This window comes from Rhinoderma darwinii (genome assembly GCF_050947455.1).
Source record: "Rhinoderma darwinii isolate aRhiDar2 chromosome 2 unlocalized genomic scaffold, aRhiDar2.hap1 SUPER_2_unloc_31, whole genome shotgun sequence".
Lineage (NCBI taxonomy): Eukaryota > Metazoa > Chordata > Amphibia > Anura > Rhinodermatidae > Rhinoderma > Rhinoderma darwinii.
The window spans coordinates 708,203-845,525 of NW_027461698.1; the positions used below are offsets into that span (position 1 = coordinate 708,203).

The following is a 137,323-nucleotide window of genomic DNA, read 5'->3' on the forward strand; positions in this document are numbered from 1 at the left end:
CTCTCCCGGTGTTCTATTCACTGACATGCTTTCAATAGCTGATTTAACCTCTTCCTCCCCAACTCCTCTCATCAGCCTATCACACTCCATTCTCTCCACCTGCTTCTCAATCACAGCCACCACCTCAGACTCCAAATCTCTATCACACTCCTTTACTGCATACAATTCTCTGTAAAACTCTTCAACCACTCCTAACACCACTTTCCCTTTTACCAGATTCCCATCCTTATCATACACACATACCAAATCCTCTTTCTTCCCAATCACTTTTTTAAAAAAATATCTCGAACATTTCTCATTCTTTTCTAACTTATCCAATCTTGCTTGATACATAATTTCCTTACCCTTTTTCACCATCCATTCTTTCATATTCTTCTTAACTTCCTCAATCTTCTCATCCACCTCCCAACCATTCTTCTTCAAACTTCTCAAAAACCCCAATCTTTTATACAAGCACTCATACTTTCTCCTTCTACCAGCCGCTCTTCTATAACCAGCTTTCTTAAAATATACTTTTGTCTTTTCCTTCACCCAATCCCACCACTCTAACACATCTACAAACTCATTCTTCCTTCTACACCAACTCCCATACAAATTAACATATTTCCCATACACCTCCTCATCTTCTAACAAATTAACATTTAATTTCCATAAACCCCTCCCACTTATACATTCCACATCCAAAACCAGTTCACACATCACACACTCATGATCTGAATATATTACCCTCATTTGCATATAGTTTTTACCCATCACACCTTTCGACACAAAACACATATCTAGTCTTGAACTATAAATACCCCTGTCTGAAAAATATGTATCTTGGGGGTCTACCCCACATAATTTTATCACATCCTTCAACTGAAAATCAAACAATATATTTTTAACCACATTACCAGACACATCCACATTTTTTCCATCAATCTCACAATTAAAGTCCCCTATCCACACAACCGGATCCTTCCCAGGCAAAAACATTTTCACTTTTTCAAACAGTTCCACTCTTTCATTCTTATTAACTGGAGCATATATATTAATTATACGAACATTCACTCTATTAAATCTCACCACCACCATCACACACCTTCCCTCCTCAATAACAGTATGACTACAAATTTCTATTTTTTTGTTTTTGAATAGAATCCCCACACCATCATTTCTATTTTTGTTTGACACTGACCATATTGCAGGCCCGTGCACCCACTCCTCCTGCCCCACCACAAAATCCAATCCACACTCTTGAACACAAATGACATCAACATTTTGATTTGCTAATATGTCTAGTATAAGAGCTCTTCTGGCTCTACTCCTAAACATACGCACATTGGATGACAAAAACTTCAAAGACATAATCTAAAACAACCCAAAGGAAGAAAATTTAGCAACGCCATTATTTTAAGATTTTCCTCTGGAGTACTTTGGAAGAACTTTCTCCGCCAGAGCCTGTATCCATATGGGCCTCAAATAAAGATTCGAATGGGTTCTCCAACGAAATCGCCTCTTCTTCCACCTTCTCAAAACGTGGCTTTTTTGCCGTTTTCCTGGGGGGACGAAAACATTCTGCACCTGTGACAGTCACTTCCCCCCCAGGAGGTTCATCTTCCTCAGAGAGAGACCAGTCTATTCTTGCTGACTCATCCATCAAAAGGCTCATGGGAGATTCCACAGCTGGGCTAATCAACCCCTCCCCCATCTCCACCTGCTGCTGGTCTTGCACAGCTTCATTTTGTCTTTTTTCAGCCTCCTCAGACATCCTCAAGATTCTTGCTCCTTCCTCCCTCTTCCTATCAAGATCCATTTGATTCCTTTGCTTCCTAGCCTCCTCCTGCTTCTTCCTTTCTTCCCTCCTCTTTACCACTTCAGGACAGTCTCTGTACATATGTCCAGTCAATCCACATAAATCACAGGCTCTAGGCTGTGGACACGCCCCAGCCTCATGTCCAGGATTTTTACAGTTCCTGCACAGTTTAACCCCTGGGCAATCCTCCTTTAAATGGCCAAATTTAAAACAGTTCCTGCAAAAGGATGGCTGTCCTTGGTAATACAGGTAGCCTCTGTTTCCAGCCACAGAAAAATTGGCAGGTGGGTGTCTCACTCCCCCAATACAGCTTTCATCAGGTCTTAATTTCACCCAGAATTTATATGTTCCATTAAAGATGTTAAGGATACTTTTCTGCCTTACCCCTCCTTTCACACTTAAACAGTACTGTCCAAGAAAGTTCTTTAGGATATTAACATCCGTGAAAGGGTTAAATACATGGATAAAGACAGTTTTTTCCTCTAGTTCAAACAGTGGAACAAATGTGACATTCCTCAGTACCTGGTTAGATGCATTAGTCTTCAGGCATTCATAAAAGAGCAGGCAGGTCCCATCCACATAAAAGGAAATGTCATAGATACCTTGTTTTTTTGATTCTTGAATACAAAATACATCATTTTCCAGGGAAATACCCGCCATCTTCTCCACAATTTCGTGTCCAACATATGAGATGCTGTTCTTCACGCTGTCAGAGATCTCCACCTTCAGCCGGACTGTCTTCTGGATACCTGAGGAAAATTCCATACCTGCCATCTTTTCAGCCTATCGGTCCAGGACCATAGGAGGATCGCCACTCAAAAGGTCTCCTGCTACCACAGGAACACTCGCACCCCCGACCCAGACCAGAGCAATAAACTCTGATCTGAGCCAAAAGGCCGAGAAGCGATAACCCGAACGGGCCACGCGTTGACCGAGCCTGCCCAATACTGCTGTTCACCCCTTGCAGCGATTCAGCCTACTCCTAGGCAATTCCATGGGGCCCTGCAGGCTCACACTCACTCACAGCTACTAAGCGGGAGGTGAATAAAGGCCGGAGAGGAAGCAAGACAGGATTTGCTTCTTTTGCTTGCACCACAATGCAGTGCTGAAAGAGGAGGAATCGACATAAAAACGCCTTCCTGGCAACGCCCAAATGCCCTCCTGCCGTGCAAACACTGGCAGCAGCAGCAGCAGCAGCAGCAGTAAGTGCATGCCCACTGCCACCCCTTCTCCTTTCACACCTTGTATCAGCTTTAATCCAGTCCAGTGCTGCCTGCTGAGCAGCACTGACCAACACTGCCTGGGCCCAGGCTTTTATCTCTGAGGCCCCATTATGATGTCAGAAAGCTGGCTCTGGCTCCTGAGGTCTCCACTATGACACGTGCAAAGTTCCGTCTGAACTTTATATAAGACGGTGCGGCTCAGTCAGTCACTCAGTGTTGCCTGAGAGGGCAACACTGCAACAGCCGGCCCCCAGGCTGTCTTTTTTTTGCACAGCTAGTTGCCTCCAGGAGGCCACAAGAGGGAGACAAGGGACTGCAAAATGGAAAATAGGCATCCACCAACTTTACAGACAACTTGTTCTCCTTGCTCCTACAACCTCCATCCTTGCACAGTTTGTTATTCTTCCAGGTAACATAGTAACAAATCCAAATTGCTGCTCTCTTTGTAGGCAAGCAAGGGTTTGTTGCAACTGCAATTCTTACTTCTTCTTGAAATGTAGGGACCACAGTACATTCCATCACATCCATCTAGTGTACACAGGTAGGTCCATTGTGACGGGCGGGCGGGCGGGCTGGCTGCTTTAATGGCTGTTTGCTGTTCCCCTACTCCACTCCACTATTTGACCATGGTGCTGCATCAATCAGTGGCTGGCTCAGGTGCAGCTCTTTAACCTACCTAGGAGGGAGGGCGGAGAGAAGTCAAGGAAGGTGAATGAGCTGTTCCAATGTGAAATGCCGGAAACACAGAAACACAGACGACACAAAACAAGAGGTGGCAATGTATTAATTAATTGCATTTAATAAATTAGCTCATTATCACACATGACTGTACAAATGCATTGTCCAACAGGTGTTGAAATAATGGGATTAAAAGGGGAGATCCCATCCGAAAGACAAAAACAATGGCAAACACAAAAAGCACTTTTGGAATCTGATTTTAGTAAACACATAAGGAAAGGGTGCACCGGTCCTGGAAATACTGCAATACCAGGTCAATGCGTGGAGTGGACAGAGCAAGCTCTATTTCCATCTCCCTGTTCTAAAAATCCATTTAATATATGGTCCCCAGATAGGGGACGTATCAGATATTAAACTGATAAGAACAGATAAGGTTTCAACAAAGTTTTTTATTGGCAAAAATAATATATTTTACAGACTTTTTTTTAAAATTGAAACCACAAGATAAAATCAACAGCATAATACATGAATATTCATACATTTAAATGAATACAAAAGTAATAATAATAAGACCATTAATACAGATGTTATAATAAAAGTACAGAACAATAGCAGGATAAAATTTATACAGGGCATAAAAGACATAAAAGAATAAAACCATTTTTATTTACAATGTTATGGTATTCCACATTTGCAAACACCACATGGATGTTGCTTCTTTTACCCCTAGCTGCTTTTTGTCCCTAAGATAATAAATGTACATTTCACTTAGGGCATATTTCACACAATTTTTAACGTCAATAAAATCATGTTTAAAAAGCAGAATGTTCCTAACCTTCCAAATGGCATTCTTAAAACAGTTTAAAATGATCCAACAGACCATTTGCTGTTTAAAACTTGGGCAGTTAAAAAGACCATAAAACACGTATTCAAATTTAAGATCTTTAAGACCGCAGGCCCATTTCAGCAATGGGCCTACCTTCCTCCAAACCTCCTGTGCATATGGGCAGTTCCAAAACAGGTGCATTATCGTCTCGTCGTCACCACACCTGTCTCTCGGGCACTTGGCTCTCGCCACCAGTCCTCGCCTATGCTGGAATTCACGAGTAGGGAGGCACTGGTGAACGATTGCCCAGGCAAGGTCCTTGTGCACATTTGCCATAAATTTCCCGAAAACGTTCCGCCACACCACCTTGGACCTTGCCTGTGAGAAATTTGAAACTGCCAGTGTATCCTCCTGCCGCCTACAGGAGAGTGACACTTTTTTCTGGTCCCCCAATATGTCAGGCTCCAATTCTTGGAGACCTAGGAGCCTGACAGTTTTTTCGAGCACCGCATATTGTTTTGGGGGACACAGAAGCACAGGAGAATTCAAAGGGACACGAAACCATCGTTTAAAAATCATGCCCGTAGCGTACTTTAAAAAGTAGCTAAAAATACCATCAGAATTATACATTTTAAAACAGAAGCAAAAGTATTTAATGTAAAAGAAGTTAAAAAGGTTAGGAACATCTCTCCCGCCATTGTCCTTACATCTGTACATAAAATCACGTTTTAGTTTTTCCATTTTGGAACCCCATAAAAACATAAAACAGATCCTGGTCACTTTTTTAATATATAAAATTGTTGGAGGGAAAACCATAGCTACATAAAGCATTATGGGTAATAAAACAGATTTAATTATTAAAACTTTTCCCTCCATGGTGAGATTTCTCAAATTCCACATTAAAACCTTTTTTTCCATTTTGGCAATTACTGAATCCCAATTGGGTCTCCCATCGTTTTCTTGATTAAAAACAATTCCTAAAATTTTTATCTGATCCTGCTGCATGTTAACTCCTGGTGTCACAGAGGAATCCCATACACCAGTATAAAAACAGTCACACTTATCAACGTTTAATTTAAAACCAGAGGCTTCACAAAAAAAGCCGGTGTTCCTCAATGCCCGTCTCATAGAAGCGGCGTCTGGGCATAGGACGGTGGCGTCATCCATATAGCCTAGGATTTTTACCTGGTTCCCCCTTCCTCCAGGTATGGGCACGCCTCTGATGACTTTATCATCTCTTATTAGGGTGAACAGAGGTTCTATGGCACAAATAAAAAGGAGCGGAGACAACGGGCACCCCTGTTTCACCCCTGATAAAAGAGGAACACCTTTAGTTAAAAATCCGTTGATAGAAATTTGGCTAAAACAGGATCGATATAAAAGCTTAATACGTGTTAAAATAATTTCAGGAACAGCCATCTTTTTAAGAACCATAAAAAGATATTCATGGGAGACCCGGTCAAAAGCCTTCTCGAAATCTAAGGATAAAATAGCAAGGCTTTGACCCCTTTCTTTAAAATACCAAATGATGTCACGTAAAATATTCAGGGACTCAGTAATTGACCTCCCAGGTACCCCACATACCTGGTTTGGATGGATTAATTTATGAATAAAAGGTTTAAAACGGATTGTTATTAGTTTAGCTAAAATTTTACAATCAACGTTTAAAAGAGTAATAGGGCGCCAGTTTTTTAACTGGTCCCTCTCACCTTTTTTAAAAATTAAGGACACAATCCCCCTCCTCCAGGAAGGGGGCAGCTCTTCAGTAATAAAAACTTCCTTATACAATAAAAACATGTCATTCTTTAAAATTTCCCAAAAAGCATGATAAAATTCGATGGGCAGACCATCTTCCCCAGGAGCTTTCCCATTAGAAAAACTTTTAAAAGCAAATAAAAGTTCCTCCAAGGTAATATTACGGGATAAAACTTCCTGGTCTAAAATATCTAGCTTGGCATCAAGGGAATTAAGAACATGTTCTAAAAAGGAAGGATCAATATTTTTCTTGTTAAAAAGAGATTGGTAGAAATTAAAAGCAGAATTTAAAATGCCGACCATAGTGGTTTCTCCTTCAAGGTTTAAAATGACATCTCGTTTATCCATTACCTTTTTGAAGAAGAACCGGGAACACTTCTCGCCATCCTCGAGGTGCTTTACATGTGAATTAAAAATTATTTGTTTCCCTTTCTCTTCTATGGCATATTTTATTTCAGCTTTAAGATTTAAGATATCATCATCAACATCCATACCAATCTCCTTCAATTTAAAAAGTACATGTAAACGTTTATTAAGAACATAAAACCATTGTTTTTTCTCTTTTGCTTTCTTCTTACCTGCTCGAATAAAAAAAGCTCTGATTTTGGGTTTAATGCCCTCCCACCAGTGTAGCATAGGCTGACTGGGCGCTCTATGGGACTGCCAACACTGGTAGGTCCGCACAAACTCCTCTTTAATGATGGGGTCCTCCAGGAGTGTGGTGTTTAGTCTCCAGGGACCCCTACAAGCTTTTTGCTCTCCCTCTAGCTCCAGGTGCACTGAAAGGAGCTTGTGATCAGATAAAATATTTGTTAAAAGCAAACATTTTTTGGGAATAAAACTATTAGAAGTGAAAATAAAATCAATTCTGGAGCTCACTCTTCCATTGGACCAGGTGGGGCCTGGGTCCGCAGGCAAGAGTTCCCTCCAGCAATCTTTCAATTTAAAATCACCAATAAAATTCTTGAGCAGGTAAGAAGTACGGTCAATTTTTCGATTAAAATCCCCACCCTGCCGGTGTTCTCCATCTCGCACACAGTTAAAATCACCACCCACCAGCAGGGGGGTAGACCCAACACAAAACAATGGTAAAATCTCTAATAGTTCTGCCCTCTCCTGTTTGGTAGGAGGGGCATAAACGTTTAAAACACGAATTAAAATTCCATTAAAAAGCAAATGTATTAAAATAGCTCTGCCGGGCATGATTTCAGTCACTGTTTGGATGGAGATAAAACGACCTCGGCAGAGCAATCCAACCCCCGCAGAGCGACAGTCATTTCCACCAGACCAGACTGAGGGGCCTAGTTTCCAGTCCATCTTTAAATCTTGATATTCCAAGTCATTAGGGATTCCACATTCTTGAAGCAGGCAAAGGTCAAAGTCCACAGTCTCTAAAAATGAAAATAAAGCAGTCCTGCGGACAGGGCTCTTTAGGGACCTCACATTTAGTGAGGCGACTTTGATAGGAACCAACATAGTCTTAGTTGAGGTCAGGGTCCGAACCAGAAGAGTCGTACTCGGAGATCAGCTGCGAGTCTGGACCCCCTTTTTGAGGGGTCAATAAATCTTGGATGTTGGTAGGGTCAGAGCCAGATACGTGGGCGGCTCCAACCCCCACACTGCTCTCATCCGAACTCCGATAGGCAGCTTTCCTCCGAACTCCGGACTCCTCTTCCTCTCGCTGTCTCTTTGCAGAATGGCTCCTATCCATCTCCTCGAAGTCGCTCTCACCCATCTCTGGCCCCTGGCTGAAGATATCGCTGATGTCCTTCCTGGGCAGCTGCACAGGGGCCTGTGAGGTCCCATCACTCTTGGCAACCTTTGCCTGCTTACGGGGAGCCTTCATCGCAAGCCCCTCCACAACCGCAGTGGAGGAACTTTGCTCCGACCCCCCCGTTGACCGGAAATGGTCAAAACGAGGCTCCAATCCAGCATATTTTAGGGTTTTCTTAATGGAGCCCTCGTCTGACACAGAGTGTCTCCGCTCCATGCCCACACTCTTGGGACAGGCGTCAGGTCCTACTGCAGAACCTACGGAGCCACGACGCCTGTCGCTAACCACTGCCTCAACAGGGTCCACTGCAGGCGGAGCAGAGGACCTGTTTGCAGAGGTGCCGGTCAACTTATGTCCAGCAGAGTCAGAATTCCTCCTGCTCTGCCTGGACCCGGTGGAATCCCTATGGCCGTCCCTCGAGGCTGACATCGGTGGGCCCCCCGATGGAGCTGTGAAGGACTTTGGCCTGGACCCCTCAGTCGTCAATGCTCGTTTTGGGGCATTACCAGCGGCGTCTGCACATGTTGCAAACTGCCGCTCTGGCCCTGGTCTGGGTGGCCCAGATTTCGCTCTGCGGGGGCAATCTTTAAAAGCATGCCCAGTCATGCCGCACAGATTGCACAACACCTCGGAACTGCATTTTGCCGCTACGTGTCCAACCTGGCCACACCTGTTACACTGCACCACATGGGGCCGGTCACAATGTTCTCTGGTGTGGCCATATCTCAAGCAGTTCCGGCAGGCTATTGGCATCTGGGGGTAAAATAGGAATCCTCGATTCTTCCCAATGGCAAAGTTCTGGGGTGGGTGATGTAAGCCTCCAATGCCATTGGGATCCTGGCGGAACTTCACCCAATATTTTCTTTTGCCATTCCAGAAGCTCTGGGTGTTCAAGATTTTATGTGAGAAGCGGACCTCCCTGCAGTAACGACTGAGGAAGGTTTCAATGTCACACTCTGAGACAAATGGACTGAACATGCACATCACGAGCGGGACTTCTTCCTCCCCGTAGAGGAATAAAAAGTTCAGTCCATTTAGCCGCTCCTCACTCTGGTCCGCATCAGACAATCTTTTGTGCATGTTGTCGCAACATGCCGCGGCCGTAAAGGATACGGTGTACCGACCGCGGCTTTCCTGGTCGTTGAGACACAGGATGTCCGCCCGCTTGAGCCCCAGGAAGTCCAGCAGAATCACCTCCACAATGAAGCGAAGGTTCTTCCGCTGGCGATGGCCTTCTTCCACCTCGATGCGGACGGACTGGCGCAACCGGGTGTCCCCGGATGCAAATCCAAATGTATATGGCATTTTCAGTGCCTGGGGGCTAAGCCTGTCCCTTATAGCAGCAAGGGCTCAGATTCCACAATTAAGTGGAACCCTCCCCCAAGGCCAAGGATTAGGGTACCCCAGACACCTACGAAGCCCGATAAACGCCCTCGGAACGCTCTTAGAAAAACGCCTCAAGGCCGGTTGACCTCTTGGGTAAGGCGCGATCGCAACTCGTTGTCCGGGGGCTAAGCCCACTCCCCAAATAGCAGCAAGGGGGTGAAGTCTCTCTGTGAAAAGAGACGATCCCCCAAGGCCAAGGAGCAGGGTACCCCGGACACCTCCCAACAAAACCAGATGCAGAAATACTACACCTGATCTTGCCAAAAGGCCGAGAAGCGATAACCCGAACGGGCCGCGCGTTGACCGAGCCTGCCCAATACTGCTGTTCACCCCTTGCAGCGATTCAGCCTACTCCTAGGCAATTCCATGGGGCCCTGCAGGCTCACACACACTCACAGCTACTAAGCGGGAGGTGAATAAAGGCCGGAGAGGAAGCAAGACAGGATTTGCTTCTTTTGCTTGCACCACAATGCAGTGCTGAAAGAGGAGGAATCGACATAAAAACGCCTTCCTGGCAACGCCCAAATGCCCTCCTGCCGTGCAAACACTGGCAGCAGCAGCAGCAGCACCAGCAGCAGTAAGTGCATGCCCACTGCCACCCCTTCTCCTTTCACACCTTGTATCAGCTTTAATCCAGTCCAGTGCTGCCTGCTGAGCAGCACTGACCAACACTGCCTGGGCCCAGGCTTTTATCTCTGAGGCCCCATTATGATGTCAGAAAGCTGGCTCTGGCTCCTGAGGTCTCCACTATGACACGTGCAAAGTTCCGTCTGAACTTTATATAAGACGGTGCGGCTCAGTCAGTCACTCAGTGTTGCCTGAGAGGGCAACACTGCAACAGCCGGCCCCCAGGCTGTCTTTTTTTTGCACAGCTAGTTGCCTCCAGGAGGCCACAAGAGGGAGACAAGGGACTGCAAAATGGAAAATAGGCATCCACCAACTTTACAGACAACTTGTTCTCCTTGCTCCTACAACCTCCATCCTTGCACAGTTTGTTATTCTTCCAGGTAACATAGTAACAAATCCAAATTGCTGCTCTCTTTGTAGGCAAGCAAGGGTTTGTTGCAACTGCAATTCTTACTTCTTCTTGAAATGTAGGGACCACAGTACATTCCATCACATCCATCTAGTGTACACAGGTAGGTCCATTGTGACGGGCGGGCGGGCGGGCTGGCTGCTTTAATGGCTGTTTGCTGTTCCCCTACTCCACTCCACTATTTGACTATGGTGCTGCATCAATCAGTGGCTGGCTCAGGTGCAGCTCTTTAACCTACCTAGGAGGGAGGGCGGAGAGAAGACAAGGAAGGTGAATGAGCTGTTCCAATGTGAAATGCCGGAAACACAGAAACACAGACGACACAAAACAAAAGGTGGCAATGTATTAATTAATTGCATTTAATAAATTAGCTCATTATCACACATGACTGTACAAATGCATTGTCCAACAGGTGTTGAAATAATGGGATTAAAAGGGGAGATCCCATCCGAAAGACAAAAACAATGGCAAACACAAAAAGCACTTTTGGAATCTGATTTTAGTAAACACATAAGGAAAGGGTGCACCGGTCCTGGAAATACTGCAATACCAGGTCAATGTGTGGAGTGGACAGAGCAAGCTCTATTTCCATCTCCCTGTTCTAAAAATCCATTTAATATATGGTCCCCAGATAGGGGACGTATCAGATATTAAACTGATAAGAACAGATACTACACTTGATCTTAGCCAAAAGGCCGAGAAGCGATAACCCGAACGGGCCGCGCGTTGACCGAGGCTGCCCAATACTGCTGTTCACCCCTTGCAGCGATTCAGCCTACTCCTAGGCAATTCCATGGGGCCCTGCAGGCTCACACACACTCACAGCTACTAAGCGGGAGGTGAATAAAGGCCGGAGAGGAAGCAAGACAGGATTTGCTTCTTTTGCTTGCACCACAATGCAGTGCTGAAAGAGGAGGAATCGACATAAAAACGCCTTCCTGGCAACGCCCAAATGCCCTCCTGCCGTGCAAACACTGGCAGCAGCAGCAGCAGCAGCAGTAAGTGCATGCCCACTGCCACCCCTTCTCCTTTCACACCTTGTATCAGCTTTAATCCAGTCCAGTGCTGCCTGCTGAGCAGCACTGACCAACACTGCCTGGGCCCAGGCTTTTATCTCTGAGGCCCCATTATGATGTCAGAAAGCTGGCTCTGGCTCCTGAGGTCTCCACTATGACACGTGCAAAGTTCCGTCTGAACTTTATATAAGACGGTGCGGCTCAGTCAGTCACTCAGTGTTGCCTGAGAGGGCAACACTGCAACAGCCGGCCCCCAGGCTGTCTTTTTTTTGCACAGCTAGTTGCCTCCAGGAGGCCACAAGAGGGAGACAAGGGACTGCAAAATGGAAAATAGGCATCCACCAACTTTACAGACAACTTGTTCTCCTTGCTCCTACAACCTCCATCCTTGCACAGTTTGTTATTCTTCCAGGTAACATAGTAACAAATCCAAATTGCTGCTCTCTTTGTAGGCAAGCAAGGGTTTGTTGCAACTGCAATTCTTACTTCTTCTTGAAATGTAGGGACCACAGTACATTCCATCACATCCATCTAGTGTACACAGGTAGGTCCATTGTGACGGGCGGGCGGGCGGGCTGGCTGCTTTAATGGCTGTTTGCTGTTCCCCTACTCCACTCCACTATTTGACTATGGTGCTGCATCAATCAGTGGCTGGCTCAGGTGCAGCTCTTTAACCTACCTAGGAGGGAGGGCGGAGAGAAGACAAGGAAGGTGAATGAGCTGTTCCAATGTGAAATGCCGGAAACACAGAAACACAGACGACACAAAACAAGAGGTGGCAATGTATTAATTAATTGCATTTAATAAATTAGCTCATTATCACACATGACTGTACAAATGCATTGTCCAACAGGTGTTGAAATAATGGGATTAAAAGGGGAGATCCCATCCGAAAGACAAAAACAATGGCAAACACAAAAAGCACTTTTGGAATCTGATTTTAGTAAACACATAAGGAAAGGGTGCACCGGTCCTGGAAATACTGCAATACCAGGTCAATGCGTGGAGTGGACAGAGCAAGCTCTATTTCCATCTCCCTGTTCTAAAAATCCATTTAATATATGGTCCCCAGATAGGGGACGTATCAGATATTAAACTGATAAGAACAGATACTACACTTGATCTTAGCCAAAAGGCCGAGAAGCGATAACCCGAACGGGCCGCGCGTTGACCGAGCCTGCCCAATACTGCTGTTCACCCCTTGCAGCGATTCAGCCTACTCCTAGGCAATTCCATGGGGCCCTGCAGGCTCACACACACTCACAGCTACTAAGCGGGAGGTGAATAAAGGCCGGAGAGGAAGCAAGACAGGATTTGCTTCTTTTGCTTGCACCACAATGCAGTGCTGAAAGAGGAGGAATCGACATAAAAACGCCTTCCTGGCAACGCCCAAATGCCCTCCTGCCGTGCAAACACTGGCAGCAGCAGCAGCAGCAGCAGCAGCAGTAAGTGCATGCCCACTGCCACCCCTTCTCCTTTCACACCTTGTATCAGCTTTAATCCAGTCCAGTGCTGCCTGCTGAGCAGCACTGACCAACACTGCCTGGGCCCAGGCTTTTATCTCTGAGGCCCCATTATGATGTCAGAAAGCTGGCTCTGGCTCCTGAGGTCTCCACTATGACACGTGCAAAGTTCCGTCTGAACTTTATATAAGACGGTGCGGCTCAGTCAGTCACTCAGTGTTGCCTGAGAGGGCAACACTGCAACAGCCGACCCCCAGGCTGTCTTTTTTTTGCACAGCTAGTTGCCTCCAGGAGGCCACAAGAGGGAGACAAGGGACTGCAAAATGGAAAATAGGCATCCACCAACTTTACAGACAACTTGTTCTCCTTGCTCCTACAACCTCCATCCTTGCACAGTTTGTTATTCTTCCAGGTAACATAGTAACAAATCCAAATTGCTGCTCTCTTTGTAGGCAAGCAAGGGTTTGTTGCAACTGCAATTCTTACTTCTTCTTGAAATGTAGGGACCACAGTACATTCCATCACATCCATCTAGTGTACACAGGTAGGTCCATTGTGACGGGCGGGCGGGCGGGCTGGCTGCTTTAATGGCTGTTTGCTGTTCCCCTACTCCACTCCACTATTTGACTATGGTGCTGCATCAATCAGTGGCTGGCTCAGGTGCAGCTCTTTAACCTACCTAGGAGGGAGGGCGGAGAGAAGACAAGGAAGGTGAATGAGCTGTTCCAATGTGAAATGCCGGAAACACAGAAACACAGACGACACAAAACAAGAGGTGGCAATGTATTAATTAATTGCATTTAATAAATTAGCTCATTATCACACATGACTGTACAAATGCATTGTCCAACAGGTGTTGAAATAATGGGATTAAAAGGGGAGATCCCATCCGAAAGACAAAAACAATGGCAAACACAAAAAGCACTTTTGGAATCTGATTTTAGTAAACACATAAGGAAAGGGTGCACCGGTCCTGGAAATACTGCAATACCAGGTCAATGCGTGGAGTGGACAGAGCAAGCTCTATTTCCATCTCCCTGTTCTAAAAATCCATTTAATATATGGTTCCCAGATAGGGGACGTATCAGATATTAAACTGATAAGAACAGATACTACACTTGATCTTAGCCAAAAGGCCGAGAAGCGATAACCCGAACGGGCCGCGCGTTGACCGAGCCTGCCCAATACTGCTGTTCACCCCTTGCAGCGATTCAGCCTACTCCTAGGCAATTCCATGGGGCCCTGCAGGCTCACACACACTCACAGCTACTAAGCGGGAGGTGAATAAAGGCCGGAGAGGAAGCAAGACAGGATTTGCTTCTTTTGCTTGCACCACAATGCAGTGCTGAAAGAGGAGGAATCGACATAAAAACGCCTTCCTGGCAACGCCCAAATGCCCTCCTGCCGTGCAAACACTGGCAGCAGCAGCAGCAGCAGCAGCAGCAGCAGCAGTAAGTGCATGCCCACTGCCACCCCTTCTCCTTTCACACCTTGTATCAGCTTTAATCCAGTCCAGTGCTGCCTGCTGAGCAGCACTGACCAACACTGCCTGGGCCCAGGCTTTTATCTCTGAGGCCCCATTATGATGTCAGAAAGCTGGCTCTGGCTCCTGAGGTCTCCACTATGACACGTGCAAAGTTCCGTCTGAACTTTATATAAGACGGTGCGGCTCAGTCAGTCACTCAGTGTTGCCTGAGAGGGCAACACTGCAACAGCCGGCCCCCAGGCTGTCTTTTTTTTTGCACAGCTAGTTGCCTCCAGGAGGCCACAAGAGGGAGACAAGGGACTGCAAAATGGAAAATAGGCATCCACCAACTTTACAGACAACTTGTTCTCCTTGCTCCTACAACCTCCATCCTTGCACAGTTTGTTATTCTTCCAGGTAACATAGGAACAAATCCAAATTGCTGCTCTCTTTGTAGGCAAGCAAGGGTTTGTTGCAACTGCAATTCTTACTTCTTCTTGAAATGTAGGGACCACAGTACATTCCATCACATCCATCTAGTGTACACAGGTAGGTCCATTGTGACGGGCGGGCGGGCGGGCTGGCTGCTTTAATGGCTGTTTGCTGTTCCCCTACTCCACTCCACTATTTGACTATGGTGCTGCATCAATCAGTGGCTGGCTCAGGTGCAGCTCTTTAACCTACCTAGGAGGGAGGGCGGAGAGAAGACAAGGAAGGTGAATGAGCTGTTCCAATGTGAAATGCCGGAAACACAGAAACACAGACGACACAAAACAAGAGGTGGCAATGTATTAATTAATTGCATTTAATAAATTAGCTCATTATCACACATGACTGTACAAATGCATTGTCCAACAGGTGTTGAAATAATGGGATTAAAAGGGGAGATCCCATCCGAAAGACAAAAACAATGGCAAACACAAAAAGCACTTTTGGAATCTGATTTTAGTAAACACATAAGGAAAGGGTGCACCGGTCCTGGAAATACTGCAATACCAGGTCAATGCGTGGAGTGGACAGAGCAAGCTCTATTTCCATCTCCCTGTTCTAAAAATCCATTTAATATATGGTCCCCAGATAGGGGACGTATCAGATATTAAACTGATAAGAACAGATACTACACTTGATCTTAGCCAAAAGGCCGAGAAGCGATAACCCGAACGGGCCGCGCGTTGACCGAGCCTGCCCAATACTGCTGTTCACCCCTTGCAGCGATTCAGCCTACTCCTAGGCAATTCCATGGGGCCCTGCAGGCTCACACACACTCACAGCTACTAAGCGGGAGGTGAATAAAGGCCGGAGAGGAAGCAAGACAGGATTTGCTTCTTTTGCTTGCACCACAATGCAGTGCTGAAAGAGGAGGAATCGACATAAAAACGCCTTCCTGGCAACGCCCAAATGCCCTCCTGCCGTGCAAACACTGGCAGCAGCAGCAGCAGCAGCAGCAGCAGCAGTAAGTGCATGCCCACTGCCACCCCTTCTCCTTTCACACCTTGTATCAGCTTTAATCCAGTCCAGTGCTGCCTGCTGAGCAGCACTGACCAACACTGCCTGGGCCCAGGCTTTTATCTCTGAGGCCCCATTATGATGTCAGAAAGCTGGCTCTGGCTCCTGAGGTCTCCACTATGACACGTGCAAAGTTCCGTCTGAACTTTATATAAGACGGTGCGGCTCAGTCAGTCACTCAGTGTTGCCTGAGAGGGCAACACTGCAACAGCCGGCCCCCAGGCTGTCTTTTTTTTGCACAGCTAGTTGCCTCCAGGAGGCCACAAGAGGGAGACAAGGGACTGCAAAATGGAAAATAGGCATCCACCAACTTTACAGACAACTTGTTCTCCTTGCTCCTACAACCTCCATCCTTGCACAGTTTGTTATTCTTCCAGGTAACATAGGAACAAATCCAAATTGCTGCTCTCTTTGTAGGCAAGCAAGGGTTTGTTGCAACTGCAATTCTTACTTCTTCTTGAAATGTAGGGACCACAGTACATTCCATCACATCCATCTAGTGTACACAGGTAGGTCCATTGTGACGGGCGGGCGGGCGGGCTGGCTGCTTTAATGGCTGTTTGCTGTTCCCCTACTCCACTCCACTATTTGACTATGGTGCTGCATCAATCAGTGGCTGGCTCAGGTGCAGCTCTTTAACCTACCTAGGAGGGAGGGCGGAGAGAAGACAAGGAAGGTGAATGAGCTGTTCCAATGTGAAATGCCGGAAACACAGAAACACAGACGACACAAAACAAGAGGTGGCAATGTATTAATTAATTGCATTTAATAAATTAGCTCATTATCACACATGACTGTACAAATGCATTGTCCAACAGGTGTTGAAATAATGGGATTAAAAGGGGAGATCCCATCCGAAAGACAAAAACAATGGCAAACACAAAAAGCACTTTTGGAATCTGATTTTAGTAAACACATAAGGAAAGGGTGCACCGATCCTGGAAATACTGCAATACCAGGTCAATGCGTGGAGTGGACAGAGCAAGCTCTATTTCCATCTCCCTGTTCTAAAAATCCATTTAATATATGGTCCCCAGATAGGGGACGTATCAGATATTAAACTGATAAGAACAGATACTACACTTGATCTTAGCCAAAAGGCCGAGAAGCGATAACCCGAACGGGCCGCGCGTTGACCGAGCCTGCCCAATACTGCTGTTCACCCCTTGCAGCGATTCAGCCTACTCCTAGGCAATTCCATGGGGCCCTGCAGGCTCACACACACTCACAGCTACTAAGCGGGAGGTGAATAAAGGCCGGAGAGGAAGCAAGACAGGATTTGCTTCTTTTGCTTGCACCACAATGCAGTGCTGAAAGAGGAGGAATCGACATAAAAACGCCTTCCTGGCAACGCCCAAATGCCCTCCTGCCGTGCAAACACTGGCAGCAGCAGCAGCAGCAGCAGCAGCAGCAGCAGTAAGTGCATGCCCACTGCCACCCCTTCTCCTTTCACACCTTGTATCAGCTTTAATCCAGTCCAGTGCTGCCTGCTGAGCAGCACTGAACAACACTGCCTGGGCCCAGGCTTTTATCTCTGAGGCCCCATTATGATGTCAGAAAGCTGGCTCTGGCTCCTGAGGTCTCCACTATGACACGTGCAAAGTTCCGTCTGAACTTTATATACGACGGTGCGGCTCAGTCAGTCACTCAGTGTTGCCTGAGAGGGCAACACTGCAACAGCCGGCCCCCAGGCTGTCTTTTTTTTGCACAGCTAGTTGCCTCCAGGAGGCCACAAGAGGGAGACAAGGGACTGCAAAATGGAAAATAGGCATTCACCAACTTTACAGACAACTTGTTCTCCTTGCTCCTACAACCTCCATCCTTGCACAGTTTGTTATTCTCCCAGGTAACATAGTAACAAATCCAAATTGCTGCTCTCTTTGTAGGCAAGCAAGGGTTTGTTGCAACTGCAATTCTTACTTCTTCTTGAAATGTAGGGACCACAGTACATTCCATCACATCCATCTAGTGTACACAGGTAGGTCCATTGTGACGGGCGGGCCGGCGGGCTGGCTGCTTTAATGGCTGTTTGCTGTTCCCCTACTCCACTCCACTATTTGACTATGGTGCTGCATCAATCAGTGGCTGGCTCAGGTGCAGCTCTTTAACCTACCTAGGAGGGAGGGCGGAGAGAAGACAAGGAAGGTGAATGAGCTGTTCCAATGTGAAATGCCGGAAACACAGAAACACAGACGACACAAAACAAGAGGTGGCAATGTATTAATTAATTGCATTTAATAAATTAGCTCATTATCACACATGACTGTACAAATGCATTGTCCAACAGGTGTTGAAATAATGGGATTAAAAGGGGAGATCCCATCCGAAAGACAAAAACAATGGCAAACACAAAAAGCACTTTTGGAATCAGATTTTAGTAAACACATAAGGAAAGGGTGCACCGGTCCTGGAAATACTGCAATACCAGGTCAATGCGTGGAGTGGACAGAGCAAGCTCTATTTCCATCTCCCTGTTCTAAAAATCCATTTAATATATGGTCCCCAGATAGGGGACGTATCAGATATTAAACTGATAAGAACAGATACTACACTTGATCTTAGCCAAAAGGCCGAGAAGCGATAACCCGAACGGGCCGCGCGTTGACCGAGCCTGCCCAATACTGCTGTTCACCCCTTGCAGCGATTCAGCCTACTCCTAGGCAATTCCATGGGGCCCTGCAGGCTCACACACACTCACAGCTACTAAGCGGGAGGTGAATAAAGGCCGGAGAGGAAGCAAGACAGGATTTGCTTCTTTTGCTTGCACCACAATGCAGTGCTGAAAGAGGAGGAATCGACATAAAAACGCCTTCCTGGCAACGCCCAAATGCCCTCCTGCCGTGCAAACACTGGCAGCAGCAGCAGCAGCAGCAGTAAGTGCATGCCCACTGCCACCCCTTCTCCTTTCACACCTTGTATCAGCTTTAATCCAGTCCAGTGCTGCCTGCTGAGCAGCACTGAACAACACTGCCTGGGCCCAGGCTTTTATCTCTGAGGCCCCATTATGATGTCAGAAAGCTGGCTCTGGCTCCTGAGGTCTCCACTATGACACGTGCAAAGTTCCGTCTGAACTTTATATAAGACGGTGCGGCTCAGTCAGTCACTCAGTGTTGCCTGAGAGGGCAACACTGCAACAGCCGGCCCCCAGGCTGTCTTTTTTTTGCACAGCTAGTTGCCTCCAGGAGGCCACAAGAGGGAGACAAGGGACTGCAAAATGGAAAATAGGCATTCACCAACTTTACAGACAACTTGTTCTCCTTGCTCCTACAACCTCCATCCTTGCACAGTTTGTTATTCTTCCAGGTAACATAGTAACAAATCCAAATTGCTGCTCTCTTTGTAGGCAAGCAAGGGTTTGTTGCAACTGCAATTCTTACTTCTTCTTGAAATGTAGGGACCACAGTACATTCCATCACATCCATCTAGTGTACACAGGTAGGTCCATTGTGACGGGCGGGCCGGCGGGCTGGCTGCTTTAATGGCTGTTTGCTGTTCCCCTACTCCACTCCACTATTTGACTATGGTGCTGCATCAATCAGTGGCTGGCTCAGGTGCAGCTCTTTAACCTACCTAGGAGGGAGGGCGGAGAGAAGACAAGGAAGGTGAATGAGCTGTTCCAATGTGAAATGCCGGAAACACAGAAACACAGACGACACAAAACAAGAGGTGGCAATGTATTAATTAATTGCATTTAATAAATTAGCTCATTATCACACATGACTGTACAAATGCATTGTCCAACAGGTGTTGAAATAATGGGATTAAAAGGGGAGATCCCATCCGAAAGACAAAAACAATGGCAAACACAAAAAGCACTTTTGGAATCTGATTTTAGTAAACACATAAGGAAAGGGTGCACCGGTCCTGGAAATACTGCAATACCAGGTCAATGCGTGGAGTGGACAGAGCAAGCTCTATTTCCATCTCCCTGTTCTAAAAATCCATTTAATATATGGTCCCCAGATAGGGGACGTATCAGATATTAAACTGATAAGAACAGATACTACACTTGATCTTAGCCAAAAGGCCGAGAAGCGATAACCCGAACGGGCCGCGCGTTGACCGAGCCTGCCCAATACTGCTGTTCACCCCTTGCAGCGATTCAGCCTACTCCTAGGCAATTCCATGGGGCCCTGCAGGCTCACACACACTCACAGCTACTAAGCGGGAGGTGAATAAAGGCCGGAGAGGAAGCAAGACAGGATTTGCTTCTTTTGCTTGCACCACAATGCAGTGCTGAAAGAGGAGGAATCGACATAAAAACGCCTTCCTGGCAACGCCCAAATGCCCTCCTGCCGTGCAAACACTGGCAGCAGCAGCAGCAGCAGCAGTAAGTGCATGCCCACTGCCACCCCTTCTCCTTTCACACCTTGTATCAGCTTTAATCCAGTCCAGTGCTGCCTGCTGAGCAGCACTGAACAACACTGCCTGGGCCCAGGCTTTTATCTCTGAGGCCCCATTATGATGTCAGAAAGCTGGCTCTGGCTCCTGAGGTCTCCACTATGACACGTGCAAAGTTCCGTCTGAACTTTATATAAGACGGTGCGGCTCAGTCAGTCACTCAGTGTTGCCTGAGAGGGCAACACTGCAACAGCCGGCCCCCAGGCTGTCTTTTTTTTGCACAGCTAGTTGCCTCCAGGAGGCCACAAGAGGGAGACAAGGGACTGCAAAATGGAAAATAGGCATTCACCAACTTTACAGACAACTTGTTCTCCTTGCTCCTACAACCTCCATCCTTGCACAGTTTGTTATTCTTCCAGGTAACATAGTAACAAATCCAAATTGCTGCTCTCTTTGTAGGCAAGCAAGGGTTTGTTGCAACTGCAATTCTTACTTCTTCTTGAAATGTAGGGACCACAGTACATTCCATCACATCCATCTAGTGTACACAGGTAGGTCCATTGTGACGGGCGGGCGGGCTGGCTGCTTTAATGGCTGTTTGCTGTTCCCCTACTCCACTCCACTATTTGACTATGGTGCTGCATCAATCAGTGGCTGGCTCAGGTGCAGCTCTTTAACCTACCTAGGAGGGAGGGCGGAGAGAAGACAAGGAAGGTGAATGAGCTGTTCCAATGTGAAATGCCGGAAACACAGAAACACAGACGACACAAAACAAGAGGTGGCAATGTATTAATTAATTGCATTTAATAAATTAGCTCATTATCACACATGACTGTACAAATGCATTGTCCAACAGGTGTTGAAATAATGGGATTAAAAGGGGAGATCCCATCCGAAAGACAAAAACAATGGCAAACACAAAAAGCACTTTTGGAATCTGATTTTAGTAAACACATAAGGAAAGGGTGCACCGGTCCTGGAAATACTGCAATACCAGGTCAATGCGTGGAGTGGACAGAGCAAGCTCTATTTCCATCTCCCTGTTCTAAAAATCCATTTAATATATGGTCCCCAGATAGGGGACGTATCAGATTTTAAACTGATAAGAACATATACTACACTTGATCTTTGCCAAAAGGCCGAGAAGCGATAACCCGAACGGGCCGCGCGTTGACCGAGCCTGCCCAATACTGCTGTTCACCCCTTGCAGCGATTCAGCCTACTCCTAGGCAATTCCATGGGGCCCTGCAGGCTCACACACACTCACAGCTACTAAGCGGGAGGTGAATAAAGGCCGGAGAGGAAGCAAGACAGGATTTGCTTCTTTTGCTTGCACCACAATGCAGTGCTGAAAGAGGAGGAATCGACATAAAAACGCCTTCCTGGCAACGCCCAAATGCCCTCCTGCCGTGCAAACACTGGCAGCAGCAGCAGCAGCAGCAGTAAGTGCATGCCCACTGCCACCCCTTCTCCTTTCACACCTTGTATCAGCTTTAATCCAGTCCAGTGCTGCCTGCTGAGCAGCACTGACCAACACTGCCTGGGCCCAGGCTTTTATCTCAGAGGCCCCATTATGATGTCAGAAAGCTGGCTCTGGCTCCTGAGGTCTCCACTATGACACGTGCAAAGTTCCGTCTGAACTTTATATAAGACGGTGCGGCTCAGTCAGTCACTCCGTGTTGCCTGAGAGGGCAACACTGCAACAGCCGGCCCCCAGGCTGTCTTTTTTTTGCACAGCTAGTTGCCTCCAGGAGGCCACAAGAGGGAGACAAGGGACTGCAAAATGGAAAATAGGCATCCACCAACTTTACAGACAACTTGTTCTCCTTGCTCCTACAACCTCCATCCTTGCACAGTTTGTTATTCTTCCAGGTAACATAGTAACAAATCCAAATTGCTGCTCTCTTTGTAGGCAAGCAAGGGTTTGTTGCAACTGCAATTCTTACTTCTTCTTGAAATGTAGGGACCACAGTACATTCCATCACATCCATCTAGTGTACACAGGTAGGTCCATTGTGACGGGCGGGCGGGCGGGCTGGCTGCTTTAATGGCTGTTTGCTGTTCCCCTACTCCACTCCACTATTTGACTATGGTGCTGCATCAATCAGTGGCTGGCTCAGGTGCAGCTCTTTAACCTACCTAGGAGGGAGGGCGGAGAGAAGACAAGGAAGGTGAATGAGCTGTTCCAATGTGAAATGCCGGAAACACAGAAACACAGACGACACAAAACAAGAGGTGGCAATGTATTAATTAATTGCATTTAATAAATTAGCTCATTATCACACATGACTGTACAAATGCATTGTCCAACAGGTGTTGAAATAATGGGATTAAAAGGGGAGATCCCATCCGAAAGACAAAAACAATGGCAAACACATAAAGCACTTTTGGAATCTGATTTTAGTAAACACATCAGGAAAGGGTGCACCGGTCCTGGAAATACTGCAATACCAGGTCAATGCGTGGAGTGGACAGAGCAAGCTCTATTTCCATCTCCCTGTTCTAAAAATCCATTTAATATATGGTCCCCAGATAGGGGACGTATCAGATTTTAAACTGATAAGAACAGATACTACACTTGATCTTAGCCAAAAGGCCGAGAAGCGATAACCCGAACGGGCCGCGCGTTGACCGAGCCTGCCCAATACTGCTGTTCACCCCTTGCAGCGATTCAGCCTACTCCTAGGCAATTCCATGGGGCCCTGCAGGCTCACACACACTCACAGCTACTAAGCGGGAGGTGAATAAAGGCCGGAGAGGAAGCAAGACAGGATTTGCTTCTTTTGCTTGCACCACAATGCAGTGCTGAAAGAGGAGGAATCGACATAAAAACGCCTTCCTGGCAACGCCCAAATGCCCTCCTGCCGTGCAAACACTGGCAGCAGCAGCAGCAGCAGCAGTAAGTGCATGCCCACTGCCACCCCTTCTCCTTTCACACCTTGTATCAGCTTTAATCCAGTCCAGTGCTGCCTGCTGAGCAGCACTGACCAACACTGCCTGGGCCCAGGCTTTTATCTCTGAGGCCCCATTATGATGTCAGAAAGCTGGCTCTGGCTCCTGAGGTCTCCACTATGACACGTGCAAAGTTCCGTCTGAACTTTATATAAGACGGTGCGGCTCAGTCAGTCACTCAGTGTTGCCTGAGAGGGCAACACTGCAACAGCCGGCCCCCAGGCTGTCTTTTTTTTGCACAGCTAGTTGCCTCCAGGAGGCCACAAGAGGGAGACAAGGGACTGCAAAATGGAAAATAGGCATCCACCAACTTTACAGACAACTTGTTCTCCTTGCTCCTACAACCTCCATCCTTGCACAGTTTGTTATTCTTCCAGGTAACATAGTAACAAATCCAAATTGCTGCTCTCTTTGTAGGCAAGCAAGGGTTTGTTGCAACTGCAATTCTTACTTCTTCTTGAAATGTAGGGACCACAGTACATTCCATCACATCCATCTAGTGTACACAGGTAGGTCCATTGGGTAGGGCCAGGTTAATGGCTGTTTGCTGTTCCCCTACTCCACTCCACTATTTGACTATGGTGCTGCATCAATCAGTGGCTGGCTCAGGTGCAGCTCTTTAACCTACCTAGGAGGGAGGGCGGAGAGAAGACAAGGAAGGTGAATGAGCTGTTCCAATGTGAAATGCCGGAAACACAGAAACACAGACGACACAAAACAAGAGGTGGCAATGGATTAATTAATTGCATTTAATAAATTAGCTCATTATCACACATGACTGTACAAATGCATTGTCCAACAGGTGTTGAAATAATGGGATTAAAAGGGGAGATCCCATCCGAAAGACAAAAACAATGGCAAACACAAAAAGCACTTTTGGAATCTGATTTTAGTAAACACATAAGGAAAGGGTGCACCGGTCCTGGAAATACTGCAATACCAGGTCAATGCGTGGAGTGGACAGAGCAAGCTCTATTTCCATCTCCCTGTTCTAAAAATCCATTTAATATATGGTCCCCAGATAGGGGACGTATCAGATATTAAACTGATAAGAACAGATACTACACTTGATCTTAGCCAAAAGGCCGAGAAGCGATAACCCGAACGGGCCGCGCGTTGACCGAGCCTGCCCAATACTGCTGTTCACCCCTTGCAGCGATTCAGCCTACTCCTAGGCAATTCCATGGGGCCCTGCAGGCTCACACACACTCACAGCTACTAAGCGGGAGGTGAATAAAGGCCGGAGAGGAAGCAAGACAGGATTTGCTTCTTTTGCTTGCACCACATTGCAGTGCTGAAAGAGGAGGAATCGACATAAAAACGCCTTCCTGGCAACGCCCAAATGCCCTCCTGCCGTGCAAACACTGGCAGCAGCAGCAGCAGTAAGTGCATGCCCACTGCCACCCCTTCTCCTTTCACACCTTGTATCAGCTTTAATCCAGTCCAGTGCTGCCTGCTGAGCAGCACTGACCAACACTGCCTGGGCCCAGGCTTTTATCTCTGAGGCCCCATTATGATGTCAGAAAGCTGGCTCTGGCTCCTGAGGTCTCCACTATGACACGTGCAAAGTTCCGTCTGAACTTTATATAAGACGGTGCGGCTCAGTCAGTCACTCAGTGTTGCCTGAGAGGGCAACACTGCAACAGCCGGCCCCCAGGCTGTCTTTTTTTTGCACAGCTAGTTGCCTCCAGGAGGCCACAAGAGGGAGACAAGGGATTGCAAAATGGAAAATAGGCATCCACCAACTTTACAGACAACTTGTTCTCCTTGCTCCTACAACCTCCATCCTTGCACAGTTTGTTATTCTTCCAGGTAACATAGTAACAAATCCAAATTGCTGCTCTCTTTGTAGGCAAGCAAGGGTTTGTTGCAACTGCAATTCTTACTTCTTCTTGAAATGTAGGGACCACAGTACATTCCATCACATCCATCTAGTGTACACAGGTAGGTCCATTGTGACGGGCGGGCGGGCGGGCGGGCGAGCTGGCTGCTTTAATGGCTGTTTGCTGTTCCCCTACTCCACTCCACTATTTGACTATGGTGCTGCATCAATCAGTGGCTGGCTCAGGTGCAGCTCTTTAACCTACCTAGGAGGGAGGGCGGAGAGAAGACAAGGAAGGTGAATGAGCTGTTCCAATGTGAAATGCCGGAAACACAGAAACACAGACGACACAAAACAAGAGGTGGCAATGTATTAATTAATTGCATTTAATAAATTAGCTCATTATCACACATGACTGTACAAATGCATTGTCCAACAGGTGTTGAAATAATGGGATTAAAAGGGGAGATCCCATCCGAAAGACAAAAACAATGGCAAATACAAAAAGCACTTTTGGAATCTGATTTTAGTAAACACATAAGGAAAGGGTGCACCGGTCCTGGAAATACTGCAATACCAGGTCAAGGCGTGGAGTGGACAGAGCAAGCTCTATTTCAATCTCCCTGTTCTAAAAATCCATTTAATATATGGTCCCCAGATAGGGGACGTATCAGATATTAAACTGATAAGAACAGATACTACACTTGATCTTAGCCAAAAGGCCGAGAAGCGATAACCCGAACGTGCCGCGCGTTTTGCTTCTTTTGCTTGCACCACAATGCAGTGCTGAAAGAGGAGGAATCGACATAAAAACGCCTTCCTGGCAACGCCCAAATGCCCTCCTGCCGTGCAAACACTGGCAGCAGCAGCAGCAGTAAGTGCATGCCCACTGCCACCCCTTCTCCTTTCACACCTTGTATCAGCTTTAATCCAGTCCAGTGCTGCCTGCTGAGCAGCACTGACCAACACTGCCTGGGCCCAGGCTTTTATCTCTGAGGCCCCATTATGATGTCAGAAAGCTGGCTCTGGCTCCTGAGGTCTCCACTATGACACGTGCAAAGTTCCGTCTGAACTTTATATAAGACGGTGCGGCTCAGTCAGTCACTCAGTGTTGCCTGAGAGGGCAACACTGCAACAGCCGGCCCCCAGGCTGTCTTTTTTTTGCACAGCTAGTTGCCTCCAGGAGGCCACAAGAGGGAGGCAAGGGACTGCAAAATGGAAAATAGGCATCCACCAACTTTACAGACAACTTGTTCTCCTTGCTCCTACAACCTCCATCCTTGCACAGTTTGTTATTCTTCCAGGTAACATAGTAACAAATCCAAATTGCTGCTCTCTTTGTAGGCAAGCAAGGGTTTGTTGCAACTGCAATTCTTACTTCTTGAAATGTAGGGACCACAGTACATTCCATCACATCCATCTAGTGTACACAGGTAGGTCCATTGTGACGGGCGGGCGGGCGGGCTGGCTGCTTTAATGGCTGTTTGCTGTTCCCCTACTCCACTCCACTATTTGACTATGGTGCTGCATCAATCAGTGGCTGGCTCAGGTGCAGCTCTTTAACCTACCTAGGAGGGAGGGCGGAGAGAAGACAAGGAAGGTGAATGAGCTGTTCCAATGTGAAATGCCGGAAACACAGAAACACAGACGACACAAAACAAGAGGTGGCAATGTATTAATTAATTGCATTTAATAAATTAGCTCATTATCACACATGACTGTACAAATGCATTGTCCAACAGGTGTTGAAATAATGGGATTAAAAGGGGAGATCCCATCCGAAAGACAAAAACAATGGCAAACACAAAAAGCACTTTTGGAATCTGATTTTAGTAAACACATAAGGAAAGGGTGCACCGGTCCTGGAAATACTGCAATACCAGGTCAATGCGTGGAGTGGACAGAGCAAGCTCTATTTCCATCTCCCTGTTCTAAAAATCCATTTAATATATGGTCCCCAGATAGGGGACGTATCAGATATTAAACTGATAAGAACAGATACTACACTTGATCTTAGCCAAAAGGCCGAGAAGCGATAACCCGAACGTGCCGCGCGTTTTGCTTCTTTTGCTTGCACCACAATGCAGTGCTGAAAGAGGAGGAATCGACATAAAAACGCCTTCCTGGCAACGCTTAAATGCCCTCCTGCCGTGCAAACACTGGCAGCAGCAGCAGCAGCAGCAGTAAGTGCATGCCCACTGCCACCCCTTCTCCTTTCACACCTTGTATCAGCTTTAATCCAGTCCAGTGCTGCCTGCTGAGCAGCACTGACCAACACTGCCTGGGCCCAGGCTTTTTTCTCTGAGGCCCCATTATGATGTCAGAAAGCTGGCTCTGGCTCCTGAGGTCTCCACTATGACACGTGCAAAGTTCCGTCTGAACTTTATATAAGACGGTGCGGCTCAGTCAGTCACTCAGTGTTGCCTGAGAGGGCAACACTGCAACAGCCGGCCCCCAGGCTGTCTTTTTTTTGCACAGCTAGTTGCCTCCAGGAGGCCACAAGAGGGAGACAAGGGACTGCAAAATGGAAAATAGGCATCCACCAACTTTACAGACAACTTGTTCTCCTTGCTCCTACAACCTCCATCCTTGCACAGTTTGTTATTCTTCCAGGTAACATAGTAACAAATCCAAATTGCTGCTCTCTTTGTAGGCAAGCAAGGGTTTGTTGCAACTGCAATTCTTACTTCTTCTTGAAATGTAGGGACCACAGTACATTCCATCACATCCATCTAGTGTACACAGGTAGGTCCATTGTGACGGGCGGGCGGGCGGGCGGGCGGGCTGGCTGCTTTAATGGCTGTTTGCTGTTCCCCTACTCCACTCCACTATTTGACTATGGTGCTGCATCAATCAGTGGCTGGCTCAGGTGCAGCTCTTTAACCTACCTAGGAGGGAGGGCGGAGAGAAGACAAGGAAGGTGAATGAGCTGTTCCAATGTGAAATGCCGGAAACACAGAAACACAGACGACACAAAACAAGAGGTGGCAATGTATTAATTAATTGCATTTAATAAATTAGCTCATTATCACACATGACTGTACAAATGCATTGTCCAACAGGTGTTGAAATAATGGGATTAAAAGGGGAGATCCCATCCGAAAGACAAAAACAATGGCAAACACAAAAAGCACTTTTGGAATCTGATTTTAGTAAACACATAAGGAAAGGGTGCACCGGTCCTGGAAATACTGCAATACCAGGTCAATGCGTGGAGTGGACAGAGCAAGCTCTATTTCCATCTCCCTGTTCTAAAAATCCATTTAATATATGGTCCCCAGATAGGGGACGTATCAGATATTAAACTGATAAGAACAGATTTTTTTTTTTTTTTTTTTTTTTTTTTTTTTTTTTTATTAAACCATTCAGGTTTTTTTGAATAAAACCGAGAACTGTAGTTGTTCAAACCACCTCTCTATTTTTCAAAAAATCTCATCACTCTGGTTCATTATTTTATTTTCCATCAAATACAAGATAAATCAAACAAAATTCCTCAAACTAAATACCTCCATTTTAACATTCGCCATATCCCTTCCGCATCCATACCTCTTTCTAGATCCCATTTATAATAAAAATACAATTTAGCCAATACCATACTAACCACATCCTCCATCTCAAATACTTCTCTTTTATACACATTCAAATTCCTCGTATTCCACAATACTTCTTTCACACAAGTCAGAAAAATCCACAACACTCTATCCTTTTCACTACCCAAACTACACAAACCAAACAAGACAATTTCATACGTCAAAACCTTCAAACCAGTCAATTCTTCACACAACCCACTCAACTTTTTCCAAACATCCTTTGCATGCTTACACGACCAAAACACATGACTCACATCCTCATCATCCCCACAACCTTCTCTCGGACACCTTTCAGACGCAACCAAACCTCTTCTTTTCTGAACACTCCTTACAGGCAACACTCCATGTACCGACATCCATAACAAATCTTTCTGCTTATTTGACACATCATACGTAACAATCTTCTTCCACACAGACTTAGACTCCATCGAATTCAAACCATTTACAGAACACATCACATTATTCATACACATACTTCTCACAACATTCTTTTCGCTCAAAAATCTCTCCATTCTTACATCCTCTAGCTGGAACTTTTTAATAAATTTTTCAACATACAAATACCACCCTGTGCACTGAAAAGCAATTGGTTTACATAAATTACGTTTTTCCCACCTTAGACGCTGAATCACCGTTCCAGCTAGATACTTCGACATTCTGGAAGCCTTGGATTCTTTAAATAAAAGCTCTACAAAAAACCGTACACAATTAATTCCAATGAAGATCTCCAAATTTGGGAAATCAAGGCCTCCATTTCGTCTGCTTTTCATTAGAATTTCTCTCTTTGCCTTCTCAATCCCGCTCCCCCATAAAAAAAGGAACAAAACTCTATTCACTTTTTTTAACATATCAACAGCAGGAGGAAAAACCAGAGCAACATATAAAATCATAGGTAGAATAATACTTTTGACAATTAAAACCTTCCCCGAAAAAGAAAGATCCCTCATTCTCCACATTTCCAACTTTCTCACAATCCTACCACCTAACTCATCCCAACTTTCTCTCCCTTTCAACTCATCATCAAACACAATACCCAAAATTTTCACACCATCCACCTGTTCCATATCAGAATCACTCACTCGCTCATTACTGAAAAAAAATTTAAATTTGCTCTTACCCCAATTTATTTTAAAAGCAGACGCAATACAAAACATGTTTACAATCAACTTCACTCTGGACATATCATACACTGAATCACACAATACACAAATATCATCCATATATCCCAAAGCTTTCACACGTTTTCCATCACACCCGGGCACCACCAAACCTTTCACAACCTTATCATTTCTAATCATTTGCAACAATGGTTCAATCGCACAAATAAATAGGATGGGAGACAACGGACAACCCTGTCGCACACCAGACATAATACTAAATGATTCTGAAAAAAACCCATTCACCTGCACACAACTCTTTGCATTCGCGTATAAATTCTTCAACAAACTCACAAACTGAACCGGAAAACCCATTCTCTCTAACACTTTAAACAAAAACACATGCGCCACACGATCAAACGCTTTCTCAAAATCTAACGCACACACAATCACCTTCTTATTCCGACCCTTACAATCCTCAAGCATGTCCCGCACCAACGCCACGTTCTCATGCAATTTCCTTTTTGGTACCGCACATACCTGATCCTCATCAATCACACACCCAATCACATCTCTCATACGATTCGCAATCAGCTTGGCAAAAATTTTATAATCCGTATTCAGCAAAGTAATCGGTCGCCAGTTTTCTAACCGCCTCTTATCTCCTTTTTTATGCAACAGAACTACCATACCCTTCTTCATCACATCACACATATTCGTCCCAGAAAACAACACTCTCATAACTTCTATAACATCCTTCCCAATTATGTCCCAATATTTCCCATAGAAATCAGCTGGTATCCCATCGATCCCTGGAGACTTATTTTTAGCCATACTTCCCACCACATCCTTTACTTCACCATCCATAATCTCACCAAGCAAAACCTCACATTCACTTTCAGGAACAAAATTACACACAATATCCAAAAACTCCTCATCATCACCCAAATCACATTTCTTCACATCATACAGTTGTTTATAAAAATCAGACACCGCATCAATCACATCCTTACCAAACACCTCTTTATCATCCTTATCCAATAACACATTCATTCCACTTTTTCCACCACACATTTTTTTAAAGAAAAATCTAGTGCATTTCTCGTGATTATCTCTAACCTCCACCTTAGACCTAAATATTATTTCTTTCCCTTTTTCTCGGAACCACTCCTTAATATCTTTTTTTGTTTTTTCCAAATCGTGTCTTACATCCATACCCAAATTTTTACATTGTTGAAGGAACGTCATCCGCATGTTAAAGCGTGAATATTGCAATCTTTTCCTTCTCGCTCTTCTATATCCTATTTGTCTAAAAAACCCACCAATCTTTTTTTTCACCCATACCCACCATTCACACACATTAGAGAAAGAACTTTTCTTCCTAACCCAAAACCCATATTTTTTCCCAAACCTAGTTTTCACCCTTTCATCACTCAGAAAACTAACATTCATCTTCCATACCCCTCTACCATAAAAGAAATTATTTATGACAAAAACCCCCAACAAACACTCGTGATCTGAAAACCACACTCTCTCCTGCGAATAATCTACACATTTCATTGCTGAAGTAGAAAAAAAGAAAAAGTCCAGACGAGAATCCGTTCTTCCGTCATCGGCATGGTAAGTAAATGGACCTGGTTTCCTGGTGACAGCGTCCTGCAAAGCAAAGTCCTGCAAAATTTTATTCCACAAAACTCCAGTGACATCCACATTAGACTCTGTGGACCCAGCTCGGGCCTGCTTCTCCAGGATACAGTTAATGTCACCAACAATAATTACAGGAACTTTACCATGAAGAAAAAATTTTAAAGAATCAAAAAGTGCCAACCTATCAGTTTTCACAGCATGGCCATAGATATTAATTAGCCTAAACTGCCATCCCTTATAGGATAGTAACACACAGACACATCTTCCTTCTTGTATAATTTGAGTCTGTTTGATGACAAACTCATTATTTTTAAAAAGAATACCAATTCCATCATTCCTATTTGTGGAAGAAAAAGACCAAATTGCTTCCCCAAACTTCCATTCTTCTTTCCTAGGCATTTTTGACAAACCACATTCTTGTACGCAAACAATGTCACTGCCCTTAGAGGCCAAAAAGTCCAGGACTGCAGCACGCTTGTGAGCAGAGGAGAACACCCGTACATTTTGTGAGACAATTTTTAATCTCAAAGACATGCGGGCATAGTATGGTTAGTGCAATGGAAAGCCATGGAAAAACCAGAACATATCACGTCCCAGGGAAATACATCGCTCTTTCCAAATTTGCCACATTGACTTCACTGAGGAAACCTTCCCCAGGAGAGCTGGGTACTTCTGAGGCCACCTCAGATGACTTAGGGCTAGAACTGGAGTCACTATCCAGCAAAGAAAAGGGATTTGCATGAGCAGAATCTTCCAATAAGCCTATCTTAAGTCTCTTCACCGCCTTTCCAGACTTCCCCCTTTTTGAGACAACTTTATGGAAGATTTCCGCACTAGTGGCACTAGGCATCCTGGCCTCCTTCTCGTCCTCCTCCGATATTGACCACTCCACTTTTGCTGAATCGTCCATTTTTGACTCTGGGCTAGAAAAGGACAAAATTTGCATACTTGCACCATTATCAGGGTATGCACACCCACTAGGTGGCGCTGTGTCTTTACCTTCCATAGGTATAACCCCAGGTGTCTCATCAACAGTTGGCTCTGCAGGAGGGACCACACCCAACTCCATGCTGTCAGTATGTGAGGTTAGAACCTCTCCTAATCCAGCTTTCCCAGGGTCCTGAGAAGCAGCCACAGAAACACTGCCAGCTGGCTCTGAAATTACCTCAGAAGAGGCAGCAAGGGAACTTGTTGTTCTCACCTGTCTGCCCCATGTTCTTCTCTCTTGTCCTAAGAAAGGAAACACCTTTGGACATTTCCTACAAGTATGACCCGGCAAACCACAAATGTCACACCTGGATGGGGAAATGCATGCACTAGCCTCATGTCCTGTTTCCTTGCAATTTCTGCAAACTTTGCCTTTGCATGCATCTTTGGTATGCCCGTAGGAAAAACATGATCTACAAAAGCATGGCATATCTTGGTAGTACAGATATCCCTTATTCCCACCAATGGAAAAATTAGCAGGAGGATTCATCACTCCTCCAATACAGCTGGAGTCAGGTTTCAGCCTGACCCAGTACTTGATATCACCATTAAAGACTCCCCATAGATTCTTCTGCTCCACACCTCCTCTAACATGGGTACAGTAATGAGCTAAAAAAGCCCTGACCAGCCTTCTATCCAGAAATGGGTTATACATATGAATTGTTATACATTTCTCCACTGTAGAAAAAAGAGGTTGCACTTCAATGGATGTTAAAGCCTCATGCATGTGTTTTTCCTTTAGCAACTGAAAAACGTTTAAACAGTAGGCGGCCTCAAAAAAGGATACATCGTATGTAGCAATATTGCTGAAAGCTTGGATACAGAATACCTCTACCAACTTAACTCCAGCCAGGTCCAGAAGGATGTTCTCAATGATATGTCCAGTATCAACTTCGTCTCTCCTCTGCTCATTCACCACGAAACGGATAGTGTTACGCACAGCTGCCCTCTTGAAATGGAATGCCCAACGGCACGATGATCGCTCCCAAAAACGTCGGAAAGGACTCCACGAAAGGCCGAACCCCCCGGCCCAGACCAGGCAATGAACCTGATCTGAGCCAAAAGGCCGAGAAGCGATAACCCGAACGGGCCGCGCGTTGACCGAGCCTGCCCAATACTGCTGTTCACCCCTTGCAGCGATTCAGCCTACTCCTAGGCAATTCCATGGGGCCCTGCAGGCTCACACACACTCACAGCTACTAAGCGGGAGGTGAATAAAGGCCGGGGAGGAAGCAAGACAGGATTTGCTTCTTTTGCTTGCACCACAATGCAGTGCTGAAAGAGGAGGAATCGACGTAAAAACGCATTCCTGGCAACGCCCAAATGTCCTCCTGCCGTGCAAACACTGGCAGCAGCAGCAGCAGCAGCAGCCGTAAATGCATGCCCACTGCCACCCCTTCTCCTTTCACACCTTGTATCAGCTTTAATCCAGTCCAGTGCTGCCTGCTGAGCAGCACTGACCAACACTGCCTGGGCCCAGGCTTTTATCTCTGAGGCCCCATTATGATGTCAGAAAGCTGGCTCTGGCTCCTGAGGTCTCCACTATGACACGTGCAAAGTTCCGTCTGAACTTTATATAAGACGGTGCGGCTCAGTCAGTCACTCAGTGTTGCCTGAGAGGGCAACACTGCAACAGCCGGCCCCCAGGCTGTCTTTTTTTTGCACAGCTAGTTGCCTCCAGGAGGCCACAAGAGGGAGACAAGGGACTGCAAAATGGAAAATAGGCATCCACCAACTTTACAGACAACTTGTTCTCCTTGCTCCTACAACCTCCATCCTTGCACAGTTTGTTATTCTTCCAGGTAACATAGTAACAAATCCAAATTGCTGCTCTCTTTGTAGGCAAGCAAGGGTTTGTTGCAACTGCAATTCTTACTTCTTCTTGAAATGTAGGGACCACAGTACATTCCATCACATCCATCTAGTGTACACAGGTAGGTCCATTGTGACGGGCGGGCGGGCGGGCTGGCTGCTTTAATGGCTGTTTGCTGTTCCCCTACTCCACTCCACTATTTGACTATGGTGCTGCATCAATCAGTGGCTGGCTCAGGTGCAGCTCTTTAACCTACCTAGGAGGGAGGGCGGAGAGAAGACAAGGAAGGTGAATGAGCTGTTCCAATGTGAAATGCCGGAAACACAGAAACACAGACGACACAAAACAAGAGGTGGCAATGTATTAATTAATTGCATTTAATAAATTAGCTCATTATCACACATGACTGTACAAATGCATTGTCCAACAGGTGTTGAAATAATGGGATTAAAAGGGAAGATCCCATCCGAAAGACAAAAACAATGGCAAACACAAAAAGCACTTTTGGAATCTGATTTTAGTAAACACATAAGGAAAGGGTGCACCGGTCCTGGAAATACTGCAATACCAGGTCAATGCGTGGAGTGGACAGAGCAAGCTCTATTTCCATCTCCCTGTTCTAAAAATCCATTTAATATATGGTCCCCAGATAGGGGACGTATCAAATATTAAACTGATAGAACAGATACTACACTTGATCTTAGCCAAAAGGCCGAGAAGCGATAACCCGAACGGGCCGCGCGTTGACCGAGCCTGCCCAATACTGCTGTTCACCCCTTGCAGCGATTCAGCCTACTCCTAGGCAATTCCATGGGGCCCTGCAGGCTCACACACACTCACAGCTACTAAGCGGGAGGTGAATAAAGGCCGGAGAGGAAGCAAGACAGGATTTGCTTCTTTTGCTTGCACCACAATGCAGTGCTGAAAGAGGAGGAATCGACATAAAAACGCCTTCCTGGCAACGCCCAAATGCCCTCCTGCCGTGCAAACACTGGCAGCAGCAGCAGTAAGTGCATGCCCACTGCCACCCCTTCTCCTTTCACACCTTGTATCAGCTTTAATCCAGTCCAGTGCTGCCTGCTGAGCAGCACTGACCAACACTGCCTGGGCCCAGGCTTTTATCTCTGAGGCCCCATTATGATGTCAGAAAGCTGGCTCTGGCTCCTGAGGTCTCCACTATGACACGTGCAAAGTTCCGTCTGAACTTTATATAAGACGGTGCGGCTCAGTCAGTCACTCAGTGTTGCCTGAGAGGGCAACACTGCAACAGCCGGCCCCCAGGCTGTCTTTTTTTTGCACAGCTAGTTGCCTCCAGGAGGCCACAAGAGGGAGACAAGGGACTGCAAAATGGAAAATAGGCATCCACCAACTTTACAGACAACTTGTTCTCCTTGCTCCTACAACCTCCATCCTTGCACAGTTTGTTATTCTTCCAGGTAACATAGTAACAAATCCAAATTGCTGCTCTCTTTGTAGGCAAGCAAGGGTTTGTTGCAACTGCAATTCTTACTTCTTCTTGAAATGTAGGGACCACAGTACATTCCATCACATCCAACTAGTGTACACAGGTAGGTCCATTGTGACGGGCGGGCGGGCGGGCTGGCTGCTTTAATGGCTGTTTGCTGTTCCCCTACTCCACTCCACTATTTGACTATGGTGCTGCATCAATCAGTGGCTGGCTCAGGTGCAGCTCTTTAACCTACCTAGGAGGGAGGGCGGAGAGAAGACAAGGAAGGTGAATGAGCTGTTCCAATGTGAAATGCCGGAAACACAGAAACACAGACGACACAAAACAAGAGGTGGCAATGTATTAATTAATTGCATTTAATAAATTAGCTCATTATCACACATGACTGTACAAATGCATTGTCCAACAGGTGTTGAAATAATGGGATTAAAAGGGGAGATCCCATCCGAAAGACAAAAACAATGGCAAACACAAAAAGCACTTTTGGAATCTGATTTTAGTAAACACATAAGGAAAGGGTGCACCGGTCCTGGAAATACTGCAATACCAGGTCAATGCGTGGAGTGGACAGAGCAAGCTCTATTTCCATCTCCCTGTTTTAAAAATCCATTTAATATATGGTCCCCAGATAGGGGACGTATCAGATATTAAACTGATAAGAACAGATACTACACTTGATCTTAGCCAAAAGGCCGAGAAGCGATAACCCGAACGGGCCACGCGTTGACCGAGCCTGCCCAATACTGCTGTTCACCCCTTGCAGCGATTCAGCCTACTCCTAGGCAATTCCATGGGGCCCTGCAGGCTCACACACACTCACAGCTACTAAGCGGGAGGTGAATAAAGGCCGGAGAGGAAGCAAGACAGGATTTGCTTCTTTTGCTTGCACCACAATGCAGTGCTGAAAGAGGAGGAATCGACATAAAAACGCCTTCCTGGCAACGCCCAAATGCCCTCCTGCCGTGCAAACACTGGCAGCAGCAGCAGCAGCAGCAGCAGTAAGTGCATGCCCACTGCCACCCCTTCTCCTTTCACACCTTGTATCAGCTTTAATCCAGTCCAGTGCTGCCTGCTGAGCAGCACTGACCAACACTGCCTGGGCCCAGGCTTTTATCTCTGAGGCCCCATTATGATGTCAGAAAGCTGGCTCTGGCTCCTGAGGTCTCCACTATGACACGTGCAAAGTTCCGTCTGAACTTTATATAAGACGGTGCGGCTCAGTCAGTCACTCAGTGTTGCCTGAGAGGGCAACACTGCAACAGCCGGCCCCCAGGCTGTCTTTTTTTTGCACAGCTAGTTGCCTCCAGGAGGCCACAAGAGGGAGACAAGGGACTGCAAAATGGAAAATAGGCATCCACCAACTTTACAGACAACTTGTTCTCCTTGCTCCTACAACCTCCATCCTTGCACAGTTTGTTATTCTTCCAGGTAACATAGTAACAAATCCAAATTGCTGCTCTCTTTGTAGGCAAGCAAGGGTTTGTTGCAACTGCAATTCTTACTTCTTCTTGAAATGTAGGGACCACAGTACATTCCATCACATCCATCTAGTGTACACAGGTAGGTCCATTGTGACGGGCGGGCGGGCGGGCTGGCTGCTTTAATGGCTGTTTGCTGTTCCCCTACTCCACTCCACTATTTGACTATGGTGCTGCATCAATCAGTGGCTGGCTCAGGTGCAGCTCTTTAACCTACCTAGGAGGGAGGGCGGAGAGAAGACAAGGAAGGTGAATGAGCTGTTCCAATGTGAAATGCCGGAAACACAGAAACACAGACGACACAAAACAAGAGGTGGCAATGTATTAATTAATTGCATTTAATTAATTAGCTCATTATCACACATGACTGTACAAATGCATTGTCCAACAGGTGTTGAAATAATGGGATTAAAAGGGGAGATCCCATCCGAAAGACAAAAACAATGGCAAACACAAAAAGCACTTTTGGAATCTGATTTTAGTAAACACATAAGGAAAGGGTGCACCGGTCCTGGAAATACTGCAATACCAGGTCAATGCGTGGAGTGGACAGAGCAAGCTCTATTTCCATCTCCCTGTTCTAAAAATCCATTTAATATATGGTCTCCAGATAGGGGACATATCAGATATTAAACTGATAAGAACAGATACTACACTTGATCTTAGCCAAAAGGCCGAGAAGCGATAACCCGAACGGGCCGCGCGTTGACCGAGCCTCCCCAATACTGCTGTTCACCCCTTGCAGCGATTCAGCCTACTCCTAGGCAATTCCATGGGGCCCTGCAGGCTCACACACACTCACAGCTACTAAGCGGGAGGTGAATAAAGGCCGGAGAGGAAGCAAGACAGGATTTGCTTCTTTTGCTTGCACCACAATGCAGTGCTGAAAGAGGAGGAATCGACATAAAAACGCCTTCCTGGCAACGCCCAAATGCCCTCCTGCCGTGCAAACACTGGCAGCAGCAGCAGCAGCAGCAGCAGTAAGTGCATGCCCACTGCCACCCCTTCTCCTTTCACACCTTGTATCAGCTTTAATCCAGTCCAGTGCTGCCTGCTGAGCAGCACTGACCAACACTGCCTGGGCCCAGGCTTTTATCTCTGAGGCCCCATTATGATGTCAGAAAGCTGGCTCTGGCTCCTGAGGTCTCCACTATGACACGTGCAAAGTTCCGTCTGAACTTTATATAAGACGGTGCGGCTCAGTTAGTCACTCAGTGTTGCCTGAGAGGGCAACACTGCAACAGCCGGCCCCCAGGCTGTCTTTTTTTTGCACAGCTAGTTGCCTCCAGGAGGCCACAAGAGGGAGACAAGGGACTGCAAAATGGAAAATAGGCATCCACCAACTTTACAGACAACTTGTTCTCCTTGCTCCTACAACCTCCATCCTTGCACAGTTTGCTATTCTTCCAGGTAACATAGTAACAAATCCAAATTGCTGCTCTCTTTGTAGGCAAGCAAGGGTTTGTTGCAACTGCAATTCTTACTTCTTCTTGAAATGTAGGGACCACAGTACATTCCATCACATCCATCTAGTGTACACAGGTAGGTCCATTGTGACGGGCGGGCGGGCGGGCTGGCTGCTTTAATGGCTGTTTGCTGTTCCCCTACTCCACTCCACTATTTGACTATGGTGCTGCATCAATCAGTGGCTGGCTCAGGTGCAGCTCTTTAACCTACCTAGGAGGGAGGGCGGAGAGAAGACAAGGAAGGTGAATGAGCTGTTCCAATGTGAAATGCCGGAAACACAGAAACACAGACGACACAAAACAAGAGGTGGCAATGTATTAATTAATTGCATTTAATAAATTAGCTCATTATCACACATGACTGTACAAATGCATTGTCCAACAGGTGTTGAAATAATGGGATTAAAAGGGGAGATCCCATCCGAAAGACAAAAACAATGGCAAACACAAAAAGCACTTTTGGAATCTGATTTTAGTAAACACATAAGGAAAGGGTGCACCGGTCCTGGAAATACTGCAATACCAGGTCAATGCGTGGAGTGGACAGAGCAAGCTCTATTTCCATCTCCCTGTTCTAAAAATCCATTTAATATATGGTCCCCAGATAGGGGACGTATCAGATATTAAACTGATAAGAACAGATACTACACTTGATCTTAGCCAAAAGGCCGAGAAGCGATAACCCGAACGTGCCGCGCGTTTTGCTTCTTTTGCTTGCACCACAATGCAGTGCTGAAAGAGGAGGAATCGACATAAAAACGCCTTCCTGGCAACGCCCAAATGCCCTCCTGCCGTGCAAACACTGGCAGCAGCAGCAGCAGCAGCAGTAAGTGCATGCCCACTGCCACCCCTTCTCCTTTCACACCTTGTATCAGTTTTAATCCAGTCCAGTGCTGCCTGCTGAGCAGCACTGACCAACACTGCCTGGGCCCAGGCTTTTATCTCTGAGGCCCCATTATGATGTCAGAAAGCTGGCTCTGGCTCCTGAGGTCTCCACTATGACACGTGCAAAGTTCCGTCTGAACTTTATATAAGACGGTGCGGCTCAGTCAGTCACTCAGTGTTGCCTGAGAGGGCAACACTGCAACAGCCGGCCCCCAGGCTGTCTTTTTTTTGCACAGCTAGTTGCCTCCAGGAGGCCACAAGAGGGAGACAAGGGACTGCAAAATGGAAAATAGGCATCCACCAACTTTACAGACAACTTGTTCTCCTTGCTCCTACAACCTCCATCCTTGCACAGTTTGTTATTCTTCCAGGTAACATAGTAACAAATCCAAATTGCTGCTCTCTTTGTAGGCAAGCAAGGGTTTGTTGCAACTGCAATTCTTACTTCTTCTTGAAATGTAGGGACCACAGTACATTCCATCACATCCATCTAGTGTACACAGGTAGGTCCATTGTGACGGGCGGGCGGGCGGGCTGGCTGCTTTAATGGCTGTTTGCTGTTCCCCTACTCCACTCCACTATTTGACTATGGTGCTGCATCAATCAGTGGCTGGCTCAGGTGCAGCTCTTTAACCTACCTAGGAGGGAGGGCGGAGAGAAGACAAGGAAGGTGAATGAGCTGTTCCAATGTGAAATGCCGGAAACACAGAAACACAGACGACACAAAACAAGAGGTGGCAATGTATTAATTAATTGCATTTAATAAATTAGCTCATTATCACACATGACTGTACAAATGCATTGTCCAACAGGTGTTGAAATAATGGGATTAAAAGGGGAGATCCCATCCGAAAGACAAAAACAATGGCAAACACAAAAAGCACTTTTGGAATCTGATTTTAGTAAACACATAAGGAAAGGGTGCACCGGTCCTGGAAATACTGCAATACCAGGTCAATGCGTGGAGTGGATAGAGCAAGCTCTATTTCCATCTCCCTGTTCTAAAAATCCATTTAATATATGGTCCCCAGATAGGGGACGTATCAGATATTAAACTGATAAGAACAGATACTACACTTGATCTTAGCCAAAAGGCCGAGAAGCGATAACCCGAACGTGCCACGCGTTTTGCTTCTTTTGCTTGCACCACAATGCAGTGCTGAAAGAGGAGGAATCGACATAAAAACGCCTTCCTGGCAACGCCCAAATGCCCTCCTGCCGTGCAAACACTGGCAGCAGCAGCAGCAGCAACAGCAGCAGCAGTAAGTGCATGCCCACTGCCACCCCTTCTCCTTTCACACCTTGTATCAGCTTTAATCCAGTCCAGTGCTGCCTGCTGAGCAGCACTGACCAACACTGCCTGGGCCCAGGCTTTTATCTCTGAGGCCCCATTATGATGTCAGAAAGCTGGCTCTGGCTCCTGAGGTCTCCACTATGACACGTGCAAAGTTCCGTCTGAACTTTATATAAGACGGTGCGGCTCAGTCAGTCGCTCAGTATTGCCTGAGAGGGCAACACTGCAACAGCCGGCCCCCAGGCTGTCTTTTTTTTGCACAGCTAGTTGCCTCCAGGAGGCCACAAGAGGGAGACAAGGGACTGCAAAATGGAAAATAGGCATCCACCAACTTTACAGACAACTTGTTCTCCTTGCTCCTACAACCTCCATCCTTGCACAGTTTGTTATTCTTCCAGGTAACATAGTAACAAATCCAAATTGCTGCTCTCTTTGTAGGCAAGCAAGGGTTTGTTGCAACTGCAATTCTTACTTCTTCTTGAAATGTAGGGACCACAGTACATTCCATCACATCCATCTAGTGTACACAGGTAGGTCCATTGTGACGGGCGGGCGGGCGGGCTGGCTGCTTTAATGGCTGTTTGCTGTTCCCCTACTCCACTCCACTATTTGACTATGGTGCTGCATCAATCAGTGGCTGGCTCAGGTGCAGCTCTTTAACCTACCTAGGAGGGAGGGCGGAGAGAAGACAAGGAAGGTGAATGAGCTGTTCCAATGTGAAATGCCGGAAACACAGAAACACAGACGACACAAAACAAGAGGTGGCAATGTATTAATTAATTGCATTTAATAAATTAGCTCATTATCACACATGACTGTACAAATGCATTGTCCAACAGGTGTTGAAATAATGGGATTAAAAGGGGAGATCCCATCCGAAAGACAAAAACAATGGCAAACACAAAAAGCACTTTTGGAATCTGATTTTAGTAAACACATAAGGAAAGGGTGCACCGGTCCTGGAAATACTGCAATACCAGGTCAATGCGTGGAGTGGACAGAGCAAGCTCTATTTCCATCTCCCTGTTCTAAAAATCCATTTAATATATGGTCCCCAGATAGGGGACGTATCAGATATTAAACTGATAAGAACAGATACTACACTTGATCTTAGCCAAAAGGCCGAGAAGCGATAACCCGAACGTGCCGCGCGTTTTGCTTCTTTTGCTTGCACCACAATGCAGTGCTGAAAGAGGAGGAATCGACATAAAAACGCCTGCCTTGCAACGCCCAAATGCCCTCCTGCCGTGCAAACACTGGCAGCAGCAGCAGCAGCAGCAGTAAGTGCATGCCCACTGCCACCCCTTCTCCTTTCACACCTTGTATCAGCTTTAATCCAGTCCAGTGCTGCCTGCTGAGCAGCACTGACCAACACTGCCTGGGCCCAGGCTTTTATCTCTGAGGCCCCATTATGATGTCAGAAAGCTGGCTCTGGCTCCTGAGGTCTCCACTATGACACATGCAAAGTTCCGTCTGAACTTTATATAAGACGGTGCGGCTCAGTCAGTCACTCAGTGTTGCCTGAGAGGGCAACACTGCAACAGCCGGCCCCCAGGCTGTCTTTTTTTTGCACAGCTAGTTGCCTCCAGGAGGCCACAAGAGGGAGACAAGGGACTGCAAAATGGAAAATAGGCATCCACCAACTTTACAGACAACTTGTTCTCCTTGCTCCTACAACCTCCATCCTTGCACAGTTTGCTATTCTTCCAGGGAACATAGTAACAAATCCAAATTGCTGCTCTCTTTGTAGGCAAGCAAGGGTTTGTTGCAACTGCAATTCTTACTTCTTCTTGAAATGTAGGGACCACAGTACATTCCATCACATCCATCTAGTGTACACAGGTAGGTCCATTGTGACGGGCGGGCGGGCGGGCGGGCTGGCTGCTTTAATGGCTGTTTGCTGTTCCCCTACTCCACTCCACTATTTGACTATGGTGCTGCATCAATCAGTGGCTGGCTCAGGTGCAGCTCTTTAACCTACCTAGGAGGGAGGGCGGAGAGAAGACAAGGAAGGTGAATGAGCTGTTCCAATGTGAAATGCCGGAAACACAGAAACACAGACGACACAAAACAAGAGGTGGCAATGTATTAATTAATTGCATTTAATAAATTAGCTCATTATCACACATGACTGTACAAATGCATTGTCCAACAGGTGTTGAAATAATGGGATTAAAAGGGGAGATCCCATCCGAAAGACAAAAACAATGGCAAACACAAAAAGCACTTTTGGAATCTGATTTTAGTAAACACATAAGGAAAGGGTGCATCGGTCCTGGAAATACTGCAATACCAGGTCAATGCGTGGAGTGGACAGAGCAAGCTCTATTTCCATCTCCCTGTTCTAAAAATCCATTTAATATATGGTCCCCAGATAGGGGACGTATCAGATATTAAACTGATAAGAACAGATACTACACTTGATCTTAGCCAAAAGGCCGAGAAGCGATAACCCGAACGTGCCGCGCGTTTTGCTTCTTTTGCTTGCACCACAATGCAGTGCTGAAAGAGGAGGAATCGACATAAAAACGCCTTCCTGGCAACGCCCAAATGCCCTCCTGCCGTGCAAACACTGGCAGCAGCAGCAGCAGTAAGTGCATGCCCACTGCCACCCCTTCTCCTTTCACACCTTGTATCAGCTTTAATCCAGTCCAGTGCTGCCTGCTGAGCAGCACTGACCAACACTGCCTGGGCCCAGGCTTTTATCTCTGAGGCCCCATTATGATGTCAGAAAGCTGGCTCTGGCTCCTGAGGTCTCCACTATGACACGTGCAAAGTTCCGTCTGAACTTTATATAAGACGGTGCGGCTCAGTCAGTCACTCAGTGTTGCCTGAGAGGGCAACACTGCAACAGCCGGCCCCCAGGCTGTCTTTTTTTTGCACAGCTAGTTGCCTCCAGGAGGCCACAAGAGGGAGACAAGGGACTGCAAAATGGAAAATAGGCATCCACCAACTTTACAGACAACTTGTTCTCCTTGCTCCTACAACCTCCATCCTTGCACAGTTTGTTATTCTTCCAGGTAACATAGTAACAAATCCAAATTGCTGCTCTCTTTGTAGGCAAGCAAGGGTTTGTTGCAACTGCAATTCTTACTTCTTCTTGAAATGTAGGGACCACAGTACATTCCATCACATCCATCTAGTGTACACAGGTAGGTCCATTGTGACGGGCGGGCGGGCGGGCGGGCTGGCTGCTTTAATGGCTGTTTGCTGTTCCCCTACTCCACTCCACTATTTGACTATGGTGCTGCATCAATCAGTGGCTGGCTCAGGTGCAGCTCTTTAACCTACCTAGGAGGGAGGGCGGAGAGAAGACAAGGAAGGTGAATGAGCTGTTCCAATGTGAAATGCCGGAAACACAGAAACACAGACGACACAAAACAAGAGGTGGCAATGTATTAATTAATTGCATTTAATAAATTAGCTCATTATCACACATGACTGTACAAATGCATTGTCCAACAGGTGTTGAAATAATGGGATTAAAAGGGGAGATCCCATCCGAAAGACAAAAACAATGGCAAACACAAAAAGCACTTTTGGAATCTGATTTTAGTAAACACATAAGGAAAGGGTGCACCGGTCCTGGAAATACTGCAATACCAGGTCAATGCGTGGAGTGGACAGAGCAAGCTCTATTTCCATCTCCCTGTTCTAAAAATCCATTTAATATATGGTCCCCAGATAGGGGACGTATCAGATATTAAACTGATAAGAACAGATACTACACTTGATCTTAGCCAAAAGGCCGAGAAGCGATAACCCGAACGTGCCGCGCGTTTTGCTTCTTTTGCTTGCACCACAATGCAGTGCTGAAAGAGGAGGAATCGACAGAAAAACGCCTTCCTGGCAACGCCCAAATGCCCTCCTGCCGTGCAAACACTGGCAGCAGCAGCAGCAGCAGTAAGTGCATGCCCACTGCCACCCCTTCTCCTTTCACACCTTGTATCAGCTTTAATCCAGTCCAGTGCTGCCTGCTGAGCAGCACTGACCAACACTGCCTGGGCCCAGGCTTTTATCTCTGAGGCCCCATTATGATGTCAGAAAGCTGGCTCTGGCTCCTGAGGTCTCCACTATGACACGTGCAAAGTTCCGTCTGAACTTTATATAAGACGGTGCGGCTCAGTCAGTCACTCAGTGTTGCCTGAGAGGGCAACACTGCAACAGCCGGCCCCCAGGCTGTCTTTTTTTTGCACAGCTAGTTGCCTCCAGGAGGCCACAAGAGGGAGACAAGGGACTGCAAAATGGAAAATAGGCATCCACCAACTTTACAGACAACTTGTTCTCCTTGCTCCTACAACCTCCATCCTTGCACAGTTTGCTATTCTTCCAGGTAACATAGTAACAAATCCAAATTGCTGCTCTCTTTGTAGGCAAGCAAGGGTTTGTTGCAACTGCAATTCTTACTTCTTCTTGAAATGTAGGGACCACAGTACATTCCATCACATCCATCTAGTGTACACAGGTAGGTCCATTGTGACGGGCGGGCGGGCGGGCTGGCTGCTTTAATGGCTGTTTGCTGTTCCCCTACTCCACTCCACTATTTGACTATGGTGCTGCATCAATCAGTGGCTGGCTCAGGTGCAGCTCTTTAACCTACCTAGGAGGGAGGGCGGAGAGAAGACAAGGAAGGTGAATGAGCTGTTCCAATGTGAAATGCCGGAAACACAGAAACACAGACGACACAAAACAAGAGGTGGCAATGTATTAATTAATTGCATTTAATAAATTAGCTCATTATCACACATGACTGTACAAATGCATTGTCCAACAGGTGTTGAAATAATGGGATTAAAAGGGGAGATCCCATCCGAAAGACAAAAACAATGGCAAACACAAAAAGCACTTTTGGAATCTGATTTTAGTAAACACATAAGGAAAGGGTGCACCGGTCCTGGAAATACTGCAATACCAGGTCAATGCGTGGAGTGGACAGAGCAAGCTCTATTTCCATCTCCCTGTTCTAAAAATCCATTTAATATATGGTCCCCAGATAGGGGACGTATCAGATATTAAACTGATAAGAACAGATACTACACTTGATCTTAGCCAAAAGGCCGAGAAGCGATAACCCGAACGTGCCGCGCGTTTTGCTTCTTTTGCTTGCACCACAATGCAGTGCTGAAAGAGGAGGAATCGACATAAAAACGCCTTCCTGGCAACGCCCAAATGCCCTCCTGCCGTGCAAACACTGGCAGCAGCAGCAGCAGCAGTAAGTGCATGCCCACTGCCACCCCTTCTCCTTTCACACCTTGTATCAGCTTTAATCCAGTCCAGTGCTGCCTGCTGAGCAGCACTGACCAACACTGCCTGGGCCCAGGCTTTTATCTCTGAGGCCCCATTATGATGTCAGAAAGCTGGCTCTGGCTCCTGAGGTCTCCACTATGACACGTGCAAAGTTCCGTCTGAACTTTATATAAGACGGTGCGGCTCAGTCAGTCACTCAGTGTTGCCTGAGAGGGCAACACTGCAACAGCCGGCCCCCAGGCTGTCTTTTTTTTGCACAGCTAGTTGCCTCCAGGAGGCCACAAGAGGGAGACAAGGGACAGCAAAATGGAAAATAGGCATCCACCAACTTTACAGACAACTTGTTCTCCTTGCTCCTACAACCTCCATCCTTGCACAGTTTGTTATTCTTCCAGGTAACATAGTAACAAATCCAAATTGCTGCTCTCTTTGTAGGCAAGCAAGGGTTTGTTGCAACTGCAATTCTTACTTCTTCTTGAAATGTAGGGACCACAGTACATTCCATCACATCCATCTAGTGTACACAGGTAGGTCCATTGTGACGGGCGGGCGGGCGGGCTGGCTGCTTTAATGGCTGTTTGCTGTTCCCCTACTCCACTCCACTATTTGACTATGGTGCTGCATCAATCAGTGGCTGGCTCAGGTGCAGCTCTTTAACCTACCTAGGAGGGAGGGCGGAGAGAAGACAAGGAAGGTGAATGAGCTGTTCCAATGTGAAATGCCGGAAACACAGAAACACAGACGACACAAAACAAGAGGTGGCAATGTATTAATTAATTAATTGCATTTAATAAATTAGCTCATTATCACACATGACTGTACAAATGCATTGTCCAACAGGTGTTGAAATAATCGGATTAAAAGGGGAGATCCCATCCGAAAGACAAAAACAATGGCAAACACAAAAAGCACTTTTGGAATCTGATTTTAGTAAACACATAAGGAAAGGGTGCACCGGTCCTGGAAATACTGCAATACCAGGTCAATGCGTGGAGTGGACAGAGCAAGCTCTATTTCCATCTCCCTGTTCTAAAAATCCATTTAATATATGGTCCCCAGATAGGGGACGTATCAGATATTAAACTGATAAGAACAGATACTACACTTGATCTTAGCCAAAAGGCCGAGAAGCGATAACCCGAACGTGCCGCGCGTTTTGCTTCTTTTGCTTGCACCACAATGCAGTGCTGAAAGAGGAGGAATCGACATAAAAACGCCTTCCTGGCAACGCCCAAATGCCCTCCTGCCGTGCAAACACTGGCAGCAGCAGCAGCAGTAGTGCATGCCCACTGCCACCCCTTCTCCTTTCACACCTTGTATCAGCTTTAATCCAGTCCAGTGCTGCCTGCTGAGCAGCACTGACCAACACTGCCTGGGCCCAGGCTTTTATCTCTGAGGCCCCATTATGATGTCAGAAAGCTGGCTCTGGCTCCTGAGGTCTCCACTATGACACGTGCAAAGTTCCGTCTGAACTTTATATAAGACGGTGCGGCTCAGTCAGTCACTCAGTGTTGCCTGAGAGGGCAACACTGCAACAGCCGGCCCCCAGGCTGTCTTTTTTTTGCACAGCTAGTTGCCTCCAGGAGGCCACAAGAGGGAGACAAGGGACTGCAAAATGGAAAATAGGCATCCACCAACTTTACAGACAACTTGTTCTCCTTGCTCCTACAACCTCCATCCTTGCACAGTTTGTTATTCTTCCAGGTAACATAGTAACAAATCCAAATTGCTGCTCTCTTTGTAGGCAAGCAAGGGTTTGTTGCAACTGCAATTCTTACTTCTTCTTGAAATGTAGGGACCACAGTACATTCCATCACATCCATCTAGTGTACACAGGTAGGTCCATTGTGACGGGCGGGCGGGCGGGCGGGCGGGCTGGCTGCTTTAATGGCTGTTTGCTGTTCCCCTACTCCACTCCACTATTTGACTATGGTGCTGCATCAATCAGTGGCTGGCTCAGGTGCAGCTCTTTAACCTACCTAGGAGGGAGGGCGGAGAGAAGACAAGGAAGGTGAATGAGCTGTTCCAATGTGAAATGCCGGAAACACAGAAACACAGATGACACAAAACAAGAGGTGGCAATGTATTAATTAATTGCATTTAATAAATTAGCTCATTATCACACATGACTGTACAAATGCATTGTCCAACAGGTGTTGAAATAATGGGATTAAAAGGGGAGATCCCATCCGAAAGACAAAAACAATGGCAAACACAAAAAGCACTTTTGGAATCTGATTTTAGTAAACACATAAGGAAAGGGTGCACCGGTCCTGGAAATACTGCAATACCAGGTCAATGCGTGGGGTGGACAGAGCAAGCTCTATTTCCATCTCCCTGTTCTAAAAATCCATTTAATATATGGTCCCCAGATAGGGGACGTATCAGATATTAAACTGATAAGAACAGATACTACACTTGATCTTAGCCAAAAGGCCGAGAAGCGATAACCCGAACGTGCCGCGCGTTTTGCTTCTTTTGCTTGCACCACAATGCAGTGCTGAAAGAGGAGGAATCGACATAAAAACGCCTTCCTGGCAACGCCCAAATGCCCTCCTGCCGTGCAAACACTGGCAGCAGCAGCAGCAGCAGCAGCAGTAAGTGCATGCCCACTGCCACCCCTTCTCCTTTCACACCTTGTATCAGCTTTAATCCAGTCCAGTGCTGCCTGCTGAGCAGCACTGACCAACACTGCCTGGGCCCAGGCTTTTATCTCTGAGGCCCCATTATGATGTCAGAAAGCTGGCTCTGGCTCCTGAGGTCTCCACTATGACACGTGCAAAGTTCAGTCTGAACTTTATATAAGACGGTGCGGCTCAGTCAGTCACTCAGTGTTGCCTGAGAGGGCAACACTGCAACAGCCGGCCCCCAGGCTGTCTTTTTTTTGCACAGCTAGTTGCCTCCAGGAGGCCACAAGAGGGAGACAAGGGACTGCAAAATGGAAAATAGGCATCCACCAACTTTACAGACAACTTGTTCTCCTTGCTCCTACAACCTCCATCCTTGCACAGTTTGTTATTCTTCCAGGTAACATAGTAACAAATCCAAATTGCTGCTCTCTTTGTAGGCAAGCAAGGGTTTGTTGCAACTGCAATTCTTACTTCTTCTTGAAATGTAGGGACCACAGTACATTCCATCACATCCATCTAGTGTACACAGGTAGGTCCATTGTGACGGGCGGGCGGGCGGGATGGCTGCTTTAATGGCTGTTTGCTGTTCCCCTACTCCACTCCACTATTTGACTATGGTGCTGCATCAATCAGTGGCTGGCTCAGGTGCAGCTCTTTAACCTACCTAGGAGGGAGGGCGGAGAGAAGACAAGGAAGGTGAATGAGCTGTTCCAATGTGAAATGCCGGAAACACAGAAACACAGACGACACAAAACAAGAGGTGGCAATGTATTAATTAATTGCATTTAATAAATTAGCTCATTATCACACATGACTGTACAAATGCATTGTCCAACAGGTGTTGAAATAATGGGATTAAAAGGGGAGATCCCATCCGAAAGACAAAAACAATGGCAAACACAAAAAGCACTTTTGGAATCTGATTTTAGTAAACACATAAGGAAAGGGTGCACCGGTCCTGGAAATACTGCAATACCAGGTCAATGCGTGGAGTGGACAGAGCAAGCTCTATTTCCATCTCCCTGTTCTAAAAATCCATTTAATATATGGTCCCCAGATAGGGGACGTATCAGATATTAAACTGATAAGAACAGATACTACACTTGATCTTAGCCAAAAGGCCGAGAAGCGATAACCCGAACGGGCCGCGCGTTGACCGAGCCTGCCCAATACTGCTGTTCACCCCTTGCAGCGATTCAGCCTACTCCTAGGCAATTCCATGGGGCCCTGCAGGCTCACACACACTCACAGCTACTAAGCGGGAGGTGAATAAAGGCCGGAGAGGAAGCAAGACAGGATTTGCTTCTTTTGCTTGCACCACATTGCAGTGCTGAAAGAGGAGGAATCGACATAAAAACGCCTTCCTGGCAACGCCCAAATGCCCTCCTGCCGTGCAAACACTGGCAGCAGCAGCAGCAGTAAGTGCATGCCCACTGCCACCCCTTCTCCTTTCACACCTTGTATCAGCTTTAATCCAGTCCAGTGCTGCCTGCTGAGCAGCACTGACCAACACTGCCTGGGCCCAGGCTTTTATCTCTGAGGCCCCATTATGATGTCAGAAAGCTGGCTCTGGCTCCTGAGGTCTCCACTATGACACGTGCAAAGTTCCGTCTGAACTTTATATAAGACGGTGCGGCTCAGTCAGTCACTCAGTGTTGCCTGAGAGGGCAACACTGCAACAGCCGGCCCCCAGGCTGTCTTTTTTTTGCACAGCTAGTTGCCTCCAGGAGGCCACAAGAGGGAGACAAGGGATTGCAAAATGGAAAATAGGCATCCACCAACTTTACAGACAACTTGTTCTCCTTGCTCCTACAACCTCCATCCTTGCACAGTTTGTTATTCTTCCAGGTAACATAGTAACAAATCCAAATTGCTGCTCTCTTTGTAGGCAAGCAAGGGTTTGTTGCAACTGCAATTCTTACTTCTTCTTGAAATGTAGGGACCACAGTACATTCCATCACATCCATCTAGTGTACACAGGTAGGTCCATTGTGACGGGCGGGCGGGCGGGCTGGCTGCTTTAATGGCTGTTTGCTGTTCCCCTACTCCACTCCACTATTTGACTATGGTGCTGCATCAATCAGTGGCTGGCTCAGGTGCAGCTCTTTAACCTACCTAGGAGGGAGGGCGGAGAGAAGACAAGGAAGGTGAATGAGCTGTTCCAATGTGAAATGCCGGAAACACAGAAACACAGACGACACAAAACAAGAGGTGGCAATGTATTAATTAATTGCATTTAATAAATTAGCTCATTATCACACATGACTGTACAAATGCATTGTCCAACAGGTGTTGAAATAATGGGATTAAAAGGGGAGATCCCATCCGAAAGACAAAAACAATGGCAAATACAAAAAGCACTTTTGGAATCTGATTTTAGTAAACACATAAGGAAAGGGTGCACCGGTCCTGGAAATACTGCAATACCAGGTCAAGGCGTGGAGTGGACAGAGCAAGCTCTATTTCAATCTCCCTGTTCTAAAAATCCATTTAATATATGGTCCCCAGATAGGGGACGTATCAGATATTAAACTGATAAGAACAGATACTACACTTGATCTTAGCCAAAAGGCCGAGAAGCGATAACCCGAACGTGCCGCGCGTTTTGCTTCTTTTGCTTGCACCACAATGCAGTGCTGAAAGAGGAGGAATCGACATAAAAACGCCTTCCTGGCAACGCCCAAATGCCCTCCTGCCGTGCAAACACTGGCAGCAGCAGCAGCAGTAAGTGCATGCCCACTGCCACCCCTTCTCCTTTCACACCTTGTATCAGCTTTAATCCAGTCCAGTGCTGCCTGCTGAGCAGCACTGACCAACACTGCCTGGGCCCAGGCTTTTATCTCTGAGGCCCCATTATGATGTCAGAAAGCTGGCTCTGGCTCCTGAGGTCTCCACTATGACACGTGCAAAGTTCCGTCTGAACTTTATATAAGACGGTGCGGCTCAGTCAGTCACTCAGTGTTGCCTGAGAGGGCAACACTGCAACAGCCGGCCCCCAGGCTGTCTTTTTTTTGCACAGCTAGTTGCCTCCAGGAGGCCACAAGAGGGAGGCAAGGGACTGCAAAATGGAAAATAGGCATCCACCAACTTTACAGACAACTTGTTCTCCTTGCTCCTACAACCTCCATCCTTGCACAGTTTGTTATTCTTCCAGGTAACATAGTAACAAATCCAAATTGCTGCTCTCTTTGTAGGCAAGCAAGGGTTTGTTGCAACTGCAATTCTTACTTCTTGAAATGTAGGGACCACAGTACATTCCATCACATCCATCTAGTGTACACAGGTAGGTCCATTGTGACGGGCGGGCGGGCGGGCTGGCTGCTTTAATGGCTGTTTGCTGTTCCCCTACTCCACTCCACTATTTGACTATGGTGCTGCATCAATCAGTGGCTGGCTCAGGTGCAGCTCTTTAACCTACCTAGGAGGGAGGGCGCAGAGAAGACAAGGAAGGTGAATGAGCTGTTCCAATGTGAAATGCCGGAAACACAGAAACACAGACGACACAAAACAAGAGGTGGCAATGTATTAATTAATTGCATTTAATAAATTAGCTCATTATCACACATGACTGTACAAATGCATTGTCCAACAGGTGTTGAAATAATGGGATTAAAAGGGGAGATCCCATCCGAAAGACAAAAACAATGGCAAACACAAAAAGCACTTTTGGAATCTGATTTTAGTAAACACATAAGGAAAGGGTGCACCGGTCCTGGAAATACTGCAATACCAGGTCAATGCGTGGAGTGGACAGAGCAAGCTCTATTTCCATCTCCCTGTTCTAAAAATCCATTTAATATATGGTCCCCAGATAGGGGACGTATCAGATATTAAACTGATAAGAACAGATACTACACTTGATCTTAGCCAAAAGGCCGAGAAGCGATAACCCGAACGTGCCGCGCGTTTTGCTTCTTTTGCTTGCACCACAATGCAGTGCTGAAAGAGGAGGAATCGACATAAAAACGCCTTCCTGGCAACGCTTAAATGCCCTCCTGCCGTGCAAACACTGGCAGCAGCAGCAGCAGCAGCAGTAAGTGCATGCCCACTGCCACCCCTTCTCCTTTCACACCTTGTATCAGCTTTAATCCAGTCCAGTGCTGCCTGCTGAGCAGCACTGACCAACACTGCCTGGGCCCAGGCTTTTTTCTCTGAGGCCCCATTATGATGTCAGAAAGCTGGCTCTGGCTCCTGAGGTCTCCACTATGACACGTGCAAAGTTCCGTCTGAACTTTATATAAGACGGTGCGGCTCAGTCAGTCACTCAGTGTTGCCTGAGAGGGCAACACTGCAACAGCCGGCCCCCAGGCTGTCTTTTTTTTGCACAGCTAGTTGCCTCCAGGAGGCCACAAGAGGGAGACAAGGGACTGCAAAATGGAAAATAGGCATCCACCAACTTTACAGACAACTTGTTCTCCTTGCTCCTACAACCTCCATCCTTGCACAGTTTGTTATTCTTCCAGGTAACATAGTAACAAATCCAAATTGCTGCTCTCTTTGTAGGCAAGCAAGGGTTTGTTGCAACTGCAATTCTTACTTCTTCTTGAAATGTAGGGACCACAGTACATTCCATCACATCCATCTAGTGTACACAGGTAGGTCCATTGTGACGGGCGGGCGGGCGGGCGGGCGGGCTGGCTGCTTTAATGGCTGTTTGCTGTTCCCCTACTCCACTCCACTATTTGACTATGGTGCTGCATCAATCAGTGGCTGGCTCAGGTGCAGCTCTTTAACCTACCTAGGAGGGAGGGCGGAGAGAAGACAAGGAAGGTGAATGAGCTGTTCCAATGTGAAATGCCGGAAACACAGAAACACAGACGACACAAAACAAGAGGTGGCAATGTATTAATTAATTGCATTTAATAAATTAGCTCATTATCACACATGACTGTACAAATGCATTGTCCAACAGGTGTTGAAATAATGGGATTAAAAGGGGAGATCCAATCCGAAAGACAAAAACAATGGCAAACACAAAAAGCACTTTTGGAATCTGATTTTAGTAAACACATAAGGAAAGGGTGCACCGGTCCTGGAAATACTGCAATACCAGGTCAATGCGTGGAGTGGACAGAGCAAGCTCTATTTCCATCTCCCTGTTCTAAAAATCCATTTAATATATGGTCCCCAGATAGGGGACGTATCAGATATTAAACTGATAAGAACAGATACTACACTTGATCTTAGCCAAAAGGCCGAGAAGCGATAACCCGAACGGGCCGCGCGTTGACCGAGCCTGCCCAATACTGCTGTTCACCCCTTGCAGCGATTCAGCCTACTCCTAGGCAATTCCATGGGGCCCTGCAGGCTCACACACACTCACAGCTACTAAGCGGGAGGTGAATAAAGGCCGGGGAGGAAGCAAGACAGGATTTGCTTCTTTTGCTTGCACCACAATGCAGTGCTGAAAGAGGAGGAATCGACGTAAAAACGCATTCCTGGCAACGCCCAAATGTCCTCCTGCCGTGCAAACACTGGCAGCAGCAGCAGCAGCAGCAGCCGTAAATGCATGCCCACTGCCACCCCTTCTCCTTTCACACCTTGTATCAGCTTTAATCCAGTCCAGTGCTGCCTGCTGAGCAGCACTGACCAACACTGCCTGGGCCCAGGCTTTTATCTCTGAGGCCCCATTATGATGTCAGAAAGCTGGCTCTGGCTCCTGAGGTCTCCACTATGACACGTGCAAAGTTCCGTCTGAACTTTATATAAGACGGTGCGGCTCAGTCAGTCACTCAGTGTTGCCTGAGAGGGCAACACTGCAACAGCCGGCCCCCAGGCTGTCTTTTTTTTGCACAGCTAGTTGCCTCCAGGAGGCCACAAGAGGGAGACAAGGGACTGCAAAATGGAAAATAGGCATCCACCAACTTTACAGACAACTTGTTCTCCTTGCTCCTACAACCTCCATCCTTGCACAGTTTGTTATTCTTCCAGGTAACATAGTAACAAATCCAAATTGCTGCTCTCTTTGTAGGCAAGCAAGGGTTTGTTGCAACTGCAATTCTTACTTCTTCTTGAAATGTAGGGACCACAGTACATTCCATCACATCCATCTAGTGTACACAGGTAGGTCCATTGTGACGGGCGGGCGGGCGGGCTGGCTGCTTTAATGGCTGTTTGCTGTTCCCCTACTCCACTCCACTATTTGACTATGGTGCTGCATCAATCAGTGGCTGGCTCAGGTGCAGCTCTTTAACCTACCTAGGAGGGAGGGCGGAGAGAAGACAAGGAAGGTGAATGAGCTGTTCCAATGTGAAATGCCGGAAACACAGAAACACAGACGACACAAAACAAGAGGTGGCAATGTATTAATTAATTGCATTTAATAAATTAGCTCATTATCACACATGACTGTACAAATGCATTGTCCAACAGGTGTTGAAATAATGGGATTAAAAGGGGAGATCCCATCCGAAAGACAAAAACAATGGCAAACACAAAAAGCACTTTTGGAATCTGATTTTAGTAAACACATAAGGAAAGGGTGCACCGGTCCTGGAAATACTGCAATACCAGGTCAATGCGTGGAGTGGACAGAGCAAGCTCTATTTCCATCTCCCTGTTCTAAAAATCCATTTAATATATGGTCCCCAGATAGGGGACGTATCAAATATTAAACTGATAGAACAGATACTACACTTGATCTTAGCCAAAAGGCCGAGAAGCGATAACCCGAACGGGCCGCGCGTTGACCGAGCCTGCCCAATACAATCACTAGCATATACCATATATTAGGGTTCTCCTTCCTTTTTCCCTTCCTTTCACTATTTTCATGTTTCACCTTAGCCCCTGAATTTCTGTCATGTTTATACATACATGATATTCATCTCTCACTTACACCTGTAACGTTTTTTAATACTTTTGTAGCGTTTACAGTTCCAATACTTTAATCTTCCACATTTCCACCTTTAACTATTCTCACCTTTTATATGGTCCCTCTTATATATCCCCTAGACGCATAGGGAATGTACCCTCTCGTTTACCTGTTGTTAAATGTTCCGCTGGGAATCAGTGTTTACCTCTCTAATTTCTAAGTGTGGTGACATGCGCACTCGCGTTTCCCCACACTTAGTCTAATTTCTCTTTCATCGCACCTTAACATAAACCACGCAGGCGCGCCAGCCGCTGTGTGATTGGTGCATTCTTTTCTAACCTCTGTATGGCTGACTTGGTTGTCAGTCATACATATTACGGCCAGACTGTGTTGACCTCTCTAATTGGCCCTTTATTGGCCACGCCCACTGTCATGGCGGCCCGAGGGCTTAAGAGGGACGGACCTGTCACGCGCCGTTAGATGCCCCATTTGAACCCCTGAAGACGCTGAGTATGCAGCGAAACATGTCGGGGGGGCCTCCACAATATTTTTAACTTCAGAGTCTCCACTGACTAAGATACATACGCCACTCAACTGTGTCACCCGGTGTTCTGCAGACGCCGTAGGAGACACAAAGGCAAACAGTCTATATTACACACTGTCTGTATCTGATCGATACAAATCCATTTGTCAGTGAACTCTGGCTAAATTTTAGATTTTGATTCTTGTCTCTGTTCTATTTAATCCTAACCATTAAAAGTTATATTTTATTTACATATACATTACATATTCTTATAGCTTGACTGGAAATAAAGGCACTCTTTTTGCTTCATTGCAAATCTGTATATATATTTTTTGTGACAATTTAATGCCTGCCAGCCTGCTGGGTCTCCTTTCATTCATACCTGCCAGATCATTTTGGGTTAATCACCCTGTTCTGACCCACTCCTCATTGAGGATTTAGTCACATTCTGTGCAAAAAATCCCCAATTTAATTAATTGAACTGGGGATGGCGAGTTTTCTATCTCAAAAATTACACTCTGGTGATTTTTCTGCCGAAGTGGCCAGTGTTTTTTCCATTGACAACTTACCTTTCCATCACCTTGATGTAAATACTGCTTTCAAGGACCTTCAGAAAACATATAAACAATATGTAAGATCATATTGGGAGATTGCTAGCCTAGATACATATGTTCAACAAAAAATTGTTTACAGGGGGCTACGCATCAATATTATACCTAATGCACTTCGCAATGACAGTATTTTTCTCAAGGGCTGGGAAGACTTATTGACGGATAATTCCTTGCGTATGTTACAATACCTTCTTGACTTTGAAAAACGAGCTTTTGAAACTATTAAGCTGCAGCTCTCTAAAGAGATTGAGGATATAAAAATTTTCGGTTCAACACCTGAGTTTAATGATTGTGAAATTAAGTTACAGAGGAATATTGAAAATTTGCAAAGGGATATAAAAGAGCGTAAACATCGCAAATATATACGTGATCGCAAAGATTTTGAAACAGGACAAGCATATACGTTTCGCAGACATATCCCTACTGGCACTTATAGAGAGGCTAGATCTACAGACTATTCTGAGTCTGACGTCTCCGGTACTGACGACTCTAGATCCTCTTTTGATGATAAAAGATTAGGGACCAAGCGTAAAACCAATAATAAGAGATTTAATCCCCCTAAAAGGACTTTTTTGCCATCAAAGGGAAATAGACAAACATGTCCTGGTCCAATAGGACAAGAGAATATATTAAGAGCACCTGCCCTAGCGCCCTCCTCTACTTCCTCCTTTGCTTTACCTACCATGTTCACTACCAGTGCTCTTGCTGCACCCCTGACAGCGGGAAAAAACATGGGTACATTGGGGACAAATATATCCACATCAAGCGGGATGGGGAGGACAACAGCTGCCTTACATACCCCTTCTCCTTTTTTAGGACCACCCAACATGAACTGGAGCCAGACAAACTAAATTACCATGACTCCATTATTCAAACTACATGTGAAGGTGGTATGCAAATCTATAATCTTTCATCTTGTAGACTAAATCCTCACCAAATGACACTTTTACAGAAGGGCCTTTCGTATACCCCTACTCCTGGATTTAACGAATTTAATTGGACTAAAGATGTGAATCTATTTGCGCGAAAACTGGCCTTGCATAAACTATTTGGGACTAACCCCTTTTCTATCTCGTCATCTACCTATAATGAGCTGAGAACTTTGACTGATCTAGAGGCACTCCTTGATGAGAATGAATTCGGAGCCATTGCAGCCACTGGCCCCTTCTCATCCCTGCGACCGAAGTCACGCATGACACCACCCTTTTCTCAGTATGGTCATATAGACATTTTTGTCAAAATGGTTAGTGCTGACTTACAGAAATTAAAATCTAATAAATCTAAAGTTCTAGGTAACCTTAGCAAGATGGAGCAGGCTGCTTTGGCTCAACTCAACAAGAATGAGTCCATTGTCATAAAGCCATCGGACAAAGGGGGCAATATTGTCATCTTGGACAGGGCGGACTATATCAACATGGTCCATAGACTCTTGGACGATGGATCCACCTATACCATCCTCAAAAAGAATCCTACTGAAGTTTTTCTTAGAGAGTTACATTCCCTCTTGACTCAAGCGAAGTCCCAGGATTTAATCTCCACGGACGAATTTAAGAGGATGTATGATGCCAATCCCACTTTGTCCACTTTTTATGCCCTACCCAAGGTCCACAAAATGACTCGTCCGATACCAGGTAGGCCTATCGTCTCAGGTAACGATAATCTTACACAGGGCATCAGCTCATATGTTGATGAGATGCTTGCACCTTTTGTCTCTACCTTACCTTCATATCTTAGAGACACTAAGGACGTTGTCACGAGGATCCAGGGAATTTCAGTAACACCTTCCACCTTAATTGCCAGCATTGACGTTGAGTCTCTATATACAAACATTAGACATGATTTGGGTTTAATTGCGGTCCAACATTTTTTGAGCACTAAGGGTATTCAGTTTAAAGCACATAATGCACTTATTATTTCTTTACTCCAATTTCTCTTATCTCACAATTATTTTATTTTTGATGGTAAATTTTATCAGCAAATTAAAGGTACGGCTATGGGCACAGTATGTGCACCCACATATGCCAACCTTTTTCTAGGTTGGTGGGAAGATACTTGTGTCTTCAGTGACAATTTGTCTCATTTTACCTGCCACATCACATTCTGGGGCAGGTACATTGATGACATTCTCATAATTTGGGATGGGGACAAAGCACTTTTTCGTGAATTCATGGAGATTCTCAACGTCAATGACATAGGCATGAAATTTACATCTGAAATACATGAACAAGAAATTAATTTTCTTGACCTTAGGATTTCCCTGGATCCTGGTGGCAGTGTCCTTACCGACATCTATCGTAAGACCACCGCCACAAATAACTTCCTACATTGGGAAAGTTACCATCCTCCTGCTCTAAAAAGGGGAATACCGATAGGACAATACCTCAGAGCTAAGCGCAATTGCTCTGAAGAGGTGTCGTTTCAACTAGAATGTGATAAACTATATCACAAATTTCGCGCAAGGGGCTATCCCAAGAAATTCTTACATAGGGCTTATGCGAGGGCTCGAGCGACCACTAGAGAGGAGCTACTTCATGGAAGGAAGAAAGCTAAAGAAATTTCCACCATCAGATGTATAGGGAACTTTGACGTGTGCTCCCCACAGATCTACAAGATACTCCAAAGGCACTGGCCTATCCTTCAGGCTGATCCTGATCTTGCCAAGGTTATTTCGAATACACCTAATATAACCTATCGCAGGGGTAAAAATCTAAGAGAATACCTTGTGCACAGTCATTTTTCCAAACCATCCTTTGCAAAAAGCACTTGGCTGCCTCCTCCCATTAAAGGCTCTCACCCATGTGGCAGATGCTCGTTTTGCCCTCTGATGCCAACCACCAAGTCCTTCATCAACCCCGTTGATGGTAAATCTTATACCATCAGACAATTTATCAACTGCCAAAGCAGTGGAGTTGTTTATGCCATACAATGCCCCTGTCCGAAATTATATGTAGGTAAAACCATACAGCAACTACGAAGACGTATTTCAAAACATTTGAGTACAGTTGTTAATGATGAGGACACTCCACTCGCCAGACACATCAGATCCATACATGATGGAAATACCAAGAATCTCCAAATTTGGGGTATTACCCAATTACAATTGGGACCCAGAGCTGGTAATCTTGATAGGAAATTACTTCAAGAAGAGGCCCGTTGGATCCATAGGTTGAGCTCACTGAGTCCCCTTGGTCTTAATGAAGGCTTCACTTACACAGCTTTTCTATAATAGGTACTATACTTTTTATTTAATATTGACTTCAGTCTTGGATAATTTTCTTTAGATCGCCACTTTACACATCTCTATTTATATGTGTGACTCTATAGTTCTTAAAAAATACTGATACTTATGAATTAATATTCTGACAACTTGGACATTTTTCTTTAATACATTTATTTACTTATTCATACGGCGCATTTCATATGCTACTAAGCTTTATGTATTATTCACAATGTTTCGTCTCTCAACCCTAGTTATTCTTATTATTTTTTCTTTAATCTTATTTTTATTATCATCTGATTTTAATTTTAGCACCATTACCATTCAAAAATTTACTATACATCAAAATTATTTTTCGTTTATGCCAGCAATAAATCTCTTGTATTTCTTCTAGGACCGTATATTTACAATACACGATACTTTATTCCATTCTTCCCCCTCCCCCTCCCTTCCCCTTCCCCTTATTTTCACACATTGACTTCATGTCCTCACTCCAGTCATCACATCCCTTTTCCCCAGCACTACACATCATCATTATTTCACTAGCATATACCATATATTAGGGTTCTCCTTCCTTTTTCCCTTCCTTTCACTATTTTCATGTTTCACCTTAGCCCCTGAATTTCTGTCATGTTTATACATACATGATATTCATCTCTCACTTACACCTGTAACGTTTTTTAATACTTTTGTAGCGTTTACAGTTCCAATACTTTAATCTTCCACATTTCCACCTTTAACTATTCTCACCTTTTATATGGTCCCTCTTATATATCCCCTAGACGCATAGGGAATGTACCCTCTCGTTTACCTGTTGTTAAATGTTCCGCTGGGAATCAGTGTTTACCTCTCTAATTTCTAAGTGTGGTGACATGCGCACTCGCGTTTCCCCACACTTAGTCTAATTTCTCTTTCATCGCACCTTAACATAAACCACGCAGGCGCGCCAGCCGCTGTGTGATTGGTGCATTCTTTTCTAACCTCTGTATGGCTGACTTGGTTGTCAGTCATACATATTACGGCCAGACTGTGTTGACCTCTCTAATTGGCCCTTTATTGGCCACGCCCACTGTCATGGCGGCCCGAGGGCTTAAGAGGGACGGACCTGTCACGCGCCGTTAGATGCCCCATTTGAACCCCTGAAGACGCTGAGTATGCAGCGAAACATGTCGGGGGGGCCTCCACAATATTTTTAACTTCAGAGTCTCCACTGACTAAGATACATACGCCACTCAACTGTGTCACCCGGTGTTCTGCAGACGCCGTAGGAGACACAAAGGCAAACAGTCTATATTACACACTGTCTGTATCTGATCGATACAAATCCATTTGTCAGTGAACTCTGGCTAAATTTTAGATTTTGATTCTTGTCTCTGTTCTATTTAATCCTAACCATTAAAAGTTATATTTTATTTACATATACATTACATATTCTTATAGCTTGACTGGAAATAAAGGCACTCTTTTTGCTTCATTGCAAATCTGTATATATATTTTTTGTGACAATACTGCTGTTCACCCCTTGCAGCGATTCAGCCTACTCCTAGGCAATTCCATGGGGCCCTGCAGGCTCACACACACTCACAGCTACTAAGCGGGAGGTGAATAAAGGCCGGAGAGGAAGCAAGACAGGATTTGCTTCTTTTGCTTGCACCACAATGCAGTGCTGAAAGAGGAGGAATCGACATAAAAACGCCTTCCTGGCAACGCCCAAAAGCCCTCCTGCCGTGCAAACACTGGCAGCAGCAGCAGTAAGTGCATGCCCACTGCCACCCCTTCTCCTTTCACACCTTGTATCAGCTTTAATCCAGTCCAGTGCTGCCTGCTGAGCAGCACTGACCAACACTGCCTGGGCCCAGGCTTTTATCTCTGAGGCCCCATTATGATGTCAGAAAGCTGGCTCTGGCTCCTGAGGTCTCCACTATGACACGTGCAAAGTTCCGTCTGAACTTTATATAAGACGGTGCGGCTCAGTCAGTCACTCAGTGTTGCCTGAGAGGGCAACACTGCAACAGCCGGCCCCCAGGCTGTCTTTTTTTTGCACAGCTAGTTGCCTCCAGGAGGCCACAAGAGGGAGACAAGGGACTGCAAAATGGAAAATAGGCATCCACCAACTTTACAGACAACTTGTTCTCCTTGCTCCTACAACCTCCATCCTTGCACAGTTTGTTATTCTTCCAGGTAACATAGTAACAAATCCAAATTGCTGCTCTCTTTGTAGGCAAGCAAGGGTTTGTTGCAACTGCAATTCTTACTTCTTCTTGAAATGTAGGGACCACAGTACATTCCATCACATCCAACTAGTGTACACAGGTAGGTCCATTGTGACGGGCGGGCGGGCGGGCTGGCTGCTTTAATGGCTGTTTGCTGTTCCCCTACTCCACTCCACTATTTGACTATGGTGCTGCATCAATCAGTGGCTGGCTCAGGTGCAGCTCTTTAACCTACCTAGGAGGGAGGGCGGAGAGAAGACAAGGAAGGTGAATGAGCTGTTCCAATGTGAAATGCCGGAAACACAGAAACACAGACGACACAAAACAAGAGGTGGCAATGTATTAATTAATTGCATTTAATAAATTAGCTCATTATCACACATGACTGTACAAATGCATTGTCCAACAGGTGTTGAAATAATGGGATTAAAAGGGGAGATCCCATCCGAAAGACAAAAACAATGGCAAACACAAAAAGCACTTTTGGAATCTGATTTTAGTAAACACATAAGGAAAGGGTGCACCGGTCCTGGAAATACTGCAATACCAGGTCAATGCGTGGAGTGGACAGAGCAAGCTCTATTTCCATCTCCCTGTTTTAAAAATCCATTTAATATATGGTCCCCAGATAGGGGACGTATCAGATATTAAACTGATAAGAACAGATACTACACTTGATCTTAGCCAAAAGGCCGAGAAGCGATAACCCGAACGGGCCACGCGTTGACCGAGCCTGCCCAATACTGCTGTTCACCCCTTGCAGCGATTCAGCCTACTCCTAGGCAATTCCATGGGGCCCTGCAGGCTCACACACACTCACAGCTACTAAGCGGGAGGTGAATAAAGGCCGGAGAGGAAGCAAGACAGGATTTGCTTCTTTTGCTTGCACCACAATGCAGTGCTGAAAGAGGAGGAATCGACATAAAAACGCCTTCCTGGCAACGCCCAAATGCCCTCCTGCCGTGCAAACACTGGCAGCAGCAGCAGCAGCAGCAGCAGTAAGTGCATGCCCACTGCCACCCCTTCTCCTTTCACACCTTGTATCAGCTTTAATCCAGTCCAGTGCTGCCTGCTGAGCAGCACTGACCAACACTGCCTGGGCCCAGGCTTTTATCTCTGAGGCCCCATTATGATGTCAGAAAGCTGGCTCTGGCTCCTGAGGTCTCCACTATGACACGTGCAAAGTTCCGTCTGAACTTTATATAAGACGGTGCGGCTCAGTCAGTCACTCAGTGTTGCCTGAGAGGGCAACACTGCAACAGCCGGCCCCCAGGCTGTCTTTTTTTTGCACAGCTAGTTGCCTCCAGGAGGCCACAAGAGGGAGACAAGGGACTGCAAAATGGAAAATAGGCATCCACCAACTTTACAGACAACTTGTTCTCCTTGCTCCTACAACCTCCATCCTTGCACAGTTTGTTATTCTTCCAGGTAACATAGTAACAAATCCAAATTGCTGCTCTCTTTGTAGGCAAGCAAGGGTTTGTTGCAACTGCAATTCTTACTTCTTCTTGAAATGTAGGGACCACAGTACATTCCATCACATCCATCTAGTGTACACAGGTAGGTCCATTGTGACGGGCGGGCGGGCGGGCTGGCTGCTTTAATGGCTGTTTGCTGTTCCCCTACTCCACTCCACTATTTGACTATGGTGCTGCATCAATCAGTGGCTGGCTCAGGTGCAGCTCTTTAACCTACCTAGGAGGGAGGGCGGAGAGAAGACAAGGAAGGTGAATGAGCTGTTCCAATGTGAAATGCCGGAAACACAGAAACACAGACGACACAAAACAAGAGGTGGCAATGTATTAATTAATTGCATTTAATTAATTAGCTCATTATCACACATGACTGTACAAATGCATTGTCCAACAGGTGTTGAAATAATGGGATTAAAAGGGGAGATCCCATCCGAAAGACAAAAACAATGGCAAACACAAAAAGCACTTTTGGAATCTGATTTTAGTAAACACATAAGGAAAGGGTGCACCGGTCCTGGAAATACTGCAATACCAGGTCAATGCGTGGAGTGGACAGAGCAAGCTCTATTTCCATCTCCCTGTTCTAAAAATCCATTTAATATATGGTCTCCAGATAGGGGACATATCAGATATTAAACTGATAAGAACAGATACTACACTTGATCTTAGCCAAAAGGCCGAGAAGCGATAACCCGAACGGGCCGCGCGTTGACCGAGCCTCCCCAATACTGCTGTTCACCCCTTGCAGCGATTCAGCCTACTCCTAGGCAATTCCATGGGGCCCTGCAGGCTCACACACACTCACAGCTACTAAGCGGGAGGTGAATAAAGGCCGAAGAGGAAGCAAGACAGGATTTGCTTCTTTTGCTTGCACCACAATGCAGTGCTGAAAGAGGAGGAATCGACATAAAAACGCCTTCCTGGCAACGCCCAAATGCCCTCCTGCCGTGCAAACACTGGCAGCAGCAGCAGCAGCAGCAGCAGTAAGTGCATGCCCACTGCCACCCCTTCTCCTTTCACACCTTGTATCAGCTTTAATCCAGTCCAGTGCTGCCTGCTGAGCAGCACTGACCAACACTGCCTGGGCCCAGGCTTTTATCTCTGAGGCCCCATTATGATGTCAGAAAGCTGGCTCTGGCTCCTGAGGTCTCCACTATGACACGTGCAAAGTTCCGTCTGAACTTTATATAAGACGGTGCGGCTCAGTCAGTCACTCAGTGTTGCCTGAGAGGGCAACACTGCAACAGCCGGCCCCCAGGCTGTCTTTTTTTTGCACAGCTAGTTGCCTCCAGGAGGCCACAAGAGGGAGACAAGGGACTGCAAAATGGAAAATAGGCATCCACCAACTTTACAGACAACTTGTTCTCCTTGCTCCTACAACCTCCATCCTTGCACAGTTTGCTATTCTTCCAGGTAACATAGTAACAAATCCAAATTGCTGCTCTCTTTGTAGGCAAGCAAGGGTTTGTTGCAACTGCAATTCTTACTTCTTCTTGAAATGTAGGGACCACAGTACATTCCATCACATCCATCTAGTGTACACAGGTAGGTCCATTGTGACGGGCGGGCGGGCGGGCTGGCTGCTTTAATGGCTGTTTGCTGTTCCCCTACTCCACTCCACTATTTGACTATGGTGCTGCATCAATCAGTGGCTGGCTCAGGTGCAGCTCTTTAACCTACCTAGGAGGGAGGGCGGAGAGAAGACAAGGAAGGTGAATGAGCTGTTCCAATGTGAAATGCCGGAAACACAGAAACACAGACGACACAAAACAAGAGGTGGCAATGTATTAATTAATTGCATTTAATAAATTAGCTCATTATCACACATGACTGTACAAATGCATTGTCCAACAGGTGTTGAAATAATGGGATTAAAAGGGGAGATCCCATCCGAAAGACAAAAACAATGGCAAACACAAAAAGCACTTTTGGAATCTGATTTTAGTAAACACATAAGGAAAGGGTGCACCGGTCCTGGAAATACTGCAATACCAGGTCAATGCGTGGAGTGGACAGAGCAAGCTCTATTTCCATCTCCCTGTTCTAAAAATCCATTTAATATATGGTCCCCAGATAGGGGACGTATCAGATATTAAACTGATAAGAACAGATACTACACTTGATCTTAGCCAAAAGGCCGAGAAGCGATAACCCGAACGTGCCGCGCGTTTTGCTTCTTTTGCTTGCACCACAATGCAGTGCTGAAAGAGGAGGAATCGACATAAAAACGCCTTCCTGGCAACGCCCAAATGCCCTCCTGCCGTGCAAACACTGGCAGCAGCAGCAGCAGCAGTAAGTGCATGCCCACTGCCACCCCTTCTCCTTTCACACCTTGTATCAGCTTTAATCCAGTCCAGTGCTGCCTGCTGAGCAGCACTGACCAACACTGCCTGGGCCCAGGCTTTTATCTCTGAGGCCCCATTATGATGTCAGAAAGCTGGCTCTGGCTCCTGAGGTCTCCACTATGACACGTGCAAAGTTCCGTCTGAACTTTATATAAGACGGTGCGGCTCAGTCAGTCACTCAGTGTTGCCTGAGAGGGCAACACTGCAACAGCCGGCCCCCAGGCTGTCTTTTTTTTGCACAGCTAGTTGCCTCCAGGAGGCCACAAGAGGGAGACAAGGGACAGCAAAATGGAAAATAGGCATCCACCAACTTTACAGACAACTTGTTCTCCTTGCTCCTACAACCTCCATCCTTGCACAGTTTGTTATTCTTCCAGGTAACATAGTAACAAATCCAAATTGCTGCTCTCTTTGTAGGCAAGCAAGGGTTTGTTGCAACTGCAATTCTTACTTCTTCTTGAAATGTAGGGACCACAGTACATTCCATCACATCCATCTAGTGTACACAGGTAGGTCCATTGTGACGGGCGGGCGGGCGGGCGGGCGGGCTTGCTGCTTTAATGGCTGTTTGCTGTTCCCCTACTCCACTCCACTATTTGACTATGGTGCTGCATCAATCAGTGGCTGGCTCAGGTGCAGCTCTTTAACCTACCTAGGAGGGAGGGCGGAGAGAAGACAAGGAAGGTGAATGAGCTGTTCCAATGTGAAATGCCGGAAACACAGAAACACAGACGACACAAAACAAGAGGTGGCAATGTATTAATTAATTGCATTTAATAAATTAGCTCATTATCACACATGACTGTACAAATGCATTGTCCAACAGGTGTTGAAATAATGGGATTAAAAGGGGAGATCCCATCCGAAAGACAAAAACAATGGCAAACACAAAAAGCACTTTTGGAATCTGATTTTAGTAAACACATAAGGAAAGGGTGCACCGGTCCTGGAAATACTGCAATACCAGGTCAATGCGTGGAGTGGACAGAGCAAGCTCTATTTCCATCTCCCTGTTCTAAAAATCCATTTAATATATGGTCCCCAGATAGGGGACGTATCAGATATTAAACTGATAAGAACAGATACTACACTTGATCTTAGCCAAAAGGCCGAGAAGCGATAACCCGAACGTGCCGCGCGTTTTGCTTCTTTTGCTTGCACCACAATGCAGTGCTGAAAGAGGAGGAATCGACATAAAAACGCCTTCCTGGCAACGCCCAAATGCCCTCCTGCCGTGCAAACACTGGCAGCAGCAGCAGCAGCAGCAGTAAGTGCATGCCCACTGCCACCCCTTCTCCTTTCACACCTTGTATCAGCTTTAATCCAGTCCAGTGCTGCCTGCTGAGCAGCACTGACCAACACTGCCTGGGCCCAGGCTTTTATCTCTGAGGCCCCATTATGATGTCAGAAAGCTGGCTCTGGCTCCTGAGGTCTCCACTATGACACGTGCAAAGTTCCGTCTGAACTTTATATAAGACGGTGCGGCTCAGTCAGTCACTCAGTGTTGCCTGAGAGGGCAACACTGCAACAGCCGGCCCCCAGGCTGTCTTTTTTTTGCACAGCTAGTTGCCTCCAGGAGGCCACAAGAGGGAGACAAGGGACTGCAAAATGGAAAATAGGCATCCACCAACTTTACAGACAACTTGTTCTCCTTGCTCCTACAACCTCCATCCTTGCACAGTTTGTTATTCTTCCAGGTAACATAGTAACAAATCCAAATTGCTGCTCTCTTTGTAGGCAAGCAAGGGTTTGTTGCAACTGCAATTCTTACTTCTTCTTGAAATGTAGGGACCACAGTACATTCCATCACATCCATCTAGTGTACACAGGTAGGTCCATTGTGACGGGCGGGCGGGCGGGCTGGCTGCTTTAATGGCTGTTTGCTGTTCCCCTACTCCACTCCACTATTTGACTATGGTGCTGCATCAATCAGTGGCTGGCTCAGGTGCAGCTCTTTAACCTACCTAGGAGGGAGGGCGGAGAGAAGACAAGGAAGGTGAATGAGCTGTTCCAATGTGAAATGCCGGAAACACAGAAACACAGACGACACAAAACAAGAGGTGGCAATGTATTAATTAATTAATTGCATTTAATAAATTAGCTCATTATCACACATGACTGTACAAATGCATTGTCCAACAGGTGTTGAAATAATCGGATTAAAAGGGGAGATCCCATCCGAAAGACAAAAACAATGGCAAACACAAAAAGCACTTTTGGAATCTGATTTTAGTAAACACATAAGGAAACGGTGCACCGGTCCTGGAAATACTGCAATACCAGGTCAATGCGTGGAGTGGACAGAGCAAGCTCTATTTCCATCTCCCTGTTCTAAAAATCCATTTAATATATGGTCCCCAGATAGGGGACGTATCAGATATTAAACTGATAAGAACAGATACTACACTTGATCTTAGCCAAAAGGCCGAGAAGCGATAACCCGAACGTGCCGCGCGTTTTGCTTCTTTTGCTTGCACCACAATGCAGTGCTGAAAGAGGAGGAATCGACATAAAAACGCCTTCCTGGCAACGCCCAAATGCCCTCCTGCCGTGCAAACACTGGCAGCAGCAGCAGCAGTAGTGCATGCCCACTGCCACCCCTTCTCCTTTCACACCTTGTATCAGCTTTAATCCAGTCCAGTGCTGCCTGCTGAGCAGCACTGACCAACACTGCCTAGGCCCAGGCTTTTATCTCTGAGGCCCCATTATGATGTCAGAAAGCTGGCTCTGGCTCCTGAGGTCTCCACTATGACACGTGCAAAGTTCCGTCTGAACTTTATATAAGACGGTGCGGCTCAGTCAGTCACTCAGTGTTGCCTGAGAGGGCAACACTGCAACAGCCGGCCCCCAGGCTGTCTTTTTTTTGCACAGCTAGTTGCCTCCAGGAGGCCACAAGAGGGAGACAAGGGACTGCAAAATGGAAAATAGGCATCCACCAACTTTACAGACAACTTGTTCTCCTTGCTCCTACAACCTCCATCCTTGCACAGTTTGTTATTCTTCCAGGTAACATAGTAACAAATCCAAATTGCTGCTCTCTTTGTAGGCAAGCAAGGGTTTGTTGCAACTGCAATTCTTACTTCTTCTTGAAATGTAGGGACCACAGTACATTCCATCACATCCATCTAGTGTACACAGGTAGGTCCATTGTGACGGGCGGGCGGGCGGGCGGGCGGGCTGGCTGCTTTAATGGCTGTTTGCTGTTCCCCTACTCCACTCCACTATTTGACTATGGTGCTGCATCAATCAGTGGCTGGCTCAGGTGCAGCTCTTTAACCTACCTAGGAGGGAGGGCGGAGAGAAGACAAGGAAGGTGAATGAGCTGTTCCAATGTGAAATGCCGGAAACACAGAAACACAGATGACACAAAACAAGAGGTGGCAATGTATTAATTAATTGCATTTAATAAATTAGCTCATTATCACACATGACTGTACAAATGCATTGTCCAACAGGTGTTGAAATAATGGGATTAAAAGGGGAGATCCCATCCGAAAGACAAAAACAATGGCAAACACAAAAAGCACTTTTGGAATCTGATTTTAGTAAACACATAAGGAAAGGGTGCACCGGTCCTGGAAATACTGCAATACCAGGTCAATGCGTGGGGTGGACAGAGCAAGCTCTATTTCCATCTCCCTGTTCTAAAAATCCATTTAATATATGGTCCCCAGATAGGGGACGTATCAGATATTAAACTGATAAGAACAGATACTACACTTGATCTTAGCCAAAAGGCCGAGAAGCGATAACCCGAACGTGCCGCGCGTTTTGCTTCTTTTGCTTGCACCACAATGCAGTGCTGAAAGAGGAGGAATCGACATAAAAACGCCTTCCTGGCAACGCCCAAATGCCCTCCTGCCGTGCAAACACTGGCAGCAGCAGCAGCAGCAGCAGCAGTAAGTGCATGCCCACTGCCACCCCTTCTCCTTTCACACCTTGTATCAGCTTTAATCCAGTCCAGTGCTGCCTGCTGAGCAGCACTGACCAACACTGCCTGGGCCCAGGCTTTTATCTCTGAGGCCCCATTATGATGTCAGAAAGCTGGCTCTGGCTCCTGAGGTCTCCACTATGACACGTGCAAAGTTCCGTCTGAACTTTATATAAGACGGTGCGGCTCAGTCAGTCACTCAGTGTTGCCTGAGAGGGCAACACTGCAACAGCCGGCCCCCAGGCTGTCTTTTTTTTTGCACAGCTAGTTGCCTCCAGGAGGCCACAAGAGGGAGACAAGGGACAGCAAAATGGAAAATAGGCATCCACCAACTTTACAGACAACTTGTTCTCCTTGCTCCTACAACCTCCATCCTTGCACAGTTTGTTATTCTTCCAGGTAACATAGTAACAAATCCAAATTGCTGCTCTCTTTGTAGGCAAGCAAGGGTTTGTTGCAACTGCAATTCTTACTTCTTCTTGAAATGTAGGGACCACAGTACATTCCATCACATCCATCTAGTGTACACAGGTAGGTCCATTGTGACGGGCGGCGGGCGGGCGGGCGGGCTGGCTGCTTTAATGGCTGTTTGCTGTTCCCCTACTCCACTCCACTATTTGACTATGGTGCTGCATCAATCAGTGGCTGGCTCAGGTGCAGCTCTTTAACCTACCTAGGAGGGAGGGCGGAGAGAAGACAAGGAAGGTGAATGAGCTGTTCCAATGTGAAATGCCGGAAACACAGAAACACAGACGACACAAAACAAGAGGTGGCAATGTATTAATTAATTGCATTTAATAAATTAGCTCATTATCACACATGACTGTACAAATGCATTGTCCAACAGGTGTTGAAATAATGGGATTAAAAGGGGAGATCCCATCCGAAAGACAAAAACAATGGCAAACACAAAAAGCACTTTTGGAATCTGATTTTAGTAAACACATAAGGAAAGGGTGCACCGGTCCTGGAAATACTGCAATACCAGGTCAATGCGTGGAGTGGACAGAGCAAGCTCTATTTCCATCTCCCTGTTCTAAAAATCCATTTAATATATGGTCCCCAGATAGGGGACGTATCAGATATTAAACTGATAAGAACAGATACTACACTTGATCTTAGCCAAAAGGCCGAGAAGCGATAACCCGAACGTGCCGCGCGTTTTGCTTCTTTTGCTTGCACCACAATGCAGTGCTGAAAGAGGAGGAATCGACATAAAAACGCCTTCCTGGCAACGCCCAAATGCCCTCCTGCCGTGCAAACACTGGCAGCAGCAGCAGCAGCAGCAGCAGCAGCAGTAAGTGCATGCCCACTGCCACCCCTTCTCCTTTCACACCTTGTATCAGCTTTAATCCAGTCCAGTGCTGCCTGCTGAGCAGCACTGACCAACACTGCCTGGGCCCAGGCTTTTATCTCTGAGGCCCCATTATGATGTCAGAAAGCTGGCTCTGGCTCCTGAGGTCTCCACTATGACACGTGCAAAGTTCCGTCTGAACTTTATATAAGACGGTGCGGCTCAGTCAGTCACTCAGTGTTGCCTGAGAGGGCAACACTGCAACAGCCGGCCCCCAGGCTGTCTTTTTTTTGCACAGCTAGTTGCCTCCAGGAGGCCACAAGAGGGAGACAAGGGACTGCAAAATGGAAAATAGGCATCCACCAACTTTACAGACAACTTGTTCTCCTTGCTCCTACAACCTCCATCCTTGCACAGTTTGTTATTCTTCCAGGTAACATAGTAACAAATCCAAATTGCTGCTCTCTTTGTAGGCAAGCAAGGGTTTGTTGCAACTGCAATTCTTACTTCTTCTTGAAATGTAGGGACCACAGTACATTCCATCACATCCATCTAGTGTACACAGGTAGGTCCATTGTGACAGGCGGGCGGGCGGGCTGGCTGCTTTAATGGCTGTTTGCTGTTCCCCTACTCCACTCCACTATTTGACTATGGTGCTGCATCAATCAGTGGCTGGCTCAGGTGCAGCTCTTTAACCTACCTAGGAGGGAGGGCGGAGAGAAGACAAGGAAGGTGAATGAGCTGTTCCAATGTGAAATGCCGGAAACACAGAAACACAGACGACACAAAACAAGAGGTGGCAATGTATTAATTAATTGCATTTAATAAATTAGCTCATTATCACACATGACTGTACAAATGCATTGTCCAACAGGTGTTGAAATAATGGGATTAAAAGGGGAGATCCCATCCGAAAGACAAAAACAATGGCAAACACAAAAAGCACTTTTGGAATCTGATTTTAGTAAACACATAAGGAAAGGGTGCACCGGTCCTGGAAATACTGCAATACCAGGTCAATGCGTGGAGTGGACAGAGCAAGCTCTATTTCCATCTCCCTGTTCTAAAAATCCATTTAATATATGGTCCCCAGTTAGGGGACGTATCAGATATTAAACTGATAAGAACAGATACTACACTTGATCTTAGCCAAAAGGCCGAGAAGCGATAACCCGAACGTGCCACGCGTTTTGCTTCTTTTGCTTGCACCACAATGCAGTGCTGAAAGAGGAGGAATCGACATAAAAACGCCTTCCTGGCAACGCCCAAATGCCCTCCTGCCGTGCAAACACTGGCAGCAGCAGCAGCAGCAGTAAGTGCATGCCCACTGCCACCCCTTCTCCTTTCACACCTTGTATCAGCTTTAATCCAGTCCAGTGCTGCCTGCTGAGCAGCACTGACCAACACTGCCTGGGCCCAGGCTTTTATCTCTGAGGCCCCATTATGATGTCAGAAAGCTGGCTCTGGCTCCTGAGGTCTCCACTATGACACGTGCAAAGTTCAGTCTGAACTTTATATAAGACGGTGCGGCTCAGTCAGTCACTCAGTGTTGCCTGAGAGGGCAACACTGCAACAGCCGGCCCCCAGGCTGTCTTTTTTTTGCACAGCTAGTTGCCTCCAGGAGGCCACAAGAGGGAGACAAGGGACTGCAAAATGGAAAATAGGCATCCACCAACTTTACAGACAACTTGTTCTCCTTGCTCCTACAACCTCCATCCTTGCACAGTTTGTTATTCTTCCAGGTAACATAGTAACAAATCCAAATTGCTGCTCTCTTTGTAGGCAAGCAAGGGTTTGTTGCAACTGCAATTCTTACTTCTTCTTGAAATGTAGGGACCACAGTACATTCCATCACATCCATCTAGTGTACACAGGTAGGTCCATTGTGACGGGCGGGCGGGCGGGCGGGCTGGCTGCTTTAATGGCTGTTTGCTGTTCCCCTACTCCACTCCACTATTTGACTATGGTGCTGCATCAATCAGTGGCTGGCTCAGGTGCAGCTCTTTAACCTACCTAGGAGGGAGGGCGGAGAGAAGACAAGGAAGGTGAATGAGCTGTTCCAATGTGAAATGCCGGAAACACAGAAACAAAGACGACACAAAACAAGAGGTGGCAATGTATTAATTAATTGCATTTAATAAATTAGCTCATTATCACACATGACTGTACAAATGCATTGTCCAACAGGTGTTGAAATAATGGGATTAAAAGGGGAGATCCCATCCGAAAGACAAAAACAATGGCAAACACAAAAAGCACTTTTGGAATCTGATTTTAGTAAACACATAAGGAAAGGGTGCACCGGTCCTGGAAATACTGCAATACCAGGTCAATGCGTGGAGTGGACAGAGCAAGCTCTATTTCCATCTCCCTGTTCTAAAAATCCATTTAATATATGGTCCCCAGATAGGGGACGTATCAGATATTAAACTGATAAGAACAGATACTACACTTGATCTTAGCCAAAAGGCCGAGAAGCGATAACCCGAACGTGCCGCGCGTTTTGCTTCTTTTGCTTGCACCACAATGCAGTGCTGAAAGAGGAGGAATCGACATAAAAACGCCTTCCTGGCAACGCCCAAATGCCCTCCTGCCGTGCAAACACTGGCAGCAGCAGCAGCAGCAGCAGCAGTAAGTGCATGCCCACTGCCACCCCTTCTCCTTTCACACCTTGTATCAGCTTTAATCCAGTCCAGTGCTGCCTGCTGAGCAGCACTGACCAACACTGCCTGGACCCAGGCTTTTATCTCTGAGGCCCCATTATGATGTCAGAAAGCTGGCTCTGGCTCCTGAGGTCTCCACTATGACACGTGCAAAGTTCCGTCTGAACTTTATATACGACGGTGCGGCTCAGTCAGTCACTCAGTGTTGCCTGAGAGGGCAACACTGCAACAGCCGGCCCCCAGGCTGTCTTTTTTTTGCACAGCTAGTTGCCTCCAGGAGGCCACAAGAGGGAGACAAGGGACTGCAAAATGGAAAATAGGCATCCACCAACTTTACAGACAACTTGTTCTCCTTGCTCCTACAACCTCCATCCTTGCACAGTTTGTTATTCTTCCAGGTAACATAGTAACAAATCCAAATTGCTGCTCTCTTTGTAGGCAAGCAAGGGTTTGTTGCAACTGCAATTCTTACTTCTTCTTGAAATGTAGGGACCACAGTACATTCCATCACATCCATCTAGTGTACACAGGTAGGTCCATTGTGACGGGCGGGCGGGCGGGCTGGCTGCTTTAATGTCTGTTTGCTGTTCCCCTACTCCACTCCACTATTTGACTATGGTGCTGCATCAATCAGTGGCTGGCTCAGGTGCAGCTCTTTAACCTACCTAGGAGGGAGGGCGGAGAGAAGACAAGGAAGGTGAATGAGCTGTTCCAATGTGAAATGCCGGAAACACAGAAACACAGACGACACAAAACAAGAGGTGGCAATGTATTAATTAATTGCATTTAATAAATTAGCTCATTATCACACATGACTGTACAAATGCATTGTCCAACAGGTGTTGAAATAATGGGATTAAAAGGGGAGATCCCATCCGAAAGACAAAAACAATGGCAAACACAAAAAGCACTTTTGGAATCTGATTTTAGTAAACACATAAGGAAAGGGTGCACCGGTCCTGGAAATACTGCAATACCAGGTCAATGCGTGGAGTGGACAGAGCAAGCTCTATTTCCATCTCCCTGTTCTAAAAATCCATTTAATATATGGTCCCCAGATAGGGGACGTATCAGATATTAAACTGATAAGAACAGATACTACACTTGATCTTAGCCAAAAGGCCGAGAAGCGATAACCCGAACGTGCCGCGCGTTTTGCTTCTTTTGCTTGCACCACAATGCAGTGCTGAAAGAGGAGGAATCGACATAAAAACGCGTTCCTGGCAACGCCCAAATGCCCTCCTGCCGTGCAAACACTGGCAGCAGCAGCAGCAGTAAGTGCATGCCCACTGCCACCCCTTCTCCTTTCACACCTTGTATCAGCTTTAATCCAGTCCAGTGCTGCCTGCTGAGCAGCACTGACCAACACTGCCTGGGCCCAGGCTTTTATCTCTGAGGCCCCATTATGATGTCAGAAAGCTGGCTCTGGCTCCTGAGGTCTCCACTATGACACGTGCAAAGTTCCGTCTGAACTTTATATAAGACGGTGCGGCTCAGTCAGTCACTCAGTGTTGCCTGAGAGGGCAACACTGCAACAGCCGGCCCCCAGGCTGTCTTTTTTTTGCACAGCTAGTTGCCTCCAGGAGGCCACAAGTGGGAGACAAGGGACTGCAAAATGGAAAATAGGCATCCACCAACTTTACAGACAACTTGTTCTCCTTGCTCCTACAACCTCCATCCTTGCACAGTTTGTTATTCTTCCAGGTAACATAGTAACAAATCCAAATTGCTGCTCTCTTTGTAGGCAAGCAAGGGTTTGTTGCAACTGCAATTCTTACTTCTTCTTGAAATGTAGGGACCACAGTACATTCCATCACATCCATCTAGTGTACACAGGTAGGTCCATTGTGACGGGCGGGCGGGCGGGCTGGCTGCTTTAATGGCTGTTTGCTGTTCCCCTACTCCACTCCACTATTTGACTATGGTGCTGCATCAATCAGTGGCTGGCTCAGGTGCAGCTCTTTAACCTACCTAGGAGGGAGGGCGGAGAGAAGACAAGGAAGGTGAATGAGCTGTTCCAATGTGAAATGCCGGAAACACAGAAACACAGACGACACAAAACAAGAGGTGGCAATGTATTAATTAATTGCATTTAATAAATTAGCTCATTATCACACATGACTGTACAAATGCATTGTCCAACAGGTGTTGAAATAATGGGATTAAAAGGGGAGATCCCATCCGAAAGACAAAAACAATGGCAAACACAAAAAGCACTTTTGGAATCTGATTTTAGTAAACACATAAGGAAAGGGTGCACCGGTCCTGGAAATACTGCAATACCAGGTCAATGCGTGGAGTGGACAGAGCAAGCTCTATTTCCATCTCCCTGTTCTAAAAATCCATTTAATATATGGTCCCCAGATAGGGGACGTATCAGATATTAAACTGATAAGAACAGATACTACACTTGATCTTAGCCAAAAGGCCGAGAAGCGATAACCCGAACGTGCCGCGCGTTTTGCTTCTTTTGCTTGCACCACAATGCAGTGCTGAAAGAGGAGGAATCGACATAAAAACGTGTTCCTGGCAACGCCCAAATGCCCTCCTGCCGTGCAAACACTGGCAGCAGCAGCAGTAAGTGCATGCCCACTGCCACCCCTTCTCCTTTCACACCTTGTATCAGCTTTAATCCAGTCCAGTGCTGCCTGCTGAGCAGCACTGACCAACACTGCCTGGGCCCAGGCTTTTATCTCTGAGGCCCCATTATGATGTCAGAAAGCTGGCTCTGGCTCCTGAGGTCTCCACTATGACACGTGCAAAGTTCCGTCTGAACTTTATATAAGACGGTGCGGCTCAGTCAGTCACTCAGTGTTGCCTGAGAGGGCAACACTGCAACAGCCGGCCCCCAGGCTGTCTTTTTTTTGCACAGCTAGTTGCCTCCAGGAGGCCACAAGAGGGAGACAAGGGACTGCAAAATGGAAAATAGGCATCCACCAACTTTACAGACAACTTGTTCTCCTTGCTCCTACAACCTCCATCCTTGCACAGTTTGTTATTCTTCCAGGTAACATAGTAACAAATCCAAATTGCTGCTCTCTTTGTAGGCAAGCAAGGGTTTGTTGCAACTGCAATTCTTACTTCTTCTTGAAATGTAGGGACCACAGTACATTCCATCACATCCATCTAGTGTACACAGGTAGGTCCATTGTGACGGGCGGGCGGGCGGGCTGGCTGCTTTAATGGCTGTTTGCTGTTCCCCTACTCCACTCCACTATTTGACTATGGTGCTGCATCAATCAGTGGCTGGCTCAGGTGCAGCTCTTTAACCTACCTAGGAGGGAGGGCGGAGAGAAGACAAGGAAGGTGAATGAGCTGTTCCAATGTGAAATGCCGGAAACACAGAAACACAGACGACACAAAACAAGAGGTGGCAATGTATTAATTAATTGCATTTAATAAATTAGCTCATTATCACACATGACTGTACAAATGCATTGTCCAACAGGTGTTGAAATAATGGGATTAAACGGGGAGATCCCATCCGAAAGACAAAAACAATGGCAAACACAAAAAGCACTTTTGGAATCTGATTTTAGTAAACACATAAGGAAAGGGTGCACCGGTCCTGGAAATACTGCAATACCAGGTCAATGCGTGGAGTGGACAGAGCAAGCTCTATTTCCATCTCCCTGTTTTAAAAATCCATTTAATATATGGTCCCCAGATAGGGGACGTATCAGATATTAAACTGATAAGAACAGATACTACACTTGATCTTAGCCAAAAGGCCGAGAAGCGATAACCCGAACGTGCCGCGCGTTTTGCTTCTTTTGCTTGCACCACAATGCAGTGCTGAAAGAGGAGGAATCGACATAAAAACGCCTTCCTGGCAACGCCCAAATGCCCTCCTGCCGTGCAAACACTGGCAGCAGCAACAGCAGCAGCAGCAGTAAGTGCATGCCCACTGCCACCCCTTCTCCTTTCACACCTTGTATCAGCTTTAATCCAGTCCAGTGCTGCCTGCTGAGCAGCACTGACCAACACTGCCTGGACCCAGGCTTTTATCTCTGAGGCCCCATTATGATGTCAGAAAGCTGGCTCTTGCTCCTGAGGTCTCCACTATGACACGTGCAAAGTTCCGTCTGAACTTTATATAAGACGGTGCGGCTCAGTCAGTCACTCAGTGTTGCCTGAGAGGGCAACACTGCAACAGCCGGCCCCCAGGCTGTCTTTTTTTTGCACAGCTAGTTGCCTCCAGGAGGCCACAAGAGGGAGACAAGGGACTGCAAAATGGAAAATAGGCATCCACCAACTTTACAGACAACTTGTTCTCCTTGCTCCTACAACCTCCATCCTTGCACAGTTTGTTATTCTTCCAGGTAACATAGTAACAAATCCAAATTGCTGCTCTCTTTGTAGGCAAGCAAGGGTTTGTTGCAACTGCAATTCTTACTTCTTCTTGAAATGTAGGGACCACAGTACATTCCATCACATCCATCTAGTGTACACAGGTAGGTCCATTGTGACGGGCGGGCGGGCGGGCTGGCTGCTTTAATGTCTGTTTGCTGTTCCCCTACTCCACTCCACTATTTGACTATGGTGCTGCATCAATCAGTGGCTGGCTCAGGTGCAGCTCTTTAACCTACCTAGGAGGGAGGGCGGAGAGAAGACAAGGAAGGTGAATGAGCTGTTCCAATGTGAAATGCCGGAAACACAGAAACACAGACGACACAAAACAAGAGGTGGCAATGTATTAATTAATTGCATTTAATAAATTAGCTCATTATCACACATGACTGTACAAATGCATTGTCCAACAGGTGTTGAAATAATGGGATTAAAAGGGGAGATCCCATCCGAAAGACAAAAACAATGGCAAACACAAAAAGCACTTTTGGAATCTGATTTTAGTAAACACATAAGGAAAGGGTGCACCGGTCCTGGAAATACTGCAATACCAGGTCAATGCGTGGAGTGGACAGAGCAAGCTCTATTTCCATCTCCCTGTTCTAAAAATCCATTTAATATATGGTCCCCAGATAGGGGACGTATCAGATATTAAACTGATAAGAACAGATACTACACTTGATCTTAGCCAAAAGGCCGAGAAGCGATAACCCGAACGTGCCGCGCGTTTTGCTTCTTTTGCTTGCACCACAATGCAGTGCTGAAAGAGGAGGAATCGACATAAAAACGTGTTCCTGGCAACGCCCAAATGCCCTCCTGCCGTGCAAACACTGGCAGCAGCAGCAGCAGCAGCAGCAGCAGTAAGTGCATGCCCACTGCCACCCCTTCTCCTTTCACACCTTGTATCAGCTTTAATCCAGTCCAGTGCTGCCTGCTGAGCAGCACTGACCAACACTGCCTGGGCCCAGGCTTTTATCTCTGAGGCCCCATTATGATGTCAGAAAGCTGGCTCTGGCTCCTGAGGTCTCCACTATGACACGTGCAAAGTTCCGTCTGAACTTTATATAAGACGGTGCGGCTCAGTCAGTCACTCAGTGTTGCCTGAGAGGGCAACACTGCAACAGCCGGCCCCCAGGCTGTCTTTTTTTTGCACAGCTAGTTGCCTCCAGGAGGCCACAAGAGGGAGACAAGGGACTGAAAAATGGAAAATAGGCATCCACCAACTTTACAGACAACTTGTTCTCCTTGCTCCTACAACCTCCATCCTTGCACAGTTTGTTATTCTTCCAGGTAACATAGTAACAAATCCAAATTGCTGCTCTCTTTGTAGGCAAGCAAGGGTTTGTTGCAACTGCAATTCTTACTTCTTCTTGAAATGTAGGGACCACAGTACATTCCATCACATCCATCTAGTGTACACAGGTAGGTCCATTGTGACGGGCGGGCGGGCGGGCGGGCTGGCTGCTTTAATGGCTGTTTGCTGTTCCCCTACTCCACTCCACTATTTGACTATGGTGCTGCATCAATCAGTGGCTGGCTCAGGTGCAGCTCTTTAACCTACCTAGGAGGGAGGGCGGAGAGAAGACAAGGAAGGTGAATGAGCTGTTCCAATGTGAAATGCCGGAAACACAGAAACACAGACGACACAAAACAAGAGGTGGCAATGTATTAATTAATTGCATTTAATAAATTAGCTCATTATCACACATGACTGTACAAATGCATTGTCCAACAGGTGTTGAAATAATGGGATTAAAAGGGGAGATCCCATCCGAAAGACAAAAACAATGGCAAACACAAAAAGCACTTTTGGAATCTGATTTTAGTAAACACATAAGGAAAGGGTGCACCGGTCCTGGAAATACTGCAATACCAGGTCAATGCGTGGAGTGAACAGAGCAAGCTCTGTTTCCATCTCCCTGTTCTAAAAATCCATTTAATATATGGTCCCCAGATAGGGGACGTATCAGATATTAAACTGATAAGAACAGATACTACACTTGATCTTAGCCAAAAGGCCGAGAAGCGATAACCCGAACGTGCCGCGCGTTTTGCTTCTTTTGCTTGCACCACAATGCAGTGCTGAAAGAGGAGGAATCGACATAAAAACGCCTTCCTGGCAACGCCCAAATGCCCTCCTGCCGTGCAAACACTGGCAGCAGCAGCAGTAAGTGCATGCCCACTGCCACCCCTTCTCCTTTCACACCTTGTATCAGCTTTAATCCAGTCCAGTGCTGCCTGCTGAGCAGCACTGACCAACACTGCCTGGGCCCAGGCTTTTATCTCTGAGGCCCCATTATGATGTCAGAAAGCTGGCTCTGGCTCCTGAGGTCTCCACTATGACACGTGCAAAGTTCCGTCTGAACTTTATATAAGACGGTGCGGCTCAGTCAGTCACTCAGTGTTGCCTGAGAGGGCAACACTGCAACAGCCGGCCCCCAGGCTGTCTTTTTTTGCACAGCTAGTTGCCTCCAGGAGGCCACAAGAGGGAGACAAGGGACTGCAAAATGGAAAATAGGCATCCACCAACTTTACAGACAACTTGTTCTCCTTGCTCCTACAACCTCCATCCTTGCACAGTTTGTTATTCTTCCAGGTAACATAGTAACAAATCCAAATTGCTGCTCTCTTTGTAGGCAAGCAAGGGTTTGTTGCAACTGCAATTCTTACTTCTTCTTGAAATGTAGGGACCACAGTACATTCCATCACATCCATCTAGTGTACACAGGTAGGTCCATTGTGACGGGCGGGCGGGCTGGCTGCTTTAATGGCTGTTTGCTGTTCCCCTACTCCACTCCACTATTTGACTATGGTGCTGCATCAATCAGTGGCTTGCTCAGGTGCAGCTCTTTAACCTACCTAGGAGGGAGGGCGGAGAGAAGACAAGGAAGGTGAATGAGCTGTTCCAATGTGAAATGCCGGAAACACAGAAACACAGACGACACAAAACAAGAGGTGGCAATGTATTAATTAATTGCATTTAATAAATTAGCTTATTATCACACATGACTGTACAAATGCATTGTCCAACAGGTGTTGAAATAATGGGATTAAAAGGGGAGATCCCATCCGAAAGACAAAAACAATGGCAAACACAAAAAGCACTTTTGGAATCTGATTTTAGTAAACACATAAGGAAAGGGTGCACCGGTCCTGGAAATACTGCAATACCAGGTCAATGCGTGGAGTGGACAGAGCAAGCTCTATTTCCATCTCCCTGTTCTAAAAATCCATTTAATATATGGTCCCCAGATAGGGGACGTATCAGATATTAAACTGATAAGAACAGATACTACACTTGATCTTAGCCAAAAGGCCGAGAAGCGATAACCCGAACGGGCCGCGCGTTGACCGAGCCTGCCCAATACTGCTGTTCACCCCTTGCAGCGATTCAGCCTACTCCTAGGCAATTCCATGGGGCCCTGCAGGCTCACACACACTCACAGCTACTAAGCGGGAGGTGAATAAAGGCCGGAGAGGAAGCAAGACAGGATTTGCTTATTTTGCTTGCACCACAATGCAGTGCTGAAAGAGGAGGACATAAAAACGCCTTCCTGGCAACGCCCAAATGCCCTCCTGCCGTGCAAACACTGGCAGCAGCAGCAGCAGCAGCAGTAAGTGCATGCCCACTGCCACCCCTTCTCCTTTCACACCTTGTATCAGCTTTAATCCAGTCCAGTGCTGCCTGCTGAGCAGCACTGACCAACACTGCCTGGGCCCAGGCTTTTATCTCTGAGGCCCCATTATGATGTCACAAAGCTGGCTCTGGCTTCTGAGGTCTCCACTATGACACGTGCAAAGTTCCGTCTGAACTTTATATAAGACGGTGCGGCTCAGTCAGTCACTCAGTGTTGCCTGAGAGGGCAACACTGCAACAGCCGGCCCCCAGGCTGTCTTTTTTTTGCACAGCTAGTTGCCTCCAGGAGGCCACAAGAGGGAGACAAGGGACTGCAAAATGGAAAATAGGCATCCACCAACTTTACAGACAACTTGTTCTCCTTGCTCCTACAACCTCCATCCTTGCACAGTTTGTTATTCTTCCAGGTAACATAGTAACAAATCCAAATTGCTGCTCTCTTTGTAGGCAAGCAAGGGTTTGTTGCAACTGCAATTCTTACTTCTTCTTGAAATGTAGGGACCACAGTACATTCCATCACATCCATCTAGTGTACACAGGTAGGTCCATTGTGACGGGCGGGCGGGCGGGCTGGCTGCTTTAATGGCTGTTTGCTGTTCCCCTACTCCACTCCACTATTTGACTATGGTGCTGCATCAATCAGTGGCTGGCTCAGGTGCAGCTCTTTAACCTACCTAGGAGGGAGGGCGGAGAGAAGACAAGGAAGGTGAATGAGCTGTTCCAATGTGAAATGCCGGAAACACAGAAACACAGACGACACAAAACAAGAGGTGGCAATGTATTAATTAATTGCATTTAATAAATTAGCTCATTATCACACATGACTGTACAAATGCATTGTCCAACAGGTGTTGAAATAATGGGATTAAAAGGGGAGATCCCATCCGAAAGACAAAAACAATGGCAAACACAAAAAGCACTTTTGGAATCTGATTTTAGTAAACACATAAGGAAAGGGTGCACCGGTCCTGGAAATACTGCAATACCAGGTCAATGCGTGGAGTGGACAGAGCAAGCTCTATTTCCATCTCCCTGTTCTAAAAATCCATTTAATATATGGTCCCCAGATAGGGGACGTATCAGATATTAAACTGATAAGAACAGATACTACACTTGATCTTAGCCAAAAGGCCGAGAAGCGATAACCCGAACGGGCCGCGCGTTGACCGAGCCTGCCCAATACTGCTGTTCACCCCTTGCAGCGATTCAGCCTACTCCTAGGCAATTCCATGGGGCCCTGCAGGCTCACACACACTCACAGCTACTAAGCGGGAGGTGAATAAAGACCGGAGAGGAAGCAAGACAGGATTTGCTTCTTTTGCTTGCACCACAATGCAGTGCTGAAAGAGGAGGAATCGACATAAAAACGCCTTCCTGGCAACGCCCAAATGCCCTCCTGCCGTGCAAACACTGGCAGCAGCAGCAGCAGCAGCAGCAGTAAGTGCATGCCCACTGCCACCCCTTCTCCTTTCACACCTTGTATCAGCTTTAATCCAGTCCAGTGCTGCCTGCTGAGCAGCACTGACCAACACTGCCTGGGCCCAGGCTTTTATCTCTGAGGCCCCATTATGATGTCAGAAAGCTGGCTCTGGCTCCTGAGGTCTCCACTATGACACGTGCAAAGTTCCGTCTGAACTTTATATAAGACGGTGCGGCTCAGTCAGTCACTCAGTGTTGCCTGAGAGGGCAACACTGCAACAGCCGGCCCCCAGGCTGTCTTTTTTTTGCACAGCTAGTTGCCTCCAGGAGGCCACAAGAGGGAGACAAGGGACTGCAAAATGGAAAATAGGCATCCACCAACTTTACAGACAACTTGTTCTCCTTGCTCCTACAACCTCCATCCTTGCACAGTTTGTTATTCTTCCAGGTAACATAGTAACAAATCCAAATTGCTGCTCTCTTTGTAGGCAAGCAAGGGTTTGTTGCAACTGCAGTTCTTACTTCTTCTTGAAATGTAGGGACCACAGTACATTCCATCACATCCATCTAGTGTACACAGGTAGGTCCATTGTGACGGGCGGGCGGGCGGGCTGGCTGCTTTAATGGCTGTTTGCTGTTCCCCTACTCCACTCCACTATTTGACTATGGTGCTGCATCAATCAGTGGCTGGCTCAGGTGCAGCTCTTTAACCTACCTAGGAGGGAGGGCGGAGAGAAGACAAGGAAGGTGAATGAGCTGTTCCAATGTGAAATGCCGGAAACACAGAAACACAGACGACACAAAACAAGAGGTGGCAATGTATTAATTAATTGCATTTAATAAATTAGCTCATTATCACACATGACTGTACAAATGCATTGTCCAACAGGTGTTGAAATAATGAGATTAAAAGGGGAGATCCCATCCGAAAGACAAAAACAATGGCAAACACAAAAAGCACTTTTGGAATCTGATTTTAGTAAACACATAAGGAAAGGGTGCACCGGTCCTGGAAATACTGCAATACCAGGTCAATGCGTGGAGTGGACAGAGCAAGCACTATTTCCATCTCCCTGTTCTAAAAATCCATTTAATATATGGTCCCCAGATAGGGGACGTATCAGATATTAAACTGATAAGAACAGATACTACACTTGATCTTAGCCAAAAGGCCGAGAAGCGATAACCCGAACGGGCCGCGCGTTGACCGAGCCTGCCCAATACTGCTGTTCACCCCTTGCAGCGATTCAGCCTACTCCTAGGCAATTCCATGGGGCCCTGCAGGCTCACACACACTCACAGCTACTAAGCGGGAGGTGAATAAAGGCCGGAGAGGAAGCAAGACAGGATTTGCTTCTTTTGCTTGCACCACAATGCAGTGCTGAAAGAGGAAGTATCGACATAAAAACGCCTTCCTGGCAACGCCCAAATGCCCTCCTGCCGTGCAAACACTGGCAGCAGCAGCAGCAGCAGTAAGTGCATGCCCACTGCCACCCCTTCTCCTTTCACACCTTGTATCAGCTTTAATCCAGTCCAGTGCTGCCTGCTGAGCAGCACTGACCAACACTGCCTGGGCCCAGGCTTTTATCTCTGAGGCCCCATTATGATGTCAGAAAGCTGGCTCTGGCTCCTGAGGTCTCCACTATGACACGTGCAAAGTTCCGTCTGAACTTTATATAAGACGGTGCGGCTCAGTCAGTCACTCAGTGTTGCCTGAGAGGGCAACACTGCAACAGCCGGCCCCCAGGCTGTCTTTTTTTTGCACAGCTAGTTGCCTCCAGGAGGCCACAAGAGGGAGACAAGGGACAGCAAAATGGAAAATAGGCATCCACCAACTTTACAGACAACTTGTTCTCCTTGCTCCTACAACCTCCATCCTTGCACAGTTTGTTATTCTTCCAGGTAACATAGTAACAAATCCAAATTGCTGCTCTCTTTGTAGGCAAGCAAGGGTTTGTTGCAACTGCAATTCTTACTTCTTCTTGAAATGTAGGGACCACAGTACATTCCATCACATCCATCTAGTGTACACAGGTAGGTCCATTGTGACGGGCGGGCGGGCGGGCTGGCTGCTTTAATGGCTGTTTGCTGTTCCCCTACTCCACTCCACTATTTGACTATGGTGCTGCATCAATCAGTGGCTGGCTCAGGTGCAGCTCTTTAACCTACCTAGGAGGGAGGGTGGAGAGAAGACAAGGAAGGTGAATGAGCTGTTCCAATGTGAAATGCCGGAAACACAGAAACACAGACGACACAAAACAAGAGGTGGCAATGTATTAATTAATTGCATTTAATAAATTAGCTCATTATCACACATGACTGTACAAATGCATTGTCCAACAGGTGTTGAAATAATGGGATTAAAAGGGGAGATCCCATCCGAAAGACAAAAACAATGACAAACACAAAAAGCACTTTTGGAATCTGATTTTAGTAAACACATAAAGAAAGGGTGCACCGGTCCTGGAAATACTGCAATACCAGGTCAATGCGTGGAGTGGACAGAGCAAGCTCTATTTCCATCTCCCTGTTCTAAAAATCCATTTAATATATGGTCCCCAGATAGGGGACGTATCAGATATTAAACTGATAAGAACAGATACTACACTTGATCTTAGCCAAAAGGCCGAGAAGCGATAACCCGAACGGGCCGCGCGTTGACCGAGCCTGCCCAATACTGCTGTTCACCCCTTGCAGCGATTCAGCCTACTCCTAGGCAATTCCATGGGGCCCTGCAGGCTCACACACACTCACAGCTACTAAGCGGGAGGTGAATAAAGGCCGGAGAGGAAGCAAGACAGGATTTGCTTCTTTTGCTTGCACCACAATGCAGTGCTGAAAGAGGAGGAATCGACATAAAAACGCCTTCCTGGCAACGCCCAAATGCCCTCCTGCCGTGCAAACACTGGCAGCAGCAGCAGCAGCAGCAGCAGCAGCAGTAAGTGCATGCCCACTGCCACCCCTTCTCCTTTCACACCTTGTATCAGCTTTAATCCAGTCCAGTGCTGCCTGCTGAGCAGCACTGACCAACACTGCCTGGGCCCAGGCTTTTATCTCTGAGGCCCCATTATGATGTCAGAAAGCTGGCTCTGGCTCCTGAGGTCTCCACTATGACACGTGCAAAGTTCCGTCTGAACTTTATATAAGACAGTGCGGCTCAGTCAGTCACTCAGTGTTGCCTGAGAGGGCAACACTGCAACAGCCGGCCCCCAGGCTGTCTTTTTTTGCACAGCTAGTTGCCTCCAGGAGGCCACAAGAGGGAGACAAGGGACTGCAAAATGGAAAATAGGCATCCACCAACTTTACAGACAACTTGTTCTCCTTGCTCCTACAACTTCCATCCTTGCACAGTTTGTTATTCTTCCAGGTAACATAGTAACAAATCCAAATTGCTGCTCTCTTTGTAGGCAAGCAAGGGTTTGTTGCAACTGCAATTCTTACTTCTTCTTGAAATGTAGGGACCACAGTACATTCCATCACATCCATCTAGTGTACACAGGTAGGTCCATTGTGACGGGTGGGCGGGCGGGCTGGCTGCTTTAATGGCTGTTTGCTGTTCCCCTACTCCACTCCACTATTTGACTATGGTGCTGCATCAATCAGTGGCTGGCTCAGGTGCAGCTCTTTAACCTACCTAGGAGGGAGGGCGGAGAGAAGACAAGGAAGGTGAATGAGCTGTTCCAATGTGAAATGCCAGAAACACAGAAACACAGACGACACAAAACAAGAGGTGGCAATGTATTAATTAATTGCATTTAATAAATTAGCTCATTATCACACATGACTGTACAAATGCATTGTCCAACAGGTGTTGAAATAATGGGATTAAAAGGGGAGATCCCATCCGAAAGACAAAAACAATGGCAAACACAAAAAGCACTTTTGGAATCTGATTTTAGTAAACACATAAGGAAAGGGTGCACCGGTCCTGGAAATACTGCAATACCAGGTCAATGCGTGGAGTGGACAGAGCAAGCTCTATTTCCATCTCCCTGTTCTAAAAATCCATTTAATATATGGTCCCCAGATAGGGGACGTATCAGATATTAAACTGATAAGAACAGATACTACACTTGATCTTAGCCAAAATACCGAGAAGCGATAACCCGAACGGGCCGCGCGTTGACCGAGCCTGCCCAATACTGCTGTTCACCCCTTGCAGCGATTCAGCCTACTCCTAGGCAATTCCATGGGGCCCTGCAGGCTCACACACACTCACAGCTACTAAGCGGGAGGTGAATAAAGGCCGGAGAGGAAGCAAGACAGGATTTGCTTCTTTTGCTTGCACCACAATGCAGTGCTGAAAGAGGAGGAATCGACATAAAAACGCCTTCCTGGCAACGCCCAAATGCCCTCCTGCCGTGCAAACACTGGCAGCAGCAGCAGCAGCAGCAGCAGCAGTAAGTGCATGCCCACTGCCACCCCTTCTCCTTTCACACCTTGTATCAGCTTTAATCCAGTCCAGTGCTGCCTGCTGAGCAGCACTGACCAACACTGCCTGGGCCCAGGCTTTTATCTCTGAGGCCCCATTATGATGTCAGAAAGCTGGCTCTGGCTCCTGAGGTCTCCACTATGACACGTGCAAAGTTCCGTCTGAACTTTATATAAGACGGTGCGGCTCAGTCAGTCACTCAGTGTTGCCTGAGAGGGCAACACTGCAACAGCCGGCCCCCAGGCTGTCTTTTTTTTGCACAGCTAGTTGCCTCCAGGAGGCCACAAGAGGGAGACAAGGGACTGCAAAATGGAAAATAGGCATCCACCAACTTTACAGACAACTTGTTCTCCTTGCTCCTACAACCTCCATCCTTGCACAGTTTGTTATTCTTCCAGGTAACATAGTAACAAATCCAAATTGCTGCTCTCTTTGTAGGCAAGCAAGGGTTTGTTGCAACTGCAATTCTTACTTCTTCTTGAAATGTAGGGACCACAGTACATTCCATCACATCCATCTAGTGTACACAGGTAGGTCCATTGTGACGGGCGGGCGGACGGGCTGGCTGCTTTAATGGCTGTTTGCTGTTCCCCTACTCCACTCCACTATTTGACTATGGTGCTGCATCAATCAGTGGCTGGCTCAGGTGCAGCTCTTTAACCTACCTAGGAGGGAGGGCGGAGAGAAGACAAGGAAGGTGAATGAGCTGTTCCAATGTGAAATGCCGGAAACACAGAAACACAGACGACACAAAACAAGAGGTGGCAATGTATTAATTAATTGCATTTAATAAATTAGCTCATTATCACACATGACTGTACAAATGCATTGTCCAACAGGTGTTGAAATAATGGGATTAAAAGGGGAGATCCCATCCGAAAGACAAAAACAATGGCAAACACAAAAAGCACTTTTGGAATCTGATTTTAGTAAACACATAAGGAAAGGGTGCACCGGTCCTGGAAATACTGCAATACCAGGTCAATGCGTGGAGTGGACAGAGCAAGCTCTATTTCCATCTCCCTGTTCTAAAAATCCATTTAATATATGGTCCCCAGTTAGGGGACGTATCAGATATTAAACTGATAAGAACAGATACTACACTTGATCTTAGCCAAAAGGCCGAGAAGCGATAACCCGAACGGGCCGCGCGTTGACCGAGCCTGCCCAATACTGCTGTTCACCCCTTGCAGCGATTCAGCCTACTCCTAGGGAAATTCCATGGGGCCCTGCAGGCTCACACACACTCACAGCTACGCGGGAGGTGAATAAAGGCCGGAGAGGAAGCAAGACAGGATTTGCTTCTTTTGCTTGCACCACAATGCAGTGCTGAAAGAGGAGGAATCGACATAAAAACGCCTTCCTGGCAACGCCCAAATGCCCTCCTGCCGTGCAAACACTGGCAGCAGCAGCAGCAGCAGCAGCAGCAGTAAGTGCATGCCCACTGCCACCCCTTCTCCTTTCACACCTTGTATCAGCTTTAATCCAGTCCAGTGCTGCCTGCTGAGCAGCACTGACCAACACTGCCTGGGCCCAGGCTTTTATCTCTGAGGCCCCATTATGATGTCAGAAAGCTGGCTCTGGCTCCTGAGGTCTCCACTATGACACGTGCAAAGTTCCGTCTGAACTTTATATAAGACGGTGCGGCTCAGTCAGTCACTCAGTGTTGCCTGAGAGGGCAACACTGCAACAGCCGGCCCCCAGGCTGTCTTTTTTTTGCACAGCTAGTTGCCTCCAGGAGGCCACAAGAGGGAGACAAGGGACTGCAAAATGGAAAATAGGCATCCACCAACTTTACAGACAACTTGTTCTCCTTGCTCCTACAACCTCCATCCTTGCACAGTTTGTTATTCTTCCAGGTAACATAGTAACAAATCCAAATTGCTGCTCTCTTTGTAGGCAAGCAAGGGTTTGTTGCAACTGCAATTCTTACTTCTTCTTGAAATGTAGGGACCACAGTACATTCCATCACATCCATCTAGTGTACACAGGTAGGTCCATTGTGACGGGCGGGCGGGCGGGCTGGCTGCTTTAATGGCTGTTTGCTGTTCCCCTACTCCACTCCACTATTTGACTATGGTGCTGCATCAATCAGTGGCTGGCTCAGGTGCAGCTCTTTAACCTACCTAGGAGGGAGGGCGGAGAGAAGACAAGGAAGGTGAATGAGTTGTTCCAATGTGAAATGCCGGAAACAAAGAAACACAGATGACACAAAACAAGAGGTGGCAATGTATTAATTAATTGCATTTAATAAATTAGCTCATTATCACACATGACTGTACAAATGCATTGTCCAACAGGTGTTGAAATAATGGGATTAAAAGGGGAGATCCCATCCGAAAGACAAAAACAATGGCAAACACAAAAAGCACTTTTGGAATCTGATTTTAGTAAACACATAAGGAAAGGGTGCACCGGTCCTGGAAATACTGCAATACCAGGTCAATGCGTGGAGTGGACAGAGCAAGCTCTATTTCCATCTCCCTGTTCTAAAAATCCATTTAATATATGGTCCCCAGATAGGGGACGTATCAGATATTAAACTGATAAGAACAGATACTACACTTGATCTTAGCCAAAAGGCCGAGAAGCGATAACCCGAACGGGCCGCGCGTTGACCGAGCCTGCCCAATACTGCTGTTCACCCCTTGCAGCGATTCAGCCTACTCCTAGGCAATTCCATGGGGCCCTGCAGGCTCACACACACTCACAGCTACTAAGCGGGAGGTGAATAAAGGCCGGAGAGGAAGCAAGACAGGATTTGCTTCTTTTGCTTGCACCACAATGCAGTGCTGAAAGAGGAGGAATCGACATAAAAACGCCTTCCTGGCAACGCCCAAATGCCCTCCTGCCTTGCAAACACTGGCAGCAGCAGCAGCAGCAGCAGCAGCAGCAGCAGTAAGTGCATGCCCACTGCCACCCCTTCTCCTTTCACACCTTGTATCAGCTTTAATCCAGTCCAGTGCTGCCTGCTGAGCAGCACTGACCAACACTGCCTGGGCCCAGGCTTTTATCTCTGAGGCCCCATTATGATGTCAGAAAGCTGGCTCTGGCTCCTGAGGTCTCCACTATGACACGTGCAAAGTTCCGTCTGAACTTTATATAAGACGGTGCGGCTCAGTCAGTCACTCAGTGTTGCCTGAGAGGGCAACACTGCAACAGCCGGCCCCCAGGCTGTCTTTTTTTTGCACAGCTAGTTGCCTCCAGGAGGCCACAAGAGGGAGACAAGGGACTGCAAAATGGAAAATAGGCATCCACCAACTTTACAGACAACTTGTTCTCCTTGCTCCTACAACTTCCATCCTTGCACAGTTTGTTATTCTTCCAGGTAACATAGTAACAAATCCAAATTGCTGCTCTCTTTGTAGGCAAGCAAGGGTTTGTTGCAACTGCAATTCTTACTTCTTCTTGAAATGTAGGGACCACAGTACATTCCATCACATCCATCTAGTGTACACAGGTAGGTCCATTGTGACGGGCGGGCGGGCGGGCTGGCTGCTTTAATGGCTGTTTGCTGTTCCCCTACTCCACTCCACTATTTGACTATGGTGCTGCATCAATCAGTGGCTGGCTCAGGTGCAGCTCTTTAACCTACCTAGGAGGGAGGGCGGAGAGAAGACAAGGAAGGTGAATGAGCTGTTCCAATGTGAAATGCCAGAAACACAGAAACACAGACGACACAAAACAAGAGGTGGCAATGTATTAATTAATTGCATTTAATAAATTAGCTCATTATCACACATGACTGTACAAATGCATTGTCCAACAGGTGTTGAAATAATGGGATTAAAAGGGGAGATCCCATCCGAAAGACAAAAACAATGGCAAACACAAAAAGCACTTTTGGAATCTGATTTTAGTAAACACATAAGGAAAGGGTGCACCGGTCCTGGAAATACTGCAATACCAGGTCAATGCGTGGAGTGGACAGAGCAAGCTCTATTTCCATCTCCCTGTTCTAAAAATCCATTTAATATATGGTCCCCAGATAGGGGACGTATCAGATATTAAACTGATAAGAACAGATACTACACTTGATCTTAGCCAAAATACCGAGAAGCGATAACCCGAACGGGCCGCGCGTTGACCGAGCCTGCCCAATACTGCTGTTCACCCCTTGCAGCGATTCAGCCTACTCCTAGGCAATTCCATGGGGCCCTGCAGGCTCACACACACTCACAGCTACTAAGCGGGAGGTGAATAAAGGCCGGAGAGGAAGCAAGACAGGATTTGCTTCTTTTGCTTGCACCACAATGCAGTGCTGAAAGAGGAGGAATCGACATAAAAACGCCTTCCTGGCAACGCCCAAATGCCCTCCTGCCGTGCAAACACTGGCAGCAGCAGCAGCAGCAGCAGCAGCAGTAAGTGCATGCCCACTGCCACCCCTTCTCCTTTCACACCTTGTATCAGCTTTAATCCAGTCCAGTGCTGCCTGCTGAGCAGCACTGACCAACACTGCCTGGGCCCAGGCTTTTATCTCTGAGGCCCCATTATGATGTCAGAAAGCTGGCGCTGGCTCCTGAGGTCTCCACTATGACACGTGCAAAGTTCCGTCTGAACTTTATATAAGACGGTGCGGCTCAGTCAGTCACTCAGTGTTGCCTGAGAGGGCAACACTGCAACAGCCGGCCCCCAGGCTGTCTTTTTTTTGCACAGCTAGTTGCCTCCAGGAGGCCACAAGAGGGAGACAAGGGACTGCAAAATGGAAAATAGGCATCCACCAACTTTACAGACAACTTGTTCTCCTTGCTCCTACAACCTCCATCCTTGCACAGTTTGTTATTCTTCCAGGTAACATAGTAACAAATCCAAATTGCTGCTCTCTTTGTAGGCAAGCAAGGGTTTGTTGCAACTGCAATTCTTACTTCTTCTTGAAATGTAGGGACCACAGTACATTCCATCACATCCATCTAGTGTACACAGGTAGGTCCATTGTGACGGGCGGGCGGACGGGCTGGCTGCTTTAATGGCTGTTTGCTGTTCCCCTACTCCACTCCACTATTTGACTATGGTGCTGCATCAATCAGTGGCTGGCTCAGGTGCAGCTCTTTAACCTACCTAGGAGGGAGGGCGGAGAGAAGACAAGGAAGGTGAATGAGCTGTTCCAATGTGAAATGCCGGAAACACAGAAACACAGACGACACAAAACAAGAGGTGGCAATGTATTAATTAATTGCATTTAATAAATTAGCTCATTATCACACATGACTGTACAAATGCATTGTCCAACAGGTGTTGAAATAATGGGATTAAAAGGGGAGATCCCATCCGAAAGACAAAAACAATGGCAAACACAAAAAGCACTTTTGGAATCTGATTTTAGTAAACACATAAGGAAAGGGTGCACCGGTCCTGGAAATACTGCAATACCAGGTCAATGCGTGGAGTGGACAGAGCAAGCTCTATTTCCATCTCCCTGTTCTAAAAATCCATTTAATATATGGTCCCCAGTTAGGGGACGTATCAGATATTAAACTGATAAGAACAGATACTACACTTGATCTTAGCCAAAAGGCCGAGAAGCGATAACCCGAACGGGCCGCGCGTTGACCGAGCCTGCCCAATACTGCTGTTCACCCCTTGCAGCGATTCAGCCTACTCCTAGGGAAATTCCATGGGGCCCTGCAGGCTCACACACACTCACAGCTACGCGGGAGGTGAATAAAGGCCGGAGAGGAAGCAAGACAGGATTTGCTTCTTTTGCTTGCACCACAATGCAGTGCTGAAAGAGGAGGAATCGACATAAAAACGCCTTCCTGGCAACGCCCAAATGCCCTCCTGCCGTGCAAACACTGGCAGCAGCAGCAGCAGCAGCAGCAGCAGCAGTAAGTGCATGCCCACTGCCACCCCTTCTCCTTTCACACCTTGTATCAGCTTTAATCCAGTCCAGTGCTGCCTGCTGAGCAGCACTGACCAACACTGCCTGGGCCCAGGCTTTTATCTCTGAGGCCCCATTATGATGTCAGAAAGCTGGCTCTGGCTCCTGAGGTCTCCACTATGACACGTGCAAAGTTCCGTCTGAACTTTATATAAGACGGTGCGGCTCAGTCAGTCACTCAGTGTTGCCTGAGAGGGCAACACTGCAACAGCCGGCCCCCAGGCTGTCTTTTTTTTGCACAGCTAGTTGCCTCCAGGAGGCCACAAGAGGGAGACAAGGGACTGCAAAATGGAAAATAGGCATCCACCAACTTTACAGACAACTTGTTCTCCTTGCTCCTACAACCTCCATCCTTGCACAGTTTGTTATTCTTCCAGGTAACATAGTAACAAATCCAAATTGCTGCTCTCTTTGTAGGCAAGCAAGGGTTTGTTGCAACTGCAATTCTTACTTCTTCTTGAAATGTAGGGACCACAGTACATTCCATCACATCCATCTAGTGTACACAGGTAGGTCCATTGTGACGGGCGGGCGGGCGGGCTGGCTGCTTTAATGGCTGTTTGCTGTTCCCCTACTCCACTCCACTATTTGACTATGGTGCTGCATCAATCAGTGGCTGGCTCAGGTGCAGCTCTTTAACCTACCTAGGAGGGAGGGCGGAGAGAAGACAAGGAAGGTGAATGAGCTGTTCCAATGTGAAATGCCGGAAACAAAGAAACACAGATGACACAAAACAAGAGGTGGCAATGTATTAATTAATTGCATTTAATAAATTAGCTCATTATCACACATGACTGTACAAATGCATTGTCCAACAGGTGTTGAAATAATGGGATTAAAAGGGGAGATCCCATCCGAAAGACAAAAACAATGGCAAACACAAAAAGCACTTTTGGAATCTGATTTTAGTAAACACATAAGGAAAGGGTGCACCGGTCCTGGAAATACTGCAATACCAGGTCAATGCGTGGAGTGGACAGAGCAAGCTCTATTTCCATCTCCCTGTTCTAAAAATCCATTTAATATATGGTCCCCAGATAGGGGACGTATCAGATATTAAACTGATAAGAACAGATACTACACTTGATCTTAGCCAAAAGGCCGAGAAGCGATAACCCGAACGGGCCGCGCGTTGACCGAGCCTGCCCAATACTGCTGTTCACCCCTTGCAGCGATTCAGCCTACTCCTAGGCAATTCCATGGGGCCCTGCAGGCTCACACACACTCACAGCTACTAAGCGGGAGGTGAATAAAGGCCGGAGAGGAAGCAAGACAGGATTTGCTTCTTTTGCTTGCACCACAATGCAGTGCTGAAAGAGGAGGAATCGACATAAAAACGCCTTCCTGGCAACGCCCAAATGCCCTCCTGCCTTGCAAACACTGGCAGCAGCAGCAGCAGCAGCAGCAGCAGTAAGTGCATGCCCACTGCCACCCCTTCTCCTTTCACACCTTGTATCAGCTTTAATCCAGTCCAGTGCTGCCTGCTGAGCAGCACTGACCAACACTGCCTGGGCCCAGGCTTTTATCTCTGAGGCCCCATTATGATGTCAGAAAGCTGGCTCTGGCTCCTGAGGTCTCCACTATGACACGTGCAAAGTTCCGTCTGAACTTTATATAAGACGGTGCGGCTCAGTCAGTCACTCAGTGTTGCCTGAGAGGGCAACACTGCAACAGCCGGCCCCCAGGCTGTCTTTTTTTTGCACAGCTAGTTGCCTCCAGGAGGCCACAAGAGGGAGACAAGGGACTGCAAAATGGAAAATAGGCATCCACCAACTTTACAGACAACTTGTTCTCCTTGCTCCTACAACCTCCATCCTTGCACAGTTTGTTATTCTTCCAGGTAACATAGTAACAAATCCAAATTGCTGCTCTCTTTGTAGGCAAGCAAGGGTTTGTTGCAACTGCAATTCTTACTTCTTCTTGAAATGTAGGGACCACAGTACATTCCATCACATCCATCTAGTGTACACAGGTAGGTCCATTGTGAAGGGCGGGCGGGCGGGCTGGCTGCTTTAATGGCTGTTTGCTGTTCCCCTACTCCACTCCACTATTTGACTATGGTGCTGCATCAATCAGTGGCTGGCTCAGGTGCAGCTCTTTAACCTACCTAGGAGGGAGGGCGGAGAGAAGACAAGGAAGGTGAATGAGCTGTTCCAATGTGAAATGCCGGAAACACAGAAACACAGACGACACAAAACAAGAGGTGGCAATGTATTAATTAATTGCATTTAATAAATTAGCTCATTATCACACATGACTGTACAAATGCATTGTCCAACAGGTGTTGAAATAATGGGAATAAAAGGGGAGATCCCATCCGAAAGACAAAAACAATGGCAAACACAAAAAGCACTTTTGGAATCTGATTTTAGTAAACACATAAGGAAAGGGTGCACCGGTCCTGGAAATACTGCAATACCAGGTCAATGCGTGGAGTGGACAGAGCAAGCTCTATTTCCATCTCCCTGTTCTAAAAATCCATTTAATATATGGTCCCCAGATAGGGGACGTATCAGATATTAAACTGATAAGAACAGATACTACACTTGATCTTAGCCAAAATACCGAGAAGCGATGTGATCGCAATGAGGTCACGTTACGCCTTGATCTCCATGCAGGTTCAAATCAGGTGGGGGGGTGCGAGCTCGGAGAAGCAACAGATACACTGAGACGTTTCTCAAGGTAAAATACTTCTGACTTTATTTGCAGAGACACAGAGTTTATATAGTAAAAATATCACATGACTACGTGCAGACACACATTAATCATTTACATTCTTGTGGTTTCTTCCCTTGTGATTTATGTCACAATGTACATTGTTCTTATCTCTAGTTGTTAATCTGGTGTCTGGTCCTTATCTTATCTTGGCTGTATGCACAGAACTCAAACATCAAACATCAAACATCAAACATCAAACATCAAACAGACTCCTTTGTGTCTGGTAAGTCCTTGTAGGGCCCCAATTTCTACTATCTACAGAATGTCTGCAAATCTATTCCATTACCTTTCCCAGAATATATTCTAATACATGTTTTCTCTTCAGCATTGCACTCTTTGAGGTCCCAGATACATTATACATATATTTATTCCATAACAATCCCTCCTTTTGTGATTTTACCAACACCTAAATTCCAATGCTACTTCTATCTCCGGATAGCAAGGCTTCGATCCATTTCTTCACTTGATTCACACAGGTATGTAGGTGGGGTAATCTCACAACACTCTTTCATCATAATGTATAGGCCTCTGATTGAATGCTTCCCTTATTTTGCAAAATGTATAACAATTGAAACATGTAAGCAATATAAACAATATTATGAAACATATCAAGGGTTGGAATAACACATGCAGTATCTTAGTGGCAGTGGGGGAAAATCCTGTAAATATGTCATACCAATGATGGGCACTGGCATCTTTTATTGCTGACGATAAATGTATTACTTCCCTAGCTGCTATTGTAGCCAATATTTTCACTTTACTTAGAGTTACATTATGGGCTGCTATCAATTTCTTTACGTCTTTAGACTTTTGTAACACTTGTTTTAACTCTTCCAGTGGCAAACTAAAATTTCCATAGGGCAAAGGTTCAGGTACCCATACAGTGGACATTATTTCTTCTAAAGTAGGCAGGAACACTATAGTTTGGTTCCCCCAAGTCAAATGCGTCACATTGTATAGACATCCTGAAAATGGTCCTATGAGATTAAACTGGCTAAGGGTCTGCTTGTTGTTAGTTATTAAACATACATGCTGTGGACCTACTTCAATATAAACCTGTAGGTTAGCTTCTGGGATTATAGTGAGTGCGCATACATTATCCTGCTGCTGCATTAGACAGGGTTCATATATCCCTGACTGTTCATTACATACATATCCTTGCTCTGTTAATTGGCACAAATCTATATTCCTTGTCTTATTTTGAGAATCTATGTGTGTTCCTTTCATTTCTGGCATCCAATATTGTCCTAATAATGTCACCGGATCAATCATTACCATTGGCATAACAATAAATTTGCATAATAGAGTAGGATTTTTCACATTAAATGCTATTAGTCTCCCTGCACACCATCTAGGTGTACACTCAGTATACTCAGGCTGGAACAATAACCACGTATCATTTCTCTCTCCTATGGGCAGAATGTCTGTCCATTGCCTAACATGACTACTAAACAATTTATTCTTACAATTATTCATCTGTTCTTGTTGCCACATCGTTTTAAGCGTACATACTGTCCAATTTACAAAAGTTGTTACATTCTGTAATGTTCTATATTCGGTTAGCATACTTTCATTAAAAACATTTAGGAACAGTTCATCTATAGCTAACCCTTTCTGTTGTATGGCAAAGGTAGTAGGTAACCATGAGGCACCTATCCTTAATGCAGTAGATGTGTCGTCTCCCACTGAGTTTCATTTGTTCATAACTGTTTCTACCTGTATACCATTCAATACTCCTAATCCCGTTCCTGCCCCTCCTAATAGCGGGTCATACCATTCTCTTTTTTGTCTATGACAGCTGGGGGATTCAGGGAAGGAAATATTGAAGTGTACATTCTCTTTCTGCTGTTGGGTTACAGCGCTCTTACAAGTGTGTGCGATTCTTTCCAGACTTTGTACTGTTATATGTGGCTTAAAACTATCTCTTAAAATTGTTTATCAAGAATACAAAATATCTTCTATTTGTTATTTGGCTATTATTCATACATAATATCATCCCATCAGTCTCTTTTATTACAATCGTAGAGTTGAGCCTCTCCTTGTTGCATCTTTCATAAATCTTATTTATCATTTCATTTCTATTTTTACTGGTTGTATATTTCTATAGATACTGTAAATCTGGTTCATAACAACAAAATAACAGCCCCGGCGTCTCTTCTTGTATGCTAATGTTGCCTGTTTTGTCTATGTGAAGGTACACAGTCCCTCCATGTGGTCCTTTTTTCCAAGTCCCTTCGGTTGTAGTCACATTTGTAGTATAACACGGGGCATTGGCCTTACAGGTGTAGTTACCCTGCTTTCTATCCACTGTGGCATTCGCCCACCCTGTCCTGAACTGTTCCAGTGATTCTGTACTGATTACGTGTACAGGAGTAGCAGTTCTGCCTTTTTGTATAAGAGCACACGCAACAACCGCCGCAACAACCGCAAAGATCTTCATTCTTCTGGCTGAAGAACCTTTTTACAATGACTGGCGTGAATCCAGCTTGCCTTTCCTTCGAGCTTCACTGAGGTGCTTGTAACGAGTAAAACTTGAAAAGGACTTAAAACGGTCCTTCAAATCTTGGGTCTAGACTTTTCCTCACGTGTCTTTTGACAACGACCCAATCTCCTGGTTCTAGCTTATGCGTCAACTGAATCAGGACCTGGAATGGAAGCAAAGACTTGTGCATACACCTTGGTCAATTGTTTGTTCAGGGTTGATACATAATCTGTTAGTCTACCATACTGCATTTGGAGCACCTGTGGAAAATAACATCCTAATCTGGGAGCCGACCCAAATAAGATCTCATATGGGCTGAGACCTATTCTTTTTGTGGGCGTGTATCTTACTGAGAACAAGGCTAATGGTAGACACTCGGTCCATGGTTTCCCAGTTTCTACCATTGCTTTTTGGATTTTCAATTTGAGAGTCCCATTTAGTCTCTCAACCTTCCCACTACTTTGTGGATGGTATGGTGTATGTAGGGCTTGACTTATGCCTAGAGCTGACAACACATGGTTCATGATTTCACCCGTAAAATGAGTTCCTCTGTCGCTCTCGATCACCTCTGGAACTCCATATCTGCACACCACCTCGTTGATCAGTTTCTTTGCTGTGGCTACGGCTGTAGCTTTGGTGACTGGAAAAGCTTCTGGCCATCCTGAAAAGAGATCAATACAAACAAGCACATACTCATAGGTACCGACTTTTGGTAATTGAATATAGTCTATCTGCAGTCTCTGGAACGGATATATAGGTCTGGGTGTGTGCTTCTGTGGTACTTTTACAGTTCTTCCAATATTATGTGTTGCACAGATCATGCATCCTTGTGTAAAACTGCTGGCCATCACACTAAACCCTGGGGCATACCACACCTTGTTTACCAAGTCCATCATTGCCGTTTTTGACTGGTGTGTCTCTCCATGTGTTATCTGGGCCATCATTGGGAACATTGTCTTAGGCAGGCACAGTTTATTCTTGCATTGCCAGAGGCCATCTTTTCGTAGCGTTGCTCCTTGGGCCGTCCACTTGTCTTTTTCTTCTTTTGTTGCTTGTCCTTGAAGTTTTTGCAGTAGTTCCGGGCTTACAGCTGGTCTTGTTTCCTCTGGATCTTTTATCTGACATACGGCTGCTAACACGGGTAGCTTCTGTGCTGCTTGCTTTGCCGCTTCGTCTGCCAGGGCATTTCCCCTTTTGTCTCTGGTGAACTCACCTTAGTGTGAGCTTTTAATGTTTACTACTGCTACTTCTGTGGGTAACATCAGGGTCTCCATCAAGTATTTTACAAAGTCTGCATTCTTTACAGGTGTACCTGCAGAGGTCAAAAACTATCTAGACTTCCATATGGGGCCATAATCGTGTGCAATCCCAAATGCATACCGAGAGTCAGTGTAAATATTTGCTGTCTTTCCTTCTGCATGTTGGCATGCTGCTGCCAGGGCCTTAAGCTCCGCTTCTTGTGCTGAGCGGGACGCTGGTAAGGAGGCTGCTTCTAGGACTACATCTTCGGTGGTTACTGCATATCCTGTAAGAAAAGATCCTTCTACACAATACCTTGAACCATCCACAAAGAGTATTAGGTCTGGGTTTTGGAGTGGGGTATCTCTTACATGTGCGAACCCCACTGTTTCCTGGGCCATAAGGGCCATACAATCATGTTCATCAGTTTCAGGCAAAAATTGTGACCATACTTTACCTACGTCTTCTCCCCCTTGCTCCAAAGGCAGTAAGGTAGCTGCGTTCAATGTAGTACAGCTATGGAGTGTAAAGTAACCTGCTCAGGAAGAAGAAGAGCACAGGTTAATCTCAAATGTCTTGCAGTTGACAAATGCTTAGGTTGTACTTGAGTTAGAATAGCAGTAATATACAAGTTTTGTTTTGCCTTCTCCCTCATCTAAATCCATAAAGACTCGTGTGAGTGATGTCACCTCGCCTCCTGTGTAACTTTGCTGGAGGGGGATGGTCTCTTACACATAAACCAAAATTGTACCTAATCAGTTCCTTCACCCTTCCCCCCTTTGTGGACTCTGCGAGAGTGATGTAGCAGAGTTCAAAACTACATCTCAACATAACACTAGTTTAACCCCTTGTAATGTACAACAGCCTGAAACAAAAATGACTTTTTCCTGACAAACATGTTATCTTTACAATGACATAACTCATGTGTGAAATCAAAAATAGAACAATTGTAGTTAGTTATTCAATAAAACAGAAAATATTATCTCTGATAACATTAATTACTGCAAACCAATAAACAGTATAACGGTGGGGGCACATACATTTTCAAAACCCCGTGTCTCACAGTATCTGTAGTTTAATACATCTGAATTAACATCAAAACACATGAAATCTGATCACATCATAACACATAAATATCGTAACTTTTACAACCAACAGCGCTTGCTCAAAAGAGAAGAAATGTATTTCGGTTTGTAGACATTACTGATATATATATATCTCAGCAGTGCATATTGAAATCCCTTTGTCTCATCAGCCCTGCAGACTGCACCCAGTCAGCCCCCCTCCTCCTCCTCCCAAACACAGCACACTTTAGAGGGGAGGGAGGGGGGTCACAAACTCGCAGCTTCTCACCACTTCTCACAACTTCTCACAATCTTAACACTTTCAATGCCGGCAAAACAACATACGTATCTGCAATCATTTATCACACCATTGTATAAGAATTATCTACGTTAATGTTTAACCGTACAATCTGTCGGCCACCATCTCTATATTATGATGACGTGTTGTTTCATCAGTGAACTAGACTGGAACTTCTGTAAATAGAAAAAACACTACAAATGACAAAATTAACAAGGTGTATTATTTCATACTGATTTGGTTGGGCCGGGCGTGACCACATCAGGGGCAGGGGGGGGGGGGCAGCCTCTCCCATTGGAAACACAGTACGCAGGGGGTTTCCCACCAACAATGAGGACACACTCAACATGAGGTACGGACGCCATTACCGGGCGTCGGCTGGTCCTGTTCTCTAATACATACAATATGACACAAAGTCATACAAAATATCTATATCAGCATTTAATGTTGTGTCCATTCTTTTCAAGAACAAGATGACATTTCTTATCTCACTAGCAGCTGTTCTCCACCTCCCCCTTCTCTTGTCACACTAGTTGATTCTAAATTATACCATATGGGAATTTACTATAAGGTCACTTGCAACTTTAAAACAGCTACTACTTCTATCACTTCCTTTGCTTTAAACTTTACTTTATAAAATATGAATTTCCTCTGACAACCTCCTGCACTTTTACTTCAGTGTATTAACATTACATACATTTGTAGGCTCTTTGTTGCTTTCTAAAAGATGCTACAATCCATCTACTCCAATCTGCTTTGTCATTTGACTCTGTGTGGTTCTGGATTTACAATCCCCTAGTAAATTTACACCATTTTACTCTCGTTTGCCGTGACTGTTGCCCATAGCCCTGCTATGATGGAGGGGACTCATACCCTTCTCTCTCAGTTTTTATCTTCACTAACAAACACTATGGCTATTGGCTGTTAGGGAAAGTCCCACACTACGTATCTCCTACGTACACTCTGTATACACTCTCCAACTGAGCCAAATTACAACCAACTAAACAATAATCCCACAAAGGATCTGCTCATTATATCATCTATATTTTTCCAGATCTAATCTTCCCGCTTTTCCCATTCCACATGCCTTCATTAACTGATTCGTTCCTTGCGTTGCCTTTTTACCTTCTCTTTCTGCTACTACCTGTTTGGCTGTCAGTCCTTGTGGGTGCTCATCTCGTAATAGGAACACCAAGTTCCCCATAGTTATAAGTGGTCGCCTATGGGCAGACCCTAAGTTACGTAGGGGGTAATTTTCCTGATAGGCAATTTCTTCTCACCTATCTTAGACAGTTACTTATCCCCTCGAAACTTCTTAATAGGAACACCAAGTTCCTCATGTGACTGTAAGTGGTGGCCTTTTTTGGCACACCCTAAGTAATTCAAGGGGTAAGTTTCCTTATAGGCAAATTTCTTTCTTGCCTATTTTCGACAGTTACTTATCCACTTGATACTTCTTATTTTGTTACAGATTTTAGCTACTGACAGATGAATTTCTTTCTCATCTATTTTAGACAGTTCTAGTTTCCGTACTTACTCTACTCTGGCCAGAGGATCTTTCCCTTTCACAGTCCTTTTATAACTTTCCTCGTCTGAGACACCACTCAAGGAGATATCCTCCACACCATAACAGTAATATGACAAATAATCCAAATAACAAGGCAAACGTAAAATCAAGCTGTTCTTTTGACATGCCGGATTATCAGATTGCACAAAATTCTGGAATTTTGAGCTGAAAATCAGTGCATGATAATCTCCGCAAGTACCTCAATGCTGTACACACATTTTCGGTATTTTGCCGGATTTATCAGATTGCACAAAATTTTCGATTTCCGGGCTAAAATTTAGCCTATCATAATCCCCGTAGTCACCTGAAGCATGTACACATGTTTCTGGTAATTTGCCGGATTATCGGAAGTTTTTTTCCAAAAAACAATTTCCTTATTCTAAAATGCATTCGTGACACAAAACTGGGTTTCTACAACATTCATACAAATACTGTCATGGAGATCAGGCACTTTATCCTGAGGGTAGGATTACATATAGACTTGACCAGATTTTTACACTAAAAATACCCTCATGTGGCCCCTCTATTCCTCAGGAGTACTACCGGGAAGGTGACCTACCAGACAGGAAGGTGCAGAGCAGAGTTTGTAAGAATTAAGTCTTCTTACCTTGCTGCAGCAGTGGTCTGCACGTTCCTTCGTCCGGGTGGTCGCCATTCAAGTCCCGGGAGATCCCCTGGGTGGGGTGCCGTCCTTCTGGTCAAGTCCCTGTTCGGGCGCCATTTTCTGTGATCGCAATGAGGTCACGTTACGCCTTGATCTCCATGCAGGTTCAAATCAGGTGGGGGGGTGCGAGCTCGGAGAAGCAACAGATACACTGAGACGTTTCTCAAGGTAAAATACTTCTGACTTTATTTGCAGAGACACAGAGTTTATATAGTAAAAATATCACATGACTACGTGCAGACACACATTAATCATTTACATTCTTGTGGTTTCTTCCCTTGTGATTTATGTCACAATGTACATTGTTCTTATCTCTAGTTGTTAATCTGGTGTCTGGTCCTTATCTTATCTTGGCTGTATGCACAGAACTCAAACATCAAACATCAAACATCAAACATCAAACATCAAACAGACTCCTTTGTGTCTGGTAAGTCCTTGTAGGGCCCCAATTTCTACTATCTACAGAATGTCTGCAAATCTATTCCATTACCTTTCCCAGAATATATTCTAATACATGTTTTCTCTTCAGCATTGCACTCTTTGAGGTCCCAGATACATTATACATATATTTATTCCATAACAGCGATAACCCGAACGGGCCGCGCGTTGACCGAGCCTGCCCAATACTGCTGTTCACCCCTTGCAGCGATTCAGCCTACTCCTAGGCAATTCCATGGGGCCCTGCAGGCTCACACACACTCACAGCTACTAAGCGGGAGGTGAATAAAGGCCGGAGAGGAAGCAAGACAGGATTTGCTTCTTTTGCTTGCACCACAATGCAGTGCTGAAAGAGGAGGAATCGACATATAAACGCCTTCCTGGCAACGCCCAAATGCCCTCCTGCCGTGCAAACACTGGCAGCAGCAGCAGCAGCAGCAGCAGCAGCAGCAGTAAGTGCATGCCCACTGCCACCCCTTCTCCTTTCACACCTTGTATCAGCTTTAATCCAGTCCAGTGCTGCCTGCTGAGCAGCACTGACCAACACTGCCTGGGCCCAGGCTTTTATCTCTGAGGCCCCATTATGATGTCAGAAAGCTGGCTCTGGCTCCTGAGGTCTCCACTATGACACGTGCAAAGTTCCGTCTGAACTTTATATAAGACGGTGCGGCTCAGTCAGTCACTCAGTGTTGCCTGAGAGGGCAACACTGCAACAGCCGGCCCCCAGGCTGTCTTTTTTTTGCACAGCTAGTTGCCTCCAGGAGGCCACAAGAGGGAGACAAGGGACTGCAAAATGGAAAATAGGCATCCACCAACTTTACAGACAACTTGTTCTCCTTGCTCCTACAACCTCCATCCTTGCACAGTTTGTTATTCTTCCAGGTAACATAGTAACAAATCCAAATTGCTGCTCTCTTTGTAGGCAAGCAAGGGTTTGTTGCAACTGCAATTCTTACTTCTTCTTGAAATGTAGGGACCACAGTACATTCCATCACATCCATCTAGTGTACACAGGTAGGTCCATTGTGACGGGCGGGCGGGCGGGCTGGCTGCTTTAATGGCTGTTTGCTGTTCCCCTACTCCACTCCACTATTTGACTATGGTGCTGCATCAATCAGTGGCTGGCTCAGGTGCAGCTCTTTAACCTACCTAGGAGGGAGGGCGGAGAGAAGACAAGGAAGGTGAATGAGCTGTTCCAATGTGAAATGCCGGAAACACAGAAACACAGACGACACAAAACAAGAGGTGGCAATGTATTAATTAATTGCATTTAATAAATTAGCTCATTATCACACATGACTGTACAAATGCATTGTCCAACAGGTGTTGAAATAATGGGATTAAAAGGGGAGATCCCATCCGAAAGACAAAAACAATGGCAAACACAAAAAGCACTTTTGGAATCTGATTTTAGTAAACACATAAGGAAAGGGTGCACCGGTCCTGGAAATACTGCAATACCAGGTCAATGCGTGGAGTGGACAGAGCAAGCTCTATTTCCATCTCCCTGTTCTAAAAATCCATTTAATATATGGTCCCCAGTTAGGGGACGTATCAGATATTAAACTGATAAGAACAGATACTACACTTGATCTTAGCCAAAAGGCCGAGAAGCGATAACCCGAACGGGCCGCGCGTTGACCGAGCCTGCCCAATACTGCTGTTCACCCCTTGCAGCGATTCAGCCTACTCCTAGGGAAATTCCATGGGGCCCTGCAGGCTCACACACACTCACAGCTACGCGGGAGGTGAATAAAGGCCGGAGAGGAAGCAAGACAGGATTTGCTTCTTTTGCTTGCACCACAATGCAGTGCTGAAAGAGGAGGAATCGACATAAAAACGCCTTCCTGGCAACGCCCAAATGCCCTCCTGCCGTGCAAACACTGGCAGCAGCAGCAGCAGCAGCAGCAGCAGTAAGTGCATGCCCACTGCCACCCCTTCTCCTTTCACACCTTGTATCAGCTTTAATCCAGTCCAGTGCTGCCTGCTGAGCAGCACTGACTAACACTGCCTGGGCCCAGGCTTTTATCTCTGAGGCCCCATTATGATGTCAGAAAGCTGGCTCTGGCTCCTGAGGTCTCCACTATGACACGTGCAAAGTTCCGTCTGAACATTATATAAGACGGTGCGGCTCAGTCAGTCACTCAGTGTTGCCTGAGAGGGCAACACTGCAACAGCCGGCCCCCAGGCTGTCTTTTTTTTGCACAGCTAGTTGCCTCCAGGATGCCACAAGAGGGAGACAAGGGACTGCAAAATGGAAAATAGGCATCCACCAACTTTACAGACAACTTGTTCTCCTTGCTCCTACAACCTCCATCCTTGCACAGTTTGTTATTCTTCAAGGTAACATAGTAACAAATCCAAATTGCTGCTCTCTTTGTAGGCAAGCAAGGGTTTGTTGCAACTGCAATTCTTACTTCTTCTTGAAATGTAGGGACCACAGTACATTCCATCACATCCATCTAGTGTACACAGGTAGGTCCATTGTGACGGGCGGGCTGGCTGCTTTAATGGCTGTTTGCTGTTCCCCTACTCCACTCCACTATTTGACTATGGTGCTGCATCAATCAGTGGCTGGCTCAGGTGCAGCTCTTTAACCTACCTAGGAGGGAGGGCGGAGAGAAGACAAGGAAGGTGAATGAGTTGTTCCAATGTGAAATGCCGGAAACACAGAAACACAGATGACACAAAACAAGAGGTGGCAATGTATTAATTAATTGCATTTAATAAATTAGCTCATTATCACACATGACTGTACAAATGCATTGTCCAACAGGTGTTGAAATAATGGGATTAAAAGGGGAGATCCCATCCGAAAGACAAAAACAATGGCAAACACAAAAAGCACTTTTGGAATCTGATTTTAGTAAACACATAAGGAAAGGGTGCACCGGTCCTGGAAATACTGCAATACCAGGTCAATGCGTGGAGTGGACAGAGCAAGCTCTATTTCCATCTCCCTGTTCTAAAAATCCATTTAATATATGGTCCCCAGATAGGGGACGTATCAGATATTAAACTGATAAGAACAGATACTACACTTGATCTTAGCCAAAAGGCCGAGAAGCGATAACCCGAACGGGCCGCGCGTTGACCGAGCCTGCCCAATACTGCTGTTCACCCCTTGCAGCGATTCAGCCTACTCCTAGGCAATTCCATGGGGCCCTGCAGGCTCACACACACTCACAGCTACTAAGCGGGAGGTGAATAAAGGCCGGAGAGGAAGCAAGACAGGATTTGCTTCTTTTGCTTGCACCACAATGCAGTGCTGAAAGAGGAGGAATCGACATAAAAACGCCTTCCTGGCAACGCCCAAATGCCCTCCTGCCTTGCAAACACTGGCAGCAGCAGCAGCAGCAGCAGCAGCAGTAAGTGCATGCCCACTGCCACCCCTTCTCCTTTCACACCTTGTATCAGCTTTAATCCAGTCCAGTGCTGCCTGCTGAGCAGCACTGACCAACACTGCCTGGGCCCAGGCTTTTATCTCTGAGGCCCCATTATGATGTCAGAAAGCTGGCTCTGGCTCCTGAGGTCTCCACTATGACACGTGCAAAGTTCCGTCTGAACTTTATATAAGACGGTGCGGCTCAGTCAGTCACTCAGTGTTGCCTGAGAGGGCAACACTGCAACAGCCGGCTCCCAGGCTGTCTTTTTTTTGCACAGCTAGTTGCCTCCAGGAGGCCACAAGAGGGAGACAAGGGACTGCAAAATGGAAAATAGGCATCCACCAACTTTACAGACAACTTGTTCTCCTTGCTCCTACAACCTCCATCCTTGCACAGTTTGTTATTCTTCCAGGTAACATAGTAACAAATCCAAATTGCTGCTCTCTTTGTAGGCAAGCAAGGGTTTGTTGCAACTGCAATTCTTACTTCTTCTTGAAATGTAGGGACCACAGTACATTCCATCACATCCATCTAGTGTACACAGGTAGGTCCATTGTGACGGGCGGGCGGGCTGGCTGCTTTAATGGCTGTTTCCTGTTCCCCTACTCCACTCCACTATTTGACTATGGTGCTGCATCAATCAGTGGCTGGCTCAGGTGCAGCTCTTTAACCTACCTAGGAGGGAGGGCGGAGAGAAGACAAGGAAGGTGAATGAGCTGTTCCAATGTGAAATGCCGGAAACACAGAAACACAGACGACACAAAACAAGAGGTGGCAATGTATTAATTAATTGCATTTAATAAATTAGCTCATTATCACACATGACTGTACAAATGCATTATCCAACAGGTGTTGAAATAATGGGATTAAAAGGGGAGATCCCATCCGAAAGACAAAAACAATGGCAAACACAAAAAGCACTTTTGGAATCTGATTTTAGTAAACACATAAGGAAAGGGTGCACCGGTCCTGGAAATACTGCAATACCAGGTCAATGCGTGGAGTGGACAGAGCAAGCTCTATTTCCATCTCCCTGTTCTAAAAATCCATTTAATATATGGTCCCCAGATAGGGGACGTATCAGATATTAAACTGATAAGAACAGATACTACACTTGATCTTAGCCAAAAGGCCGAGAAGCGATAACCCGAACGGGCCGCGCGTTGACCGAGCCTGCCCAATACTGCTGTTCACCCCTTGCAGCGATTCAGCCTACTCCTAGGCAATTCCATGGGGCCCTGCAGGCTCACACACACTCACAGCTACTAAGCGGGAGGTGAATAAAGGCCGGAGAGGAAGCAAGACAGGATTTGCTTCTTTTGCTTGCACCACAATGCAGTGCTGAAAGAGGAGGAATCGACATAAAAACGCCTTCCTGGCAACGCCCAAATGCCCTCCTGCCGTGCAAACACTGGCAGCAGCAGCAGCAGCAGCAGTAAGTGCATGCCCACTGCCACCCCTTCTCCTTTCACACCTTGTATCAGCTTTAATCCAGTCCAGTGCTGCCTGCTGAGCAGCACTGACCAACACTGCCTGGGCCCAGGCTTTTATCTCTGAGGCCCCATTATGATGTCAGAAAGCTGGCTCTGGCTCCTGAGGTCTCCACTATGACACGTGCAAAGTTCCGTCTGAACTTTATATAAGACGGTGCGGCTCAGTCAGTCACTCAGTGTTGCCTGAGAGGGCAACACTGCAACAGCCGGCCCCCAGGCTGTCTTTTTTTTGCACAGCTAGTTGCCTCCAGGAGGCCACAAGAGGGAGACAAGGGACTGCAAAATGGAAAATAGGCATCCACCAACTTTACAGACAACTTGTTCTCCTTGCTCCTACAACCTCCATCCTTGCACAGTTTGTTATTCTTCCAGGTAACATAGTAACAAATCCAAATTGCTGCTCTCTTTGTAGGCAAGCAAGGGTTTGTTGCAACTGCAATTCTTACTTCTTCTTGAAATGTAGGGACCACAGTACATTCCATCACATCCATCTAGTGTACACAGGTAGGTCCATTGTGACGGGCGGGCGGGCGGGCTGGCTGCTTTAATGGCTGTTTGCTGTTCCCCTACTCCACTCCACTATTTGACTATGGTGCTGCATCAATCAGTGGCTGGCTCAGGTGCAGCTCTTTAACCTACCTAGGAGGGAGGGCGGAGAGAAGACAAGGAAGGTGAATGAGCTGTTCCAATGTGAAATGCCGGAAACACAGAAACACAGACGACACAAAACAAGAGGTGGCAATGTATTAATTAATTGCATTTAATAAATTAGCTCATTATCACACATGACTGTACAAATGCATTGTCCAACAGGTGTTGAAATAATGGGATTAAAAGGGGAGATCCCATCCGAAAGACAAAAACAATGGCAAACACAAAAAGCACTTTTGGAATCTGATTTTAGTAAACACATAAGGAAAGGGTGCACCGGTCCTGGAAATACTGCAATACCAGGTCAATGCGTGGAGTGGACAGAGCAAGCTCTATTTCCATCTCCCTGTTCTAAAAATCCATTTAATATATGGTCCCTAGATAGGGGACGTATCAGATATTAAACTGATAAGAACAGATACTACACTTGATCTTAGCCAAAAGGCCGAGAAGCGATAACCCGAACGGGCCGCGCGTTGACCGAGCCTGCCCAATACTGCTGTTCACCCCTTGCAGCGATTCAGCCTACTCCTAGGCAATTCCATGGGGCCCTGCAGGCTCACACACACTCACAGCTACGCGGGAGGTGAATAAAGGCCGGAGAGGAAGCAAGACAGGATTTGCTTCTTTTGCTTGCACCACAATGCAGTGCTGAAAGAGGAGGAATCGACATAAAAACGCCTTCCTGGCAACGCCCAAATGCCCTCCTGCCGTGCAAACACTGGCAGCAGCAGCAGCAGCAGCAGCAGCAGCAGCAGTAAGTGCATGCCCACTGCCACCCCTTCTCCTTTCACACCTTGTATCAGCTTTAATCCAGTCCAGTGCTGCCTGCTGAGCAGCACTGACCAACACTGCCTGGGCCCAGGCTTTTATCTCTGAGGCCCCATTATGATGTCAGAAAGCTGGCTCTGGCTCCTGAGGTCTCCACTATGACACGTGCAAAGTTCCGTCTGAACTTTATATAAGACGGTGCGGCTCAGTCAGTCACTCAGTGTTGCCTGAGAGGGCAACACTGCAACAGCCGGCTCCCAGGCTGTCTTTTTTTTGCACAGCTAGTTGCCTCCAGGAGGCCACATGACCTGCCTAGGTAGAGTCGTGTGTTAACCTTAAACCATACTATCCCCCACCCCCATTTAGTAACGACACATGACACCGAGGTTGGATGTGAAATGGCCACAGCAGCCGTTTATTAATTTCACAGTTTTATAAAAACAATTTAAATCCGAAACATTCGGATAACTAGTTAGGAATCCACCAGAGAATTCCTCCTAATAATTCACATGACCCAACATGGGTCAGAATCATAAATAACCATTAAACGTTAACATTAACCCGAGCAGAGGAAGTCCTTGAAGCCCCTTCAGATGTTCCTTTCAAGAACACACCGAATTAGCCATCTGCAAACCACTAATTACCTCCAGCCGTAAACCAGCTCGGAAGCACCGTTCACCTCTGCAGATGGCTCCACCCACTAGAAGTCCACTTCAAGGGGATAACACCCGTTGAAGCCCTCAAGTGATATACCGACCACTAGAAGTCCACTTCAAAGGGATAACACCCGATGAAGCCTTCAAGTGACATACCTTCTACCAGAAGACCACTTCAAAGGGATAACACCCGATGAAGTCTTCAACCATGTACCTTTTTTGGGGGACGCATACCCCCGATGCGACCCCCCCACCATTTTGTACTGACTGGCCTCAAGGACTCCCCCCGCCAGCTGCCATGACAACAGAACCTACTCCGGAAAAAAGAAAAACATGTTAAGTAAACACACAAAATAAAACACAACGCTCATATACGGACGCACAGAAGACCTAAGGAGTAACAAAACAAGGGTGGGAGGGTGGGAGCTTTGCTTCTTGTGTACTACTCCTCCCGCTGCTCCCGGCTCAATGCCGAGAAACAGCGGGAAGCGCAGCAACGGCCCCCCCGTCCCCCCTAGCTCCTCCCCGTCCCTCCTTCAGCTTCTTCACCTTTCCCTCACCTCTTAACATTAACCCTTTCCCTACCAGGACGGTCATGTCGGCTTCCCTCAAGCCTGCAGCTGCGTCCAGCCTCTTCTTGACCTGCCTAGGTAGAGTCGTGTGTTAACCTTAAACCATACTATCCCCCACCCCCATTTAGTAACGACACATGACACCGAGGTTGGATGTGAAATGGCCACAGCAGCCGTTTATTAATTTCACAGTTTTATAAAAACAATTTAAATCCGAAACATTCGGATAACTAGTTAGGAATCCACCAGAGAATTCCTCCTAATAATTCACATGACCCAACATGGGTCAGAATCATAAATAACCATTAAACGTTAACATTAACCCGAGCAGAGGAAGTCCTTGAAGCCCCTTCAGATGTTCCTTTCAAGAACACACCGAATTAGCCATCTGCAAACCACTAATTACCTCCAGCCGTAAACCAGCTCGGAAGCACCGTTCACCTCTGCAGATGGCTCCACCCACTAGAAGTCCACTTCAAGGGGATAACACCCGTTGAAGCCCTCAAGTGATATACCGACCACTAGAAGTCCACTTCAAAGGGATAACACCCGATGAAGCCTTCAAGTGACATACCTTCTACCAGAAGACCACTTCAAAGGGATAACACCCGATGAAGTCTTCAACCATGTACCTTTTTTGGGGGACGCATACCCCCGATGCGACCCCCCCACCATTTTGTACTGACTGGCCTCAAGGACTCCCCCCGCCACCGCGAAACAGGCCTTGACCACCTTAAGCCTGTGAGTTCCTCCACACCACCACCGCCCTTTCTATGCCTTCTGCTATAGCCAAGCTCCAAATATCAATGCCAACCTCGGTCAGATGAACCCCGTCACTCCTCCAGAAATTCCCCAATCCTGACTCCAAATCCCTATGCCTCACGCAAATGCCCCCGTTCTTTGCCACAAAACGGGACACCGCCCGGTTAACTTTTATCCGAGCCTTATTGACTCTCTCCACCGATCTAGCTAACCGCCAATGCTTCCTTGGGACTATGTCCGACCATACTACCACCAACTTGGGATAAGATACCCACAAACACAACAAATCATGTTTGATATCCCGCACCAACTCACGAAAAGGGCGGACTCCTAAGTCATTCCCACCCACGTGCAACACTAAAACCTCCGGAACCCTATCAAGCCGCACATATGTCTGGAATTCCGCCAACACCCTGTTCCACGACATACCTCTAAACCCCAGCCAATGCACAACCGCATCCTGTCGCGGAATGCGCAACTGGCGACCATCCGGGCGGACGTCCGCCCTCAAAGCCCCCCAGTGCACGTACGAATGACCCATCAACCACACCAGACAAGGAGGCGAATCTGAAACGGAAAACACAGTTAGGCACCACCATATACATTTGCAAGCATAAATAACAAAATTACAACATATGGGGGCGGACATAGGACTTAAACCTTTTAGACTCCCAACGACCAATACGCCTCACCCCCTCATCATCCAACCCCCAGCGCCCTGCTTCCGTTGCTGCGCCAATCCGGAAGGAATGAGATGAATATGAGCCTGCCGCAACCCCAACCGCCGTCAAACATTTTTTAAAAACAGCTCCAAACTGAAATCTGGACAAAAACGACCCGTCCACATGACATAACAAAGGCAAATCTGGAGACCCCCTGTTTTTTGTAAAACCACGCATGCACTCTACTGGGCACATGACCGACCCCGGGAGAGCGAACAAAACTATCAGTTTTCCCTTCCCTAATTGGTCAGTTTTTGATCTACGCAACCATACCTCCAACCGATCTGCAAAAAGGCTCACCTCCCCCGATCTCAGCCCCCCTGCCTGTTTAGTACTTGGCGACACCAACTCACCTATTCTAAATGCTCCGAAGAACGCCAACGAGAAAGCCAACCGAAACAAATCCATTTCATCTGAAGAACGACATACCGATGCCAATGAACCACCCAACAAGCCCAGCAAAGCAAACGACACCGGCCTTCTACTATCCGCCTCCACCCTACCTCTGCGCAACCCCTTCAAAGCCTGCGATACCAGAAATTCCTTCGATACATCCCGCAAGCCCCGCAACTTAAGCCCAAACGCCACCGCGGATATAAACCGGTTCACCTTCGCTACTGAAAACCCCGCCTCCCAGGCATCCCCTAACCAATACAAAAGTGCCACCAACCTGTCTCTATCCGTATTGACATCACCCAACTCTCTTACCCACTCCTCCCACTGCCTCCAACAAGCAGCATAAGCCCTCCACGTCGTGCCCGCCAAAGACCTTTGTAACAGCTGCTCTACGGGACCGATACCAGATCCCATAGATGATCCGGACACGCCAAACCAACACGTTCCGCTCCCGGAGCCAATTGCCGAAACCGGTCCCACTGCGAGCGAGAAAGAGCATCAGCAACACAATTCCGTACACCCGGGACATGCACCGCCACCACCCACGCGTTCAGCGACAAACACACCAACACTAAATGTCGCAACAATTGAACTACCGGAGGAGAGGACGCCGTGATGTTATTAATGGCAAGCACCACACCCATGTTGTCGCAGTAAAAACGGACCTTCTTATCCCTGAGCCTGTCCCCCCAAATGGTAGCCGCCACCACGATGGGAAACAGCTCGAGCAGGGCCAGATTCCGCGTCAATCCACTGGACACCCAGCTAGCCGGCCATTGACCTGCGCACCACGGACCTCCCCCGTAAGCTCCAAAGCCACCCGCCCCAGCCGCATCCGTGAAAATATTCAGATCACTCGTATCCTGCGCTGGGGCCATCCATAGCGAGCGACCATTGTACTGGCCCAAGAAGTCATCCCAAACCTGAAGATCAGCTCGGTGCTCCTCCTTGAGCCTCACAAAATGATGCGGCGCACGCACTCCCGCCGTTGCCGCCGCCAACCTTCTACCAAACACCCTCCCCATCGGCATAATCCGGCAGGCGAAATTCAACTTCCCCAGCAGCGACTGAAGCTCCCTCAACGACATTTTCTTCCTTCTACAAGCCCGTCGCACCTCCAGCCTCAAAGCACCCAGCTTGTCCGCCGGGAGCCGACACTCCATTGCCACCGAGTCAATTTCGATTCCCAAGAAACAAATCGTCGCTACCGGGCCCTCCGTTTTTTCCGGCGCCAAAGGGATCCCAAAATCCCTCGCCACCTTCTGCAGGGCATGAAGCAAGTTACCGCAAACCGGCGAACCCCCCGGGCCAACGCACAAAAAATCATCTAAGTAATGGATCAACGAATCGACCCCGGATACTCCCCTCGTTACCCACTCCACGAAGCTACTAAACGCCTCGAAGTATGCACAAGAAAGAGAACACCCCATCGGAAGGCACCGATCCACGTAAAAGGCCCCATTCCAAAAACAGCCCAACAGCCGTTGGCTTTCTGGATGCACCGGCAACAACCTGAACGCCGCCTCGATGTCGGTTTTTGCTAGCAGCGCCCCCGGACCCGCAGCCCGCACTAACCCCACCGCCTTATCGAATGAGGTATAAACTACGGAACACAACTCGTGATCAATCCCGTCGTTTACCGACGAACCTTTGGGATACGATAAATGTTGAATCAAACGAAACTTTCCGGGCTCGCGTTTAGGGACAATACCCAAAGGGGACACAACTAAATCTTTCACCGGCGACTCCACAAAATGGCCCCGACATGCGCCCCAACGAAACTTCTTTTAACAACTTTTCCGACACGACTTCCGCATGCCCGTAAGCCGATTTTAAATTTCTCCGCGTAACCGGAACCTCATAAGGAGGCGGAGGAATAACAAAACCAACACTAAACCCTTCATAGAGCAACTTAGCCGCCGCCCTATCCGGATACTCATTTAGATAAGGGGCCATCCTTTCCACCCTCACCGGCGACACCCCCTTGACCAGCCCCGTGCTGGTTCCCGGACCTCTTTTTACGCAGACATTTTGCCGCCCCGTGTGATGCACCATTACACTCGGAGCACACGTGCTTGAACTTGCACGTGGCCCCGAACTTACACTGGCCTTCATTGAATTGCCAACAAAACCCCGCCTTTCCCCCGCCGCTTGGTCCACTCTGACTAGTCTGGCCTCCCTGGCCACCGCTCCCGGGAAAGGGCTGCCTAACCGGAGCCGTAACCCGTAACCAGAGAGCAATATCCTTCTGGTCCCACCGAATCGCCGGCCGAACCGCCTTCCGCTGACGGAATTGCTCATCATATCGCAGCCACGCCTGACCCCCATACGCCCTATGAGCCTCCCCAATAGCATCAAAATAACAAAATAACGCCGAACAATTTTCCGGCGCCTTTTCCCCTATCACACTAGCCAATATGGCGAACGCCTGCGACCAATTAACGAACGTCTGCGGGATAAGCCTATACCGCCGCCGTTCCTCCTCGTCCTTTTTACTCTCATCCCGCTTGCTCTTATCCAAATTGAATTTAGCCAGCGGCAAGAGAGAAAAAATTTCAACATATTCATCTTTCCAGATCCGATCACGCACCTCCTGCTTTAAATGCGCCCCCAACGGACCCTCAAAACAAACATACACCTCCCCCCGAGCACGATCGTCCATGCGCACTCGATCGCCGTCCTTCTGTGCCTCAGTCTGCACCGACACCGCGACCGCCTCTCTAACCGCCACCACAGGACGCGCCTGCAACGATCCCACTTCCCTGGGGCCTTCCCAAACTACCGCAGGGGACACTTCCGTTACTACCGGCGCCGCGGCCCTATCCAGGCGCCCCACCAGCTCCCGTAAGCAACCCACTAAATCTGCCAAACCCGCTCCGTCGCGTCCGCCCGCGCCACTACCGGCCCCCGATGCTATGCTAGCAGCCCCCCCGCCGACACCCGACATAAAAATCGCTGGATAAGACAATAAAGGAGTTATACACTCACCGGGCTGCACAGGCGCTGTGTTCCCGTCAGCCGGACCATCCTGACCTCGACGATCGACGTCCAGTTCACCTTCCTCCAGTTCTTCTCTCGCCGACGACTGTCCCTCCCAACGACCTCTTCGGAAAGGGGATGAGGACGCGCTGACCGATGGGCCGGCAACCTGCCGCCCGACCGCCGGGACCCAGACTTCCGACCGGACCTGTTGCCTCGACGTCGCTGCAGATCTAGTCGTCCGTCTAGACGATCCTGACGAAGCCTGCCCCCTGGCCGGAACATCACCATGCGGGGCGGCCGTACCTTGCTCTTGACATCTTCCATCTGATGGGGGAGGGGTGACAGGGAGCCCGGCCTGCGACTCCCTGCTTACCGCCGGACCCCGTCGCGGCCTGGGATTCCTGCCAGGACGCAGGGCCTGGGAAGGGGCGGTCCTCCCAGCTGCCTGGCCTGCAGCGTCCGGGATCGGGCTCCCTCTGCGACGCCGTGTCCGCGGGACTACCTCCGGACTCAGGCGCTCTGGAGGTCGGGACCGCCGAGAGGGACGGGTCGACACAGCCTGCATCGCCGTCACCCCTGCTACCGCTCTCTGCCTGCCCAGCGCAGGAGCGGTTGTTGCCGACTCCCCCCCCGCCGCCATAGCCATGCTCGTAGGGGGGCCGGGGGAGGGGAGCCTGTCCCTTACAACAGACCCCGAACGCCGTGCCCGACGTGGCGAAACGGCGTCCGGGATCCTCGTTACTGCAGCCACGGTCTCCTCCAGCCATCCGGGACCGTGGTGCACAGCAGCGGCACGCAGCCGCTCTAAAATCAGGGCCTCTGCCATACTAAAAAGCCGGGCAACGGGGAGCTTTGCTTCTTGTGTACTACTCCTCCCGCTGCTCCCGGCTCAATGCCGAGAAACAGCGGGAAGCGCAGCAACGGCCCCCCCGTCCCCCCTAGCTCCTCCCCGTCCCTCCTTCAGCTTCTTCACCTTTCCCTCACCTCTTAACATTAACCCTTTCCCTACCAGGACGGTCATGTCGGCTTCCCTCAAGCCTGCAGCTGCGTCCAGCCTCTTCTAGAGGGAGACAAGGGACTGCAAAATGGAAAATAGGCATCCACCAACTTTACAGACAACTTGTTCTCCTTGCTCCTACAACCTCCATCCTTGCACAGTTTGTTATTCTTCCAGGTAACATAGTAACAAATCCAAATTGCTGCTCTCTTTGTAGGCAAGCAAGGGTTTGTTGCAACTGCAATTCTTACTTCTTCTTGAAATGTAGGGACCACAGTACATTCCATCACATCCATCTAGTGTACACAGGTAGGTCCATTGTGACGGGCGGGCGGGCTGGCTGCTTTAATGGCTGTTTCCTGTTCCCCTACTCCACTCCACTATTTGACTATGGTGCTGCATCAATCAGTGGCTGGCTCAGGTGCAGCTCTTTAACCTACCTAGGAGGGAGGGCGGAGAGAAGACAAGGAAGGTGAATGAGCTGTTCCAATGTGAAATGCCGGAAACACAGAAACACAGACGACACAAAACAAGAGGTGGCAATGTATTAATTAATTGCATTTAATAAATTAGCTCATTATCACACATGACTGTACAAATGCATTATCCAACAGGTGTTGAAATAATGGGATTAAAAGGGGAGATCCCATCCGAAAGACAAAAACAATGGCAAACACAAAAAGCACTTTTGGAATCTGATTTTAGTAAACACATAAGGAAAGGGTGCACCGGTCCTGGAAATACTGCAATACCAGGTCAATGCGTGGAGTGGACAGAGCAAGCTCTATTTCCATCTCCCTGTTCTAAAAATCCATTTAATATATGGTCCCCAGATAGGGGACGTATCAGATATTAAACTGATAAGAACAGATACTACACTTGATCTTAGCCAAAAGGCCGAGAAGCGATAACCCGAACGGGCCGCGCGTTGACCGAGCCTGCCCAATACTGCTGTTCACCCCTTGCAGCGATTCAGCCTACTCCTAGGCAATTCCATGGGGCCCTGCAGGCTCACACACACTCACAGCTACTAAGCGGGAGGTGAATAAAGGCCGGAGAGGAAGCAAGACAGGATTTGCTTCTTTTGCTTGCACCACAATGCAGTGCTGAAAGAGGAGGAATCGACATAAAAACGCCTTCCTGGCAACGCCCAAATGCCCTCCTGCCGTGCAAACACTGGCAGCAGCAGCAGCAGCAGCAGCAGCAGCAGCAGCAGCAGTAAGTGCATGCCCACTGCCACCCCTTCTCCTTTCACACCTTGTATCAGCTTTAATCCAGTCCAGTGCTGCCTGCTGAGCAGCACTGACCAACACTGCCTGGGCCCAGGCTTTTATCTCTGAGGCCCCATTATGATGTCAGAAAGCTGGCTCTGGCTCCTGAGGTCTCCACTATGACACGTGCAAAGTTCCGTCTGAACTTTATATAAGACGGTGCGGCTCAGTGAGTCACTCAGTGTTGCCTGAGAGGGCAACACTGCAACAGCCGGCCCCCAGGCTGTCTTTTTTTTGCACAGCTAGTTGCCTCCAGGAGGCCACAAGAGGGAGACAAGGGACTGCAAAATGGAAAATAGGCATCCACCAACTTTACAGACAACTTGTTCTCCTTGCTCCTACAACCTCCATCCTTGCACAGTTTGTTATTCTTCCAGGTAACATAGTAACAAATCCAAATTGCTGCTCTCTTTGTAGGCAAGCAAGGGTTTGTTGCAACTGCAATTCTTACTTCTTCTTGAAATGTAGGGACCACAGTACATTCCATCACATCCATCTAGTGTACACAGGTAGGTCCATTGTGACGGGCGGGCGGGCGGGCTGGCTGCTTTAATGGCTGTTTGCTGTTCCCCTACTCCACTCCACTATTTGACTATGGTGCTGCATCAATCAGTGGCTGGCTCAGGTGCAGCTCTTTAACCTACCTAGGAGAAGGGGGGGGAGAAGACAAGGAAGGTGAATGAGCTGTTCCAATGTGAAATGCCGGAAACACAGAAACACAGACAACACAAAACAAGAGGTGGCAATGTATTAATTAATTGCATTTAATAAATTAGCTCATTATCACACATGACTGTACAAATGCATTGTCCAACAGGTGTTGAAATAATGGGATTAAAAGGGGAGATCCCATCCGAAAGACAAAAACAATGGCAAACACAAAAAGCACTTTTGGAATCTGATTTTAGTAAACACATAAGGAAAGGGTGCACCGGTCCTGGAAATACTGCAATACCAGGTCAATGCGTGGAGTGGACAGAGCAAGCTCTATTTCCATCTCCCTGTTCTAAAAATCCATTTAATATATGGTCCCCAGATAAGGGACGTATCAGATATTAAACTGATAAGAACAGATACTACACTTGATCTTAGCCAAAAGGCCGAGAAGCGATAACCCGAACGGGCCGCGCGTTGACCGAGCCTGCCCAATACTGCTGTTCACCCCTTGCAGCGATTCAGCCTACTCCTAGGCAATTCCATGGGGCCCTGCAGGCTCACACACACTCACAGCTACTAAGCGGGAGGTGAATAAAGGCCGGAGAGGAAGCAAGACAGGATTTGCTTCTTTTGCTTGCACCACAATGCAGTGCTGACAGAGGAGGAATCGACATAAAAACGCCTTCCTGGCAACGCCCAAATGCCCTCCTGCCGTGCAAACACTGGCAGCAGCAGCAGCAGTAAGTGCATGCCCACTGCCACCCCTTCTCCTTTCACACCTTGTATCAGCTTTAATCCAGTCCAGTGCTGCCTGCTGAGCAGCACTGACCAACACTGCCTGGGCCCAGGCTTTTATCTCTGAGGCCCCATTATGATGTCAGAAAGCTGGCTCTGGCTCCTGAGGTCTCCACTATGACACGTGCAAAGTTCCGTCTGAACTTTATATAAGACGGTGCGGCTCAGTCAGTCACTCAGTGTTGCCTGAGAGGGCAACACTGCAACAGCCGGCCCCCAGGCTGTCTTTTTTTTGCACAGCTAGTTGCCTCCAGGAGGCCACAAGAGGGAGACAAGGGACTGCAAAATGGAAAATAGGCATCCACCAACTTTACAGACAACTTGTTCTCCTTGCTCCTACAACCTCCATCCTTGCACAGTTTGTTATTCTTCCAGGTAACATAGTAACAAATCCAAATTGCTGCTCTCTTTGTAGGCAAGCAAGGGTTTGTTGCAACTGCAATTCTTACTTCTTCTTGAAATGTAGGGACCACAGTACATTCCATCACATCCATCTAGTGTACACAGGTAGGTCCATTGTGACGGGCGGGCGGGCGGGCTGGCTGCTTTAATGGCTGTTTGCTGTTCCCCTACTCCACTCCACTATTTGACTATGGTGCTGCATCAATCAGTGGCTGGCTCAGGTGCAGCTCTTTAACCTACCTAGGAGGGAGGGCGGAGAGAAGACAAGGAAGGTGAATGAGCTGTTCCAATGTGAAATGCCGGAAACACAGAAACACAGACGACACAAAACAAGAGGTGGCAATGTATTAATTAATTGCATTTAATAAATTAGCTCATTATCACACATGACTGTACAAATGCATTGTCCAACAGGTGTTGAAATAATGGGATTAAAAGGGGAGATCCCATCCGAAAGACAAAAACAATGGCAAACACAAAAAGCACTTTTGGAATCTGATTTTAGTAAACACATAAGGAAAGGGTGCACCGGTCCTGGAAATACTGCAATACCAGGTCAATGCGTGGAGTGGACAGAGCAAGCTCTATTTCCATCTCCCTGTTCTAAAAATCCATTTAATATATGGTCCCCAGATAGGGGACGTATCAGATATTAAACTGATAAGAACAGATACTACACTTGATCTTAGCCAAAAGGCCGAGAAGCGATAACCCGAACGGGCCGCGCGTTGACCGAGCCTGCCCAATACTGCTGTTCACCCCTTGCAGCGATTCAGCCTACTCCTAGGCAATTCCATGGGGCCCTGCAGGCTCACACACACTCATAGCTACTAAGCGGGAGGTGAATAAAGGCCGGAGAGGAAGCAAGACAGGATTTGCTTCTTTTGCTTGCACCACAATGCAGTGCTGAAAGAGGAGGAATCGACATAAAAATGCCTTCCTGGCAACGCCCAAATGCCCTCCTGCCGTGCAAACACTGGCAGCAGCAGCAGCAGCAGCAGTAAGTGCATGCCCACTGCCACCCCTTCTCCTTTCACACCTTGTATCAGCTTTAATCCAGTCCAGTGCTGCCTGCTGAGCAGCACTGACCAACACTGCCTGGGCCCAGGCTTTTATCTCTGAGGCCCCATTATGATGTCAGAAAGCTGGCTCTGGCTCCTGAGGTCTCCACTATGACACGTGCAAAGTTCCGTCTGAACTTTATATAAGACGGTGCGGCTCAGTCAGTCACTCAGTGTTGCCTGAGAGGGCAACACTGCAACAGCCGGCCCCCAGGCTGTCTTTTTTTTGCACAGCTAGTTGCCTCCAGGAGGCCACAAGAGGGAGACAAGGGACTGCAAAATGGAAAATAGGCATCCACCAACTTTACAGACAACTTGTTCTCCTTGCTCCTACAACCTCCATCCTTGCACAGTTTGTTATTCTTCCAGGTAACATAGTAACAAATCCAAATTGCTGCTCTCTTTGTAGGCAAGCAAGGGTTTGTTGCAACTGCAATTCTTACTTCTTCTTGAAATGTAGGGACCACAGTACATTCCATCACATCCATCTAGTGTACACAGGTAGGTCCATTGTGACGGGCGGGCGGGCGGGCTGGCTGCTTTAATGGCTGTTTGCTGTTCCCCTACTCCACTCCACTATTTGACTATGGTGCTGCATCAATCAGTGGCTGGCTCAGGTGCAGCTCTTTAACCTACCTAGGAGGGAGGGCGGAGAGAAGACAAGGAAGGTGAATGAGCTGTTCCAATGTGAAATGCCGGAAACACAGAAACACAGACGACACAAAACAAGAGGTGGCAATGTATTAATTAATTGCATTTAATAAATTAGCTCATTATCACACATGACTGTACAAATGCATTGTCCAACAGGTGTTGAAATAATGGGATTAAAAGGGGAGATCCCATCCGAAAGACAAAAACAATGGCAAACACAAAAAGCACTTTTGGAATCTGATTTTAGTAAACACATAAGGAAAGGGTGCACCGGTCCTGGAAATACTGCAATACCAGGTCAATGTGTGGAGTGGACAGAGCAAGCTCTATTTCCATCTCCCTGTTCTAAAAATCCATTTAATATATGGTCCCCAGATAGGGGACGTATCAGATATTAAACTGATAAGAACAGATACTACACTTGATCTTAGCCAAAAGGCCGAGAAGCGATAACCCGAACGGGCCGCGCGTTGACCGAGCCTGCCCAATACTGCTGTTCACCCCTTGCAGCGATTCAGCCTACTCCTAGGCAATTCCATGGGGCCCTGCAGGCTCACACACACTCACAGCTACTAAGCGGGAGGTGAATAAAGGCCGGAGAGGAAGCAAGACAGGATTTGCTTCTTTTGCTTGCACCACAATGCAGTGCTGAAAGAGGAGGAATCGACATAAAAACGCCTTCCTGGCAACGCCCAAATGCCCTCCTGCCGTGCAAACACTGGCAGCAGCAGCAGCAGCAGCAGCAGCAGCAGCAGCAGCAGTAAGTGCATGCCCACTGCCACCCCTTCTCCTTTCACACCTTGTATCAGCTTTAATCCAGTCCAGTGCTGCCTGCTGAGCAGCACTGACCAACACTGCCTGGGCCCAGGCTTTTATCTCTGAGGCCCCATTATGATGTCAGAAAGCTGGCTCTGGCTCCTGAGGTCTCCACTATGACACGTGCAAAGTTCCGTCTGAACTTTATATAAGACGGTGCGGCTCAGTCAGTCACTCAGTGTTGCCTGAGAGGGCAACACTGCAACAGCCGGCCCCCAGGCTGTCTTTTTTTTGCACAGCTAGTTGCCTCCAGGAGGCCACAAGAGGGAGACAAGGGACTGCAAAATGGAAAATAGGCATCCACCAACTTTACAGACAACTTGTTCTCCTTGCTCCTACAACCTCCATCCTTGCACAGTTTGTTATTCTTCCAGGTAACATAGTAACAAATCCAAATTGCTGCTCTCTTTGTAGGCAAGCAAGGGTTTGTTGCAACTGCAATTCTTACTTCTTCTTGAAATGTAGGGACCACAGTACATTCCATCACATCCATCTAGTGTACACAGGTAGGTCCATTGTGACGGGCGGGCGGGCGGGCTGGCTGCTTTAATGGCTGTTTGCTGTTCCCCTACTCCACTCCACTATTTGACTATGGTGCTGCATCAATCAGTGGCTGGCTCAGGTGCAGCTCTTTAACCTACCTAGGAGGGAGGGCGGAGAGAAGACAAGGAAGGTGAATGAGCTGTTCCAATGTGAAATGCCGGAAACACAGAAACACAGACGACACAAAACAAGAGGTGGCAATGTATTAATTAATTGCATTTAATAAATTAGCTCATTATCACACATGACTGTACAAATGCATTGTCCAACAGGTGTTGAAATAATGGGATTAAAAGGGGAGATCCCATCCGAAAGACAAAAACAATGGCAAACACAAAAAGCACTTTTGGAATCTGATTTTAGTAAACACATAAGGAAAGGGTGCACCGGTACTGGAAATACTGCAATACCAGGTCAATGTGTGGAGTGGACAGAGCAAGCTCTATTTCCATCTCCCTGTTCTAAAAATCCATTTAATATATGGTCCCCAGATAGGGGACGTATCAGATATTAAACTGATAAGAACAGATACTACACTTGATCTTAGCCAAAAGGCCGAGAAGCGATAACCCGAACGGGCCGCGCGTTGACCGAGCCTGCCCAATACTGCTGTTCACCCCTTGCAGCGATTCAGCCTACTCCTAGGCAATTCCATGGGGCCCTGCAGGCTCACACACACTCACAGCTACTAAGCGGGAGGTGAATAAAGGCCGGAGAGGAAGCAAGACAGGATTTGCTTCTTTTGCTTGCACCACAATGCAGTGCTGAAAGAGGAGGAATCGACATAAAAACGCCTTCCTGGCAACGCCCAAATGCCCTCCTGCCGTGCAAACACTGGCAGCAGCTGCAGCAGCAGCAGCAGCAGCAGTAAGTGCATGCCCACTGCCACCCCTTCTCCTTTCACACCTTGTATCAGCTTTAATCCAGTCCAGTGCTGCCTGCTGAGCAGCACTGACCAACACTGCCTGGGCCCAGGCTTTTATCTCTGAGGCCCCATTATGATGTCAGAAAGCTGGCTCTGGCTCCTGAGGTCTCCACTATGACACGTGCAAAGTTCCGTCTGAACTTTATATAAGACGGTGCGGCTCAGTCAGTCACTCAGTGTTGCCTGAGAGGGCAACACTGCAACAGCCGGCCCCCAGGCTGTCTTTTTTTTGCACAGCTAGTTGCCTCCAGGAGGCCACAAGAGGGAGACAAGGGACTGCAAAATGGAAAATAGGCATCCACCAACTTTACAGACAACTTGTTCTCCTTGCTCCTACAACCTCCATCCTTGCACAGTTTGTTATTCTTCCAGGTAACATAGTAACAAATCCAAATTGCTGCTCTCTTTGTAGGCAAGCAAGGGTTTGTTGCAACTGCAATTCTTACTTCTTCTTGAAATGTAGGGACCACAGTACATTCCATCACATCCATCTAGTGTACACAGGTAGGTCCATTGTGACGGGCGGGCGGGCGGGCTGGCTGCTTTAATGGCTGTTTGCTGTTCCCCTACTCCACTCCACTATTTGACTATGGTGCTGCATCAATCAGTGGCTGGCTCAGGTGCAGCTCTTTAACCTACCTAGGAGGGAGGGCGGAGAGAAGACAAGGAAGGTGAATGAGCTGTTCCAATGTGAAATGCCGGAAACACAGAAACACAGACGACACAAAACAAGAGGTGGCAATGTATTAATTAATTGCATTTAATAAATTAGCTCATTATCACACATGACTGTACAAATGCATTGTCCAACAGGTGTTGAAATAATGGGATTAAAAGGGGAGATCCCATCCGAAAGACAAAAACAATGGCAAACACAAAAAGCACTTTTGGAATCTGATTTTAGTAAACACATAAGGAAAGGGTGCACCGGTCCTGGAAATACTGCAATACCAGGTCAATGCGTGGAGTGGACAGAGCAAGCTCTATTTCCATCTCCCTGTTCTAAAAATCCATTTAATATATGGTCCCCAGATAGGGGACGTATCAGATATTAAACTGATAAGAACAGATACTACACTTGATCTTAGCCAAAAGGCCGAGAAGCGATAACCCGAACGGGCCGCGCGTTGACCGAGCCTGCCCAATACTGCTGTTCACCCCTTGCAGCGATTCAGCCTACTCCTAGGCAATTCCATGGGGCCCTGCAGGCTCACACACACTCACAGCTACTAAGCGGGAGGTGAATAAAGGCCGGAGAGGAAGCAAGACAGGATTTGCTTCTTTTGCTTGCACCACAATGCAGTGCTGAAAGAGGAGGAATCGACATAAAAACGCCTTCCTGGCAACGCCCAAATGCCCTCCTGCCGTGCAAACACTGGCAGCAGCAGCAGCAGCAGCAGCAGCAGCAGTAAGTGCATGCCCACTGCCACCCCTTCTCCTTTCACACCTTGTATCAGCTTTAATCCAGTCCAGTGCTGCCTGCTGAGCAGCACTGACCAACACTGCCTGTGCCCAGGCTTTTATCTCTGAGGCCCCATTATGATGTCAGAAAGCTGGCTCTGGCTCCTGAGGTCTCCACTATGACACGTGCAAAGTTCCGTCTGAACTTTATATAAGACGGTGCGGCTCAGTCAGTCACTCAGTGTTGCCTGAGAGGGCAACACTGCAACAGCCGGCCCCCAGGCTGTCTTTTTTTTGCACAGCTAGTTGCCTCCAGGAGGCCACAAGAGGGAGACAAGGGACTGCAAAATGGAAAATAGGCATCCACCAACTTTACAGACAACTTGTTCTCCTTGCTCCTACAACCTCCATCCTTGCACAGTTTGTTATTCTTCCAGGTAACATAGTAACAAATCCAAATTGCTGCTCTCTTTGTAGGCAAGCAAGGGTTTGTTGCAACTGCAATTCTTACTTCTTCTTGAAATGTAGGGACCACAGTACATTCCATCACATCCATCTAGTGTACACAGGTAGGTCCATTGTGACGGGCGGGCGGGCGGGCTGGCTGCTTTAATGGCTGTTTGCTGTTCCCCTACTCCACTCCACTATTTGACTATGGTGCTGCATCAATCAGTGGCTGGCTCAGGTGCAGCTCTTTAACCTACCTAGGAGGGAGGGCGGAGAGAAGACAAGGAAGGTGAATGAGCTGTTCCAATGTGAAATGCCGGAAACACAGAAACACAGACGACACAAAACAAGAGGTGGCAATGTATTAATTAATTGCATTTAATAAATTAGCTCATTATCACACATGACTGTACAAATGCATTGTCCAACAGGTGTTGAAATAATGGGATTAAAAGGGGAGATCCCATCCGAAAGACAAAAACAATGGCAAACACAAAAAGCACTTTTGGAATCTGATTTTAGTAAACACATATGCAGCAACCACGAGGAAGAGCTTCCCAGGAGGATGGGAGCAGTAGTGAAGTGCACGGTGTATGGCCTGAGGTATCTGTAGGAATCTCTACCTCTCCTCCCTCGCTCCTTCTCGGGCTGGCACAGTGACAGGGGGGCTGCACTATGGATGATGGTGGTGAAAGTCTTTTCCCCCGTAGCAACTCCCGTGATGGTGGTAGTAGTATGTGTGCGCCTGGCAAGGTGGTATGTGGGGTGCCCTTGATGTTATGCAGTGCAGGGACCAGACGACACAGGGGATTTGAATAACTCACGTTTACTGAAGAACTTTATACAGTCTTCCAAAATGGAGGCACGTTATCTTCTGTCCACTTCAACAGTTGAGGGGAAGAAGGGACCAGTGGGTGACCAATGAGGGTTTCAATTGTCCAGCTATATCTAGAAATCATTCACTTTTCCAGCAGCGTGTGTAATAAATGAACTCACTTTTCTCAGTGATGAGGGTTGTAGTTGAGTGACTTGATAGACACTTCTTATATTAATTGTGGCGTGCGGCAGAACCGGTAACAGCGCCAGCAGGAGTTCTGAGGCCCAATATTACATAGACTTCTCCTCAGAAACAGACAGACAGCTTTTCAGCTAAATAATACTTGCTGTGGTGATGATAGAGATGATATGCTGGTTACAATCTCCTTACTGTTCCTCCTCTTGCATTGGGCTGCAGGTGCTGAGACCTGTTGCCAGTTGAAAGGATTGTATTAATCTGCTGTGTCAGAGCAGCTAGCAGACATGTCTGTCTCCTCACAGACACGACCCGACTCCTCTGTGTAGACTGTGAGACAGCGTCAGAGTGAGGCTCTAGGGCAGTAGCCAGGCTCCACCCCCTTTTCAAACAATGCTAGATGTACAATGCACCCTCTAGTGGCTCCCCACTGATACCTTCATCCTTCTCTTCAGCTGGTGAACAGCACACTGTGTGAAAAATAATAAAGACATGTAAAACACATACAATGCATGACATACAAATAACAGGGAACCAGAAGGGTATCTTCTGGGATGCTGCATACTCCCGGACTTAAGACAAGACGTCCTCGTCGTTTTCTTGGATATGAACAGCCTAAAAGATGTAAAAAGGGTTAACATGAAATGCAAACATCTTAATAACATTGTATTCCTGTATTCTTGACTCTCGAAGGGGGAATAGGGGCGAAGATTTCTTCTGTAACAGTTGGAAGATGAGGGGCAGAAGTCTCAAGTCAAGATGAGCGGCAGTGTCCAACAGTTTATGGCACTTAGGATATGAGGGGCTCTGGTACGTCAGAGTCTATGGGGATATTCCCTCTTGAACGTAACAAGGGTTGGTAGGCTTCGGCCTAACTTGGATAGGAATAAATGAAGAAATGAAGAAGGGGCTCTAGAACATAAGAGTCTTTCTTGTTCCCTACTTGCAATTATATTCAATCCCTAAAGCGAACTGGTTTCACTCCTTTAGTGGTTCTCTCTGATCTCCTGACAGGTTCAGGTACAACAACAGCAGGTACATGATGTGATCTGTCCTCTGTGTGAGTTGTAGACACTGTAGGTGTAGGATCAGGTGCAAGGAATGACAAAATTGGGGTAAACCACCAACTCAGTGGGTTCTTTATGTCCAAGTGTTGCTCTTGAGTTGAGGACTCAGTAGTTGTTGCTTCAATAGCTTCAGTTACTTCTGGTAGATCAATTGCAACTGGTTCTTCAATTGATATTTCCTGTTCAATGGTAGGCAACTGTTGATCTTGTAGGCACAGTTTAAGCCTGTTACGGTGGACAATTTGCGGTTGTTTACCATCTCTTTGGATCTCATAGATATCTGTTCCTTGGTATGGGACAGCCTTGATGGTATAAGGGATTCTTTCCCACTTAGTGTCCAATTTGCTGGTTCTTTGAAAGTTTTTCAACCAGACAAGGTCTCCAACTTGAAAGGGTTTAGCATTAGCATGTTGGTCATAATCATGTTGTTGCTTCTTTCTCGCTTCTTCCATCCTAGCTTCAACAATTTCATTTGCATCAGCCATGCGTCTTTGGTGTTCACTCACCCACTCTGTGGTTGGTAGAGGGTTCAAGTCATCTGGAACGGACACATTCAATGAAATGTCTGAAGGCAGCTTTCCTTGTCTTCCGAACAATAGGAAGTATGGGGTGTAACCTGTGGAGGCTTGCATAGTGTTGTTATAGATGTACACCAACTCAGGCAAATAATTTGGCCAGACAGCTCTCTGATGAGGCGGTAAAGTTCTGAGCATCTCAATCAGAATCTGGTTCATCTTCTCACACAACCCATTTCCTTGGGGATGGTAAGCGGTTGTTCTTAGTTTCTTACAGTTGTACAGCTGACAAAGTTCCTGAAATAGTTGGGATTCAAATGCAGAACCTCTATCTGTCAAGATCTTCTCAGGACAGCCATAGGGTAGAAGGAAAGTTTTTAGGAAGACTGCAGCGGTGGTCTTTGCTGTCAAGTCCTTTACTGGTACTGCGACTGTGAATTTGGTGTAATGGTCGATGATGGTCATGGCATAGGTGTATCCTGTTCTACTTGGCTCCATTTTCACATGGTCGATGGCCACGATCTCCAGCGGTCGATGACTCACGATAGGATGCAGAGGGGCCTTTTGGTTTGGCTTCTCTCCTCTTGCTAAGGCACAAGCAGTACATTCTTGACACCATTTCTCGACATCACCTCTAATTCCGATCCAATAGAATCTTCTGCGAATTGTAGCTTCTGTCTTTTGAACTCCAAAGTGTCCAGACTTGTTGTGGTATGCCTCAAGGACAACTTTGGCATCTCTCCTTGGGATGACAATTTGGTGCAGCCGATTACTGGTGATGGGATCCAGCACTCTCCTCAGCAGCAGACCATTCTCTTCAAAGAGACGTTTCCTTTGTCTCCAAAGGCGAAGTAGTTCTGGGTTTGTGTTGCCTCGGCGGATTCTAATGGGTATTTTTTTGGTATCCAGGTAGTCTAGGATATCTCCAATCACTCTGCTCTCAGCTTGCAACAGGGCCCATTGTTCTTGTTCTGGTGACTGCTTCTTGGCCTGTTGGGAAGAACAATGTACCTGGGTTTTGTTGTTGATAGCATCAGGATCTGCAAAGCGGTTGTAGAATGCAGGCATCTCTACTTCCTCTTTGTGGTTGTCATCATCAGGATTCTCCGGGTCTTCTCCTGTAGGCAGGCGGGACAAGGCATCCGCATTGATGTTAGACTTGCCTGTTCTGTATTTGACCACGAAGTTGTAATTTGCTAATCGTGAAGCCCATCTCTGTTCTAAGGCTCCCAGCCTTGCGGTGTTCAGGTGTGCTAGCGGGTTGTTATCTGTGAAGACAGTGAAGGAAGAAGCGGCAAGGTAGTCCTTAAACTTCTCTGTGACGGCCCAGACCAATGCAAGGAACTCCAGCTTGAAGGAACTATAGTTCTGATCGTTTCTTTCAGCTCCTTTGAGTGCTCTACTTGCATAGGCGATCACTCTTTCTTTGTCTCCTTGTTGTTGGGCCAGCACTGCACCAAGTCCTTGGTTGCTTGCATCTGTGTAAAGATGGAAGGGCAGGCTGTAATCTGGGTAGCCCAGAATGGGTGGTTCAGTCAATAATCTTTTTAGTAACTGGAAGGCAATTTCTTGTTCTTCTTTCCAGTTAATGGGAATTCTCCTCTTCAAGTGTTCTTTAGGGTGCCCCCTCAAGAGTTCTTGTAGCGGTTCAGCGATGCGGGCAAAATGAGGAATGAATCTCCGGTAGTACCCGGCAAATCCGAGAAAGCTTCTTACTTCCTTCACAGTGGTAGGTGTATGCCAACTGTGGACAGCAGCTATCTTCTCAGGATCTGGCTTTATGCCTTCTGCGCTCACTATATGTCCCAAGTACTGGACTTGAGGTTGGAGGAGGTGACACTTGGAGGGTTTGATTTTTAAGCCATTTTTGGTTAGGACCTGGAACACTTCAGCTAGATGCTTGAGATGATCTTCATAGGACTTGGAGTAGACTATGACGTCATCCAGGTATAGGAGCACAGTCTCAAAGTTCCTGTGACCTAGGCATCTTTCCATCAGCCTTTGGAATGTTCCAGGAGCATTGCACAGTCCGAAGGGCATGCAATTGAACTCGAATAAGCCCATTGGGGTGGTGAAGGCTGTCTTCTCCCTATCAGCTGGAGACATTGGTACTTGCCAGTAACCACTTGTGAGATCCAGTGTAGAGAAGTAGGCAGCTGATCCCAGGGCTGTCAGAGATTCTTCAATCCTTGGAAGAGGATAGGCATCCTTGTGGGTAATGTTATTAATTTTTCTGTAATCCACACAGAAGCGAAGGTTGCCATCTTTCTTCCTGACAAGAACTAGTGGTGCAGCCCAGGGGCTGTGACTTTCTTGGATGACTTTAGCCTCTTTCATGTCGTGGACCATCTGCTTCACGTCTTGGTATAGGGCAGGTGGTATAGGCCTGTGTCTTTCCTTAATGGGAGGATGAGTACCAGTGGGAATAGTGTGCTCAATGTCTTTTGCTCTCCCATGGTCCAGAGGATGCCTACTGAAGGCTTCATGGCTATCCTGAGCCACTTCAAGTACTCCTTGGATCTGGTAGGCAGGTGTTGTTGCAGTTCCCACATGGATTTCTCCCCACCAGGGTGTTACTGGTGCTTCTTCTGACGTCTTTAGTTGCTGTGCAGCCTGTTTAGCGGTGACAGTTGGAATGTCCACCAGGTCTTGCACACTGAGTTGGGACAGCTGTGCTACAGGGTAGTACTTCCTCAGGGTTACTGAATGGTCTCCTAAGTTGAGAAGACGGATGGGTACTTTCCCTTCGACCACAGTCACTAAACTTCGGGCAGCCATAACCATTGGATGTTCATCTAGTGGTATTGGTTCCACTAGGGCTTGGTAGTCAAGTCCTTGTAGGCCTGAACGGGCCCGACACCATAGCAGTGTTTCTGTGCCAGGTTTTAGGGTTACTGGATGGTGGTCCTTGATGCGAGCTCTGCAGATCTCTCCTCTGGCGTTGGTGAATCGCTGTTGGGCAGCCAGTACACGGATGGTCTTGTGTATTACCTTCTGGGCAGCCTGGGAAGCCGTGGGGACGGATTGTCGTAGGGCCTCTAGCATTTCTCCATAGCAGTGCTTTAGGATGTTCATTCCCAGAATTACTGTGGGTTGTCCTTGATCTTTAACTTTGATCACGAGGACTCCTTGCTGAGGTAAGTGCACTCCTCCCACTTGGACAGTAGGCTCCCAGTACCCGTGCAGAGGTAGGGACTGGCCGTTGGTAGCGATGACGTCTAACCAGGCTTCTGGAGGTTGCATCAGGATCTCGCTACTCCAGTGTTGTTCAAAGGCGGCCTGCTGGATGGTTGTCACTTGGGATCCCATATCCAGGAGGGCAGCAAATGGTACTCCATTGATGCGGATGGTAACTTCTGGACGAGGTCCGACAAACCGTGGCAGCCATTTTGGATCTTTGGGACCTATTATTTCTCCTCCCGAGGAATGGTCCTCTGCCTCGGGAGACGTCCGTTTAACGCCCAGCATTGACGTTCTTGGTGACCTATCTTATGGCAGTGTCTGCAGGCAGGTCTCCCATGTTCATCAAAGCGATCTGTCGACGATTTGTTGGGACTATTGCGGTAGCCCTTGCTAGGACTATTTGGATAACTGTCTCTAGATGTTGGCAGCTTACATTTTACTGGAGAGCTAGCTTCTAGATTCTCCAGTCGTTGGCAGACTTGCTCCAGGCTTTTGGCAAGGAGTTTCAGTTGATCTTGGTACTGATCTCCTCCAGCTGTGATTTGAGCCTGTGTAGCCTGGTAGGTGATGGGCTTGCAAGGTGTTGGATGTGGTGCTACTGGGGCAGGTTCCTCTTCTGCCTCTTTAAGAGGGGTGGTAGCCCTGACTGTTCTTCTTCTGGGCCTTCTTTCTAGTACCTCTATGGCCAGTTCTTTAAACTCATGGAAGGTGCTGTCAGGGTTCTGGACGGACATCATTTGTAGTTGATGACTCATGGAATCTGAGGCGACTCCTTCAATGAACTGCTCCCTCAGGATTCTGTCTGCTTTTTCAGCCTCATGGGGGTCGGCTTGTATCATGGCCCTCATGGTCTCCTGTAAGGAAAGAGCAAAATTTCGGAGTGTCTCACCTGGTTGCTGAACTCTGTCCATGAACCTCATCCTGAGCTCAGAGATGGATTTGGGCTCAAAGGTGGTACGTAGCTGGACCAGGATCTGATCCACAGCCTTCTTTTGGATACGTGGCCAGGACTCCACTTCTTTTAGGGCCACATCTTGTAGTTGCCCCATTAAGATCTCTACCTTCTGTTCTTCTGGAATGGGGTAGAGGCGGAACATGGCAAGCATCTTTTTTCTAAAGTCTTTTAAGGTGTGTGGTTCACCTTTGTAGTGGGGCAGCCATGGGGCCCCTGCATAGTAGGGCATGGACAGCGGCATGATGCAGGGTGCTGCAGCAGGTGTTGTTCTTTCTGTCATGGCCGGTGTAGTGACCGTGCTGAGACCGGGCTCTTCCGTGTCACTTGAGTCCGACATTGTTACTGTCCCTTTAAATTTTTCCAATGTCTATTATTGGCGCTCCCGGACTTTTAACTGAGTCGGGGGTCTTGTTAAAGGTGCTCCCGGACTTTTTATTGGGTCCGGAGTGATGTCCAGGATGCTCCCGGGCTTTTTATTGGGCACCGGTGGTGGTACAGCAGGGGTTAACTTGATGGCCAATTGAATCGGGACTCACCGATGGTATGCTGTTGCTTCCCTCTGGGCTGTACTTTGTTACCGGGCTGTTCCGTTGCTCTCCTGTGATGTTTTTGGGAGAGTTGCTGGTTGCAGGGGATCCGCGGTGGAGGTGCCGTGCAGAGGCTTCACTCCTCCAAGTTGGCGGCGCCTAGCAGTTTTCGGCCGTTCCCTCTTGCCTGTGCTGGATATTGTGAGTTCCTATAATCATCCAGATGGTGGCGCTAGACTGGCGCCGCAGGTTAACCTGTCTGGAGCGGGTAAGTGGAACTGTGACGCAGCAGTTTGTGAGGTAAAATGGCGGATTAACCCCTTTTGGGCTGGAACTGCCGGGAAACAGTGATTTTAACCCCTTTTGGGGCTGAAATAGTCTCTTGCAGCTGCGGTTGCAGCTTTGTACGGTGGGGACCAGGGCTTTGGGACAAAGTCTCTCTGGTTTGGGGCCCACATGAGATTTAAACGTATCCTGTTCGTGACGCCAAAGTTTATATGCAGCAACCACGAGGAAGAGCTTCCCAGGAGGATGGGAGCAGTAGTGAAGTGCACGGTGTATGGCCTGAGGTATCTGTAGGAATCTCTACCTCTCCTCCCTCGCTCCTTCTCGGGCTGGCACAGTGACAGGGGGGCTGCACTATGGATGATGGTGGTGAAAGTCTTTTCCCCCGTAGCAACTCCCGTGATGGTGGTAGTAGTATGTGTGCGCCTGGCAAGGTGGTATGTGGGGTGCCCTTGATGTTATGCAGTGCAGGGACCAGACGACACAGGGGATTTGAATAACTCACGTTTACTGAAGAACTTTATACAGTCTTCCAAAATGGAGGCACGTTATCTTCTGTCCACTTCAACAGTTGAGGGGAAGAAGGGACCAGTGGGTGACCAATGAGGGTTTCAATTGTCCAGCTATATCTAGAAATCATTCACTTTTCCAGCAGCGTGTGTAATAAATGAACTCACTTTTCTCAGTGATGAGGGTTGTAGTTGAGTGACTTGATAGACACTTCTTATATTAATTGTGGCGTGCGGCAGAACCGGTAACAGCGCCAGCAGGAGTTCTGAGGCCCAATATTATATAGACTTCTCCTCAGAAACAGACAGACAGCTTTTCAGCTAAATAATACTTGCTGTGGTGATGATAGAGATGATATGCTGGTTACAATCTCCTTACTGTTCCTCCTCTTGCATTGGGCTGCAGGTGCTGAGACCTGTTGCCAGTTGAAAGGATTGTATTAATCTGCTGTGTCAGAGCAGCTAGCAGACATGTCTGTCTCCTCACAGACACGACCCGACTCCTCTGTGTAGACTGTGAGACAGCGTCAGAGTGAGGCTCTAGGGCAGTAGCCAGGCTCCACCCCCTTTTCAAACAATGCTAGATGTACAATGCACCCTCTAGTGGCTCCCCACTGATACCTTCATCCTTCTCTTCAGCTGGTGAACAGCACACTGTGTGAAAAATAATAAAGACATGTAAAACACATACAATGCATGACATACAAATAACAGGGAACCAGAAGGGTATCTTCTGGGATGCTGCACATAAGGAAAGGGTGCACCGATCCTGGAAATACTGCAATACCAGGTCAATGCGTGGAGTGGACAGAGCAAGCTCTATTTCCATCTCCCTGTTCTAAAAATCCATTTAATATATGGTCCCCAGATAGGGGACGTATCAGATATTAAACTGATAAGAACAGATACTACACTTGATCTTAGCCAAAAGGCCGAGAAGCGATAACCCGAACGGGCCGCACGTTGACCGAGCCTGCCCAATACTGCTGTTCACCCCTTGCAGCGATTCAGCCTACTCCTAGGCAATTCCATGGGGCCCTGCAGGCTCACACACACTCACAGCTACTAAGCGGGAGGTGAATAAAGGCCGGAGAGGAAGCAAGACAGGATTTGCTTCTTTTGCTTGCACCACAATGCAGTGCTGAAAGAGGAGGAATCGACATAAAAACGCCTTCCTGGCAACGCCCAAATGCCCTCCTGCCGTGCAAACACTGGCAGCAGCAGCAGCAGCAGCAGCAGTAAGTGCATGCCCACTGCCACCCCTTCTCCTTTCACACCTTGTATCAGCTTTAATCCAGTCCAGTGCTGCCTGCTGAGCAGCACTGACCAACACTGCCTGGGCCCAGGCTTTTATCTCTGAGGCCCCATTATGATGTCACAAAGCTGGCTCTGGCTCCTGAGGTCTCCACTATGACACGTGCAAAGTTCCGTCTGAACTTTATATAAGACGGTGCGGCTCAGTCAGTCACTCAGTGTTGCCTGAGAGGGCAACACTGCAACAGCCGGCCCCCAGGCTGTCTTTTTTTTGCACAGCTAGTTGCCTCCAGGAGGCCACAAGAGGGAGACAAGGGACTGCAAAATGGAAAATAGGCATCCACCAACTTTACAGACAACTTGTTCTCCTTGCTCCTACAACCTCCATCCTTGCACAGTTTGTTATTCTTCCAGGTAACATAGTAACAAATCCAAATTGCTGCTCTCTTTGTAGGCAAGCAAGGGTTTGTTGCAACTGCAATTCTTACTTCTTCTTGAAATGTAGGGACCACAGTACATTCCATCACATCCATCTAGTGTGAACAGGTAGGTCCATTGTGACGGGCGGGCGGGCGGGCTGGCTGCTTTAATGGCTGTTTGCTGTTCCCCTACTCCACTCCACTATTTGACTATGGTGCTGCATCAATCAGTGGCTGGCTCAGGTGCAGCTCTTTAACCTACCTAGGAGGGAGGGCGGAGAGAAGACAAGGAAGGTGAATGAGCTGTTCCAATGTGAAATGCCGGAAACACAGAAACACAGACGACACAAAACAAGAGGTGGCAATGTATTAATTAATTGCATTTAATAAATTAGCTCATTATCACACATGACTGTACAAATGCATTGTCCAACAGGTGTTGAAATAATGGGATTAAAAGGGGAGATCCCATCCGAAAGACAAAAACAATGGCAAACACAAAAAGCACTTTTGGAATCTGATTTTAGTAAACACATAAGGAAAGGGTGCACCGGTCCTGGAAATACTGCAATACCAGGTCAATGCGTGGAGTGGACAGAGCAAGCTCTATTTCCATCTCCCTGTTCTAAAAATCCATTTAATATATGGTCCCCAGATAGGGGACGTATCAGATATTAAACTGATAAGAACAGATACTACACTTGATCTTAGCCAAAAGGCCGAGAAGCGATAACCCGAACGGGCCGCGCGTTGACCGAGCCTGCCCAATACTGCTGTTCACCCCTTGCAGCGATTCAGCCTACTCCTAGGCAATTCCATGGGGCCCTGCAGGCTCACACACACTCACAGCTACTAAGCGGGAGGTGAATAAAGGCCGGAGAGGAAGCAAGACAGGATTTGCTTCTTTTGCTTGCACCACAATGCAGTGCTGAAAGAGGAGGAATCGACATAAAAACGCCTTCCTGGCAACGCCCAAATGCCCTCCTGCCGTGCAAACACTGGCAGCAGCAGCAGCAGCAGCAGCAGCAGTAAGTGCATGCCCACTGCCACCCCTTCTCCTTTCACACCTTGTATCAGCTTTAATCCAGTCCAGTGCTGCCTGCTGAGCAGCACTGACCAACACTGCCTGGGCCCAGGCTTTTATCTCTGAGGCCCCATTATGATGTCAGAAAGCTTGCTCTGGCTCCTGAGGTCTCCACTATGACACGTGCAAAGTTCCGTCTGAACTTTATATAAGACGGTGCGGCTCAGTCAGTCACTCAGTGTTGCCTGAGAGGGCAACACTGCAACAGCCGGCCCCCAGGCTGTCTTTTTTTTGCACAGCT

At 47.0% G+C, this 137,323-nt stretch overlaps 67 non-coding genes across 67 annotated transcripts; all 67 read right to left on the minus strand.

The window, feature by feature from the left end:
• Nucleotides 1-3,975: 3,975 nt before the first annotated feature.
• Nucleotides 3,976-4,167, minus strand: LOC142677566 (U2 spliceosomal RNA). Its single transcript, XR_012852573.1, has one exon. It is a non-coding gene; the product is annotated as a U2 spliceosomal RNA (small nuclear RNA).
• A 6,825-nt stretch (nucleotides 4,168-10,992) lies between these two features.
• On the minus strand, nucleotides 10,993-11,183 carry LOC142677444 (U2 spliceosomal RNA). The gene has a single exon (XR_012852463.1). It is a non-coding gene; the product is annotated as a U2 spliceosomal RNA (small nuclear RNA).
• Nucleotides 11,184-12,449: 1,266 nt separating this feature from the next.
• LOC142677238 (U2 spliceosomal RNA) lies at nucleotides 12,450-12,640 on the minus strand. The gene has a single exon (XR_012852277.1). It is a non-coding gene; the product is annotated as a U2 spliceosomal RNA (small nuclear RNA).
• Nucleotides 12,641-13,912: 1,272 nt separating this feature from the next.
• LOC142677469 (U2 spliceosomal RNA) lies at nucleotides 13,913-14,103 on the minus strand. The gene has a single exon (XR_012852486.1). It is a non-coding gene; the product is annotated as a U2 spliceosomal RNA (small nuclear RNA).
• A 1,279-nt stretch (nucleotides 14,104-15,382) lies between these two features.
• Nucleotides 15,383-15,573, minus strand: LOC142677240 (U2 spliceosomal RNA). The gene has a single exon (XR_012852279.1). It is a non-coding gene; the product is annotated as a U2 spliceosomal RNA (small nuclear RNA).
• A 1,275-nt stretch (nucleotides 15,574-16,848) lies between these two features.
• On the minus strand, nucleotides 16,849-17,039 carry LOC142677442 (U2 spliceosomal RNA). Its single transcript, XR_012852461.1, has one exon. It is a non-coding gene; the product is annotated as a U2 spliceosomal RNA (small nuclear RNA).
• A 1,278-nt stretch (nucleotides 17,040-18,317) lies between these two features.
• LOC142677241 (U2 spliceosomal RNA) lies at nucleotides 18,318-18,508 on the minus strand. Its single transcript, XR_012852280.1, has one exon. It is a non-coding gene; the product is annotated as a U2 spliceosomal RNA (small nuclear RNA).
• Nucleotides 18,509-19,774: 1,266 nt separating this feature from the next.
• Nucleotides 19,775-19,965, minus strand: LOC142677242 (U2 spliceosomal RNA). The gene has a single exon (XR_012852281.1). It is a non-coding gene; the product is annotated as a U2 spliceosomal RNA (small nuclear RNA).
• A 1,262-nt stretch (nucleotides 19,966-21,227) lies between these two features.
• LOC142677532 (U2 spliceosomal RNA) lies at nucleotides 21,228-21,418 on the minus strand. The gene has a single exon (XR_012852543.1). It is a non-coding gene; the product is annotated as a U2 spliceosomal RNA (small nuclear RNA).
• Nucleotides 21,419-22,684: 1,266 nt separating this feature from the next.
• Nucleotides 22,685-22,875, minus strand: LOC142677406 (U2 spliceosomal RNA). The gene has a single exon (XR_012852429.1). It is a non-coding gene; the product is annotated as a U2 spliceosomal RNA (small nuclear RNA).
• A 1,250-nt stretch (nucleotides 22,876-24,125) lies between these two features.
• Nucleotides 24,126-24,316, minus strand: LOC142677243 (U2 spliceosomal RNA). Its single transcript, XR_012852282.1, has one exon. It is a non-coding gene; the product is annotated as a U2 spliceosomal RNA (small nuclear RNA).
• A 1,268-nt stretch (nucleotides 24,317-25,584) lies between these two features.
• Nucleotides 25,585-25,775, minus strand: LOC142677512 (U2 spliceosomal RNA). The gene has a single exon (XR_012852525.1). It is a non-coding gene; the product is annotated as a U2 spliceosomal RNA (small nuclear RNA).
• A 1,112-nt stretch (nucleotides 25,776-26,887) lies between these two features.
• LOC142677244 (U2 spliceosomal RNA) lies at nucleotides 26,888-27,078 on the minus strand. Its single transcript, XR_012852283.1, has one exon. It is a non-coding gene; the product is annotated as a U2 spliceosomal RNA (small nuclear RNA).
• A 1,129-nt stretch (nucleotides 27,079-28,207) lies between these two features.
• LOC142677601 (U2 spliceosomal RNA) lies at nucleotides 28,208-28,406 on the minus strand. The gene has a single exon (XR_012852592.1). It is a non-coding gene; the product is annotated as a U2 spliceosomal RNA (small nuclear RNA).
• A 6,303-nt stretch (nucleotides 28,407-34,709) lies between these two features.
• Nucleotides 34,710-34,899, minus strand: LOC142677535 (U2 spliceosomal RNA). Its single transcript, XR_012852546.1, has one exon. It is a non-coding gene; the product is annotated as a U2 spliceosomal RNA (small nuclear RNA).
• A 1,257-nt stretch (nucleotides 34,900-36,156) lies between these two features.
• On the minus strand, nucleotides 36,157-36,347 carry LOC142677379 (U2 spliceosomal RNA). Its single transcript, XR_012852405.1, has one exon. It is a non-coding gene; the product is annotated as a U2 spliceosomal RNA (small nuclear RNA).
• Nucleotides 36,348-37,616: 1,269 nt separating this feature from the next.
• Nucleotides 37,617-37,807, minus strand: LOC142677478 (U2 spliceosomal RNA). Its single transcript, XR_012852494.1, has one exon. It is a non-coding gene; the product is annotated as a U2 spliceosomal RNA (small nuclear RNA).
• A 1,269-nt stretch (nucleotides 37,808-39,076) lies between these two features.
• Nucleotides 39,077-39,267, minus strand: LOC142677245 (U2 spliceosomal RNA). The gene has a single exon (XR_012852284.1). It is a non-coding gene; the product is annotated as a U2 spliceosomal RNA (small nuclear RNA).
• Nucleotides 39,268-40,388: 1,121 nt separating this feature from the next.
• On the minus strand, nucleotides 40,389-40,579 carry LOC142677189 (U2 spliceosomal RNA). Its single transcript, XR_012852233.1, has one exon. It is a non-coding gene; the product is annotated as a U2 spliceosomal RNA (small nuclear RNA).
• Nucleotides 40,580-41,709: 1,130 nt separating this feature from the next.
• LOC142677246 (U2 spliceosomal RNA) lies at nucleotides 41,710-41,900 on the minus strand. The gene has a single exon (XR_012852285.1). It is a non-coding gene; the product is annotated as a U2 spliceosomal RNA (small nuclear RNA).
• A 1,125-nt stretch (nucleotides 41,901-43,025) lies between these two features.
• Nucleotides 43,026-43,216, minus strand: LOC142677369 (U2 spliceosomal RNA). Its single transcript, XR_012852396.1, has one exon. It is a non-coding gene; the product is annotated as a U2 spliceosomal RNA (small nuclear RNA).
• Nucleotides 43,217-44,335: 1,119 nt separating this feature from the next.
• LOC142677247 (U2 spliceosomal RNA) lies at nucleotides 44,336-44,526 on the minus strand. The gene has a single exon (XR_012852286.1). It is a non-coding gene; the product is annotated as a U2 spliceosomal RNA (small nuclear RNA).
• A 1,118-nt stretch (nucleotides 44,527-45,644) lies between these two features.
• On the minus strand, nucleotides 45,645-45,835 carry LOC142677249 (U2 spliceosomal RNA). Its single transcript, XR_012852287.1, has one exon. It is a non-coding gene; the product is annotated as a U2 spliceosomal RNA (small nuclear RNA).
• A 1,122-nt stretch (nucleotides 45,836-46,957) lies between these two features.
• Nucleotides 46,958-47,148, minus strand: LOC142677250 (U2 spliceosomal RNA). Its single transcript, XR_012852288.1, has one exon. It is a non-coding gene; the product is annotated as a U2 spliceosomal RNA (small nuclear RNA).
• Nucleotides 47,149-48,270: 1,122 nt separating this feature from the next.
• LOC142677451 (U2 spliceosomal RNA) lies at nucleotides 48,271-48,461 on the minus strand. Its single transcript, XR_012852469.1, has one exon. It is a non-coding gene; the product is annotated as a U2 spliceosomal RNA (small nuclear RNA).
• Nucleotides 48,462-49,585: 1,124 nt separating this feature from the next.
• LOC142677252 (U2 spliceosomal RNA) lies at nucleotides 49,586-49,776 on the minus strand. Its single transcript, XR_012852290.1, has one exon. It is a non-coding gene; the product is annotated as a U2 spliceosomal RNA (small nuclear RNA).
• A 1,260-nt stretch (nucleotides 49,777-51,036) lies between these two features.
• On the minus strand, nucleotides 51,037-51,227 carry LOC142677513 (U2 spliceosomal RNA). The gene has a single exon (XR_012852526.1). It is a non-coding gene; the product is annotated as a U2 spliceosomal RNA (small nuclear RNA).
• Nucleotides 51,228-52,339: 1,112 nt separating this feature from the next.
• LOC142677253 (U2 spliceosomal RNA) lies at nucleotides 52,340-52,530 on the minus strand. Its single transcript, XR_012852291.1, has one exon. It is a non-coding gene; the product is annotated as a U2 spliceosomal RNA (small nuclear RNA).
• Nucleotides 52,531-53,659: 1,129 nt separating this feature from the next.
• Nucleotides 53,660-53,850, minus strand: LOC142677254 (U2 spliceosomal RNA). The gene has a single exon (XR_012852292.1). It is a non-coding gene; the product is annotated as a U2 spliceosomal RNA (small nuclear RNA).
• A 1,269-nt stretch (nucleotides 53,851-55,119) lies between these two features.
• On the minus strand, nucleotides 55,120-55,309 carry LOC142677537 (U2 spliceosomal RNA). Its single transcript, XR_012852547.1, has one exon. It is a non-coding gene; the product is annotated as a U2 spliceosomal RNA (small nuclear RNA).
• Nucleotides 55,310-62,531: 7,222 nt separating this feature from the next.
• Nucleotides 62,532-62,722, minus strand: LOC142677380 (U2 spliceosomal RNA). Its single transcript, XR_012852406.1, has one exon. It is a non-coding gene; the product is annotated as a U2 spliceosomal RNA (small nuclear RNA).
• Nucleotides 62,723-63,991: 1,269 nt separating this feature from the next.
• Nucleotides 63,992-64,182, minus strand: LOC142677479 (U2 spliceosomal RNA). The gene has a single exon (XR_012852495.1). It is a non-coding gene; the product is annotated as a U2 spliceosomal RNA (small nuclear RNA).
• Nucleotides 64,183-65,451: 1,269 nt separating this feature from the next.
• Nucleotides 65,452-65,642, minus strand: LOC142677255 (U2 spliceosomal RNA). The gene has a single exon (XR_012852293.1). It is a non-coding gene; the product is annotated as a U2 spliceosomal RNA (small nuclear RNA).
• A 1,126-nt stretch (nucleotides 65,643-66,768) lies between these two features.
• Nucleotides 66,769-66,959, minus strand: LOC142677256 (U2 spliceosomal RNA). Its single transcript, XR_012852294.1, has one exon. It is a non-coding gene; the product is annotated as a U2 spliceosomal RNA (small nuclear RNA).
• A 1,125-nt stretch (nucleotides 66,960-68,084) lies between these two features.
• LOC142677408 (U2 spliceosomal RNA) lies at nucleotides 68,085-68,275 on the minus strand. The gene has a single exon (XR_012852431.1). It is a non-coding gene; the product is annotated as a U2 spliceosomal RNA (small nuclear RNA).
• Nucleotides 68,276-69,397: 1,122 nt separating this feature from the next.
• LOC142677452 (U2 spliceosomal RNA) lies at nucleotides 69,398-69,588 on the minus strand. The gene has a single exon (XR_012852470.1). It is a non-coding gene; the product is annotated as a U2 spliceosomal RNA (small nuclear RNA).
• A 1,132-nt stretch (nucleotides 69,589-70,720) lies between these two features.
• LOC142677257 (U2 spliceosomal RNA) lies at nucleotides 70,721-70,911 on the minus strand. Its single transcript, XR_012852295.1, has one exon. It is a non-coding gene; the product is annotated as a U2 spliceosomal RNA (small nuclear RNA).
• Nucleotides 70,912-72,041: 1,130 nt separating this feature from the next.
• On the minus strand, nucleotides 72,042-72,232 carry LOC142677365 (U2 spliceosomal RNA). Its single transcript, XR_012852392.1, has one exon. It is a non-coding gene; the product is annotated as a U2 spliceosomal RNA (small nuclear RNA).
• A 1,122-nt stretch (nucleotides 72,233-73,354) lies between these two features.
• On the minus strand, nucleotides 73,355-73,545 carry LOC142677258 (U2 spliceosomal RNA). The gene has a single exon (XR_012852296.1). It is a non-coding gene; the product is annotated as a U2 spliceosomal RNA (small nuclear RNA).
• A 1,124-nt stretch (nucleotides 73,546-74,669) lies between these two features.
• LOC142677261 (U2 spliceosomal RNA) lies at nucleotides 74,670-74,860 on the minus strand. Its single transcript, XR_012852297.1, has one exon. It is a non-coding gene; the product is annotated as a U2 spliceosomal RNA (small nuclear RNA).
• A 1,115-nt stretch (nucleotides 74,861-75,975) lies between these two features.
• LOC142677262 (U2 spliceosomal RNA) lies at nucleotides 75,976-76,166 on the minus strand. Its single transcript, XR_012852298.1, has one exon. It is a non-coding gene; the product is annotated as a U2 spliceosomal RNA (small nuclear RNA).
• A 1,112-nt stretch (nucleotides 76,167-77,278) lies between these two features.
• LOC142677382 (U2 spliceosomal RNA) lies at nucleotides 77,279-77,469 on the minus strand. The gene has a single exon (XR_012852407.1). It is a non-coding gene; the product is annotated as a U2 spliceosomal RNA (small nuclear RNA).
• Nucleotides 77,470-78,593: 1,124 nt separating this feature from the next.
• LOC142677263 (U2 spliceosomal RNA) lies at nucleotides 78,594-78,784 on the minus strand. Its single transcript, XR_012852299.1, has one exon. It is a non-coding gene; the product is annotated as a U2 spliceosomal RNA (small nuclear RNA).
• Nucleotides 78,785-79,915: 1,131 nt separating this feature from the next.
• LOC142677428 (U2 spliceosomal RNA) lies at nucleotides 79,916-80,106 on the minus strand. Its single transcript, XR_012852448.1, has one exon. It is a non-coding gene; the product is annotated as a U2 spliceosomal RNA (small nuclear RNA).
• Nucleotides 80,107-81,213: 1,107 nt separating this feature from the next.
• LOC142677265 (U2 spliceosomal RNA) lies at nucleotides 81,214-81,404 on the minus strand. Its single transcript, XR_012852301.1, has one exon. It is a non-coding gene; the product is annotated as a U2 spliceosomal RNA (small nuclear RNA).
• A 1,261-nt stretch (nucleotides 81,405-82,665) lies between these two features.
• On the minus strand, nucleotides 82,666-82,856 carry LOC142677266 (U2 spliceosomal RNA). Its single transcript, XR_012852302.1, has one exon. It is a non-coding gene; the product is annotated as a U2 spliceosomal RNA (small nuclear RNA).
• A 1,269-nt stretch (nucleotides 82,857-84,125) lies between these two features.
• LOC142677446 (U2 spliceosomal RNA) lies at nucleotides 84,126-84,316 on the minus strand. The gene has a single exon (XR_012852465.1). It is a non-coding gene; the product is annotated as a U2 spliceosomal RNA (small nuclear RNA).
• Nucleotides 84,317-85,579: 1,263 nt separating this feature from the next.
• Nucleotides 85,580-85,770, minus strand: LOC142677267 (U2 spliceosomal RNA). Its single transcript, XR_012852303.1, has one exon. It is a non-coding gene; the product is annotated as a U2 spliceosomal RNA (small nuclear RNA).
• A 1,274-nt stretch (nucleotides 85,771-87,044) lies between these two features.
• On the minus strand, nucleotides 87,045-87,235 carry LOC142677523 (U2 spliceosomal RNA). Its single transcript, XR_012852535.1, has one exon. It is a non-coding gene; the product is annotated as a U2 spliceosomal RNA (small nuclear RNA).
• A 1,272-nt stretch (nucleotides 87,236-88,507) lies between these two features.
• LOC142677366 (U2 spliceosomal RNA) lies at nucleotides 88,508-88,698 on the minus strand. Its single transcript, XR_012852393.1, has one exon. It is a non-coding gene; the product is annotated as a U2 spliceosomal RNA (small nuclear RNA).
• A 1,270-nt stretch (nucleotides 88,699-89,968) lies between these two features.
• Nucleotides 89,969-90,159, minus strand: LOC142677268 (U2 spliceosomal RNA). The gene has a single exon (XR_012852304.1). It is a non-coding gene; the product is annotated as a U2 spliceosomal RNA (small nuclear RNA).
• A 1,278-nt stretch (nucleotides 90,160-91,437) lies between these two features.
• Nucleotides 91,438-91,628, minus strand: LOC142677524 (U2 spliceosomal RNA). Its single transcript, XR_012852536.1, has one exon. It is a non-coding gene; the product is annotated as a U2 spliceosomal RNA (small nuclear RNA).
• A 1,272-nt stretch (nucleotides 91,629-92,900) lies between these two features.
• Nucleotides 92,901-93,091, minus strand: LOC142677367 (U2 spliceosomal RNA). The gene has a single exon (XR_012852394.1). It is a non-coding gene; the product is annotated as a U2 spliceosomal RNA (small nuclear RNA).
• Nucleotides 93,092-94,364: 1,273 nt separating this feature from the next.
• On the minus strand, nucleotides 94,365-94,555 carry LOC142677269 (U2 spliceosomal RNA). Its single transcript, XR_012852305.1, has one exon. It is a non-coding gene; the product is annotated as a U2 spliceosomal RNA (small nuclear RNA).
• Nucleotides 94,556-95,827: 1,272 nt separating this feature from the next.
• On the minus strand, nucleotides 95,828-96,018 carry LOC142677526 (U2 spliceosomal RNA). Its single transcript, XR_012852537.1, has one exon. It is a non-coding gene; the product is annotated as a U2 spliceosomal RNA (small nuclear RNA).
• Nucleotides 96,019-105,339: 9,321 nt separating this feature from the next.
• Nucleotides 105,340-105,530, minus strand: LOC142677368 (U2 spliceosomal RNA). The gene has a single exon (XR_012852395.1). It is a non-coding gene; the product is annotated as a U2 spliceosomal RNA (small nuclear RNA).
• A 1,262-nt stretch (nucleotides 105,531-106,792) lies between these two features.
• Nucleotides 106,793-106,983, minus strand: LOC142677270 (U2 spliceosomal RNA). The gene has a single exon (XR_012852306.1). It is a non-coding gene; the product is annotated as a U2 spliceosomal RNA (small nuclear RNA).
• Nucleotides 106,984-108,251: 1,268 nt separating this feature from the next.
• On the minus strand, nucleotides 108,252-108,442 carry LOC142677272 (U2 spliceosomal RNA). Its single transcript, XR_012852307.1, has one exon. It is a non-coding gene; the product is annotated as a U2 spliceosomal RNA (small nuclear RNA).
• A 1,266-nt stretch (nucleotides 108,443-109,708) lies between these two features.
• On the minus strand, nucleotides 109,709-109,899 carry LOC142677475 (U2 spliceosomal RNA). Its single transcript, XR_012852491.1, has one exon. It is a non-coding gene; the product is annotated as a U2 spliceosomal RNA (small nuclear RNA).
• Nucleotides 109,900-118,018: 8,119 nt separating this feature from the next.
• LOC142677273 (U2 spliceosomal RNA) lies at nucleotides 118,019-118,209 on the minus strand. Its single transcript, XR_012852308.1, has one exon. It is a non-coding gene; the product is annotated as a U2 spliceosomal RNA (small nuclear RNA).
• Nucleotides 118,210-119,492: 1,283 nt separating this feature from the next.
• Nucleotides 119,493-119,683, minus strand: LOC142677420 (U2 spliceosomal RNA). The gene has a single exon (XR_012852442.1). It is a non-coding gene; the product is annotated as a U2 spliceosomal RNA (small nuclear RNA).
• Nucleotides 119,684-120,943: 1,260 nt separating this feature from the next.
• On the minus strand, nucleotides 120,944-121,134 carry LOC142677274 (U2 spliceosomal RNA). The gene has a single exon (XR_012852309.1). It is a non-coding gene; the product is annotated as a U2 spliceosomal RNA (small nuclear RNA).
• Nucleotides 121,135-122,400: 1,266 nt separating this feature from the next.
• Nucleotides 122,401-122,591, minus strand: LOC142677445 (U2 spliceosomal RNA). Its single transcript, XR_012852464.1, has one exon. It is a non-coding gene; the product is annotated as a U2 spliceosomal RNA (small nuclear RNA).
• A 1,284-nt stretch (nucleotides 122,592-123,875) lies between these two features.
• Nucleotides 123,876-124,066, minus strand: LOC142677517 (U2 spliceosomal RNA). Its single transcript, XR_012852529.1, has one exon. It is a non-coding gene; the product is annotated as a U2 spliceosomal RNA (small nuclear RNA).
• A 1,275-nt stretch (nucleotides 124,067-125,341) lies between these two features.
• Nucleotides 125,342-125,532, minus strand: LOC142677275 (U2 spliceosomal RNA). The gene has a single exon (XR_012852310.1). It is a non-coding gene; the product is annotated as a U2 spliceosomal RNA (small nuclear RNA).
• A 9,546-nt stretch (nucleotides 125,533-135,078) lies between these two features.
• LOC142677564 (U2 spliceosomal RNA) lies at nucleotides 135,079-135,269 on the minus strand. Its single transcript, XR_012852571.1, has one exon. It is a non-coding gene; the product is annotated as a U2 spliceosomal RNA (small nuclear RNA).
• Nucleotides 135,270-136,538: 1,269 nt separating this feature from the next.
• LOC142677277 (U2 spliceosomal RNA) lies at nucleotides 136,539-136,729 on the minus strand. Its single transcript, XR_012852312.1, has one exon. It is a non-coding gene; the product is annotated as a U2 spliceosomal RNA (small nuclear RNA).
• Nucleotides 136,730-137,323: the final 594 nt, after the last annotated feature.